We start from the raw sequence: 126,898 nt of genomic DNA, 5'->3' as shown, positions 1-126,898 counted from the left end.
TTGGTCCAACCTGTCACACACGAGGTAAAACAACATGCTGTTTCCGCTTGACAATAGCAACAACTTAACGTTTCCGGTCTTTTCAAAATAAAGCTCATCTTCGGACATTTATCCTGGCAATCAACAAACATTTAAATACCAGAAAACACCTCTGAAGTAGTCCCACTATTCACACTGGGTTAAGAATGAAGTCACTTCAGGTCAATACTGCACTGTCTAAAAGGTGACTTTCAGATACAGACAAAGAATGAGTAAAAAAATACAAAAAGATCATGATGTTTCCATCAGCCGGAGCAATGCTTGGGATGTAAAATAAGAAACACCAGTTTTTGGAGTATTTCCCATTTTTTCCTATTTATGCTGATGCCAATATATGCTGACACGTGTGTGTTCATTCTTGAAGTGCCCACGCTGTCTGAACAATGTTAAAATGATGCCGGTTTTATTGTCACTCTGGGCGAAGACGTTCAGCGCGCATAAGCTTCCGCTTCTACCATCATCCAAACCCACACGATCCAACCTGTGCAACCAGTTAAACAACGGGAAACACGCACAGTCCGCCTTCAACGTAAAAGCTGCGCCTTTTGAAACGCGTTGGCTGTAGCAAAATTTAAGAAGAGCTAAGCTCCTTTGTCACTTTTAATTCCTCATATTTAAAAGCATGAGAAATCTGTTCACTTTTTATTTGTTCCCTTCTTTAAAAAAATCACCCTTGGGTAACAGCTATGCTTTGACAAGTCGTTGACGTGGGTTTGTCTGGCTTACTTTAGCTTACTGTATTACAAATGGAAACTGATATAAATAGTCATTTTTATATGAACACAATTCAGTACAGACATTTTAAATCTCCTGTGCTGCGAAATTATGTCACAGCAGTCTTTGAAATAATACATTTTTGCTATGACTGAAGGGCAAAAATGTAAAAACTGAAAACATTTGTCATATTTGAAGAATGAACTCACACTTGTCAACATACATTTGCATCAGTACAAGCAGCACAACAACAATGGGAAATACTCCCCAAATAGAGGAGCTGGTGGAGCTGCAGTAAAAAAAAAAAATAATAATAATTGTATCTGAATTAGGACGAGCTTATTTATTTTGCGTCACAGTAATTACAAAAGAACAACAGAATAACTGTATTTAGGGCCGTTAAAAGGTTTATACATTCTCCATACAAAAAGCTGAGCTCTATTTATCCAGCTTTAGTATTTCTTCATTCTGAAAGCCAAAATCCACATAAGGTAAACCACTTTAATTTACCCGTTAAAACATCAAGTGATCGACAGAGGGCGCTGCAACATCATTTTTCAGCTGGGAATGCAAAGGCAGAAGGCAGAATTAAAAACCAAAAAATAATGGAAAGAGAGAAAGCGTGCTGTAACATCATGCAATCAAATACTGAAGTAACCCACTGAGATGTGGAAAGAGCTCAGATGAGGTCTGGTGGGTGCGAATAAAAACATAATGAGGATTAAAAATCAGCACCTCTTTATAGATTTACATTTCTGTCTGTTTTCATGGATTGCATATATTTCATATATGAAGTGACAGAACAGTTTCCTGATATTTCTTTAGTTTAGAACTCCAAAGCTTTTCTCACAGTGACCGAGTACAGCTACGTGTTTGCTGTTTGAAGAGGCTCACACTCGCAAACGCAGATACTTTGCTATTGATTTTTTTTCTTCCATGAAATTGTTAGTCTTTCCAGTGGCCAGTGCAGTCAAACACAATCTCAGGTCCCTATTTATCATTTGTCATTAATGAAGGTTAGGCTGAGGGTGACAACATGAATAACCCCAAGCAGTAGAAGATAATTACTCTTTTTTTTATTTTATTTTTTTATTAGCACACACTTGCAGAGAACAATAAAGAGTGCTTATGTGTATTCTCAGTGTTCTTCTTACTATTTATGCAACCTGTAAATAAGCACTTTATGAATCACGGGTATTTAAGCTGTTTATCTGCACCAGCTTCTTTAACAGAAACATTCAATTTCTTGCCCCCCCGCACCGCATCCGCTGTGTTTGCTGAAAGTGGTTTGTTGTTTCCAACTTTTTGTTGCAGGTCAACTGATTAGTAAGCGTTGAGTATGAGAGACAAGTGGGCGTTTAATCACGTCAGGGAATGAAAAGTCCTGTTCAACAGATGGCCAGTTGTTGCGTACTAACAGAGACTGCGGAGAACTTACTGGCAACTCGGTGCTGCTATAAACACACTGGCAAAGACAACTTTTTTCATCATGCATGGATTATTCCACCTGCAAAAGTAGCTAACACTGAAAGCAACTGCATCTTCAGGTTTGCTGCTTTGGTAATACACATCAGATGGCCAAAATCCTTTTTTACCCATGTGCAAATTAGGTGTTGTAGGATTCTCCTTAGTGTTGAGGTTCTGAGATTATCTTTGATCCTTTCCTTGCCATACACCTTGATATTACAGCAATAACACCTCGGCATGATGCAGACCTAAAGGATCAATGGCAATGTAATTCAGCATCAAGGAATAACTATCACATGCTTCAGTATATCTGTGTAGGTTCTCAGTCATCCAGGACATGGTAGTCTCAAGAGCTTGAAAAAAAAAAAATGCAAGAGGCTTTCTCAGTACTCTTGGATGAGATGTGAAACATTTTCAAAAACTTAAAGAAGTCAAGTCATCCTTTTCTTTTCAAGCTCTTGATGAACTGTTTCATGAACTTTGCCTTTTGCCTGCTCGTCATTTGGATTGTTTGCTACACTTTCCGATACCACGTGTTTGACCTCTGCCTGTCTTTTCCTGTTAAAGATTTAGGATTTTTACTCTGCATTTGGTTCCTCTCTTACAAGTTTTTTTTTTTTACAGATGGATACTTATAAAAGATTGCTCCAATATAGAGAAATAGTGATGTAATTGCCTTTGAGATGTGCCAAGCCATGCTTTTGTGTCAGTAAGTGTGAAACTTGATTCAACAAAAGATTAGGGAGTGTGATGCACACTGTCTAAACTGCAGGACTTTATGTGCTCAAAGGGAACAATGCTGCCCATCTGAGAAACTTGTAGATAATTAAAAAAAACAAAAAACAATAAAAACAGTATTTTATTTACATCACAGAACCTTATGAAGTCCCAAGCTCTTATCTTAGATTCCACCTATTAAAAGACTCCCACAACACATAAATCTTAATGGTAAATGGACTGGTTCTTATGTAGCACTTTTCTACTCTACCTGAGCACTCAAAGCACTTTATACAACATGCCTCATTCACCCATTCACACCCACACTTTTCTTACACCTAAGTGCTTTCTATCTAACATTCACACTCCAATGAAGACATCTGAGAGCAACTTGGAGTTCAGTAACTTGCTCAAAGATACTTTGGCATGCAGACTGGAACACCGACCTTCCGATTAGCAGATGACCTGCTCTACCTCCTGAGCTACCAGCCACCCCCAAATGAAATTAAAAGAAGTGAAGTTATGAGATAAATGAATTAATTGGGCACTTTTATTAAAGTCTCAACATACTGTGCGATTTATTTATTTTCTTTTTTAAATTTAAGATCTTAATAAGGTGGTGCAGTGCTTAGCACTGTTGCTTCACAGCAAGAAGATCCTGGGTTGAATCCATGTTCTATGTTCTCCCTGCACTTACATGGGCTCTCTCTCTCTCTCTCTCTCAGTCTTCTGGCCCCTGTGACCCTGAATTGGATAAGTGGAGGAAAATGGACAGATGGATGGAATGCAAGTATTAATATGTGAGTGTCTTTTTTTACAAAAAGATTATGTTGTGGATTAATTTGTTCAAGCATCATGCATCAGGTTGTTCGAGGTAAATAATCTAGAATATGGTTGAATTTAAAATAAAGCAATATGATCTATGGCATTTAAAATCATGACAGCACCAGTTAAAGTTTATATATTTTGTCACTTTCTTCCCTTAAACTATACAGTACTGCAAATTCCAAATAAAAATAATGTAATTGGGACATATTGAAAAGGAACTCTAATGTTAAAAAAATCTATTTCTTTCATCTGTTATTAAAGCTATTCTTTATCTAAGAGATTTACAGCTAAGAGATTCTAAACTGTACAAAATAGGGAGATTGTGAATAGTATGGAGCGACTGCAGAAAGGTTACATTTCCTGACTTCTCTGTGGTAAACACAAACAAAAGCAGTATCCACCCTGCTGTAACTCTGGTCTCCGTCACAGGCGGCGTGTCACAGCTGGCGTGTCACAGCTCAAGTTCTCCCTCATGGCTTCACTCCTCACATGTGTCGGTGATGCATAAGGTCTCACAAACACTTTAGATGTGCCACTGGAACACACAAAGACACAGAATAATACACAGTAAAAATACACAACACAGGAAGACGCTCAAACTGAGCATTTTCCATCTCCAAACTTACTGAACCCAGACATAGATATACACACACAGAGTTCCAGAAGCCATTTAAAATTCCTCTGGGCCTTTTACTCCTGTGAAGAGGCTTTTGCATGCTGTGTTCAACAGCCTGAAAACAGCAGTTGACATCACATCACAACGCCAGCGAAAAATTCAAACATGACTCCTTAAATCATAACTGGTGAGGATCAGCAGGGCAGAAGCAAGCCTGCATGGATACTGTTTCAGGGAGATAAACACTTCAGAGATCTTGTGCGCAGTAATTGATCAGTTAGATGCTTATTGGGTGACTAGCTAATTGTTCCACCTCATTTGTACAATGTAATATGTAAATTGCACTTAAGCTGGTGTTGCTGGCTGAATACTAATGCTTAGCTTACAATGACATGCCATTTCTTTTGTTAAATGAAAGTAATTTGTAGCTTTATCCTGAAAACCATACGTGTCTTCATAATTTAATACTTATTTCTAACACTTAAAAAAAACTGGAAATTAAAAAATAAAATAAAAATAAAAATTAATGGAAATAAAAATTTAAAAGACTAATGACATAAGCTGCAGTCAGAACCTTTCTTTCTTTCTTTCTTTCTTTCTTTCTTTCTTTCTTTCTTTCTTTCTTCTTCTTTCTTTCTTTCTTCTTTCTTTCTTTCTTTCTTTCTTTCTTTCTTTCTTTCCTAAAAATAAAATAATTGTGTTTTTAAATGTGTCAGAATATGGATCTGAAATCTGACAGGTTTCAGCTCATGACACTGATGCAGAGCTGCAGATGGAAATAAAATGCAGAGGTGTGTAGTGTGTCAGTGTGCAGGTTTCATGCCATTTCGATGTGAGTCACGCAGCCCGGTTTTTCTGAACTGAGAATAGCTAAAGTGACAACAAACTGAGTTCTCAGAATGGCTAAAAACAGTGACAGATCCAAATGACAGTATCTGCCAAAAAACACACTCAGTCTCTGTCACAGTGCTTTTCCTCACGATACAAATACAAGGGACAGGCTGCATCACTGACACTGCACAGGAATTTGTACAAGCACAGTTTATTTAAAAGCAAAATCTGAAGACATGATTATTCCTTTGCAAAAGAAATTAACAGTTTTATCATGTTCTTGCACCTGCTCAACTACATTTCTCATATACTAATTATTCCCCAACTAGTTCAGCTATTCTTGTTTCTATTGATGTTTCAAAGACTTACTGTGGGAGACTACATATACACTGCTCAAAAAAAAAAAAAAGAAAAATTAAAGGAGCACTTTTTAATCAGAGTATAGCATCAAGTCAATTAAATTCTGGGATATTGATCTGGTCGGTTAAGTGGCAAAGGGGGTTGGTTAATGTGTTTCAACTGCTTTGGTGTTAATGAAACTAACAACAGGTGCACTAGAGGGGCAACAATGAGACAACCCCCAAAACAGGAATGGTTTTACAGGTGGAGGCCACTGACATTTTCCCTCCTCATCTTTTCTGACTGTTTTTTCACTAGTTTTGTATTTGGCTAGAGTCAGTGTCACTACTGGTAGCATGAGGCAATACCTGGACCCTACAGAAGTTGCACAGGTAGTCCAACTCCTCCAGGATGGTACATCAGCACATGCCATTACCAGAAGGTTTGCTGTGTCTCTCGGCACAGTCTCGAGAGCTTGGAGGAGATTCCAGCAAACAGACAGTTAGTCTCTGAGAGTTGGACAGGGTCATAGAAGGTCCATAAACCATTAGCAGGGCGGTATCCGGTCAGAGGAACACGACGAGCACTGCCAGAGCCCTACAAAATGATCTCCAGCAGGCCACTGGTGTGAATGTCTCTGGCTAAACAATCAGAAACAGACTTCATGAGGGTGGCCTGAGGGCCTGACATCCTCTAGTGAGCCTTGTGCTCACTTTCCGGCATCGTGAAGCCTGATTGACATTTATGACAGCCATGACAGGGACTGGAGAAGCTATGGAGAACGTTATGCTGCCTGTATTATTGTTCAGCATGACCAGTTCTGTGGTGGATCAGTGATGGTTGGAGGAGGCATATCCATGGAGTGATGCACAGACCTCTACAGGCTAGGCAATGGCACCCTGACTACCATTAGGTATCAGGATGAAATCTTTAGACCCACTGCCAGACCCTTCGCTGGTGCAGTTGGTCCTGAGTTCCTCCCAGTGCATGACAGTGCCTGGCATCATGTGGTGAAAGTATGTAGACAGCTCCGGGAGGATGAAGGAATTGATATCATTGACTGGCCCCCATGCTCACCTGACCTAAATCCAATAACATTATGGGACATTATGTTTCGGTCCGTATGATGCCACCAGGTTACACCTCAGACTGGCCAGGAGCTCAGTGATGCTCTAGTCCAGATCTGGGAAGAAATCTCCCAGGACACCATCCATCATCTCATTAAGAGCATGCCCCAACATTGTTACGCAAGCACGTGGGGGCCATACAAACTATTGCGTACCATTTTGAGTTGCTGCAATGACATTTTGGCAAAATGGACTAGCTGCTGCATCTGTTTTCACTTTGGTTTTTGGGGTGTCTTTGAATTCAGCCCTCAGTAGGTTCCTTTCCATGAAATATTGTGGCATCCTTTCATTCCATACACATTACCCAGTTCATATCAGTATAGATATCTAGTACGATTTTTTTCCCCCATCAAGAGCTTGTGTTTTCAAAGTGTTCCAATAGTTTTTTTGAGCAGGGTATATTGTTGTGCGTGATGCCATTATTGTTACACTTATCTTTAGTTATCAGCATCAACTCTGTCAGTAAGTTGATACTTCAACAGTGACTGAGACAGACAAGAAGATGCATGATTGCAACAGTTTCTCTTTTAATAGATAGTGACTTATTTACATTTATAGGTACCAGATCAGTGCCTTCCTTATCACTCCTCCATGCATCACTGGTGCCAGTGTGTCATAGTGCCATTTAGTGACCAGGCTTGCCACATTTCTAAGATTATCCCTCACAATCTACCACACCTCTTAAACAGTAGCCATGGTGAAAATAGTGCGGAGATAAAAATATGAGGTTTCCATGCCAATGGTGAGTAAATGGGGGAGAATTGTTTGGTTAGGTTAGCAGCAGAGCTGTAACTAAAGCGACTGAAACAGGAACCTAACGGTGGAGGGAACAAACAGTGCAGTAGTGCTGATAATGATGATTGAGCATTCCGTGCAGAACAGTAATAATTGACCATAATAAGATGATGATGATGCAAGGATTACAAATGTGCTTGCATTAGGCTACTCATGCAGGGTTAGAAGTAGGCGCGCAGTAATTATAGTTAGGTTAAGCCTCTAGGAGCTGAATGTAATGAAATCTCTGAAATGATGGGAAAGTGTATGTGTGTGTGTGTGTGTGTGTGTGTGTGTGTGTGTGTGTGTGTGTGTGTGTGTGTGTGTGTGTGTGTCCAGGTCCAGGTATTGGTGATTTTTAAGTGATTCCTACACAGTCACATTATGGGGAACTAAAGGAACCTATCTGTAATGTAAATCAATGCATTAAGGAGAAAACATGCCTTAAGGCAAGCCGTTAATGGTTAAAACTACAATAAGTTTTCAGAAAATAAAGGTATGTCAATTTAATGTCCCCTAAAGTCATGAATAAACGTGTGTGTGTGTGTGTGTGTGAGAGAGAGAGAGAGAGAGAGACAGAGCGAGAGGGGCGGGTGGAAGAGGAAGGAGGGATGGTTGACAATATGAGGGGGGCTCACGTGACGAGCTTTTAAATTCCTGTTTCCCTGCAGCGCAATTTGTCAGTCTGAATTGTGTGTGGCTCCCTCGCTCCTGGTACGCACGCCTGCTTATTTTGGACACAGTAGGTACTAGGACTTTCCTGCTCGAAACCTTCAGGCGTCTCTCTGCCCTCTTCATCATGTTGTTATTATAGCTCTGAGCCCGTTTGTGTTTTCCCTGCTGAAGCCTTTGACTTTTGAGCAGGAGGAGGACTCCTGGCAGCAGAGAAAGCAGTCAAAGAATGCAAAACTGGACTGCCGCTCAACTGTTATTTCTGCGATAGGGTGATTTAAAACTGGAGGACTACAACTGCGGGAATACAACAGCATTAAACCTTTATTATTACTATTATTATTCTTTCCGATGCACGGTCACTAGCAAAGAAAGGAGAAGAAAAACGGAGGTTCGCGTTGCAGCGTTGCAAGTCGGAGATCAACACCAGAGACCCCAAAAAGTCGTCGACTGACAGGGTCTCACCTCCCAAACCCGAGGAACCATGTCATCCACGAGATTCAGAAAGGATAAGGAGATCATAGCGGAATATGAGACCCAAGTGAAAGGTGCGGTGTGAATTTTATGCCTGTGTCCGCTCTGTGTGGATCGTCTGTCCGTCGACTCTGATCTCACCAAGAGCCAGTTTTAATTGGCTCGTTGGCCTGCGTTTTCTCTTCTTTGTATTTTTAAATTGAAAGAAAAAAAAGTGACACATTGCCCTTTATATTGTACACCTTATAGCACAGACAGACTTCTCCCTTTAGATAACAAGTAAACCGTGACAGTCAAGTGAATGACAAGAGCACCAGACTGTTGTCTTTTCTCCCGTGTGCAAAGGCTTCTGTCATTAATTCACCAGCAGCCAGTGGGACGTCTGTAAGCTGAATGTTAATTTGTCATCATGTGGTTAGGGTCCAGGTTCTGCACGCTTTGTTGCTGGGTAAAATGATCCCTGTGCAAAGGATGGAGGTTGGGCTGCTTTATTATTGCACCTCATTCTTTCATATTTTTGGGGACCTGTGTTTGGCTTGTTGTGGTTTGTGGTTGGATGATAGACTAATATTTGGGAATAGTAGGTTATATATGTGAAATCCATTTGCAGTGTGTCATAGGCTAATGGCTTATGATGACAAGGTGGCTCAGATTTAATCCATATAAGTACCTGATCACACTCCTCATGTTTTGCCTTTTATTCCTTGACAGTGATTGCTTGTGGTTTGTCTCACTGCTTTCACCTGACAACATGGATAACACACACTCTTTGATTACACGTCAGCTTTCTCTTCTTTATCCAAACTCCAGCTCTTTAACTATAACATGAGCCTATTAGCATTTGTATTGTAGTGTTTTTTCTCAGCATTGTGTGACACCCCGGCTCATATAGACTCTGCTGGTTTCAGAGAGGTACTTTACCAATCCTGATTTAATAATTAAAAAAAACAAAAAAAAAAAAAAAAACATAAGTCACAAGATACTAATGAAAGCAGTTTAAAAATGAAGACATTCATTGTGCACACAAATGTAAAGTGCTGGCTATGAGCAGATCTTTCCCTGATTGAGGCTGGGGTTCAGTTTCAAAGCCTCGGGCCCACTACTGGCACTCTCACTCTGTGGTTCCACCAGTGCTACATCTCTGAGGATTCAGATGATCAACCTTTCAGCTGTGTACCTGTCAGATCTCTCGATGCCCATTGTGCGAATCTACACACATTACTCGGTGTTGAAAGTGTATCTGCTGATTTATTTATTTATTTTCAACAATTTTCCTGCCTCTTTTTTGTTTTTAATTCTTTTGTCTCGTGTCCTTGGCTGCAATGTCTGTAAGCCATTCAGTGCTTATCTGATTCTCCTGCTTTCCTCTTTACCCAAGCCATTTTCTGGTAATTCAGGCATCAGTTCTTCAGTTTAGATCCAACTGTACTATGGGAGAATGGCTGCTGTTTCACAGATCCAGGCCCTGTCTGCTGCCTCTTTGAATTAGACAGGACCTTTCAGCTGCATGAGGAGGAAGGATGTTAATTCATGATGAATGCTCCTTGTTTCTCATTCACAGCTGGTGTGTATCATAGCCTGCAGGCAGTGAGGGCTCTGCTCTTGACATACACCACCTCACAACAGTGGTAATGTTATGAGCTGAACCTGGCAGTGAGCGACCAGTAATGAAATTCAGATTGAAAATTGCACCTGTCTTATTCTGAGTTATTGCTTAATGGCTAATGTGTACATGGCAGAAGGGGCCAGATCATCAGTGTGTCGGTGATGGGTTAATAACACGATGGCGGGGTTGCTTTATTATGTATGAGGGCTTATAGATGGGTGGCAAAAAGATCATTTGGCTTCAGCAACAAAGAAGAAGCCCCTGTCAGTAGGTTCACTATAGATCAGTACTAGGGTTGCTTAAATGTGACTGGTGCAGTGAAATGGCACATCATAACAAAAGTTAATCGGTTAGAGTGCAACAAACTGCTTTGCTAAAGCCTTAACTCCCACCATTAATGAATTCTCGACAACCCTTGAGGCTGGCTGCCAAAGCTGAGGTCTCTGAAGGACTCCTGCGAGATGGGGTTCACTTTATTCAAGCTGTTCAGCTGGCAGATCTTGTATTAGCATGTCAATAGAGACGATTCATACTCTGAACTGACTGAAGAGTTTGGACTTTTGTAACTAACCGCTGTGTGGTTGCTGGACTGCAGCTATTCCTCCTCCTGTTTGCCAGATTTATAGGCAGCTTGTGAAGTGGGCTAAACCATCAGCAGCTGTCTGACATTTACAGTGGAAGCTTTAGGAATAAAGCTATGCTTCTCTGTCATTATATACACATAAAGGCTACTTTTGGCTACTCCCTTATTCGCAAGGGGTCGCCACAGTAGGTAGCTCTGCACATTTCATTTGGCAGATTTTTACACCCTTCCTGAGGCAACCCCCCCCCAAAGGATTTAGTATCACCTCCCAAGATCAAACTGGGGATCTTTTGCTTGTTAGGAGAATGGGTGAAGCACTGCACTATGTAACTACTATTATTATACACACATGTATGTTTTAAAAGCTTTGCAATCATAAGTTCATTAGCTGAGAGAAGATGGTGATAAAATAGCTTTGAAGCCAAAAATTGAAAGTCAACAGCTGAGCACTGTCTTCAGCATGACTCATTTTTATTTAGCTAGTCTGGTGTTTACTCTCTTTTTTGTACTTTGAAGTGACAGCAGGTTCTGTGTCTCCTTGAATCCAGCTCTGCAATAAATCATTAATTCATTGTCTGGATGTTGTGCAGTACATTTTGCCCTGTTGTCTTTATCTGGCAAACTGTGCCATTAAATAGCGTTGTCTTGTTGTATTTAACATCTAAAACTCAGCACGATCAGTCAGTGTATTTCTGCAACATTATGTTTTCTGGCTGGTTTCTGGTCCATGCCATTCTTTTGAACACAGTATCTCAGGAATACCTTGAGGGAGGTTCTTCAAATTTGGTAAATATTCATTATAGTTTGGTGGTCTGATCTCACAAAACATGTTTTTGGCCAAAAAAAAAAATCACTTACACGTTGAGGAAGATATGGCTACAACTTTCTATTTTGCCATCTTCAGCTTTACTGAGCAAACATAAATTCACCTGCTACCTTTTATAAGATTCTTTCAGTCTCTTCTCTCATATATTGTATTAGTCTGAACAGCCATGAATGTAAACTGAAACCTGACTGGTTTGCGGTGGAAGAAATGTGATGCTGTAATTCTAGTTTCATTTGATTTCTTAGTCTGGCAGCTTATATTCAAAGGTCCATATATAACCTTTTAATGCTATGATGGTAGTCACTTCCAAGAAGTAACTAATGCCTAGCTCAGACACAACCACCCGATTCATTACTGACACAGTGCATCCACATACTGGACAGGCATTGAGACAGAGGCACACACATAAATACAGAGATGTAAAGTTTTGTTGAGAGGAAGTAGAGTTTTAATTTGATGCAGGTTACCTAAATTTGGAAGTGATATCATTTGTTTCTAGTTGTCTAGTTTCCCCTCCATCAGGATAATTAATGCAAGCATGGGCTCATGGAAAAATTTAGTGGTCTATAGATATACACAAGTTATGACAACCCATGCCAGTAGTGTAAACTTGAGGTGATTTTGAACAGGAAACATGGTTTTACACCTCTCAGTTCAGGTTTTTTCTTGCCCTTTACTGCTAGCCTGTTGGTTTTATTCTACCTGTCTAAATAGAAATGAATGAAAACCTGAAAAGAATCTGACCAACATGCATTACTCGCAATATTGTTTGGTGCACGATGTATTATGAAATATTTTTGTACATTTTTTTGCAGAGCACCAAGCCATGTGCCTCATTTACAAATTAAATGCTGTATTGCAATATACAATAAGGTAATTGCACACCTATTTGTGTGTAACTGTGGGGTGCTATGGTATGTTATTGATAGCTTTATGTCAATAATTAGCTTGCAGCTTAGTGTTTGTGTTGTTACAAAACACACTTTTCACTGCTCATATGAAAACAAAGCTTCAGTGTGTCATGTGTTAAAAAGCCCCATCTAATGAACACAAAAGTGTTGGTTAAACGCTGATGAGAATTATGTGAGACACTAGGTGTGTCTCTGTTTGTTATTGCCCCGGGCCACAGACAGCTCCTCTGCTGAGTGAGATACAAATCACAAGAGCTGTTCATGGTTGCAGTAGCTGAGTTTTTAGCATTTGTGTCTTCTTCAGTTGAAGGATCAAAGTGTATTGCCATCATGTTTAGATTTGGTTAGTTACCTCTTCACACCCTGCTGGGTAGCATGAGGGTGGCAGGGTGGAAACACACATGTTGGGAGTTGAAGAAATGGTCTCACTGAGTCATTGGCTGAGGATCCTCCAGCTGCCCACTTGTTTGGCAAACCTGCTGTATACTGAGTGAGCATTTGCAAAGCAAAAAACATTCACTGGATATTAAGGCTGAATATAATTTGTGTGGGACAGCTTGTTTGTTCTGTGGTCCAATAAATTTTGGACTTCATTCAGGATTGGTTTGTTTGCATGGAGTGGCAGTGAATAGTCAAATACACAGCTTATTCTCTTTCTTGTTTAGAGTTAGATAAGATGGTTTGTACACCTCTCTGTGTATGTTGGTGGAGTGGTTAACGTGTTCACCTTACACACAGAAGATCTCCGGTTTGAGACCAGGAGGAGATGCATAATGCCCTACACAGGAGTAGCACAAGAAAAAAAAATCTATTGTACTCGTTAAACTCTAACCTCATATGTCATATTTCATTTTATGCACTGTCCAGTCACGTGTATGGGATGGTATGCGCACCTCCAACCACACTACTGTAAATAAATTACAATAATGTAATAGTCTGCTGTTTCCAATGACAGATTGATGAAGCCAGTAATTTCATACACCTCTGTGAATTTGAATCCTGTTGTAAAATGCAGGCATCTTTGGTTGTCCACTCTATTTGTGTCCATAAGTAAGAAGTGTGATATCAAGCACAAAATGTCCACTTGTGTTACTTTCGGAGAACAGTATCATCACGCTACACTGAAGTCTTATCCTGCTCTCTGTCGCCAGAGTTTTGCTTCAGCGTTTTCTCTCCTTTGTTGACTCTTCTCTGGTCTCTATAAGCTCAGTATGATGAATGCAGCTGCCACTCGTTTAACTGAGACTTTGCTCTGTCCGTTTCACATAAGACATAATCAGCCTTTCATAAAACGGCTGATCTCCCAAGCAAAGATCATTCACTTCTGTCTCACAGTTTTTCAGTTCATGTTGGCACTGATAAAACAGACAAAGGTCCATTTAAACATTAAAACAATTTAATTTCCTTGGTCATTTGGTGCCAGGCAGTGCATGATTTTAGTTCTCAATTAACTCTGCTGCCTGTGCTAAAAGAATTTTAATCAGAACTGTGTGGAGGAGTCTTTTGACAACATGACTGTATTACAAGTCCAGCAATACACAACTGCAAGACTAGCAAGTCTTGTGCAGAGATCTTAGATGACATTCCCTGCTAAGAGATAGTAACCTTAGAAACAGGCAGAAACAAGTTTTTGTAAGAATAACAAGTTTGAAAAAGTCACTGATGAAGTAATTAGTTCAGTTTTTGCACTGTAGGCTGGGGACCTGTTAGATAACTTACTCCATATCAGTGAAGCACATGTCCCACTATAGACTTGAGATAATTAAACAGTGCAGCTATTTCCAGTTAACAGATTATAGCAATATACATGGCACAGTTTCACCAGCTAATAGGATCACGAAACTGTGGGTGCTAATGAATTATTGTTATTACAGGGCTACGACAACTATTTTTTTTTTGTCAGTACTGATTAATCTGGTATTTATTTCTGAAGTATCCGTGTCTTAAAGTAGTTTGTTTTTATATGACCACCAGCCCCAAACTCAGACATTAGGTTTACAGCTTGGTCTCGTGTGCAAACCTTTGCTAAATTCAACCTATTTCATGAGCACACATTGTCCTTTTTTCATGATAGCCATCATGACATTGAAACTAATGTGCTTCAGTTCTCATGCAAACACAATGAATGTTTTTGAGACCCCCTCAGAGCCCCTCTGAAACAAGTGTAATCTCTGTATTTTAACCCTAACCAGGTAGTCTTTCTTGTTGCCTGACCCTAACACCAACAGAAAGTAAAAGTGTGTCATGCATTGCTCCCGATTGCAATTTGAATTATAGTGAATGAGCAGTGACAGTACATCTCCCTCTTGATATAATTTGTCTTCTAGAAACAAATTTATAAGTATGTTATGAATACTTCACTACTTCCCTCAGACTGTGAGACAGCTGTTGTTCATGTGCATTAAACATAAAAAGGAAAATCCATGACCAAAAAAAAGGCATTACTGAGTATTGCTTAACGTTCTTTCTATAATTGCAGTGTGTGTGTGTGGTGTCTCCACACTGAAACCCCAAAATAACTTAAGAACTATGACCTGAAACTTGCAGAAAAAAAGGGACTTGTTTCGTTGTGACTCACCAGAGTCCAAAATAGGTGACACATCTCCCCCTCTAGTTCTTTTTTTTTTTTTTTTTTGTCCTCTACTCTCAGTTTCAGCCAGTAAAGAATTGCACTTACATTGTTGCTATTTTTTCCATACGTAGTCCACACCCTCCGATGCAAGCTTAATAATGTTGGAAGATTTTAATAATTTAAACTCTTCATTGTCTCAATTGTATTTATTACTACTCTCTAAAATTGGATTATTCTATGCTGCTGTACTGTGATTGCTCAACAGCTTCATTTTCAGATTTACTCCACTTGTCAGTGCACACAACTCGCACATCTCTTCACTCAGTGTTGCCACCTATTCACGTCCATCAGAGCCCACCTTTCCTCCAATGAGCTGCTCCCCAGGGAATGGTACACGCCCATGTTGCCATGGAGATACAGCTCAGCCTGGTCGTGTAGAGCTGGATCCTGGATACAGCAAACGATAGACAGCTTGACTCTGAGAGGGCGTGTGTCTCAAGCTTATATTTGGGCTTCCTTGAAGTATATGATGATGTGGGCAAAACAGTGATCAGGAAGTCGGGGATGGTTTTCCTCTCCATAGATATGCATCACGTGTTATCCTTGTGTACAGTTTAAAGGTTTCTTTCAGTTTCAGAAGGGTTTTAAGAAAAACGCATTTTGCATGTTATTATAAAAGCTACTGAACATAATTAATTAAGATAACATTTCTACAGAGGATTGTTTGACTGTAATAATGCAATGTAGTGAACAAAAATGCATGACAGAAGGTAATTTGATAGATTTTTCTTCAGAGCCTGGATTGATTTTTAGTTTACTAGACAGAATATCCGGCGGAGAATACGATAAATCAGCAGATAATCAGGAGGGACGACTGACAGCTGACATTTTGCTGTCAGATGCACCATCAGTTGCTCAGCCATTGATTGGACTCAGCTCCTGTTGTCTTATCTTTGAGTACATGTGCTGCAGCTTGTCTGGATTGAAGAGGAACCAGATGAGATAGAGACACACAGAGAAGAACCTGTGCTGACATTGGGAGCATGCCCTCATGAATCCAAAATTGTGTTAATCATTCGAGGATTAAAACAGAACAGAGAAGAGGGGGATTAGTTCAGCGACTGGAACTTGTATTATGACTCAGTGTATGGGACAGATAGAGTGAAATAAGGTCTGTATAAGGGTTGCATTTGTCTGTTCTTTTCACACAAATTTGGCTCTGCAGTGTAGAGCCCAGATACTGCAGCGCTGAGTTGGGGATTAGAGAAATTTGGCTCAGAGTTGCTTTTGTGTGGTGTGTGTGTGTCTCAATTTTGTATATGTGTGTTTTACTGCATGGCAATCTGAACACCCAGGGGCATTATTTTCAAAGCATTTAATACCTTCTGAGGCTTGTTAAAATCTATAATTTATCCAAATTACATTAGGAGACTTGTAGTTCTTGCCTCCACAGATACTTCACCACTATCCCATGTACATGGCTGTAATTAACTGCAAATAGAACATGTTCACCACCAAACTTTATATGTGGGATTTTAGTTATATTACTCTTTAGGGAAATGATACATCTTTCCTGCTCCTCCTCAGTCAGTCGGCTGCCCTGTGCAGTCCAGCTTCCCCTGCTGCCCTCAGGATGCTCTGCAGAAAATCCCTCTCATTCACTGCACTCCTGTGTTATCTCCGCTTCATTGCGTCAAGGTGTCACGTGGCCCTCCCAAACAGCAGACTTGCAGTAAAATGCTCTGCTAGTGCATCACCCCTGATGTCCTGAACTGACTATGTAAAGAGGTGCAGCTTTTATTTATGTATTTTTGGTAATGGGGGATGTCTTGTTCTCAGCTTACTTGAGGGAAAGATAGATTTAAAAATGCCAGACGTGAATTTAATGTGGATCAGTTGTACACTTACGTGTCTGTTTAGGAAGTTTTTGGTATTGTGTTGCATTGAGCTGCATTTTGGCTGACAAGCCCTATCAGAAAGCATGATTTCTGATCAGAGGAAGTTTATTGCTTAAATCTTATATACAGCTAGTTGTTTTGACCAATGCAAGAACAAGGAGCTGGTGCTTTGATTTGTAAAGGTGTTAAACCAAGCCCGTTGGAACAGTGCATTGCAGTCAGTGTGAGCGTACTGGCCTCTGACAGTATTCCAGGTCATGTGACAAAACTTTTCTTTTATTGAATCATTAAACAAGCACTACAATCATATTGAAATCAGAATCTTTATAGAGCTAACTCTGTAAAATTTATTAAAATTTAAAAGCATCATATTTCTTGCATCTTTAAATAATTTTCTTGTCATTCGTGTGTGGGGAGCCAACAGGAAGTCAAGTCGCTCAGCTAGAGGATGTGTCTAAAGTAGATGTTCTAAAAAAGAAAAAGAGGTCTGTGCAGTACATACGTTTGTAGCTCACAACCCTGTCACCAGAGTTCCTCACCAAAAAAAAAAAATTTGCATAATAGAGCTACAGCACAAACCAGTGTGCATAATAAATTTGAAAGGAGCCTATCATTTTATACACATTCACTGTGAACCTGACTTTTCACAGAGACCTCTGAATTCTGTTAGTAGATGATCAGCTGCTGCACAAGTAGACATTTTGGTATTAATTTTTCTGTGCAGCGATTGCTAGATAGATGCTTACTGTGTTGTTACACAGCTGACAGGATTTTGTCTGTCTCTTGCGGGGGCCAAAGTTCAGGGATCTCCAACATCCTACTATTGTTTCTAGAAGTTTTCCTGTTCTGTTAAGAGTTGAGTGTACACTGTGCTTCAGTTCCTTTCCCTAAATGTCATATGACAAATTACTGTGCAGAGCAGGTGTTATTCTGAAAGGCCTTAGTTCTTAACATGATAGAGTCAGGAATGTAAAATATCTGTTGTCTGAGCAAGCAGCAAATTCAGGGGAAAAAGAAACAAATCCGATGCAACTGCTCAAACGACCGCTTGAGGCTGGCACCAGAAACACATCAATCCCATGTTAAATCTGCAGTTTTGAAGCACAAATAAACGTATTTACAACCTTGCACAAAAAACGATTTTGGTCTTTCTAGCTAATTTCTCCCATCAAGGCAACTGTTACGAGTGCCAATTTTTAGAATGTCAACTGTTTAAAATGTACTAAGGCTTAAAGTTATGCATACACAGACCCTTTGAGTGACAGGTGGGTGCTTTCACAAGCAGCTATCTGCTAAACTTCACGTCAGTTCATTTGCATCACTGAACTGGACCTCTCAGCTGTGTTTGTGGTGTTGGTGGAGCATTTTTATACAATTATGCATAATAACATGACTTGATGTCTGGCTAACTACTAACAAACTGCTCAAGGAGCCTGAAATTTGTGTGCTATTTTATTCTCATTATCACTAATTAGCAGATGTGTGACAGACAGTCTGGATACACCCAACTAAGCCAATTAAGTATGATAGCTACTGTTATTCTGGCACTTTGCGCTGGCCAAAATGCTACATCTATCTTTTTTTTTTTGCATTTTTGGCCATAGTGGCTTCTATGGGCAGTGGAGAGAGACAGGAAATGGGGGAAAGATACAGGGGAAGACACGCAGGTAAATTGGCGACGGGCCGGGACTCGAACCGACGCCGCCCGCACTGCAACGCGGCATATGTATGTGGTCACTGCCTTCACCACTAAGCCACCCAGGCACCAGCTGCATCTATCTTTAATAAACAGGTAGTGGTTATATACTGCCTGTCATATTGTAGCTTCTTGTACAGTATTACTGTGCTATCACATAACTGTCTAATTGGACATCTAAAAAGGATGCACATTTTGATCACATCAAACTAAGATATGCATTTGTCTTGGTGCATACTCAAAGATCCAGGTAAACAAATCCCAGAAAGTTGATTCAGTAGGGGAACAACGATCTCTGACACATCTCTTTCACCCTCTTACATTGCTGTTATTGCAGCCATTCCCTGATTCTCTGTGTATAGCACTCATGGCCACTGATTAACAGCCATGAGGATTTGCATATCATATCATGCTTCACTGTTATGGTGCTGATTTTATTTGTTAAGCAACTGTACTGTTTATAAGGTCAGAAAAGCAATTGGACGGAGCTTTTGGAATTTATATTTGCTGTTGCAAAACATTAAAAGGGAACATTTAAAAAGAACAAGTAGAACTGATCATAGTTGATAGATGTTTGGTAACGGGAAGCAAGTGGAAAAAGCAGCAGAAACAATATTTACATAACAGAAAAAAAAATTGTTGCTTATTCTTGATCTAGGGTCAGAAAGTCCAAATTAGGCTTGGTTCCAAGGGGAAAAAAGCTAAAATAAAATATATAGTGTAGTAGCAATGTTACTATCTATGGAACAATAGGTCAGGGGTTCGAATCCTGGCTTCCCATGCTACCTCCATGGTGAGAAACATATAACTGACGTTGCCTGGATTAACGAGGTCCACATCAGCTGTTGGGGAACCAGGACATACTGATAAGAAGTGGGCTACTGGAACAAGTTTAAGGCATAAGTGGGCACAAGATGAGAATAGGAACCTGTTGGAATGCTACACGTGCAACCTCAGTGAAAGGGGTTACATGAAGAACACCCACAAGAAGTAGTAGAACTAGAGATTGATGGGTACAACACAAAAGCTATGGCAAGGGGAAACCAGGACATCAGGTCAGGAGGGAGATATCATCATCTCCACACTAGTATGAATGCCAGAGCAGCTGACCAGAAAGCAAAGATCATGGTTGAGATGGAAACCTAGATCCTCCATGGTAGATTACCAAGACTATGTTAAGTATGCTCTGAAAGTCTACTAAAAGATGTGAATGCAGCACTATGATCAATCCCTACTGTGACCATCACTGAAGCCAACCAGCTGATCTAAACCACAGCAACAGTGATGCTTGAGATGCTTGGCTGTAAGATGAACACAAGGAGCAGTGCCCTCCATGGAGAATGAGACTAGAGGCAAAGATCAAGGCAGCATGGAGGAAAGTTAGCAAACTATCAGAGTTGCAGAAAGGTGTGATGAAGAAGGGGGTGCCTAAGAAGTACAACAGTCTGTCTATGACATGATTCACACCATGAGCACCTGACAGCACAAATAAACCAGCTGGTAATAGATGAGACACACCCAGAATGGCTAACTGAAAGATGAACTGTCCTGATCCCCAAGGATCCCCAGAAAGGAACTGGTCCCATCCAACTACTGTCCAAAAACACCATACTGGTATATAAAGCAGTCATTTATTACAGTTAGACTAGACTGACCAACCTGAGCACCACCTGGATTGATTACAAAAAAGCCTATGACTCCATGCCTCACACATGGATCCTGGAATGCCTAGAACTGAACAAGAATCAACAGGACCCTTCATCAGGAATTCAGTGGGGATGTGGAGAAGGTAGTCAGAACTCAGGGGATTGGACTACCAGAAGGCAACATTGAATCCCACAGGCAAATGGGAACCACGAAGAGGCCTCCAGGGAAGCTGCAACTTCCAAATACCTGCAGGCATATCCTGAGGAGCCAGCTGAATGGGAAGAACAAGATCCTGGCAGTCAACACCTATTGTGTGTGTGTGTGTGTGTGTGTGTGTGTGTATATATATATATATATATAATTGGACACTGCTTAAAGAGACTAATTTGTATGATCCAAATATAGATTGACCATATATTTGAGGTCCTTCAGTCTCTCATCAGCATTTTTGTCTGAACAAGACCCCCACCTCAATTTGTAAAAGCAAACGATGAAGGCAACATGCTGTCACAGATGATAGCTGCATGCTCAATCAGATGCCAACATTAAATGTTTAACTTGCTTACTTTGAGTTTGAAGGGTTGTGTTTTGGTAGGTTGCCCAGAAAATTTCACCTGAATTACTTGTCTGTCATTTGCTTAACAAATGTTTGACATGCTAATTGATTTTGCATATTACAGATAAATAACTTCAAATAAGCCTAGGCTTTAATATTTGGAGTGTGTTCCTTTTGAACAGCAGGCCCTGTTAATAAATAGTTAAACTACTGTAGGTGCTAAAAGGTCACACCACAATTCAGTGATGTTTATTGAGCTCCCAGAACATTAAATGTGCAATTTTATTTAGAGACCATTTGGAAAAGAATGCTTTCCTCTATTTAAAGTCATATTCTTGCTATAAAAAGACCAGCTAAACTGAATGTGGGGCATCTATATTTAACACTTTTGCACCAGAAGGGCTGGTTGCAGTTTAGGACACTTTCATACCAGATTATGATTTTAAAAAATTGTAAATGTCACTTATAAGCATGAATCTTTTCACAACTGTAGAAGCAGCTGATTACTAAAGGTTTTATCATGCTCCGGCTCTTACCCTATGACAAATATAATGGGTGAGACACAGCTTTAACCAAAACTTACCAAAAAGAAGCATTAAAGCATAATTACGTTTATGAGGTGTGTTAGTCAGTGTTATCAGTGTGCCAGCATTATGATGAGTGTTTGAACATTAGTGTTGTGTAGTATAAAAGCTAAAATAACCAGGCCGAAGCCAAACAAACAAGTATCACGGTGCTTGCTAGATGGGATGAGAAAGCAAAGTCTGAGATTGCCAGCTCCTAAACGCTCCAGGGAGACTGGCCAGCTGCTCCCAGTTGCGGCGATTAACTCCACCTACCAGGAATCTGCAAGACAACACAGAGGGACAAACGGGAAACCATAGAGCAGAGGGGTGTACTTCAAAGCCAGATTAATGAGTTAGTGAGTAATCTTGAGCTTTAAGTCAGAGTTTTCTGCATCATGATAGTTTCTCTCTTTTTGGTAACTTGTGCTGAACACATAATCTAGTTCAGGCTATGTTCAGAGTTTTGTTTTACAGTCAGCTTGAAGTTGCCACATTTTCACAAATTTGTTTATTTACAGCATGTTTTAAGTGCAATATAGTTTTATGTATTTGAGTTTTTAGCTTTCACAAATGAAGCTCAGCTGTAACGTTACATCAGTGCAAACTGTGCATCGGATTGTTGCTGGAGTTTACATGTGTTCAGCTGATGATGCAAAAAAAACCTATAAATGTTTTCATACTTGATTATAATCTGCTGTTAAGTCTCTTTTTCACTGCTGGAACTGAAGCTACCTGAACAGAACCTACAAGCTACAAGAACCTATCAATCAACAAAATGAAACTCACTTTGATCTGCCAACAAACTAAATTTCCACATCTCCTTTGGGACAGAAACCTTTCATCTTTAAGTGTATCCAGTTTAATGTTTCAGAGTTCTAATTAGCCGCTAGTGCATTACAAATAAACAACAGCTCTGTGGGCTAGATTGATGATTTTCACTGTTTGCAACAGTGTTGCATTTTTATTCTTAAATTTTTATGTTCTTTATAGATTTTTTTTTTTAATCCCCATTTTATCATCATCATCTTATAACGTGTCTGAATGGAATAGGCGGCACTCACAGAGGTCATTTTGTGCAGAGGAAGAGTCATATGACATGTGAAACACCCCTTTTTATGTGAGCACACAGAGCCTGAAAGCCCGGTTTAACAGTTGGTAAGCACCTTTGTGCTAACGCAAAGAAAACCTGACTGTGAACTTCTTTCATATGATACCCTTCAGTTCTAGCCAAGGCAGGAGGGCCATCAGTGTTTGAATATGTAATAATTCTCAAAAGCATTGAAGTTTGTGTGTCTTGCTACTCACTGAGTGTTTTATCTGGGTAATCAGTAGTCTTTTAATGTTTATATCAGAGGATGTCAAATGGCTATTAGAGAGATTTATCTATCTAACAAAATATTAATGCTATAAATAAAATATAAAATATTAACTTGTTTTGGTTGCCTTCAAAAAAAAAAAGGCATCCTTAATTTTACTGCATGCATATTTGCCAACCTCACAGATTGAAGCAAACCAAAGGCGGGTTCTTCACTTTGAATAAACCACAGCAAATCAAGCCATACTCAATGTGCTGGAAATGCTTAGGGAATAATTCTCCAATTGCTCATGGTTTCTCAGAGGGAAGGGCACACTTCTGGTGTGACCTATTTTTCCAATCTCATCTGTCAAAAGCAAGGCTGCAGCTGATGGTTCCCTTTTCATAAAAGAATGTTTTTAAAAGTCCTCCGTGTCACTCGTGCACATTGCTGTCACATTTTCCTCCGGCTTCTTTTCTCTTGGCTCGAATGCTTTGGTTCCTGTTTTTCTCTTTTAAAGTAAAGAAAAAAATTATATGAATAAAAAGAGCACTTCAAACATAACTGAATGTTAGGCGAAGCAAAACATTCCTGACAGAAGTGAAGTAGTAAAATGCTATATATCCTTGAAGTCTGATTCAGAGTTCCCACTAAAAAAAAGATCAGTGAGGGAGAGAGAAGGAGGCCCCGTGGATAAAGGGGAGGGCTGGGACAATGGTTAACCACAGAGTGAAGGATGCCGCTTGAGGCTGAGGCCAGGCAGCACGACATCACAGGGAGAGCAAACGCTCCCCGTGCATAACGTTACTGTTTCCCCAGCAGTCAGAGCCAGCATATATCCGTGATAAAGGCTTTGCTGTCCAAATTACACCCTCACCAGCATGAAAACACAGTCTGTGTCACTGCTGTGGTTTTACCATTCAGTTAGCAGTTCATCTGCCTGCAGAGCGTCACTGACATGGCTTTGATACTGTACATGTATGATTCATCCTGTCTTCATTTTAAGGGTTATAACTTGCAGTGAGTCATGTTAATGAAGGATGTTGCAACATGACGTGACTTCCATTAGGAAGTTCTTTTTTTTTTTTTTTTTTTTTTAGCTGCTACTTTAGCACATTTTCATGCAGAAGTAAACAAAAGATCCCTTTTATTGTGGGAAAATCTTAATCGTTAACATTTTCTGTATGGGGGAAAAAGTTAATACAATATGTTACTTTTTGCTTGTTGGAATTGCTTTTCCTAAACGGGAATAAACATCATCCTCTCGGCTTTATTTAGTCATCATAGGTTAGGATGAAGTATTCACAAGAGAAACCCTGAAAGCATAAAAAACAGTGGCAGCGGCACTGGTAGCTATACAGTAACCTTACATTCTTTTCATTTTGTCCTCCTTTTATGCTTGACTCTTGAAATGCACTGAGAGAAAAATACATTTGATGTGAAAGTATAGCTTTATCAAGAAAATTGTGATTTCTAATAAAGGTTTCACATGAGTTCATGGTGGGGTTTTTTTCCTCTTTTGAAGTGAGATTCATCCTGTTTACTCGAGCTCCTTGCTTAACAGTATAATTTTGTTCTACAGAATAGGCATTTTTCTGTTCCTGAGTTGAGGCATCATTGTTGCTGATGACAGCACTACAAAGGGGAATCGAGTTTTTGCTTGTGGCTCCCGCTGGCATGAAGGATCTGTAGTCTGGCTGGTAACACCATGTTCCTCTTGAGGCGAAATGTTGCTACTTTATCCAAGTGGGGGGAGTGAAGTATTTCTAATTAAATCTGTTTGATTTAGATGTACATGCAAGTTATGAATTCTCATGAGAGGTCATAAACAAAGGTCAACTCACTGACTCACTCTCAGCTAACTCTTTGCACTGTGCTGCTGCTTTCAATTATTATGGGCAGATTTCTCTGTTTTGTTGATTCAATTTAATTTGAAGGTTCTTCAGGGTTATACTCTCCATGATAATCTGTGTGGCTGTAACTGGGTTGTATTATATATCAGTCCAGCCTTTCATTTTGTTACCTTCTTGTAGTAAGAGTGGACATGGGGAATTCTACAACTTTATCAAAGGCCTCTTATAGCTATAAGGTTGTGTGTTATATATACATATATATATTACTTGGTTAATATTTTCAAGTTGTTGGACTTACTTCATAGCAGTCCTATAAAGGTTTCTTGACTCTCTTCTTTCCCATTTGTGGTCAATAAACAGTAATGAAAAAGAGAGTTTTTGCATAGACTCCTGCAGAAACTAAGTGTAACCCACGATTCACTTTAGCATCAATAACTTGGCATAATCATTTTCTGTATGACGTTATCAGTCTCTCTCATTGTGGAGGAATTTTAGCCCCCTCTTCTTTACAGTGTTGCTTCAGTTCATTGAGGTTTGCAGCATTTATTTGTGCACAGCTCTCTTAAGGTCCCACCACATCATTTTTGTCAGGTTGAGGTCTGGACTTTGACTGGGCCATTGCTACACCTTGATTAGTTTCTTTTTCAGCCATTCTGTTGTTGAGTTGCAGCTGTGCTTGGGATCATTGCTCTGTTGCATGACCCACTTTCAGTCACGCTTTAGCTGTCGGACACATGGCCTCAAATTTGACTCCAGAATACTTTTTATACAGAGGAGTTCATGGTCAACTCAGTGACTGGAAGGTGCTCAGGTCCTGTGGCTGCAAAATAAGCCCAAATCATCACCCCTCCATCACCATGCTTGACAGTTGGTATGAGAAGTTTGTGTTGATATGCTGTGTTTGGTTTTCACCAAATGTAGAGCTGTGGCCAGACATCTCCACTTTAGTCCAAAGGACATTGTTCCAGAAGTCTTGTAGATTTTTCTTTTTTGTTTTGTAAAACTAAGCCATGGTACCATGTTCTTTTTACAGAGAAGAGGCTTTCTCTTGGCAGCCCTTCCAAACAAGGCATGCTTGTTCAGTCTTTTTCTAACTGTACTGTCATGAATTTTAACATTTAACATGCTAACTGAGGCCTCTAGAGTCTGACCTCGGGATGAATTTGTGGGACATCCACTCCTGGGAAAATTGTGGCGTTGTGTGTGTTAACACAACGCCACAATTTTCCCAGGAGTGGATGTCAAGTGTGTTAACACACACTTGAATGCTCCAGAGCAGCAAACTGCCAAAACATCTGGCTGATACCCTTTTAGTTCCTATAGAAGCAGTAATGATGTACTTACTTTTTCACAGGACTGCAGAGTCCTGTGAAATTTATTAATTTTTTTGTCATATCACTTCTTAGTTTTGTGTCAACTAATGTCTTTTTTTTTTTTTTTTGGTGTTTTGCTGGACAGAGATCCGTAACCAGCTGGTGGAGCAGTTTAAATGCCTGGAGCAGCAGTCTGAATCTCGTATCCAGCTCTTGCAGGACCTGCAGGAGTTCTTTCGTCGCAAGGCAGAGATTGAACTGGAATACTCCCGCAGCTTGGAGAAACTGGCTGAGAGGTTCTCCTCAAAGATCCGCAGCTCCAGAGAACACCAGCAGTTTAAGTGAGTTGAAAATTAATTCATCAAGTATTTACTGCTTGTACTGTTTAATGTACATAATTTTTGAGTATTTGTGTGTTGTTGTTGATTGAGTGCAGGTGCATTCTCATATTTTCTTTCCTTAATGTTTAAGTTATGACTTCTTGTTAAATTTGACTTTAAATTAAATTCTATAAGCTACTTGCTTTATTTCCTTTACTTTATCATATGAATGTCAAGTGACTTTATCTCCTCTCTAAACACTTTGACTGTAAGAGCCTTCCCTGTTGCTATTCACATTGCAACATTATACAACAGAATACTTTATTTTTGTGCTGTCAGCGAATGTCTCTTTTAACAGTCAACATCTTTATGACACACAGTTAATTAGAGGTTTAAATTACTGAAGGTTGGACATACCACCTTAAGTATACTCTTGGCACTATAAATTAGAACTTGACTTCTATAAGCTGTGATCAAAGCTTTATGCTTAAAATGGAAATGATGTGAGTTTTCAAAAGATAGTTCTCACCTTGAGAAAAGATCATCTATGCACCATACAGTGTCACTGGTATATTAAGCTTTTGCTTGTTAATGAAGAAGATGAAGCTTCATTCAAGAGATAAAAGTAAAAGTAAACAAAAATTACAAATATTGAGTAAATGACTTCCTTATTTTTATAGAATTCAAAGTTTTTACATGTCATGATTTGCTAAAAGAGGGAAAACTGTAAACCCTGTAGCAAAGTACAAAAAAGACAATATAGATCTAAATGAGTGGAGAAACCAGCGGCTAAGGAATATCACTAAATGTTATCAGCTCAAAATCAGATCTGCTATAGCTCTGACCTATTTAGATTTGAAGTTCTGAAAATACTGAAATGGATGCCAGTGAAGAAATAATGCATCGCCTGGCAAGAGATTACCACAACACACTGGTACATGACTCACGCAGGGCATGAAATTGAGTCCTGCCACTCCCAAAATCAAGCACCTCAGGCAAGCGGGCAAGCTTAGTTCAGTTTGGTAATGGGAGCACTAACCCAGCTGTGATCTGGCAGCACATCTCATACATAAATCTGTACCAGCATACACTGTGTGTAGTCAAACCCCAGCTCTGATTCTAACAAATCGGAATGATACAAGTGGATTTGCAACATTTCCATAAGAAGGGAAATTGATTTAATTCTCAAAAAATTTTATTACAAAATATTAGTATTTTGCCTCATTCTTGAAAAAATAAACAGATTATTTTGTTCAGGTGTGAAAACCTTTTTTTTGAGAGAGTTGTGCAGGGTTATGTTTTGATGTATTATTTATTAATTGTTGGTGATGCATTAAATTGTAAGCAGCATTTTAATAATATAACTAGTTTTAGTAGCTGAAATGTAGTTGCAGAAAAAGCACTCTTTCTCTTTTTTCTTGTTTTAACTCTTTGAAATTGTGAGAGTGAGAAAAAAAGTGGCAAGTCAACTTAGTGGGTTACTAATAATATATTTATATTAATCTTGGTTTTAATTTGCAGGCAAGTGGGCGAGCTTAGTACAGTTTGGGAATGGGAGCACTAACTGAGCTGTGATCTGGCAGCAGATCTTAGACATAAATCTGCACCAACATACACTGTGTGTATTCGAACGCCAACTCTGATTATTTCAAATGGAAACAACACAAATGGATTTCCAACATTTCCATAAGAAGGTCTACTTAATTCTCAAATCGTTATCAGAAAATATTACTAGTTTTACTAATTGTTAATGAAAAGCAGATTATTTTGAAAACTCTGCTGGAGAGAGTGGTGTAATTGTCCTGTATAACATGACAGAATCAGTAGTTAAAGCATTAACAGACTGTACGGAGTGAATACATTTAGGGTTATGTTTAGATGTATTATTTATTGCTTGTAGCTGATGCATTAAAGTGCAAGCAGCATTTTAATTATATAACAGGTCTTGGTAACTGAAATGTAGTTGCACAAAAAGTACACTATTTCCTGTTTTTGTTTTTTTACCCTCTAAAAGTCTGAAAGTGGGGGAAAAAAAGTCAGCTTAGCGGGTTATATTAATCTTGCTTTAGATTTGTACCTAGATATTCATGTTTTTGCCTCACCTTCCACTTGATTTTTAATCACATGCTCATTAGCAAAAAACAGAAATATTTTTGATTTTCTAAAGAATTCTGCATACGAAAGGTCATATAGGTGTGTGTGTGTGTGTGTGTGTGTGTGTGTGCGTGCGTGCACATAGATTCAGCTGTCTTAAGAGTGACTGTTACTCTAAAGACAGTCTCACAAAAGGCAGAACTACACTGTGGCTTAACCTTTGGACTGCGCTGTTGATCTTATCCACGCAGTGATTGACAGCTGTTAGAAGAATAATCCTAAAACATATGGTCTACTTATACTTTCTGCTCATGGTGACCCAACAGGTGTTTCAGAGCAGTGTCTGGGCAAAGATCACCCACAGAGATATAAACTGACAGGTTTACAGTAAAATTATATTTTAAGTAGACAGCAGTGGATGATATTTTAAAAGCTTATTACACTGACTGTTAGAGAATACTCTGGACTCGCTATCTGAAAGAACTGATGCACTAACAAACCTTTAAAGGAGGAAGTGTGGGTGGGGGGGTGTGAAAGGTTCATTCAGGACACTCACTTTTTGCATGCATTTGACAGAAACTGCTTAGGGCCCAGTAAATTCAAACTGTCCAATGTGTCATCCTGAGGGAGTTCATGAGCTTTTGATAATGCCAGAAAAAGGTTTATAACATTGCTGCACCTTCTGCCCTGAACTCCTGGTCTGCAGGCAGGCAACCACAAATCCTGGTAATCAGCTGTGACACACCCTTTGCTCTGCCTTTCCTACCACTTTAGTAAAGTTAACGAGGAGCCACTAAAACACTCAATGGGCAAGAAGAGCACTTGTGTTTTTCCTAAAAAGAAAAAAAAAGAAACAATCATGCAGTATTTGCCATCAGAATAGCAAGAAAATATGTTATGCCTTTGATTTATCATACTTTTCTAAAATTGTTAACTATGTTTTCTCAACACTCTTTCACATAGGTGACCAGCTTTCATTGCGAAGGAAGCTATGCTCAGTAAACCTTGTGCTGTACTGCTGAGGGGTCCTTCATAAGCAGCTTAGTGGACATTAAAACACAGTGGTAAAATGGAGTCATTCTGACCAGGACTTCCATATGTCCTGGATTCCTGCCTACAGCTGCTGGCTGAACCCTACCAGTGCAGATTCATTAGCAAGCTGAATGCCACTGTGATTTACAGCTGCTGCAGCTACAGCTACACTGCAGCAACCCAGCTGAGAATTATTTTGCTCTTGCACTTTACCCCATTTGCCACAGTGAAAATAATATTATTCTGAGCCAGGAAAAACCCTGCTTACTTGATCACACAGTCCCTCAGAGACAACAGCTGACTTGATTTTAATTATGGCACAGACATTTAAGAGTAAATCATGAATAGGTTTTTAAAAAAAAAAAAACCCATCAAATCAGAAATGATTGGTATTGTCTGTCTTTGATATAGACAAGAAGGGGACTCATGCAGTATTAATATAGATAAAGACATACAGTAGGCGATAAAGCTGGGGTTGTAGTGGTGTCTAACTTGTGTGTGTGTTCATTAGGTTTGAGAGGAATGGGGAAAACATGTTTGATCTCTTTATAGTGTGAGATCTGTGTGTATGTAAGCTTTTTTTTTTCTTTGGTTTGAAGTTACCTTTGCTCATTCAGGAGATGTTGATGTTCATGTCACGGTCAAATAGACACAGCTTGAAACTTGTATCACTGGATATTGCTTCATATTACAGCATTACATATTGTCATATAGCTTGTTCTCACAACAAGTTTCTCTTTGAAGAGCCTCAAAACCTGTTTATGCTCTTCAGTTATGATATAATTATTTGGAATGATTCATCTTGTTGTAGGATAGCATCAACCTACAGCAATGATTTTAGTTCCATTGTGTTTATAAGTATGGCTGTTCTCCGGTGGTCTAAGGGTTAAAAGGGTAAAAGGTTGAGCTGAATCTCATCTCAGTCGGTGTAGTGCTTTTGAAGTTCTAGCTGGTGGAAATCACTGTGTGTGTGTGTGTGTGTGTGTATCAATAAATTTGCTGGTTTGCAGTTTCTTTTTCAGATTTGTCTCCTCTTCACTGACACTGCCCCATGCTCTGCCTTGCTCTGCCCCATGTGTCTTTACAGCTGTGCATTATCAAGTGTTGGCAATGTGTCACCCCCCCTCCAATAAAAAAAAACAAAAAACAACCCAACCCTAAATGATGTGCAAATCAGCAATGTAGCATACTTAAGCTATGCTGGAAAATGGGGGCAAAAGAAAATTTAAATGGCAAAGCAAGCTGCATGTGCCCACGTGCCCCTTGTCTTTTGAAACTGTTTGGCTCTTTCTTCTTTTCCTTGGCTGTTTCATTGATAAGCAGCAGGCAGGCAGTGTGGAGGGGATTAAAGGCCTTTATAAAGCGGAGTCCTGGTTTGATAAATACGCACTTCCTTCTGGAAATCCTGGCTCAGACACATCAGAGGCTCTTGGTGATTAGATGGTGGCATTCAGTGCAACCATGACTAAAGCGCGGGCACTGTTCTATACAATGCTCACTTGTTCAGAGTATGCATATTACGAAGACAGTTTGCCATCAGTTTATCCTTGAATCAGAGGATTACTGCTATACTCTCCAACCATGCACTCTTGCTTTGTTTCTCCATTCAATTCCACTGACACTGTGTCTCATCTTCTTCATTCTCCTTGAATTGTTCACAGATTATGCTGAATGTATGTATCTGCCGTACATGGGGAGCAGAGATTCTAAAAACTATGTAGACAGACAGACAGACAGACAGTGCTTTGCAGAATGAGACGGCTGTAACAGGATGCCAGAAAGCTGTGCTCCTCCTCCTCCTCCTCTTCCTCTTCCTTTTTTGTTTCTCTAGAGACTGTCAGAGCTCATCATTTGCCTTCTTCTGCATGTTAATGATATTCCGTGTATAAATACTGAGGGCATGAAGCCATTCAAAGCCAAACCATTTGAAGCCCTCAAGAGTAATTGACCTGCAAGTTCTCACTTGATATTCATCCTTTTACAGGAAATCGGGGAGAAGTGGGCACAGCATAGAGATGAGGAATGAATTTTCTGTCTTTTATGACTGATAGGCCTCTGTAGAACTGGCAAGGAAAAAGCTTGTGTCTCAGTACTTAAAAAAGCGGAGGAGCTACATTTAGTACTGTGTTAACAGACTCTGCTCCCACACAGGCCTAATTACTGACCTTATGCTCCTAATTTTAGTGAAAATAGGGCACCAGTCATGAAACAAGGAGATCTTGTGTCCGCTATCTCTTTATTATTCTTGTCGCCAGCTTTTTACATCACAACATTAAAAATCTGCACCCTTCCATTTTCAGACCTCCTCATTCCTGAGAGCATTGAGAGCATTTCTTTTTTAGGTAAAAATAATTGATGTCACTGAAGATAAGTCTACTGTAGTGGCTTGTATTATTTATTTATTTTTTACCTTGTACTGTAGCAGTGTGGCCCTAGGGCACATAGTATCACTCTAATACTTTGGTCCAGAAGTGGGGTTTTTTTTTTTTAATATATTTTAGTATTTTAGAAAATTGGAAATAGGTGTAGTGATTTACTGAAACAAGTACAAATATCCATGTTATATTAGGCAAAAACAAAGTTTGTAAAATTCTAACAAGCTTGAAAATCGATTTAGTGTGACCATCTTTATTCCTCAGCACAGTCTGAACTCTCTTAGCAGCTTTCTTGTCATTTCTTTAAGTGTTCTTCAGGAATAGTTCTCCAGGCTTCTTGAAGTACATTCAAAGCCCTTCTTTGGATCTTGGCTGCCTTTTGTTCTGTTCTCTTTCAAGATGATGTTGAGGTCCAGGCTCTGGGGAGGCCAATCCATGACTGATAGTGTTCCACTGTGTCTGTGTGTGTGTGTGTGTGTGTGTGTGTGTGTGTGTGTGTGTGTGTGTGTGTGTGTGTGTGTGTGTGTGTGTTTGTTTGTTTCTATCCAGGTGCTTTTTCTGCTTTGTCAGTGTGTTTGGGATCATTGTCATGCTGAAAAATGAAGCTGTTGCTAGTTAGACTCTTTCCAGATGGTATTGCTTGGTGGATCTTATTCTACTTTTCTGTGTTCATAATTCCATCAATTTTGACAAGATCCCCAGCACCACTGACTGAAATGCAGCTTCAAACCCTGACAAAGTCTCTACTTGTACGTCTCTTCTGACCTCCTTTGTACATATTGACAACGATTTGAACCAAAAATTTCAAATATGGATCGATCACTCTGTAAAACCTGTTGATTTTCAGTCCAGTTCTTGTGTATTTTGGCATGCCTCAACTTCTTTCTTTTTCTCCCAGTTTCACTTCCTTATGAATGGCTTCTTGACAGCCACCCTTCAACTGAGACTATTTCTGATGAGGCTTCAGTGAACAGGAGATGGATCAGCTGAAGGGTCAGATGCATTTCTCAGGTCTTGGGTCAGGTCTTTGCTGGATTTTTTTCCGATTTCTTAAGGCCATGACTGACTGTCAGATGCGGTTCATCTACTCTAGAAATGACAACTTTTCAGTAATCACTCTTTGGGAATCACCTTGTTGGTGCAAAAATAGAATTTTATACCTGTGAAACTGCGTTATCTTTAGCATATTTCTGTAGATTAAATAAAGAAATGGGGACAGTTTTTTTGTGGCATGCTGCTAGTAACAAAGTGACTAAAGATGCAATTTAAAACTGTAAGTTGTCTGTTATGTGTATACACAACACTGATTCATCCCTTGAGTTAGGTGCCTTTTTTTTATGCTTGAATGATTCAAAGATCAATGTTAAGTGGATTAACAAACAAAACAAACCTTTCCTCTGGAACTGGTCAGGTAGAAGGACAGGATTGAAAATGAAAAACTTTGAATGTATCACTTAAGACCACTTTAAAAATGACAAGAATTTCCAGCTGTTTGGAAGCTAAATGTAAAGAATTGAGGTGTGGCTTGACACTTTTGCACAGTACTGTATCTCAGTGACTACTGAGAACTTCAGAGGATGAATTTTACTGACTGTCATGAGCTGTGATACCATCAGTCTGGCATTTATGGTTCTGAGTCAGATTTCTCAGTAGCTAACTATAGACACAGGTATACTATCAATGGCTGTATTTTCCTAAGGGCAGGTCATATTCATGCAAGCAACTTTATGCTGGCTTAACAGTATGCTGTACATGTTGGTACACTCATAGTATATTATGACACTGAGAAGTGTATGGTAACATAGGGGCTTGTTAACTTGAATCACTGCTGTGTCTAACTAAACTCCCAGAGCCTTAATATCTTAAGTTGTTTTCACACATGTACTGCAGCCCTGAACTTTGTAACTGATGGAGTAGCATGTTAGCGGTAGTCATTTCATGAATATTTGCTATATGTGAGAAAGGATAATTTCCCAACATGGTTCTACTGATATTCTGCAGCGTTCATGTGAAAATAGCTTTACAACTTTCTTTATAGGCTGTATGTTTTAGTTCTGTTGAGTAAACTTAAAAATTGAAAATTGCATTCTATTTATTTCAGAGTGGCATGAATCTGGTCTTCCAGTCAAGTTAAACAGCCATTAAAGGAAAAAAGTGGCCATATTTAGGGACCGAAGGTCCACAAGCACTTTAAATCATCATAGGTGGGCCAGAGATTTATGCTTGTGGGAAGTGTACAGTGCTTGGGTGGATAAAAAAAAAACTACAATTGGAGCTTGGTTGTGCTTAGGGGTAAGATGAGGCATCTCTGACCACTTTTAGGGATTAGCAGAGAGTAGAGGTGCCTGTTCCTTAAACCTCTCAACCACAAACAGCAATTATACACCACGGAGCCGCTTCTCTTATGGGTAGATAGGTCAGTCAAGCAGAACTGGTACAAAATGAGGGATGGTGAGACAGTCAAAATAGGTCATCCCAGAGGAATGACAGAGAGTATGGTCTTTATTAGACCTACTAATGTTAGGTTTTACTTTGTCCCGCTTGTCCTTTACACAGTCTTACAAATGACTTCATATTACTGTTATATGGCAAGTTAATAGCCTGATGAATTATTTGAATATTGCTTCTTCCACAGTGAAATATGGCTTTTGATCAACACTTGGCTTATCTCAGATCTTTACTACTCAGTTTTTGTGAGTTTTAAATGGACTGACTTACCTTTTAGATAAAGTGCATGAAGACACTGTGCTCAATCTAACATTAAAAAGAAGGCGGCGCAGTAAACAGACAGATCAAGTTTGGTCTAAATGCTATCCTATTTGCTGCTCTACACACGTGTTATGAAGATGATGTGCTGCCGTTTGTATCCTGTCAGCATCATGTAAGTGTGTTTAGAGGCAGAGTTAAGTAAAGGAATAATGGTGGGGGAACTCTGGAGTTGCAAGATATTAACTTCATTAGATGTGATTAGCATTATGGAAGCTCTCTGAAGGGGATGTCTTTGATGTTGGTGCTGCTCATCGCTTTCTTCCCCTCAACAGTGAAACCCAATCCTCTGCACTGCTATGCTCTGGTTCTCTCCCTTCTTTGCTCTCATTCCCACCACCACACCCCACCACCCCTCCTCTTTGTCTCTTCCTCGGGGTTGGTTGATTGATTAATGCTCAGATTGAATCCAGACAAGGGTATGGGTTTGAAGGGATTGTGTGTGTGTGTGTGCACACACTTGTTCATTGTCTGTGTGCCTTGGTCTTGCTATTTGAAAGCACCCGAGGCGGAGACAGTTTAAACTGATTATGCACCAATCAGAGCCCGTGACTCTCTGGATCACTGTGGTCACCGGCTTTATAAATTTAACCAGTTGGTGCCTTGCTAGCTGTAGCATTTCTTGGAGTGATTTAGAAGGCAAAAAGGAAGTGATGGAGTAAAGGACAGACATTCACTTAGGTAAAATGGAAATGACAAAAGGAAACCTTTATTTTTATTCTAAAAATAATTTTATGTTAATCTTTAGCCAAACTATATAATATTGGTCTGATGACATTTTCATCTGTTTCACAAGTACTGTGCACAATGCTAGAGCTCAGCTGATTTATTGCTCAGCCATTTTTGTTGCAGATAATGGCTTTTCACAGAAACTACATTTGGTATATCCATCCACTTTATTAACTGCTTATCTAGTTCAGGGACATGGGGGTCTGGAGCCTGTCATAGGGCAAGAGTCAGGATACACTCTGTGACTGAGTGGTAAGACTGTGCAAAGGACAGGCTGTGACTGACTGCCGCTAGTTACCAGTCACAGGGCCAGCACAGAACAACATGCATGTCTTTGGTCTGTGGGAGGAAACCAGTACCCAGAGAGAACCCACGCAGGCACGGGGAGAACATGCAAACTCCACACAGAAAGGCCCCAGCTGACCATAAACATGTTGTCTATGTTGAATATTGTACTATAAGCATCAATTTAAAAACTTTTTTGACAGAAAATACTGTTGTTTAAAAAGGTTTAGAAATGGCATTATCAAATAGTTTGTTATATTGAATCTTTTGGTCCCTAAAGTCTACATCAGCCCCAAAAACATTATAATCATTGGAGTGTACTAATTAGCAGATATTAGCCTACAAAGTAGAGATGCACAATTGCAATTTTCTTGGCCGGTTTAGATTTTTTTTACCTAAGCAGGCTCTGTCGACTGACAGTATACACGCGTAAAAAAACTGTTTTCAGTGCAAAATGTTATTTTAATAATAAATGAAATGATTAAACCTTCCTCACTATAGTGTGTTACAGTATATTTTCTCAGTAAAACAACTGGAAATAAAGTGCAACTGAAAAGAAATTCAAGATTCAAGATTCAAGAAGACGTTATTGTCATTATATGTAAACATATAACGAAAAGAGGTACAAATAATTAACTGAAAATTATTTAATTTATATTTATTTTTATGTAATGTGTTTTACCTTACCAAACAAAAGCAGGTGCAACAGACTGATATAACAAAACAAATGTCAGGTATATAACAGGATGTCGGCCCTTTTCCCCTTTTTATTTGTCTCCATAATTTTCCTCTTCACCACTTTAATTTTTTGCTCATACCGAGGCTCACACAAAGGCTGCTGGCTCTGAGCTCTGGATAGCTTTAGCCACTTTGTGTCTAAGTGTAAGGTTTGCTGTCACTGACATTTTTGTGGCGCTGGAAATCTGCCGATTCCAGTCCTAATATAAACACGTTAAACTTAAACATGACAAAAGTAATATTCGCCAAATATAAGCATGCTTGTATTGTTTTTGTGGGCATGTTAGCATTTAGTGCAAAGCACCACGATAAGTAGTAAAAGTCAATGTACATCCCGATAAATCTGAAAATTTGAAGCAAAACACATTTTTTCCCCCAATTTACAATTACACTTGTTTCAGACCTAATTGTGTTCAGAAAAAAAATCTCTTTAACTGTTCTCTACTCCTCTTCTTATCTCAGAAAAGACCAGCACTTGCTGTCAACCGTAAACTGCTGGTATCTGTTGCTGAGCCAGACGAGGCGTGAGAGTCGTGACCACGCCACCCTCAGTGACATCTACACCAACAATGTTATTGTCCGGCTGGCCCAGATCAGCGAGGACGTCATCCGCCTGTTCAAAAAGGTAAGACTATCGACCTCCCTCTTTGCTTGTTGCTACTTTGTTACCAGTGCACAAAATGTCAGAGTCCAGAAGTTGTCCAGAGATTGTCTTTAAGCTTTAATTTTGCTGATTAAGTGTTGCCATTTCTTGTTATTGTGAAGTTAAACTTTTATAATAAAAGCAGTGGCTGCTGAAAAACAGTAAAAGCATTGGTTTACTAAGTGATGTTTGTCCAGAGAAATACAGTATTGAGCTTTCTCTTAGTGTGCATTGGAGTTAGTAAGGTGTCTACATTTTGCATGGAGCAGATAAAGAGCAGAGCAGTTAAAGCAGCTTGGGGAAAATGAAGCTGAGACCCCCTGGTCTAAGGGTCTACAGCCCCTATTAATGTGAGCAACGTCTGGCTCTCTGTCAGCACATAGTAGAGATGACTGAGGTCTTATCCAAACATCAGAAGGCTGTTTTCACCTGGCAGGCCTTCCTGTAGGTGAACTTCACTCTGCTTTCGAGGCTGTATTCTGATACTCTGTGTAGTTGTGTGTGGAAATATGCACGTTTTTGTGTGTGCTTCTTTGGAAGCCAGTCTGAAATTGTGCCAGAATTGAAAAGAGAGAAAGCACTTTGTGAGTCAGGTGCCCTTGGGTAGCTTTTTTCCATAGTCGAAAATATGAATGAAAGGCTCTGGTATTTGTTGTTGGAAGACATCGGCACCTTTCAAAAATAATGTCATGCTGCTCTGCAGAAAATTACGAATGTTAATATAAAATAAATGAACTTCGGTAAACTGCTGGACAGGGTGAACAAAACGTAATCTTCAAAAGCTGTATCAACTACCACAAGCAGTTTATCAAGTAAAGGTTTTGCAGAAGGAAATAATATTGATAAATGAATATTAGTTTGTTATGCCACAGTTGACAGGCTGATCAGAGTTGAAAGGGTGTGCTCTGATGAATGTGTGGGGAAGTGGTCTTAGTAATGTAATTACAATAGGTGTGGCAAGTAGGAATGTACAGAATGCACCATTTTTCCGCTGCCTTCTCTGTGCTACATCACTTTTAATTTCAAAGAGAATACATTAATAATCTTCTATTTTGTGCCTTTTATTAAGGGAAGATTTTAAAAAAACATGTACATTTATCATAAAGGGCTCTAGCAATATGACCTGCCACAGATCTTACAGTGCATTGCATCACAGTTTTTACTCACTCAATGAAATCTTCCTCATCCCCCAAGCCTCTGCAGTACATGCTGCAGTCTGTCTCACCTCAGAGCCGCTGATGCATACAGATGCCATTCACCAGCTGCTGGAGCTCTCTCAGGATATATTTCATTTATCACATTCAGTCTAGTGCTTGTTTGGGAAGAACTTATTGCTTACAATCCAGATTAACGAACAAAAACAAAGCTGCGACATCAAGTCCCTTCTTTATTACCAAGGCTGCGCTGATTTTCTTCTTCTGAGTGTACTTTATAATCAGGTTTAAAGTGGACATGAAACCCTACATGTGTAATAAAGACTAATTTACACCACGGAGCCCTACTCTAAAAAATGTCATAAGTGTAACACACTCTGTCGAGCTGGATTTAAGAAATACATTTTTAAAGTTTAGGTTTTTTGAGCATGTGTAGCGCCATCTTGTGCCAGTACAGCAAAATCAGAAATCCTCCACCAACACAGCACCGACAGGCGTTCGGCTGGTCTTACGATACCCAAAGGGGACAACGCCCGACCCGATAAGGAAAAACCAGAGGACTGCGTCGACTACAAACACGAACATTGTAGCTAATAGCTACATTTTCCTGTTTCGCTGCAGCTAGCCAGCAATGTAAAACCAATTACTGTTAAAGAGACAGAGAGACAAAGTCGACAGTATATCCTTGGGTTTTGTTATTTTTTGAGAAAAGTCATTGTTGCAGCCAGGGACAATATAAAAGTTATTTTTAGTTCTCTTACTAGTTAGCTAACATAAACCCAACCCAGTGACGTCGCATTCTATACTGGCACAAGATGGCGCTACACATGCACCAAAAACTTTTATCACTTATTTCTTAAATCCAGCTTCACGGACAGAGTTAAATCTTTGGCGTTTTTTTAGTGCAGGACTCCATGGTGTAAATTAGCCTTACACACAGTGTTTCATTTAAGAACAAACTGTTAGACATGGATTTTTTTTTTTTTTTTCATTTATAATTATTTTCTGACTCATGTGTTGCAAGTTTTTTCAAGCACAGCTACCATAGCACACCAGGGTGTGGTCAAATAAAAGGTTACCTTTCACGTATCAATGAACGCCTCTGGACTGAGGGTGGATGTGGTTTGAGTTAGTGTGTGTGTGTGTGTTTGTACTTGTTTAACCTGTGTTGTGGGGACATAATTCTATTTGCACAGTCACATTGTGGGGTCTAGTACGAGATAAAAATTAATTCTCCTGAACAAAATGTGTTAAATTTTAGGACAGACAGGACAGTTATATCTAGATTAAGGGTTAGGGTTAGGCATGTAGTAATTATGCTTAGGGTAACAGTCCCCAGAAGAAAATTAAAGTAAATCAATATATTGTCTGAGCTGATGAAAACACTCGGTCAGGGTGTGTGTGATTGTGTGTATATGAGCAGGCTTTGTGTTCAGGTATGCTTTGTCTGTATAGGTGCAGCAAAACTTTATTAAAGCAAAATACATCCGTTACTGATTTGACAGAAAAATACTGTGAAATGACTGTTTTGCATTTTGCTGAGTCATTATCTTCCTTACACCAGAAAAAAAAAATGAGTCAGCTGTTTACTCTGGTAAAAGATGTGACTAAGAAATGTAATGCACACAGGAGGGCCTATTTGACAAACCACTTGCCTCTTACATTAGCATACATCACAAACACAAACTGTTTCACATGTATGCACCAGTCTACAACTAACAAATGTCAGTTTGCCACTTGTGAACATATACTTAATGCTTTATGTTTTGGTTTGATTATTTTTGTAGCAATGGATATATTGTGAAATTATGTATTGTAGCTAACACATCTCTAAATTTCTTGTACAAACATCATTTTGGTCTCTAAAACATGTCAAATGCTTACATAAAATCTAACTCTTTATGACATTTAATGACATGTGTGCTTTGTAGTGTATTATTGTACTGCAGTTTACAGTTGAAAATGTTCCCAGTGCTCATGGCTGTAGTGACACCTTCCAGCCAACACATTAAATAAGTGCCAAACAACAAAGTATCAGGTCTTCAGGGTCCAGGGAACTGTTTTGGTTCTCATTCGCACACCAGTCAGTTCTGTTAAGGAACCTCAGAACTTCATGCCCCTCCCCATTTTGAACCCCTGCATTTTGACAGTAGAATCAAACCTCCACATACACTTTGCTTCTCTTAGTTTAGCCCTAAAGCTTCTGCTGTAATTCAAAAGAAGTTGAGTTTATTCAGTTTATTTACTTAGGACACCCATGTTGTCAATGTTCCTGTTTGGATCACTGGGTTACTGAGTTCATGCTAAGAATTCAGTGTTTCAGCATCTTATGTTTAATCAAAATGTCCAGAAATTCTGGCATGGTGGAGCAGTGAGTTGCCTCACAGCAAGAAGGCTCCTGGTTTGAAACTCTCGGTTGTCTACAGCCTTTCTGTATGGAGTTGTTTGTGCTCCTTGTGCCTTGTAGGGCTCCTCTTATAGTCCAAAGACACAATTATTAGGCATATAATGGTAGTAGGTGTGAAACGGAGCATTAGTGTCCATCTTTCTGCCTCTCACTTTATCACCACTGGGTTAAGCTCCAGACCTTTGTGACCCTGATTGCATAAGTGGTTAAGAAAATGGATGGATGGGAAACCAAAATTGGTTCTAGACTAAGAAAATAAGTTTAAATTTTTGTATTCAAGACCTACACTGAATATCAACTAAGAAAAAAAAACTACATAAACTGAAAAGCAGAAATTATTTAAATAAAACTCTGAGTTTTGTGGTATCAAAGGGCAGTAGGTGTTGCTGTAATGAGAAAAAAAATTCAAGTCAAATTAGCAGGAAGTACAAACAGTTTTCTTTTTCAGATTGTACTGATGTTTTTCCTGTGTCATTCTTTTTCAGCTATAACACTTTCCAGTCACTCTGTTAAGATAGAAAGGTGTTGTTTCTGTTTTCTGAATGTGTGAGACCATCAAACTGAGATATCCTGTTGTTGTTTTCTCACCTCACTCTTCATATAAAGGCTTTCTTTTTCCCCCCACCACACAAACAGATGTTCATGCGTTTGCTGTCACTTTTTTCTCCTTCTTTTATGAGCGTGTTGTGTGTTTTGGGACGTGAGGCATGCTCTGTGGTAAAAGTCAAGTTGCAAGCTGTCAGAAGGACTGTTTTACAAACTTTTGCATTGTTGAGACAAAATGTAGAAATGCTCTAAATATGCAGTATGTGACATGTAATGTATTGTACCTTAATCACAAGAAATTAGTTCTGATATGCAGTTCAATTTTTTTTCCTCTTTTGCCTAACATGTAAGGATGTGGGTCTGCTAAAAATATGACAATGTTAATATGTAACTGTAATTCTGTAAATGTCTCTAAAACCTAAAGTGTTGGTTAAGTGCAAATTCTCACTTGTATGTGGGGTTCAATAAAAAAAAAAAGTTGGGTACACCCTCTGCACCAGTTTTTTAGGTCATCCATCTAATATTTGTTGAGCTGTTTCTCTGTGACTCGCCAAAGTCATAGTGGCAGCGTAATAACTGGAGTTTGTTGCATCAGGTCACTGCTGATGGCTCAGACATTATTTGTTTTCTTAACCCTGTTCTATCTTTTTGCTGTTTTTCAGAGCAAGGACATTGGAATCCAGATGCACGAGGAGCTTGTGAAGGTGACAAATGAACTCTACACTGTAAGTAATAGACTGTGTCTCCTGCAGATCGATCTCTCACAGCTCATCTCATCATCCAGCTCTCCCAAAGTTATCCTTCCTTATTTTCATCCATCCATCCATCCATCCATCCATCTTCTTCCACTTATCCTTTTCAGGGTCACATTCACACCTATGGGCAATTTAGAATCACCAATTAACCTTAACATTTTTTCATGTTCTTTTATATTCCTTTGAGTTAAATAGCTTACAGTCTTGCTTCATCTGCACCATATTAGAAGCGCTTATTACCATGTGCATGGATACCTCTGTTACTTCTTTACATGTTCCTGAAAACTTTGCTTCTTTAATGCTTTCTTTTAATGATCTTGGAAGGGTTACAGGGACCTTGAAGACTTTTTTTAAAAGCAAATATGCGTCTCCCTGCAGAGTTATGGATTCAGTTTAATGCTGTTCTTATTATGGGACTGCCTTTAGCTTTCTTGTGTCTGCCTTTGGAAAAGATCAGTGAAACTTCTCTTCAAAAAGCTTGTGGGATTGTGCTGCATAAAAAAATTATCAGTTTGTTTTTGTTCAGGCTTTGTTGATCTTTTCTTGGGTGGCTATATGGTCAGTTTGAAAAGGTATTCGGTGTCTCTTTATATTTATTTTCTAGTAATGTCCATCATTTATTGTGCACCTGCTTAGTACAAATGGGTTCTTGATGTCGGATGATGAAATGTGAGAGAGCAGTGTGGCTGGAAGTGAAGAAATAGAACAGAAGTTGGACCGTTTCTAGGTTCAAATCACTAACATATGGTATCTGGTGGCTCCTTTAGTTCTGGTCCCATCACATCTGTGAAGGCCTGTGAAATTAATGCCTGCCTACACAAAACTGTGCCATTTTAATGAAATGTGTTTGCATAATTCTGTAAGAGAGGTGCCCATTAATTTTAGGGTCACCTATTCTAGCTCAGCTGCTTTGGTGTATTTGATGCCACCCCTCTGCTTTGCTTGTACATATGCAGCAATACTAATGAGCAGTTTCTCCACTGGTACGGTATATCTTTTGTCTTTCTAAAAACTCTCTGCTTCATTTTGATGGTTTCCTGTAGTTTACCTCAATTTTTTTTTCTCAAAAAAACAGATTTTATTTTATTTTTACCCTTCAGCTTTCATGCAGCCACATTTTTGTTTCATATCAAGCAGTTCTCTCATATCCTGCATCTGCTTCCCATATGTTTTAATTTAAAACAGGTTAATGGTGAAATTTCATATTGATGGATGTTTTGTAATATGAATTGTAACTATAGTTTGATGGATTTATCCTCAATAGATACTATATAATTAGTATTTCATTGCAGTTATGAATACTATTTGGAACTGTCAAGTCTAGAGAATTTTGACCGTCAAAAATCAGTCCAACAAATGAGGTCAGTATTAATGAAGACTGCATGTATGAAACCTGGGTGTCACGCATGCTGCATTGCTGTAACAATATCAGACAAAGGCTGATATTGTTACAGCAATGCAGTAACAATATCAGCCTAATTAACAGCAGTGCACTGGCAGATTTATCAAAACTAGTTATACTGTTTTTACTCTACGTCATTAGCAATAGCTTAAGAACTGAATTGCTTATAGTGGGATTTTCTGCAAGAGACCCTGTACAGAATAATGTATGTCTGGGATAACAACAAATGGTACTGGTGCTGTACTGATAGTCTAATGTGAGCGCTGATTGAGGGATTCATGGTCCACCAAACTGGACAAGCACCAAGCAACTTCAGCAGCCTCCTGCCCCCTGAGGTGAAACAGAAGAGATGGCAGAGCTGCCTTAAATGACTTATTCATATGTGCAGTGTGACGAGAGTCAAAACCCCAAAGGCAGTGCTGGCAACCATCGCTGATCGAGCCATCTGTAGATTTGGGCACAACAGACAGCGTTAGGTTTTTGCACTTAATAATGACAATTTCATATATGTAAATTACCTTTATACACATTTCTAAAGGACTGTCTTATTGGTAAAATGCCTTTTAAAACAGACCAAGACTACTGATTTTGCTCAAGTGGCAATCTGTATCTAAATAAATAAAATTATTCTGCCTCCCAGACATTTTCAGTTTTGTTTGAAGTGTCAGTGCATTTCAGCTTCACTGTGGCAGACATTTTACTGTGTATTTGTTTTATCCACTCACCCTTTCTGGCTGCATAATAAAACTCAGATGATCCCTCTTCTCATGCTGTATTTGGCCTCAGCTACAGTCTGGCTGAAAATTAAGAACCCAAATGCTGACATATAACCTCATTCTTTCTGAATACGAGAGGATGTGGGAGTTGTGTGAATTTTCACATCTTAGGTGGTAAATTAAATGCTGCAACAACACAAATATGTCCCCATAGTCATACTTTGACACACATTTTTGCACAAAATAATTGCAAAGACTATTGACTCTTTTCACTATAGGTCAGTTCTTCTGTTAATAACATAGTTTTTTCTCATTCTCTGCTGAGCTTGGTAGGTGTTATCCTTTATTACTATGTAAAAGGTGGAGATAGCCACCATGATGTTGCCTACTAGTTTAACTCCCTACAGTTTAACTATTTTGAAACCCTTAACTTGACCATTTTAGCTGTGAGCGAGATGGATCGAACTGAGAAACCAACGACACAGCTTATCACCTACTTCACTCTGAATGGGACCAAAATGTAAAAAAAAAAAAAGTCATGTTTTTTGAAATAAAATTTGAAACCAGTGATTGAGAGCATAAACTCAACAAGAAAATGTTTACTGAGCGTGTAAATCAGGGTTTTATAAATGTCCTTATTACCTTTTGTTAGCTACACCTGCTTAACTACCCATTAATGCAATTATTTAATCAGCCAATCACATGGTCGCAACTCTGTGCATTTAGACATGTAGACATGGTCAAAATAGCCTCCTGAAGTTTAAGCGTCTGAGCATCAGAATGGGGAATAAAGGGGATTTAAGTGACTTTGAACGTGGCATCATCATAGGTGCCGGTGGAGTTTCCAATACAGCCATCTCTAGGGTTTACAGGGAAAATATCCAGAAAATATCCAATCTCTAAAAATGTTTTCTTTAAGAGGAGAATGACCAGACTGCTTCAAGATGATAGGAAGACAACAGTAATGGAAACAGAAGCAGATAAGCTACAGTAGCAGAAGACCACACTGGGTGGCACTCTTGTGAGCTGAAACAGGAAACAGGATAGACCTGAAACCTATGTCCATCATTGTATGCGGTCTACATTTTTATGCAATGTTGCCATTGTTTGTTTTTCAAGAACAATTGTAGTTCATAGCTGAAAAGTGGTATGCTAGAAAATGTTTCCCTGTAGCAAACACTAGTAGACACAAGCAGTTTAAAGGTTACCAAATATGACAGACCAGTCTCATTTCACATCTTGATGACCCGCAGGCAGGAGGGGAAAACAAATTCTATTTTATCACTAGACCTTTGTTGCTTCATTGTACAAAAATAGCTAAATCAATAGTGTTGCCACATGGTGGTTGCCTCGTGGTATTTTCTAACACTTTTACTGGTTGCCAACAAAACAAATTTTGCTAAAAGAAAACTGTGAAATCCCATTTGGATCTCTGGCAGCTTGGTGAGAGGTAAGGGGGGGGGGGGGGGGGGGGGTATGACTGTGGGCTGAAGCTGTTGTTCAAATGTAGTATGATGCTAAAATGGGAGTATAAAAGAGCTTGAAGCTCCTGTTGTCTACAACCCTGAGATGAGAAATGGTTAAAAAAAAAAAAAAAAAAAAAAAAAGGCCTGCTTGCCCTGAAGAGTCACTCACTTCCTGACATTGCTTGGCTCTGTGAAATTCAGTTTTCTTTGCTTGTGCCTGTGTTAATTTCCTGATATACCAGCTTAATATCCCTGAGGGGATAAACAGAGCTTTAGTGTATCTTATCTTTCTCATCTACCACCTTCTGCCTGATGTCTGCTCCTCAGCTGCACACAGTTATTCTTTTGTTGGCAATATAACAACACTGATTCTGAGGCTCTGTCACAGGTGAGAGTTTGAATCTAGTTTCCATTCATTTATTTACAGTCATGATAAAAAGAAAGTGCACCTGTCATTGCTAAGGTTTTACATATTAAGACATAAGGAAAAAAAAAAAATCTAGTCCTTACCAGGTTTTAAAATGAGGAAAATACAACCTCAGATGAAAAACAACACAGGACATATTACACTGTGCCATTATGTATTTAACAAAAACTTAGACAAAATTCAGAAGCAGTGTCTGATAACCTAAGCACAATCTATAATCCAGTAGCTTGTAGAACCACCTTTAGCTGGGCTGCTAAAGGTGGTTCTACAAGCTACTACAAGCCACTCTTCTCTTCTTGTTTATGCACGGCTCTCTTAAGATCCTGCATTTCAATCATGCTTAGATGAGGCCTTTGGGCCATTGCAAACTTATATTTTTGTTCATCTTTAACATTATAATAATAATATAGTGATATATCTAAAAACCTCTTTTAAGCTTTGGTAGGAAGTGGCAGAGGAATATTTTGAGGTGAGAGATTGTAAACGGCATCCTATAAACACCCTTAGCTGGAGTCAAACTGGACTCCTTTTTCATAAACAGTCAATAGCATAAACCCCTCTAATGTGCAAGTATGTTCTCTTTGCCTTGCATCCATTATGACAAACTCCTCTCATTGTGTCTTTCACCAGCTCAGAGACTCTATTCAGAAGTTAAGTAGCCCTAGGTTGTTGTCAGAGGACTCGACTATACACACACATCCTGTAGACTCAGCTGAAGCTTGGTCTTCCTGCAAATTACTGTGTTTTTTTGGCTGCAGGTCCTATAGTCAGATGGTTCAGAGTAAACTTGAAATTTAGCACACACTCAGAAAATAGTTTTGACAGCCTGGGGAGGAACAGAGTGGTAGACTGATTTCTGTTGTCCTGGAGTAGCTAAATTGATGTCTAGTTTTCTCACTCTGAGAATAGGCTGCAAGGCAAACAGCTTTTTCTTTTTAGGTGCCTTACAGCTCTTCACACTCTGTTTGTGCTATTCAAAAAAAGAAATTACAAGCTCTACATCAAGCAGCTCCAACAGTAAAATAAAGTCTACACATTCATGCATTAATGTAAGTAATGTGATGGTGGTGCAGTGCTTATTGCTGTCACCTCAGAACAGGAAGGTACAAAGTGGAGTTTGCTGTGTTCTTCCTGTGCCAGTGTGGGTCTCTCTTTGTGGATTTCTGCAAAAAAACAAAAAAAAAACAAACCTAGTTTTTCATGCTTTACATGCCTACTTTCTTAAGAGATAAAATAAATGGTAAAATATACCTATAACAAACACTGTATGAAAATCCGGTCTCAAACCATGTTTGGAGAGTAGTGACAGATAAATAGGGCAGCTATGGCTCAGGAGGTTCTCTACCAGTCGGAAGGTCTGTGGTTTGATCCCCTCTGGTCTCCATGTCAAAATATCCTTGGGCAAGATACTGAACCCCGAGTTTCCCCTGATGCATCTATCGAAGTGTGAGTGTGTGAATGTTAAAAGTGGCTAGGCTTAGACATAGAAAAAAGTGTCTGTGTGTGTGTGTGTGTGTGAGGCTTGGAGTAAGAAAGTACTTTGAATGTTCAAATAGAGTAGAAAAGCACTACACTATAAAAGAGCCAGACCAAGTCTGATTTCCAAATGCACAAACTGCTCTCCAGTCACATTTGTATCATTTGAGGTCAGTGGAAGATTATAGTTGTGAGTGACCCAACAGCAAACATGTGGTTTTGGTGAGCAGTTCTCATTCAGATAAAAAGAACCCCACTGTTTAAGCATAGCACCAAGCTGCTTGATTGCAGGAAACAAATGAATAACTGTTTATGCTGACTGTCTTACATCCTGTGGTGCTCTTAGGAAATCATGAATGGCTGACATGTCTGAAGATGCATTTCACACATGGATGTTTCATTAAAAGACTTAAGAATGGGCCTCCAAGACTCTCAGGTAGCATCTGTGATGAGTTAAGAGGGACAAGGGGTGCTCCTGAGTTGTCTAATGAGGGTTTTCTGCCACTACAGTCTTGTCGACATCATGCTGAACAAGGGGAGTTGGGTGTAAAAGTTTAAGTGTCTAAGTCAAGATCAAAGTGAAGAGGTACAGTAACTCCAGGGAAGACAGAAAAAAATGCTGTCACTTTACTTCTCCAAAGAGCTGAAAATGTAGAAGGCTGAGGTAATGAGGAATTACTGTAGAAAAGAGCCCAGGAAAGCTACAGTGAGGAGGAGAAGAGGGGGTGAGTTGGAGATTTGACAGCCAACTCTAAACCACAGAAAACTTTGGGGCCCTGGATCCGCTTAAAATATTCCACATGTAGTGACATCTGTGTTACTGCTGTATTGGTGCCCCAAACTGATCCTCCAGGCCACCATGAAAAAGCTAAAATCAAACCAGGTTTTGTAAAAAGAAGACAGTGAAGATTTTCTTTATATTTTTTATTTTATTTTATGCATATTAAGCATATTTAACCTGCTCAAAAAAGTTAAAGGAACACTTTTTAATCAGAGTATAGCATCAAGTCAGTCATGCTTCTGGGATATTGATCTGGTCAGTTAAGCAGAGAGGGTTGTTAATCAGTTTCAGCTGCTTTGGTGTTAATTAAATTAACAGCAGGTGCACTAGAGGGGCAACAATGAGACAACCCCCAAAACAGGAATGGTTTTACGAGCATCTGTGATGTCTTAAAGTCACTAACATTTTTTTCCCTCCTCATCTTTTCTGGCTGTTTTTTCATCCATTTTGCATTTGGCTAGAGTCAGTGTCACTACTGGTAGCATAAGGCAATACCTGGACCCTACAGAGGTTGCACAGGTAGTCCAACTCGTCCTGGATGGCACATCAATACAGGCCATTGCCAGAAGATTTGCTGTGTCTCCCAGCACAGTCGTGAGAGCATGGAGGAGATTCCAGGAGACAGTTACTCTAGGAGAGCTGGACAGGGCCATAGAACGTCCTTAGCCCATCGGCAGTACCGGTATCTGCTCCTCTGTGCAAGGAGGAACAGGATGAGCACTGCCAGAGCCCTACAAAATGATCTCCAGCAGGCCACTGGTGTGACTGTCTCTGTCCAAACAATCACAAACAGACCTCATGAGGGTGGCCTGAGGGCCTGACATCCTCTAGTGGGCCCTGTGCTCACTGCCCAGCTTTGTGGAGCCCAATTAGCATTTGTGACAGACATGAAAGCGTCTGGAGAAGTCGTGGAGAATGTTATGGTGCCGGTAAGATTGTTCAGCACAACCGGTTTTCATATCCATAGAGTAATGCACAGACCTCTACAGGCTAGGCAACAGCACCCTGACTGCCATTAGGTATCAGGATGAAATCCTTGTACTTACAGTTAGACCCTGTGCTGGTGCAGTGGGTCCTGGGTTCCTCCTGGTGCACAAAGCCCGGGCTCATGTGGGGAGAGCATGCAGGCAGTTCCTGGAAGATGAAGGAATTGATACTATTGACTGACCCCCGCTCTCACCTGACCTAAATCCAGTAGAACACCTCTGGGACATTATGTTTCGGTCCATCTGAGGTTGCACCTCAGGCTGTCCAGGAGCTCAGCGATGGCCTGGTCCATATCTGGGAAGAGATTTCCCAGGACACCATTCGTCATCTCATTAGGAGCATGCCCCGACATTGTCAGTCATGCATACAAACATGTCGGGGCCATACAAACTACTGAGTACCATTCTGTAATGAAATTTAAATGGACTAGCCTGCCACATCATTTTTTTCACTTGGATTTTTGGGGTGTCTTTGAATTCAGCCCTCTGTAGGTTGATAATTTTCATATCCATCAAGTGATGTGGCATCATTTCATTCCTAACACATTACCCAGTTCATATCAGTATAGATATCCAGCGTGAATTTTTTTCCATTGAGATTTGATGTGTTTTCAAAGTGTTCCTTTAATTTTTTTGAGGTGTGTGTGTGTGTGTGTGTGTGTGTGTGTGTGTGTGTGTGTGTGTGTGTGTGTGTGTGTGTGTGTGTGTGTGTGTGCGCGCGTGTGTGTGTGTGTGTGTGTTGTATGGAATTTGGTCACAAAAGAGACTTGTTTAAATAAATGAAAAAAAAACAATATTGCAAAACAATATTTATGGCTAGTTGACTTCTGATTAAAAAATACTGGTGAATGCATACGAGCACTACAGTCTTGTACCACAGTCTACTTAATGTGTATTTTCTATAAGGGGGTTACTTCTGATGAAACCTTTATATTTCAGTTAATTATTGTCTTTACTTTGGTTAATGTTTAATAGTAAATAACTCCAGTTAAGAGTTATTTACTCTGATTGATAACAGGGCACCATGTTGATGGAGTGATTAGCACTATATCCTCACAGCAAGAAGGTCCTGGTTTGAATCTACTGGCTAGCTGGGTCCCTTCTATATGGCGCATGCATGTTCTCCCTGTGCTTATGTGGGTTCTGTCTGGATTCCTCCCACAGTCCAAAGACATGAACGGTTTTGGTTAATTAGCTACTTGAAATTGGCCGTAGGTGTGAATGTGAGTGTAGTCTTGCCGTGTTAATCCTGCAGTATCCCAGCAACCTGTAGAGGGTGTACCCCACCTTGTGCTGATAAAACCAGGGTATCCCCAGATTTGTCATTTACAAACTGACAGATCAAGTTTAGTTCATAACTAATATTGTAAAAGGCTGTGGTGATTATTAACCATATTAAAGGTCCGTCTGTCATGCTCCTTTTGCAGGTGATGAAAACATACCATATGTACCACACTGAGAGCACCAGTGCAGAGAGCAAGCTGAAAGATGCTGAGAAGCAGGAAGAGAAGCAGTTCAGCAAGTCTGGAGATCTCAATGTCAACCTCCTCCGGCATGAGGACCGCCAACCAAGACGCAGCTCTGTCCGGAAAATTGAAAAGATGAAGGAGAAGGTGTGTATATATGTGTGTGTGTGTGTATATATATATATATATATATATATATATATATATATATATATATATATATATATATATATATATATATATATATATATAGCACTGTTTGTTTACATACAGTTCTTTTTGGCCTTAACAAATGTGCTGATACAGTCTGTTTCATCAGTTGAGCATTTAGGTATTTAGGTTAGGGAAAACCTTTAAGCGGCTTCTCATCAAGAAAAACGTTGGTGTTCTGTAAACAGCAAGCCAGCTCATTTTGCTGGGTGTACTTGGAAATAGTGCGAGACGAATAGACCAGCAGCTAGACAGAAACTCTCAGGAGCATACTGTAGGTCTGCAGCCAGATACGCGCTGAGCAGTTATTTCAGCCAATAACCCCACTCCCTTTCCATCTTATTCAGATTTCTAGTTTATGAAAAGTCTTCACTGCCAGCGGTCTCAGGCTCTTAGGAGCATGCTGAACTTTAGATACCCCACGTATTTTTTTTATTCTGGATCTTCGTCTTAGATTTCTTCATGCAAATGAAATTTCCATAATCTCGCAGGTGCAGAAAATCAAAAGGCTGTCAGTACAGCAGTGTTTCTCCATCGTCAGGTTGGTATCCTCAGAGATGCTGCCTAGCTTGGAAGCCACACATTATTTATAACACAACGTGGTGATGAATATTTGTTTTTTGTTTTTTTTCTGTTATTGGTTTCCGCACTTTCGTCTCATTATTCTGCCTGCAAACATGTTGGAAAAGGAAGAAATGCAAAGTCTTTTCCTCTAACACACTGCTAGAATTTGCATCACAATGGCTTAGTGGAGACGGAAATAAAATGCCCCTGTAAGGTAAAATGTACAAAAAAGCTTCAGCATCAGAATTCTGATGCTTTTGCTGTATTTGAAATAGCAGCAGTGATTTTCTGGGTTAAGCCTGAATTGTTGCTTTGCCAAAGTGTTAGGATACTTTTGCAGCAATGCGTTTTGTTTTTCAGTAGAAAATGTGACTTCACGTCATGTCTTTTCCTGCTACTTTAGTACTGAGTGCAACTCTGGGTATTTATCTAAATTTGCACTGGAATACAGGCTCACAGGAAGGCAACCATGTTGGCTAAACTTGAAAATACTTGTTTGGTTTGTTTGATGTCACAATTATTACTTAGCTGGAGCTAGAAATTAGTTAAACATAAAGTTAGGAAATAGGGTAAAACAGCATATATGGCTATGAATTATATAACCAATATTCCTACTTGACATTTTGAAACTTCATGTGACGAATAGTGCACATTTGAGGTAGATATCAGTAGTTTTGTTGACTTTGGACAGTTAAGCCTATTGTAGCCATAAGCTATTGTATATGTTAAAGAGGGACACACTTATTCTAGCAGCACTTCTTGGTTTGTGAAGCCTTAGCCTTGCCTTTTATGGCCATGGTTAATAACATTTAAACAGATGAGTTCTAAAATAATAAGTATATAAAATAACCTGCAAACAGTTGTCATAAGGGGGGACATTTTTGTACAGGCTGTAAACATGATTATTTCCATTGCATTTCTATTATCCATTTTAACATGAGTCTGTGCAGATGGACTCACTTTTGGAACAAGCCTCAAAGGTCCATTTGAAGTACTTTGACATTGGCGTAAATTTTCAGCCCCCAAGTGTTGCCATTTTTGCTGTTTTTGCCATCTTGATGCGGCGCTAAGCTAACTGACTGCAGCATAGAGCCAACTCATCCTACAATAAGAGTATTCCCAAGATGTCAGTAATGCCACAATTTACTAAGCTGTTTAATACTTAAGGTGTATGAAATGCATCTGGTACTTAACTGTTAAAAGGTAGAATAATAACTAGATGCAAGCCTAGCTGTGCCACTTAATACATTACTGTCTAGGGGTAGCTTCTCTAGAGCCTGTCCCTCCAGACTTTCTCTTCCATCTCTACCTGTCTGATGATCCCCCTACAGCACTGATGTTTTTTTCCTTTGTCTGCTCTGTCACATCTTATCTCCCCAGAGGCAGGCCAAGTATTCAGAGAACAAGCTGAAATGCACAAAAGCCCGGAATGACTATTTGTTGAACCTGGCAGCAACAAATGCAGTGGTTGCAAAATATTACATCCATGACGTCTCTGATATGATTGATGTAAGTATGCACTAAGCACATGTGTTTGTTTACATCTCTCAGCTGGGATTTCTGATGTTGATTTAACACTGCAGCACTGTCACTTTTCTCTCCATCTGTTCCCATGTCTCATTCGCTTTTAGCTTGTTTTCAAGTTGCTCTGCTGGCCCCAATAAAATGTGTTTAGCACCCTTTTTTGGAGGATTATTTCTTAATAACAAACCTAACACTGATATGCTGCTGACTAATTGTTGTTGACATTAAATCTAGCTTAACGATGTTCTGTACTTCAGCACAGAAGGACGTTTTTGACTGATGGTTTCGAGGGACCCCATCAGTGTTGACAGAAAGATTTCTTCTCGGTCGGCTCGCTCTCCTCTTCCTCAGTCTTTTTGTGGTTCATTTGTTTTTGTTGATGCCGCTTTAGGGAGCTTTGCTGGGACAAACACAGCATGTCCTTGTAACTGTCTGCCTCTAACTGTCACTGAATAAAAAAATATGACCCAGGACACAAACACAAACACACAGAGGCGCATTTTTTTTCTGGTATCTATGGGCTTTTTTTCATGAATCAGAATATAGGACACAGCCTTTCTGATGCTTAAGCAGCTGCATTTTACTTAGTTCAAGTAAAAACTCAATTTTCACTGTTTACCCTCCTATTCAGTATGTAAAATGGGATTTCTGTGGTTGTTTTTGATAATTCAAACTAAAAGTGTTTCATATTGTTAACCAAAAGCCCTGCTGCAAAGTCTTATTATCTTTATTTAAAAGGATGACTGTGTTTAGCAAACCGCTATTGGTTGGAAGTCGGCTGCTAAGAGCAGAGGCTCTGTTTATGCAGGCATGAATGCAATTAATGTGGTTGGCACCAGCCTCTCAGCCTTGGGTGATCTGCTACCAGTTATGTGTCAGAAAACAGATGAAGAAGCTTTTAATCACCATTTTTGAACAACAACACTGGAAATATTCTGTATTTTATAAATATGCACATATACATCTTAAGTCTAAACTTGAAGGTCACGCTGTGTTTTTCTCTTCTCTCTGTGCTACTGGCCTGTTTGTTGCATTTCTGCCTGAGGCCAGGTCACCATACAGTGCTACATTAGCCACAGTGATGGATGCACATTTTCCTGGACGGTCGCGATAAGACATGATTTCAGTGACATTTCTATAATATTGCACACATGACTTGTGGCTTAACCTCTGTCGGGCTGTATGCAGTACAGTGGTGGTACTTTGGCACACTTGTGGATGTGGTTTCCTTTTTGTTGGGCAGCTCTTCGGCTTTTACTGACTCAGTGTCAATAAAATGAAATGTCCATGTCATCCTAAATCCTGCTGAGCTACAAGGAGTGAGATCATGAGCTGCACTGGTTCTGCAATCAGGCAAAAGAAATAAAGACATTTTGCAATTTTCATGTATTTTCATATATTGTGGTGCAGTTGAGAGTTAACATTTCTTCTATCGTTTTATTTAGATTTGATATAAATGTATGGGTATGAGTGAATGTGTTCACACTCTGTTTGCTTAGTTAAAAAGAAGCTAATTCACTCCCTTAAGTGTTTGGTCTACTGAGCCACTTTGACTGAGTGGTGCAATGAGGCACACAAACTGAAGAGACTACTTCCTCAGTGCTAAAGAGCGTCTACTTAGTGATTTACAGAGCTGTCAGTTGCCTCAAGCTCCCTCTAAACCACTGCAGTACTATTCTCTTCTTAATTAGGTTACTTCATACAATTCTGTGTGATAAGGCTCTTTAATTACCCTGATGTCCTACTGTGCTAACTCCTACAATTCAGTAAACTGTACCTCTTTCTTTTTTAAAAAAAAGTTGCAGGTTATAATTTGAGATTTAGTCAATTAAATACATAATTGTGAAAATGCTGAAGGTGATCAGACTCGAATGTTTCACTTGTACATTCCTATCATTTCCTGTGGGATTAATATTGACTTGTTACTTTATAGAGCAACTAAACACCAGATGCCTCAATCCATAGTTTGTCCTTCCACCTTGCAGCAGTGTAGTGTACTCCAGGGTGTGGTCAGTATGCTGTCTGTTGCTGTGTGAGAACACTTCTGACTACATCCAAGGTTAGATGGGAAACTTTCACTTAGCATTCTTGTGAAAAACTGAGTTGTTTTTTTTTGTTTTTTTTTTTACCTCCTTCACTACATCCAGAAATCTCTGTGGTCTTCCTCTTTCTCTCCTGCCTGGCAGCTTCATATTCAACATATTTTGTCTAGTATTTCCACCATCCCTCCTCTGCAGATGTCCAAACCATCTCAACCTTGACCGTCTATCTTTGCCTCCAGTCTGCTCAACCTGAGTTATCCGTCTGATATACTCATTCGTAATCCTGCCCCTCCTGGTCACTCCCAACAAAATCTTAGTATCTTCAACTCTTCTACCTATAGCTCAGTCTCCTGTCTTTTTGTTAGTGCCGGTATCTGCAATCTATACATCATAGCAAGTCTCAATACTTGTGTCTCTGCAGTGCTGTGACCTGGGCTACCATGCTAGCTTGGCACGCGCTCTCAGGACTTATTTATCTGCGGAGTACAACTTGGAGACATCGCGCCACGAGGGACTGGATATCATAGAGAATGCAGTGGACAACTTGGACTCCCGCAGTGACAAGCACAAGATCATGGATATGCATAACCAGGTGTTCTGTCCTCCAATGCGCTTTGAATATCTACCACACATGGGAGATGAGGTGAGATGCTATAAATACTGCAGTTTATTTATTTATTTTTTTTAAAGGTTTGATTCAGTTACCACTGACTGAAGTGAAAAAAGTAGTTCATTTAAGCTCAGTTCCAACCAGTTTTTCCCTCCTCCTCCTCCTCAGGTGTGCCAAGTGAGCGCCCAGCAGCCAGTTCAGACCGAACTTCTGATGCGATACCACCAACTGCAGTCTCGCTTAGCTACACTAAAGATTGAAAATGAGGAGGTGAGGATTTATGATCTGTGTCTGTCCAGCACCAGTAACCCCCATCCTCCTCCTCTAAAACAGAAAGCCCTGTTTCAGTCTCCCTAGAGCCATCATACCATTGGAGGACAAAACACCAAGCAGGAGGGCCACATCACCATCTGTTCTCATTGCAATTACTCTCCAATGACCCTTTCTCCTCAGGGGCTGAAAATATATTTAGATTGTCACAATGCCAATATTGTTTTCTATGATGTTATGTATGAAATTGTCTGTTTCGTGATAGAAAGACGCCTTCCTCATTAAGAAACGCAGACACAAAGGTGCAAATAGAAGTGATAATAACCAGGGTCTGTTTGAACTGCAAGCACCAACAGCTCTGTTTCTTCCCTGTCTCCATGTGAATTGTGTTCTGGAGGATAATGAATGCCATTAGGGGAAATGAGCTTTATCAATCTCAATCCTAAACAAAAAGCCGCCTTCAATAATTATTTGAACAATTTGTATCTTTGTCAGGCACTCTTCATTTTCATGGCTAGGTCTGATGTATGCTGCAGGCTGCTCTAGGCTCATATTCTGATGCTGTCTCATGAACACAAAACAAAACATATGATCAGCGCAAGTATCGAGGGCTTAGAGCCATAGGGGCGTAAGTGACATTTCACCAACTTTACAGGAGAGCCAAAACAAAAAATGACCATAGTTTGCTCTTGCTTTGTATACTGATTTTAGTTTTTTTTTTAAGCATGTTACTTTTTTATAAAATTATGACACAATGCTTAATGAACAATGATCTTGTCTTTGTTGTAAATGCACTTACGCCCTTGAGGCACCAACTTCTTCTGTGCATCCACAGTTAAGTCTTTTAATTTTTTGTTGAAGAACTCTATTTCTACAAATGTTTTACTTCTGTAATTTTGACAGTAGATCGAGCACATCAAGAGCTTTCATTTTATATATATATATATTAATATATATATATATATATATATATATATATATATATATATATATATACAAATATATATATATATATATATATATATATATATATATATATATATATATATATATATATATATATATATATATATATATATATATATATATATATATATATATATATATATATATATACATCAATTTTGACCAAAATGTCAGTTACACCCCTATGACTCCAAGCCCTCAATAAAATGCTTTATTGTTCACCCTGCCATCTCTCCAGGTGAGGAAGACTTTGGATGCCACCATGCAAACACTGCAGGATATGCTGACAGTGGAGGACTTTGACGTGTCAGATGCCTTTCAACATAGCCGCTCCACTGAATCCATCAAGTCTGTGGCCTCCGAGACATACATGAGCAAGCTCAATATAGCCAAGAGGAGAGCAAACCAACAGGAGACTGAAATGTTCTACTTCTCAGTGAGTTCATCTCTTGGGCCAAACTGTAAATGCGTGTCGGCCTTCTTTTCAAAATAAAGCCACCAGTCATCAGCCGAGCACAAGAAAATGGATTCAAGCTGATTTGAACGGCACTGAAATGTTTCTTCACATCTCCATCTAGAAATTCAAGGAGTACCTGAATGGTAGTAACCTCATCATTAAGCTGCAGGCCAAGCATGACTTGCTGAAGCAGACACTGGGGGAAGGTAAGAAGCCTTTTCTCTTGATTTGTCTTAGGTGTCTGTTAATGGTGTGCACATGAAATGGTGTTTTGTCATGTAATGTCCCACAAATTCTACTCAGCGGTTATAGTGGTGCAACTATAAGGAAACAAGGTATAGGAGTCTACAAAGACACAAGACAGTTTTAAAGGCAGCAGAGGGGAGTAAGAGCTGATATTCAAACGGAAAAGTATCACCCCAAAAGCACATCCTATCTGGTTTCAGGTATTCATTCCCCTTTCTATTTATCTCCAGTGGTTAAAGTATTATCCTGTTAGTCTCTGTATGGTGTAGCTGCAGGGAGGGTTTCTATTTCCAGGCTGCAAAAGACAGGTTTTCCTTGGCTCCCTTTCTTCCCCAAGGGTCCCCTTGTCACCTCAGCCGTGAACAGTTTATTCCCAATCAATCAGCAGGACCAAACCCAGGCCCATATCTGCAGCTGCTCCTGCACCAGGGGTTCACCTAATAGGAAAGGACACAAGGTGCAGCCAGCTGAGGCCTTGCATCATCCATGCATAGATTTCGCACTTAAGTTATATTCATTATTTAAGCATTTATTATATTTTCAAGACCTCAGATTGTCCTTGCGATTCCATTCAAGTCATGTGGCAAGCAATCAGCTGCAGACTCTTATGCCCATAAACAATCACATTATCATTCAGTGTCTGTGGTGTCACAGCTGAGAGAATGTATGAACAGAGCATATGGCGCCTCCAGGTACCACCCATGTTTAATTATTTAGGTGATCAATCAGGGCTGAGTCCTGCTCATTAGCTCGTTGCTTCACACCCAGAGTTGCGTGTTTGTGTATGTGCGTGGCTGCGTGGGAGCATGACAGAGGGGAACGAGATGAGACTGGTGAGTGCCACATGGCGTTTACATCTTGCTGCATGTATTAATAAAAACATAATGTCAAGTGTTGGCCCCAGACAAGATTGTGCTGGGACATCTGCCAGCCCTTGTTTTCCAGATAAAGACTCACCCATTTCCTTGTTCTGTGAAATGTGATTTCTTCTTGTCACGTTTTGTGTTTTTAGACTCGATATCTCCTGTGTCACTGAGGAATCAAAAATCAAATTAGAATTTCTTGCTCATGCTTCAGCAAGGAACGCTTGCTCTGTAATTTCGAGGTCGGTCAAAAGTAGGGCTATCATTCAGTGGAATGATTTCACACCAGACTTACTGTTGTTTCCTCACTTGAATGCTCCAGAGACCTGCTAGAATGATAGCAATGACTTAGCCTTTACTCTTTCTGCCTTTGTTAGATTGAGTAAATATAGAATAAATTAATTAATTAATTAAATAATGTTGGAGCGCTTTGGTGCCATTGATGCCTTTTTTTTTTTTAAACACTCACTGACATGATATCTATAGTGTTCTTCGGTTTGTCAGAATGTAAAGATAAGCATGTGTGTGTGTGTGTGTGTGGTTGGAAACTCACAACAAAAGGCTCAGTGAGCCAGCACGGGCATTGTTCAGTCTCAATACAGAAGCACCCCTCCCTAGCCACCATACAAACACTGCAGCTGCCACCCCCCATTTCTCTGCTCTGTAACCCTTTAAGGCTCTCTGGCTCCCCTGAGGCTTTAGCTTCAATGAATGGTGTTAGCACCATTTCATTCATCTAACCCTCAATGGTGATGTTGTTTGTCATGAACCCCTTTAATGAAGCTGGATGCTGACTGGAGTCTGTATAATGTGTACCATAAAGAAACTAGTGTATATTGTGTTTTATTTATTTATTTATTTATTTTTACACAGGGGAAAGGGCTGAATGTGGAACGACAAGGTAAGGTCACACTTGAAGTGAGCTGCTCCTGATCCCTTTCTGCCATAAAACATCTGCTTATTCCATTCATCTCAGAACTTCCAGATATTTAATTCAGATTTAGAAAAGAAAAGATAAAAGAGGTTGATGGAACTCACAAGCATAAAAATATCTAAAAAAATATCTGTTTATTATTTAAACTATATAATATATGCCAAAAAAGGTGCAAATTGGGAATGGTTACTGTTTGGAACTTAGATTTTTGTTTATTGTGCTAAATATTAAAATAACCTTTCTTTGCATCTTACCAAACTTTTGATGATGACTGGTGAGAAATTAAATTAAAAACCATTAAAACTCTGTCACTTGATTGTGATTTTCCAAGTCTCTAGAACTCTACTAGAGGGAATACCACTCCTCCAAAAGATATTCCCTAATTTGGTGATATGAAGGTGGTGCGGTAGGGATGTGATTTGTGTACTGAGAAGATCATAGCATATTATTTGCATTTTTACATTCATCAGAATTCGGCAACCCCTCATGTCCCATGAATGGGGCACTTTCCTCCCAGAAGAGACCAATCGCATCAGGACAAAAACAACTTTGTACTGATTTGCAGTGATCCTTCTCTGTAACGAGAGGGAAAAGATCCTCCATCACAACACAATTGAGGATTCAAGATTTTCTTTTAGTTTTTCAACCTTCTATTATCAATAGGATGACATCAAAAACAATTGTGTAATTTTAACAGTGTTAACATAGTGTTGAAGATGGTGCAATAATCATGTCACAGTTTGTTTTCTAGGTCCAAACTTTGTTAACTATGAATATTGAAAATATAATTATTCATCTGTTACTTGCATTGAAGTCATTTTTTTAAAATTGAAAGTCCAGTCTTACTATTCCCAGTCCATGACTAGTAATTGTTTTTAAGACTTAAAAAAAAAAAGAAACTCTTTAAAGAAACTTTTTTCTCAAATTTTACAGCTTGGTTTCCATGACCATAGACAGAGGATTATTTAAAGCTCTGTTTAAGAGTCTGTTTTGTAATACCTGCTTTTGAACCACATTTGGTTCTATTATTTCACAGAATATGGTGTGTTTTTTTTTCCCTTTGTCCATCATTTCTAGACCCCCCACCCTTCCCCTAAACCACAGAAAATGCGGAAGCCTAGGCCACGCTCCGTGTATAACCATAAGCTGTTTAACGGCAATATGGAGACATTCATCAAGGTACCCTCTGGTGGTGGTGTATGACTGAGTGGTCCCTATGGAGCAGAAGGGGAAGGCGGCTAGAGCCTTCGCTCTCATTCTCTTCCTCTTTAGCCTTCTGTTCCTCTCTCTTCCAGCTGCCCTTGATCATGATATAACGCCTCTGTTTAACCTCTAATCCGCTTCCTTCCTTCCACGGTTCTGCTGGTGCAGACAGACAGAGCGGCAGTCAGCTGTGTCTTTATTTCCTCCCAGAACAGTTTACCATCTCAGGCTTTTTTTTTTTCTCCCCCGAGTCCAGTCACTGTTTGGATGACTGAGGCAGGAATTAGCAGTACCTTTGTCCCTCGCTGCACCCAATCCTTACTGCATTTCTGTAGCTTTCCTGTGACCAGTCCCTGTAATTTGCCTTTAACCTCCAGAGGAGCATTTGACCTTTTCTAACATTTCTCCTTTTTTTTTTTTTTGCCCCTTCTTCCTCTTCTTCTCTGTGCTTTGCTGCTTTCTGTCCCAGAGGAAGAAGGAATGCCCGCGCCCGCATTCAGGTACTGCTGTAGTCAGGGAACAAGACAAACTAAAACTCCTGAACTAATAGTAGCCATTTATTTGCTGCTGCTTCTGCTCTACCTGCATGCTGTAAATTTTCACAATTCTGTACTGTTTGTGCAGTTTTTTTGGTATTCGATTGCTTCTGTCTTCCAACTCCAAAATTAGTTTGAATAAGATTTTTTTTTAACCTTTTGTTATGATATTATATGACGCTATATATTGCAAGGTTAATATAGTATGTTTCATTCTTGTCAAGACACTCATATCTATAAAAAAGCAACATGGAACCTTTTATTTTGCAGTGTGTCTTGTATGTGTACTCATTTCCTTTCTTTTCAGGATTCAGGTCAACCAATTCCACTTGTTGTTGAAAGTTGTATCAGATACATCAATCTATACGGTAAGACTTACATCAAGCTCCTCTGAGTGATAGGGCAAAGAGAATGAAAGTGAACTGTGAAGTCCTTTGAAAAAGTTCTGTAGCCTCATAAGAAGTGACATCAGCTATTGAACGAAGCAGTCTGTTTTGATAAATAGCTACTGGTACAGATCCTGACCTGCTCTTCTCTCCATCTCAGCCACTGAGGCGCTAAGCTGCCTACTAGTGATTTGACAGGATCATAACAATAGGTCATACACTGAGAGTTTTAAAAGTCCCATTGGTCTTTGTTTAGTAAGTTCAGCCACCCCTCTCATGCACTCTCTTTACAACTCCTCCCTGTCTACCTTCACATCTGTCTTCAGCTTGTTGCTTTAGCCTGCAGGCCTTTCCCCTGGATCTGGACCTAATGAAACTACAGAAAACTGATTAGAACCCTCTAACTGGAACCATATGGTGCAGACTCACTGAGGGGCCCTCTGCTGGAAAAATACGCATCTCTCTTTATGACTAAATTACATTTCCTGCTCTGTGTTATGCGTTTCCAGTGGGCTTTCAGAGAAACTGGCGGTGGTTTCGGAGATAATGGTAGCTAGCATAACTCTAAATCAGTAAATTTTGGGTTGTATTTCCTTCAGGTTTGCAGCAGCAAGGCATATTCCGTGTGCCAGGATCACAGGTGGAGGTCAATGATATTAAAAACTCTTTTGAGAGAGGTGAGTCAGTACATTGTCTCTTTAATGTAATTTAATACTTAAACATGATCTGTGGGATAAACTCACTTGGTACATGTTTCATCTCAAGAAATGCTACCACTGAAAGCACAAATGTGTTTCTTAATTAGGTGAAGATCCCTTGATTGATGACCAGAATGAACACGATATTAACTCAGTGGCAGGCGTCCTGAAGCTGTACTTCAGGGGACTCGAGAACCCGCTCTTCCCAAAGGAGCGTTTCCTGGACTTCATCTCTACTATCAGTGAGTTAACACAAATTATTCAAAGGTTTTCAGTGGACTACACAGAAGAGAGAAAACACAGAGTTCGGTAGGAGCTCAGCTTTACTGAAGAGAGAAAGTCATGCAGTGCCGCACGTGGAAGCAATCTTACAGTAACACCAGTGCTTTCTGCTTGAGAGTGCGGGCCACATAACCGTGCCATGTGCAAGTTCACCACAGAATAATTTCTCCACTGTTTCGAATAATGTGATCACTTACTTTGGCTTTGGGGTCTGGTGCAAGGCATGAGGGGGCATATTAAAGTGTCAAATAACCATTTTCAGAATCTCTACCGCCTTTTGCTTCGGCACTGTAGCTGCAGTTTGATCGTTCTTTCTTCTTTTTATTTCAGTGCTATGTATAAACCAGCATTGGTACGTCTCTGTTTCTGCGTTTCAGAGCTGGAATCTGAAGCCGAAAGAGCACATCACATCCAGCAGATTATCGTCACTCTTCCTCGGACCATTATAATCGTCATGAGATATCTTTTTGCTTTCCTTAACCAGTGAGTCACACAACACCTCGAAAGCCAGAGCTGCTGGTCCCCAAAAACAGTGGATGAAGATGAGATTGGTGTTTGTATAATCACCAAGCTATGACACTGAATCTCACACCTCAGCTTATATACAAATGTCAGAGAAACAACGATGGAAAAGACGTACAGTATGAGCAAAATACTCATGACAAAAAGGTGTATTTAAATACAGCCGGCTATTTATTGCTACATCAGTGTTTTAGAAGTTATTTATAAGTTTCCACATTAGAGTATAATGCCTGTCTTCTGTTAATAGATGTTAAAAATGCTCATTTTACTGGAGCTACCTGATTTAATTGTCTTATTTTTTTGGAGCCATATGAACTGTGGTGATGGTGTTCAGCCTCAGCTTAAGTACAAGTATGCACTTATTATGACTTCCTCTTGCAGCGCTCAATAATTTGGTTATGAAGAGTGGGCTGTGCCATGCTTTCAATAAGTTAATTTGTTGACTGATCAAAATGTTTTTAGCCAAAGTGCAGTAAGAACTGTACATAAGAAGTGAATTCAGGTGAAGCCGGGGACTCTTCTACTCTACACACCACATCTTTTAGTTTATGTGATTGATTTTCCCAAAAGAAGAGTGACTGTAGGAGTACCAATTATTGCAAATGCTGCTAATCTATGTGTCGAGGTTGTTGTTAGTTTCTTCTGCTAAAAAGTGGACAAAAAAACAGCAATTGCAAATTCTGTGTAATAACTAGTCAAAATAGACAAACTGGAAAGCAGAAATGCAATCATTCCTAATTGGATTGACAGATCAGTAACAATCAAATTAGCACATATTTATGTTATTTGATGTAAGTTTCAGTCAGATAGATGTACAGTTTGTATATGCAAAAAAAAATGTGACTGTTCCGTCCTGCACTGTCCTTCAGTCTTTCACAGTACAGCGATGAAAACATGATGGATCCGTACAATTTAGCTATCTGCTTCGGTCCAACCCTGATGCCCATGCCAGATGGCCAAGATCCTGTAGCGTGTCAGGCTCATGTTAACGAAGTCATCAAAACCATCATTATCCACACTGAAGTCATTTTTCCAAGTCAACGAGAGCTGGATGGCCCAGTCTATGAAAAGTGCATGACTGGGGGGGAAGAGTATTGGTAAGTATTGCGATACAGTGTAATGTTTATGTTTATGTGTTTGTTCAGCTCTGATTTGTATTGATTTGAAGACCGACTTGTGAAAATGTATTTAATTCCCTGCTCAAACATGCTTTTTGTTCATATTTCTTGTATTTTGTGTCTACTTATTAATGTCTTTTTGCTTTCTGGTTGTTTCTATAGTGACAGTCCCCATAGTGAACCAGGAACCATTGATGAGGCTGATAATGGAACAGAACCACACACCAGTGATGAGGGTTAGTACACCATCATAGCTACTTCCCTTTTCTTTTCTTTTCTTTTTTTTTATGAAAAACCTTTGCCAATAACCAGTTATATTTTTATAATTAAGCAACCAGTGAGGCTCAAGTGATAAGAATTCAATTTTTCAGTAATTACTGTATAGATTGTCCTCAGACTTGTTACATACATTTTTACTGGCACCACCATCAATGTATCAATGAGAGTATAATGCTCTCACATCTATTGGCTAGATTGCGTAAAATTAGCTCCAGATATTTATATTCCCCTCCAGGAAATGGTTAGTGGGAGAAAAATTGTGGTAACTTTGTGGAATGACTTAATGCCCACAGGCCAACATTTGAATCACTCTAAGAGGCTTTATGAACTTTATAACTAAGAGAATACCCATGAGTCTATTTAACTGTATATTTTGTTTAGTAATGTGTTCCAACACACTCAACTAAGATGCTGAACATGAAACATTATACCTCCTGCTGAACATCCACATGTTCATGTTCATGTTAGCATTGCGATGCTTTTTTTTTTTTTTCATATTTTGCTTATAAGGCCAGACCTTCCTGTGAATCATTCAAGCATCAAAAAAGGCATTAAAAAAAAACACATTTATTCCCATTTCTTTAGCTGAATCTATGAAAAATGCCAATACCACAGTTTTACAGACATAAATAGTATTTTTGCACCATGAAGCGATTCCCAAAGACCTATTAGCTGGAAACTTGACATATCTTAGCATGATGTGCAGCGTGTCCTGAAAAAATGTAAGGAAATGGGACAAGTGCAGGACAAAAAAAGTGGAGGCCTAAAAAAAGAATCTACAGCAGTTAACAGTATCTGATTGTCAGGTCTTTTGCAGAGTACTATATTTACTACCACTACACCTGTGCAGTCTCAAGGAATATCTGCCACATCTCTTATTCTCATTCGGGTCTAATGTTAGTAGCCATTTGAACAGTGCTGTCGTGTCTGTAGGTAAATTCAGAGCTAGAGTATAATGTTGCCTTTCTCTACTGTGTGGCTGTATTGTACTTTTCAACTAGTTGCAGTTACTTTCATTTTGCAAATGCTCTAGAGACAAGTGTTTAAAAAATAGATACACTGGTGGTTTGCTAAGCATTTCACATTTTGGAAACGTGTATAACAGGGATTTCATATAAGAATATATATATGTGGGATTTTAGAATTCTTTGTGGATCAGAAACCTTTAAGTACAGCCTGACCTTTTTTATTAAGTGCTTTTGACTGAGAGGTGAGGCGAGGTTTGAGCTGTAGCGCTTCTGATCGCAGCGGCTTAAGTGATGTTTGAAGCTGACGGCAAGTTGAGTAAACAGTATTGGCATGCAGCACTGCCTCTTTGATCTATGTTTCTGTGTGTGTGTGTGTGTGCGTGTGTGTGTGTGTGTGTGAGAGAGAGTCTGCCCACCCCACCCCCTGTTCTCATGCTTGTTCTTTGTTGAGCATTAGTCAGCAACTCTCCTGGGACTTTCTCCTTTGTGCAGTATTTCCTCAGTCCCCCTCCTAGCTTTGAATACATAATCAGGGCAGCCACAAAAGCCAAATCACAGGTAATACAGAGAATCATATCTCCTGTCGGTGACGAGTCTGTGCAATCCATCTGTGTTGTTGGCTGTTTTTGTAAGTAATGTTGACCCTGTCTCGCTTTTATTTTTCTTACTTGGAAAAGAGACCAAAGGCTGGTTTCCTGATGTAGGTTATCCTCCTGCTGGCCTTAATATTGGGAGTGAAGTGCTCTGTTGTTGCAATTGGTGTCCTCTGGTAATGCTTCAGTTTTCATTAAAAAAAAAAAAAGCGTTGTCATAATAAGAGGTCTTCCACCTGCTGCAATGACAGCAACCTTATAGTTGAACTCAAACTTGAACCAATGCTGCTTTTCAGCTTTGTACTGTGCTCTATAATATCTAGGTACTCCTTATGGGTTTTCAAAATAAAACTAGACTCAGGGTTTTCTTTCTCAGGGATGATTCCTGTTAAAATAAAGTGAACTCTGACTGACCCCTGCTGGCCTTTTGAAATCCACCTTTCAAATCAAAGTTGCCAGTTCAATGACTATCGAACCTGCCCAGAAATAAGTTGGACCACATAATGTATGCTTTAGTTTGCATTTTTACAGCCCTCATGCACAAGTTACCAAGTTGAAATAAAGGAAACTTGTCCGTCTGAAGGATTTACCACAGAAAAAAAGAGATGCTAAGGAAATAAACAGCTTACACAACCCTGTCTGTCTCTTGGTATGACTAATCGTGCTGTGGTCCACTTTTGATAATCTTTTTTGATGTTTCTTTGCTTGTTTGTTTCTTTCAGAAGTGGAACAGATTGAGGCCATTGCCAAATTCGACTATGTGGGACGCAGTCCCAGGGAGCTGTCCTTCAAGAAGGGAGCCTCCCTGCTTCTGTATCACAGAGCATCTGAAGACTGGTGGGAGGGCCGTCATAATGGCGTGGATGGCCTCATCCCTCATCAGTACATTGTAGTACAAGACCTGTACGTGCCAACAGAATGTGTTTTAGTAGTTCTTTATCTAATGTTAAGGACTGTAAACGTCTTTATATTTCTATCCTATCTCTAAAATAGTTTAGTCAATTATTAGTTATTACACATCGTTTTCATAGGTGTACATGTAGTCTGTATGCATGTGTTATGCTTAGCACAGCTGACTCTGCTCTTTCAGGGATGATGCGTTCTCAGATAACCTCAGCCAAAAAGCAGATAGCGAAGCTAGCAGTGGACCTTTGCTGGAAGATAAGGGTTCATCCAAAAATGACGTCCCATCACCATGCGAGCAATCACCTGATTACAACTTTGGAGGAGTCATGGGGAGGTGGATACAATTAGCTCTTTTTCAAGAGATTGTAATGCTGAAGCATTTTCCTGACAGATAATTGATATGATCCCTGCCTGCAGGGTCAGGTTACGATCTGATGGAGCTGCAATCCCACGTCGTCGGACAGATACTCAGAGCCCAACAAGAGTGGCTGACACTCCACCACGGGCTGCAGCCTGTCCCAGCAGCCCTCACAAGATGTCCATCAGCAAGGGTCGCATGGAGAGCCCAGAAAAAAGGCGCCTTGGCACTTTTGGCAGTGCAGGTAGCATAAACTATCCAGACAGGAAGACCTATCCTGAGGGCCACCCACTGAGACCAGTGCCAGGGAGCACTCGTCACAGCAGCCTTGGGGACCACAAATCTCTAGAGACTGAGGCTCTGGCTGAGGTAAGACTAAAATAAACCGTATCTTTTTCAGTTTCCACATCCACAAGTATTTGAAATTACAGAGTGTATAACAGTTGCCACAAGGCACTTTATATTGTAAGGTACAGACCATAAAATTTTAGAGGGAAAAAACCAACAATCAGACAACCCTCCATGAGCAAGTGAATGGCAACAGTGGGAAGGAAAAACTCCCTTTTAACAGGAAGAAGGCAGAAACAGACTCAGGGAGGGGGGGGGGGGTCATTTGCCATAACCGGCTGGGGGTGAAGGGAGGGAGATAGGACAAAAGACACACTGTGGAAGAGTGTTTTTTGATCATAATAATCATAATGAAGAAGAAATTTGACGTAACTAACCTTTTTGTAAACCATATTGTTTTGTAAACCATCTTTTTGTAAACCATCTTGTTAAAGTAATTAAATTTTTATGAGGTAATACAGTGGAGATGTGGCGTTTATTCCTGATCGCTCTGTTTTCTTATTCTTTTCAGGACATAGAGAAAACTATGAATACAGCACTTCATGAGCTGCGGGAGCTGGAGCGCCAAAACACCGTTAAACAGGCTCCCGATGTGGTCTTGGACACCCTGGAGCCAATGAAGAATCCAGTTAGCTCAGAGCCCGGCAGTCCACTGCACACCATTATGATCCGTGATCCAGATGCAGCCATGCGCCGCAGTAGCAGCTCCACATCTGAGATGATGACCACATTCAAACCTGCCCTCTCCGCCCGGCTGGCTGGGGCTCAGCTACGCCCCCCACCCATGAGACCAGTGCGCCCTCCTCCAACACAGCACCGCTCAAGCAGCTCCAGCTCTTCGGGAGTCGGCAGTCCTGCTGTGACTCCCACTGAGAAGATGTTTCCGAGTAACAATACAGCTGCAGGTTCCAATGTGAATATTTCCAGTGATGGCGGAGATAAGTCTGGTACCATGTAGCAAAGGTGGAAGCTTCTAGGTGAGAAAGCTGTGAAGCTTTCCAAGTGGGAGAAAAGCTTATGGAAACGGATATTGATGTGTGCAAAGCAGACCTGGATGTTTTCCCATCTGCTTTTTCCTTAATTCATATATAAAGGATGCCACTGAAGCTCTTAAAGTATGTAACCATGGTAATAAAGCAGTGGCAGAAGCTATAGAGATGTGATAAAGCTCAGCTGAAACTTGATTCAACTACAGTAAATGTGTATTACAATATGTGTATTTCAGTTATACCTCAGTTTTAACAAAATTCTGTGGCTTTTGTTTCAGAGATGCAATGAATGCAAGTGAAGCAATACTTGTGTGAAATTTGGTTTTCTACCCATCACATACAGTCCAGCCAGTCCCAGTCCTCCTGTTATGTGAAAACACCTCACGTCGGCAGGTGCAGGTGTTCAGGTGTTAAAATAGTATGTCTGTTTGCCCTTTTTGGGCAAAGGCCTTATGGCTGTAAATACAAACTTACTTGAAGTCACCAAGCTTTCTGTTTGTATTATAATACATTGGATGTTCAGCAACATAACAGTGGAATTTAATCTTGCATGCACGGATTGGACAAAATAAGGGAAACTTTTAAGACTCGCATCACTGACAGATATGAGATGAGGTGACCTGTGAACAAGCTTGCTAATCTTAAGAAATAAATATAACTTTAAACTTTTATCCACAATAATAAAAACTAAAATCAGGTTTTATAAAATATTTTTTAAAAAGTAGCGGCGTGTTGTCGTACATTATCTTTTGTGTGGGCATCACTGCAAAAGATGGAGCATCTTGGCATGAAGTTTATCTGTGAAGTCGTAGGCATTACTAATCAGTACTACAATACAATAAGTCAGCTTCTACCATCGCGCATGGTTGAACAGTGAACAGACATCACACGTCTGTTTCCATGTTTTGTTTTGTTCTTTTTCTATTTGCCGTGTATGGAATGCAGAAGAATAATGCACCAACTAATGTAGGAATCCTGTGGTAAACTTGTACATAATATATAGCTAGTAATTTTTAAGTGTTATTTATGTACAGGTTGATATGAAACGTTGCAAAGGGTTGGTGTGAATGGCACTTATAAGGATTCTGAAATACCCTTTTATCATCTCCAGTAAAATGAAAACATTTTAATTTAGCTGTTAAAAAAATACAAAAGTGTTCAGATGTACCATATATGGTGTGCTTGGAATACATTTAAACTATATACAACGAATTGCTGCTGGAAACAACACAAAGTATGTTTTTGACAGTTTTTCAGGTTCAAGTCACATTCGTATTATTATTTTTTTATTATTATTATTATTTTTTTTTTTAGTATTACGAAAGAAACAGTGAAACCTTTGATGGTTCCTCTTTCGTACTGAAAATGCTGTGCTCTCCCAGAACAGCCGAGGAAGTAGATGTTGTAACATTACTGCTAACAGAGTGGCCTCCTTCTTTCTGCCTTCAACGTGATAGTTTGTTTATAGATACAAATGTGCTCAGACTGTAGATTCGTACTTTTCTGTTGGAGGAAATCTAAATAAGAACATTTAAGTATTTATATCTACTGTTCCTCTTGTCATCCTGACAGCTGTAGTCTAGAAACCTTGTAATCCGCATCCCAAAGAGCCTGCTCTGTTCTGCATGTTTGGCGCTGTAACGTGGGACTCAATGGTGTGCGGTGCCTTGGCTTGGTGAAACGCACAACTCAATTAAACATTGGACTAAGTAACTGGCCTTAGTATTTATGGAGTTTGAGAGCAATGAATTAAGCTGTTGCTAGATCAGAAGTGAGGGAAAACTAACAATGCCTGATTGAACAAAAACAAAATAATAAAAAAGACATTAAACCTAACAAAATTATTAGCATGTAAATCACTGATTCCCCTGTCAGATGCAGATACATTATATAAAATGAGAATACTTGCTTGTTGTTGGTGTGTTGTTTGCTTTTCAGCTATCAAATTATTTATCTATGTATCAAAGTACAGGGTGGATGGATTATTAAGACCAGAGAGCTACTACTACTAGAAAATAAGTCAATATAGCATTTACATTTACATAGTGCTGTCACACCCTCTGCTGGTTCCTGCTGGTGTTGCGTGAACCAGCAGAGACTTGCTCTTCTTGGGCATTATTATCGGGAGCTCATCGGTTAAATTCATCAATATCTTATTGTCCTGGTTATGGGTTTTTCACCTGTTGATATATATATATGTTACAAAAAGCATCTGTTTAAAATATGAAGAAAGCACACAATTTAAAAAGGGGGGAATAAATCATATTTACCTAGATTTTTTTTTTTAATTTATAGACTGTAAGTGGAACAGAAATTTTGAGTGCCTTTTGTGCACATCAATTTTTATTGTACTTTTACTTTTTTACTTTTTTTTTAACTGTGATATGTTGTTAGTTGTCATGTTTATTACAGACTGATGTTGCCTTTTTTATCTTTATTTTCTCTTGCTACTCAGTAGTCAGGCCAACATAAGGAATATGTTGTGTAAAGAACCATCAAGAACTGCTTGTCTGTGTTTGGGTGAACCCTTAAGAACAGGAGCTATAAGAACTACTGTATACATAATCTACTGGCAAAGTGCAGTAGAATCATCTCAGAATATTTCCTTTGTTTTTTTTATTTTCCCTGTGAACTGCCTGTGCTGTGGTTGAGCCTTTAATTCTTGCCATTTCGCTCTTTCCCTTTCAAAGAAATGTCACTGCAGTGTTCTTGCTGACAGATGGACTCATGTGGACCCTCTACATTTAGAGGTTATAAGGCACTTGGTGCGCTTTCATCGGTCCCTACATGCGATGTTACACTGACATTTGCTTTTCTGGAATGTGTGCTTAAGTGGGTTACACTGTTTGTCTGGTGACATGAGTTAGACAGCAAACTATTGATCAAGAAGAAAATCGCAGCGAGAGAACAGAACGAGGCCCCATCGGAGGACCGGAGTGTGAGTTGCTGTCACACTGTTTACTTTCTCTTTAACTGTTTGTCTAGTGATGCTGTTTGTTGGTGAGTGTCTGGTGGGTTGAAACCTGTGATGTAACGTACATCATGCCAGTGACTGGATGTTGAAAACTCCTGCGTCCAAATAAAAACCATTTTTGCTCTGTCATTTTCTCAGTTTCTTATTTTGTGGCTTGAAAAGAAAAAGCAAAAAAAGTAATCAATGAAATATTTTTCTTTGCTATCTTCAATTAGCCCCAGCCTCAGCCCCAACCTGTCACAGCAGATGACTGCCCCTCCCTGAGCCTGGTTCTGCAGGAGGGTTCTTCCAGTTAAAAGGGAGTTTTTCCTTCCCACTGTCGCCAAGTGCTTGCTCATAGAGGGTTGTTTGAGTTGGGGTTTTCTCTCTAATATTATATGAACTTTAACTGACAATATAAAGTGCCTCAAGGTGACTGTTATATACTCTGTCATTTAAAATACTTGTGGATGTGGAAACTGAAAAAAAAAAAAGGTTTATTTTAGTCTTAACTCAGCAATACTTGTGTGAAATTTAGTTCCAGTTAAAAGGGAGTTTTTCCTTCCCACTGTCACCAAGTGCTTACTCATAGGGGTCCTCTGATTGTTGGGTTTTCTCTTATTTTAGGGTCTTTACCTTACCTAAAGTGCCTTTAGCCAACTGTTTGTTGTGATTTGGCGCTGTAAAAATAAAATAAAATGGAATTGAATTGCAATAACAATGCGTTCTTACTTCTAAACCGGCAGCTCCCCTGGTGAGAATGCCTTGTTGATGCCAGAGGTCTGAGGATTGACCAGGATGCTTTGAGCAGATAGGAAGGTGACTCAAATAACCACTCATTACAACCAAGGTATGCAGAAGAGCATCTCTTAATGTACAACCCTGAATCAGATGGGCTACAGCAGCAGAAGACCACACCGGGTGCCTCCTGTTGGCTAAGAAAAGGAAACTGAGGCTACAATTTGCATTGGCTCACCAAAGTTGGACAACAGAAAACTGGAAAAATGTTGCCTGGTCTGAAGAGTTTCTGAGTTAATTAAGTACTGATTAAGTGCTCAGTTATACTGTAAACACTAGTCATATTATTAAAATAGCTAGGCTTTAAAATGCACATAATTTGTTCGTAGGCTACGAATTACATGGTAACATACATTTAAATTAGAGGGTATACTTGGGCATGTTCAGAACTGAACCCTTTATCGGATTTCTAGGCTAACCATATTAGCAAAGGCTACCCCAGCTATAAGCTATAAGAATGTAGGCCTAAGGGTTCATAATAAGGCATTTCAAAAGCATGTCACCAAGCTAACGGGAAGAGCAGAGTGATTTAATGCTTTGTATAAAGCAAAGTTTTTGAAAAGATATTGTTTTAATAACATATTTATGGAATGAAAATCAGGTCACTGCTGTCAAGTAAGTCTATACTGTCACTTCACGGCGCTAAAAAAGTATATGTCCATGGCAGTAATATAACTTTTTTATTATTACTATTTATTGATAGATTGATTACCAAAGGACAATGAAAGCCATGGTGTGTGACAACATGGCATTATTAAATGTTAAGAAATATAACAATGATCATTATTGGAGAAATGGAATGGGAGGATAGTTTCATATCTAGCAATAAAATTATTAACAGCCCCACATATAAGGAATTTGACTGGAAGGTGAAGGTTAGATTCTTTAGGACTCCAATGGAATTGGCTGGCTTTTTCCCCTCATGCTCACCACTGTGCTGGAGAGGCTGCAGGAAGATTGGGGACCATACCCACATCTTTTGGGACTGTTTGTATCTCCAGAAGTTCTGGCTGGATATCAAGAAGGAAATTCATGTAATTTTGGGAGTGGACTTACCCCTGTGTCTAGAATACTATGTACTGGGATGTATACCCAAAGACTTGCTAGGCCTCACTGCTGAAAGACTTAATATAGTAAATGTTTTACTCTTGGCCGCCAAAAAAATGATAACCGTCCTGTGGAAGCAAGTGACAGCACCAACAATAACCCAGTGGATCAAAAGATTAAAGGCCATTTATATTATGGAAGATCTAACTGCACAGCTGAGACTGAAGAAAGACATTTTTGTTAAGAGGTGGTCACCAATTAAGATATATCTGGAAAGAGAGGGGGAAAAGAAATAATTCAACTGTATGCTGTTCTCTGTTTCTGTTTTTTTTTTGTTCTCTCTTCCTCTCTCCTTTCTTTTCTTGTGCCAGGAAAGGTTCTGTGTTCAATTTAATGTTTATATCTGCAATATAATTTTTCGTGTTTGAAGCTTAATAAAGTGAGTTAAAAAAAAAAAAAAAAAGAAATATAACAATGGCCACATAATCTGTGATTCATTCAAACTGAGTAAAACAAAATATTGCAAAAGGAAATTTAAATAAATTTTTCGAGACTTTATTGCACAAGAAAGGACATTTTAACTGGTTTAACACTTAAGTGTTGCTCTTCTCGTGCCCCCTCATGCAGACAGGCAAATGCCGCAATTCGGGAGTGGCATGCCACTTTTACCAAGAGGCAAACTGTTTCAGCATCAGCATGGGCCACTTTCAGCAAGCGGCTGGCCATTGCAGCATTGGCAAATGCCACAACTCTGGGAGCAGCATACCATTGGCCACGTTTGGATCTTGGCATCTCTCTCATGGGGAGGGGGTTACCAGTTAGTTTACTCAGGATGAAAGGAGTTCCAGGAGGGCCGGCAGGGATGCAAAGGACTAGTGGTGAAGAGCAGGTGAGTGTTTGCCAGAGAGAAACACCAATTCCACAGAGACAGGTACAGTGAGTTGTGTTGGTAGGCAATCAGCTCTTGAGCCAGCTGAGATGGAATTGGAAATAGGTAAGCAAAGACATTAATGCAGTGAAGAGCAAACCACAAGGAAAGAACATTTGGAGAGCCAATTTAGTAGCAAACTATCTGGCAAAGACTGGAGACACCAACTGGTCCTTAAGTGCTGGTTGTTGATTGCAGCTTGATGAGAAACAGGGATTCCTGGCTGCTTAGTGGCAACTCCGATTCCGCCCCAGAGGGAGGAGAAATGGCCTGCCTGTCCCACAACCTGGAGCTGGGACAAACTCCAAAACACAGTCACCAATGAAGACTATGACAGGGATCAATGAATATATACAACTGTGGCCAAAAGTTTTGAAAACACTGAGGTATTGGTTTTCACAAAGATTGCTGCTTCAGTTTTTAAGATGGTAATTTGCTTATACTCCAGAATGTAATGAAGAGTTATCAGATTAATTGCAAATAATGGCAAAGGACCTCTTTTCCAATCCTCCAGAAGTGGATTGACAAACAAAACCCCACAAATTCTGACAAACTCCAAACAAGAGTGGATTGCTATCAGTCAGGATTTGGCCCCGAAGTTGATTGACAGCATGCCAGAGCGAATTGCAGAAGTCTTGAAAAGGAAGGAACACTCCAAATACTGACTCTTTGCACAAACTTAATGTAACTGTCAATAAAAGCCTTTGACACTGATGAACTGCTTGCCATTATAATTCAGTATACAATAGAAACATTTGACAAAAATATCTAAAAACACTGAAGCAGCAAACTGTGAAAACCAATACTAGTGTCATTCACAAAACATTTGGCCACGACTGTACTGTTTACATTGCATTGCTTGTCCCAAAACTGGGACAGCAAATTTGTTTTCATAGAACCTTTAAACAGCAATTCAACAGAATAAATTAATATTTACACAAGACAAAACGATACAGTGGCAAAAAACAAATTTTTAGTCATTTTAAATGGAGAAGATGAAAATTAAGTGACACTTACAAATGTTAGACTGATGCCGCCTATAAACCAGATTTTGTAATTCATTCAGTGACCACCTGATGGAGACTCTGCAGCACAGAAAGTGCCAGACGGGCACGAGCTTCACATTTTTGAGTGTGCAGTCAGCAATTTGTCATTACTCTTTAACTAAGGAAAAAGGAACACATTTTTTGCATAAATTATATGATTACATCTCCCTTTGAAATTGGCTTTCTAGTCCATTGGTCAGGGAGTGTTCTACTGGCAGCTCCCACTGACAGAACATAAGCAAAATTTAATTTGTTCCACCTGAGAAAACCCTGTTAGACCAGAACATGTCAAACAAGCAACCGTGCTCACATTTTTCATTAGGGTTACCATTTACTAACAAGAAAAGATTTCTAGAGGTATCCTTTTAGACCACAGTTAGGTTAGTAACTACACACTGAGTGATAAGATCATCCGGAGATCTTTCTGTGTTAGAGATGTAATCCCACATCACTTAAAAATATTCATAAACAATGGCAGCTATTTTGACACTAAATTCAATAACAGAAAAAAACAGACATTGACATGTCTGTACAAGGAAAATGATATTAACTGAATACTTAGTATACTTAAGTATAATAAATATTGAATTTATTGAATTCCTTTATTTGATCTGGTAGTGACCACCGTGGCACACATCCCAGATGGTCTTAGGCAGCACAACAACAAGGATGGTAAAAGCTGAAAATGTGTCTTCTGTCAATGAAAAAGTGACGTGTAAAAAGTAATCTTGCCAATGATGTAATAAATTATTTCGATTACTTAGAAATAAAAGAATAAGAAAAAAATGTAATTGGCAACAAAATGTACTGTTGTTTCCTCTGTTACAGGAACGCTTTCATCTCTAGAACGAGCCAGGTCTCAACAACAACAGATGCTGCAGCCCGTTTGAAAAATAAGTTGCATAAGCCTCTCTAGTGGCCCGGTTTGGCTTGTCCTCCATCATAATTAATGCACAAATGACAGAAAACGCACCAGCAACAAATAATCTCATTGTGAGAGTCACAGCAGAACAGAATTATCATAACTTCTTTCACCTTCTCTGTCTTCAGCTTAGTTAGCTCAAAATGATGTAGTCACACTCTCTGGTTAAAAGCGTTTGAGGTGCCAGTGAAGAGCCATAGATCATTCATGGTAATAACGACAATAAATCAAAGTCATTTTTCATTGAAGACAACATTTCCATGTGGATTATTTCATAGCTAAAACATTAGCGATATGTAGTTATCTTCATGTTCAAAGAGAGAAAGCATGATGTCAGAAAATTTACTGTATATAGAGTTTACTAAAGCAGAAATGTTAAAAATAGGTTACAGCTTACAACTTTTCACGGAACTCTAAGCAATCCTGTGAAAAACTAAGTACACCCTTAGAATAAGTACACACTTATTGCTTCCATATGAATTAAGACAGTAAATAATCAATGCACTTGATTAACTGATCGTCACAGCACCACATTTAGTGAAGACCAAACATGGCATATCAGCACGAACACTCCATACCAGCTGTCAAGCACGGTGGTAATTTGGGCTTGTTTTGCATCCACAGGAGCTGGACACCTTGCAGTGATTGAGTTGAGCATGAACTCCTCTGTATACCAAAGTATTCTAGAGTCAAATGTGAAGCCGTCTCTCCAACAGCTAAAGTTTGTTGGAGAATCCAGGTGTTGCAATGACCCAGTGAAAGTCCAGACCTCAACCTGATTGAAATGCAGTGGGAGGATCTTAAAAGAGTTGTGCATAAACAAATGCCTGCAAACCTTAATGAATGGAAACAATGTAAAGAAGAGTTTGTCAAAATTCCTCCACAATGATGTGAGAAATTGATGAGGTTACACAGAAACCAATTACTTCAAGTTATTGCTGATAGAGGTTGGTGTGGAAAGTACTGAATCATGGGATGTACTTAGTTTTTACAGCACTGCATGGAGTCCTGTGAAAACTTTCTTTTTCACATAACTGTATGCCAACTGTGTGCCATTGCAGTATTACAATACACTACTGTGCACTACAGTAAGCTAAAACACTTCCCTAATGTCTTGCAGTGAGTAGGTACGATTTCAGTTCTTCTCAATACTGCTTTGACATTGTACATGAATAGTGAAGGGACTAAATCAGAGATGTTTTTAGTTGAGTGAGAGCCTAGAACATATCAAAAGTTCACTGCAGGGAAGACACATGGGACTTTTCTGTGAAAAGATGAGAACATCAAGCTTCTTTATTTTTATATGTTTCCAGTCTGTCAGATAGAAATCAGGGTGCAGAAGAGATGCCTCAGATACATAGTAATTTGCACTGTATGGGAATCATTAATTGTCCTTTGGTGATTTTAAAAAAATACAGGTTTAACCTCAATCAGAAATTGAAACGTTTTGTGTGTTTCTAAAAATCCATGAAGCATATCGCAGTGGGACTTGCTTTATAATCATAAATGAAAAGGAACTCAGACTTGCACGGTATAATAGATTGCAACACCTCTAAATTCAGTGCCATTTCTAGCTGTGCCTGTATCTTTGAAGTGCAGGGGTGAAGCAGGGTAGTGCATATGCAGCATACATAATAAATTTAGCTTGAAGACAAAGATCCACAGACACGCTGCCCCTGTAGTTGTTATTGTTTACTTGCACCTCTCCCATGAGTCAAGCCAAAGAACACATGACATGCCTTGCATGAAACCAGGTCAATAAATATTTCTCCTGATAATACGCCCTGACACCACATAGGTTGGTGTGAAAGCTCTGAGCTCTTATGGCTGCTTATTTTTGTATAGTTGTGATTTTTTGTTTTTCTTTTCATTGTCAGACCAAATATGTTTGTGAAGTTGTGACGAATCTTTGAAGTGAAGTGAAACTGACCAAAACAATATGTTTAATTGCAGACATTTAGGAGATAGGCTAAGATCTTATTTGTTCTATGATTTAATATTCATTACTTAATTGAGTCTATATTGTTAGTGCAAATCTTCCTGGAAAGCAGACCATTAAAATAAGGGTCCTAAAAGTATCAGTAATAGGATTAAATAGAGCTGACAATGTCATAAGTGTTGGAGCCTGCTTCACAATAATATCCTCTCATTAAAAAGCTGAATGTCCATAAAATTATATATTCTTTGAATGTCAACTGAACTGATGAACTTGAACTTGTGTGCCTGCCTGTGGTGTTATCTCTGTGTGTTGCTTCTTCCCTCCCCGTCATTCACCCGTCTTTCTCACCTGCCTGCACCTCATCATCTCATCACTAACTTCTCCAGCCACTTTTCACCCAATAATTCTGTCTGCTACACTGTTAGTTTGTTTCCTTATACTTTCCTTCATGCTAACCAGTTCCTTCTGTGTGCTTGGATCACGGTGTGTCTGTCTGCTAGCGACCCTGCTCATCTATTACCTGGTGCTCTCCTGCCAGCCCACTCTCCCCTGGCAGTCTCACTGCCTCCTCTCTCCAAGCTCTGTCTGGATTCCAGCCCAGCCACCTTTACCTCAAACCCCTCAAACACTCTTTTCCAATAAAACCCTTAAAACTGCTTCCTGGTGTGTCCTGCTTGAAAATCCACTTGTTACCAAAAATATTATAACACCAAGGGGTTATTGTCACTATTTGCCTGCAGTTAAATGACAGAGAACCAAATTTCAAAACAATGCAGAATAAACAGAAAAAGAAAATCAAGAACTGACCACCAAAAAAAGAACTGTAGCTTATCTTAGATTCTATATTCACATACAACTATTATAATTTAACACGGTACTTTTATGGTAATGCCTGGATTGAGTTTCACAAGAAGAGCCACTTTTCTCTGGGAATAAGAAAATGAAGGAGCACACAGCAGTGATCCACAGTGTTTGTTGGAGATTTTTACAATCTCTGGAGCTGCACACTCTCATCTTTTGAAATATATTTCAGTGAAAGTATAGCGACAAGCCATCACAAAGCTGCATACAATTGCAAATGTGAAACCTCAGCTAGCATCCTTAGCGAATTTCTCATGTGTGGCGCTTGTTTGAATCCACATTAAAATGCTACGCTTCAGTCAAGAAGGGCCGAACACGTTTTCCCCACAGATGTCTCTAGTTCAAAGGTTCTGCATAATGGCAAGGAGCTGCAGTCTTTTTCTATGTGAAATCATAAACACAACACTCAGTTTCTACTGGACATTATTCGTCTGAATGACAAAAAAAATGGCCTCAAATGTTGTGAAAAATGCAAAATGTTTTTTAAATAATTGTAATTAACTTTATAAACTTATGTGGTTGAGATCTTTTAAAATCTGGCCCCAGAAATCTTTATGATTTATTCCCCCTGATATCTATCGTTGCTGCACAGGATGATGTCTGTACAAATTTAGATGCTTCTCACATTTACGCACATGAATATACTGTGAAGACATCTGGTGCATTTAGCTATTAACATGAGAATTATTTTCATATTTAAAGTTTCTGGACTTTTAGATTAAGGAGGTGCTTAAGTCGGTTGACATGGCTTGAGGACTTTTTAAAAATGTATTTCTTTGTGAGAAATAAATAAATTCTAAACAGCATTGCATGTGAAGTTTTGTAAAAAAAAAAAAAAAAAATCTGTTGGTGACCTTTAAGATTGTGCTAAATGGCTTTGGCTTGCTGCCTTTGTTTAACCTTCTTTTAAGAATTGACAGAAATGGAGAACCTGCTTTCCATGCCAGCTGGCACTCTGTGCATAACTTAAGAAGCACTGAGCATAAATCACAGCCCATGTAAATTAAGTAAAGAAACAGATTTGAGAATAATCTATACAGTGTTAAATACTGAGACATTTTCCCTGTTTTTTCTTTTTTTGTGTGTCAAGATAACAGATATAAATAATACATAAAAACCTGGATTAGAGGGTCAAAATATCAGAAAACAGTTCACCAAAGATAATCCTTAAACACACGTAATCAGTAATTCAGTTCTCTGAAAAGAACATCTCAAAATTACAGACTGAAATAGACGCAGAGTAAAATACCTGGTAATGGGTTTAATCTGTAACACAGTTCCTGAAAATCTGAAATGGAGACTCTCACAGGCACTCAGTGCATCATGTCATCTTGCTAATATAGGGATATATTTTCCACATGGTTGAGCATCCAGTGATTAAACATACTCAGTTTCCAAACCCATAAGAATGTCTCTACAGAGTGCTGAAAAAAGAACTGGATGGTCACAGAAGCAAAAATGCACCAATCAGAGTATGAGTGTATTCTATGTGGTTCTTCTCTGTAGGTTATTTGTTATTTTATCTTCTTTATGAGTATTTATTACACAGCTGTTTAAATTTTTGGAAACTGGTTAATGTGCGAGGACCATGGCAATGATTTCTTCATTTGGTATAGATTTACAGACTTAAAGCATGGCTCACCTCTTCTGAGGTGTAATATGTAAAGCAACCAATGAATTGTGACTTGTGACAACAGAAAACCTTGTTAAAGACTTTTGGCTGTGGAAAAAAAAAAAAAAAACTAAAGCTGCCTGTTATCATCTATAACCAAAGAATTCAGTGAATCAGACCTACCAGAACAAATATGGTAGCTTGTGTTGCCTTGACATTTACAATGTCAGTGACACAGATAACATTTTTGGTTTCCGTGCAGTCTAATAGGTGAAACATTGGCCACACAGGAAATTATTTATATATATGCATATGAAGAAAAACAGATAGCCTATTACAGAGGCATGCCCTTTTCCATGACACTTCTTATGATTAATGCTCAACAAAATGTATATATTAAGGTGGTCATTACATCACTGATTATCTGTGATGCAGCACCTGTAATAGTCTCATAGAGGGCTGAATAATTAGTTCAGTGTCACTGGAAACAGGGAAGTGTTTTTCACTCATCGTCAGTGCATATTCAAGGCTGAAATCCAAAAAATTCAATTCAAATCCAAAAAGGTTTCCCCATTATTAGAATTTTGATGTGCACCCCGATTGTATCCTTCCCATTTTGACTGGCTTTTTTAAAAATAGCTCCTAAGTCCATGTGTGTTTTCTCGATATGATTTGTTTCCATATAACGTTGACAACATAAGCAGGACTCATCTGATAAATAGCAGCACGGAACCTTTACAATAGAATTTAATATACAGTTATGATTACAAAACAGACAGCGGTTTATAATGGTGGCAATTTAACACAAGGATAGTTGAAACAGGTTTAGATTTAAGAGCAACATATGTGCATGTCCTGGCAACAATTAAGCCCAAAGTGCAGCCTTACAAAGGTCTTAGTGTCTCGTTAAGGATACATGATCAATGAAATTGGGGCCTGGAATGGCCACAAGCTACAAACTGCCAGCTGGCAAGTCAAATACAGCTCTCTGTTGTACTGATCAAATTGGAAATGTCTCTTTACCGATGCGCTGGCTTTACTTTCAAGGTCAACGTTTTATCTGATAGCTTAATTACTCTGGAGCATTTCCTTTGTTTTTGTCTGTTCTGCAGACACCGGTTTACATTATTTTGAAGCTAAAGTTGTCTGACAGAACTAATTTTATTTTGTCTGCTGGCACAGTACTCCCATAACAGGCAAAGTAAAACACAGTCAGAATAAAATGTCAGAGTTGGAAGATATTTTTAGTTTAACTATTCATTAACCATGGGCAGTACAGGGGTGCAGTGGTTAGCAGTCTCAGCAAGAAGGTCCTGGGTTTTAACCTGGTTTTAACCACCCTCTGTGTGGCATTTGTGTGTTTTTCCTGTGGTTGCATGGGTTCTCTCTGGGCACTCTGGCTTCCTCCCACAGTTCAAAGACGTGCATTGGGCGAGAAGGTCTTGGGTTCAAATCCACCATCTTTCTATGTGGAATTTGCATGTTCTCCCCGTGTCTGTGTGGGTTCTCTCTGGGTAGTCCAGCTTCCTCACACAGTTCAAAGACATGCAGTTAGTGGGGTTAGGTTAACTGGTGATTCTAAATTGCCCAAAGATGCCCATAGGTGAATGTGAGTGCGAATGGTTGTCTGTCTCTCTGTGTTACCCCTTCAACAGGCTGGTGGCCTGTCCAGGGTGTACCCTGCCTCTTTCCCTGAAACAGATAAGTGGAAAAAAAATGGATGGATTCTTTAACCATTATGACTTAAAAGGAAATGCTAACCTTCACGTCTATGTCTAAATGCATTCAGTTAGTGTATGAAACTGTTGACATTTGCAAAAATGCAAAGTCATTTATAGCAGCTATTAAACATAATAAAATATAATACTAATAATGAGAATGGTGTATTCTATTGTGGGCCTCGGGTAAGGCCTTACTAGTTTAAAGTTCAATAAGGGAAACTGTATTAATTTTCTGTGTGCCTGAGGCCTCTGAAAAATCCATGGAACATTTACCAGTTTAAGGACAAGATTGATGCACTTATGCCTTTCCCATCAACAAGTACACAGTCCTGAAAGCAAGCGTCAAAGGCATGAATAACTAGAATAATACAGCTTAGGGCAAACTCAGAACTGGTTGTACCAATTTTTTTTTTTCATACTACACTTGTCATCCAGAATCACTTGTGTTTCTATCATTTGAAAAGTTAAGGCTGTCATGGTGTGGACACCACAAAAGAAGAGTCTGTCCTTTTACATGCACCGCAAGTAAGTCATTTATTTTGTAATACCCATTTTCCACTCTCAGATTTCATGGTTGGAGTTAGCAGTGGTTGTCTTTCCCATTAGCTCCCTCCACTGGAGCCAGAAAAGTGTAATCTTTATGGCTTTTGGATTCTTCAGTGTCCACATATTTTTTTTTTTTTTTTTTTAATTTTCTCATGTGTTTCATGCTTAATCCATCAAATAAATTAAATCAATTTATTCCAGTAGGAACTTTGTTGATGCCACACATTACATATTAGATGTGCTGTATATTACTAAAAGGTATGATATGTTATTACATAATAGCAACAACTGTGCAACACAACCTCATCAATATAGACACACACTCATAAGTGGCAATTTACAGGACTGTTAAGTACAAAGGCAACAACAGACACACACAAAGAGTCTAAAAATCTCCCAAATATGACAATGAGTGAACATTAAATAAAATACTGGTGATCCTCAAACATTGTGATAAAGTATTTCAGGTCACCGGTAACAAAGACTGACTCAAGATTACTTTCTGTGAGCACTCCCTTTTTTTTTTTTTACATGAGGGCCTGCTGCACGTAGCTCTCAGTACCATCAGCTGGGACTTCCCCATGCACAGCCTGCTCCCAGACCACACCGTCCTCCCCCACCACTTCTGTCTGCTAAAGAGAGAGGTGGCTGTGGGAGAGGAGGAAGAGACCACCAGATTGTTCCAGAACAAAGTTGTCCCTGCTGGTGAGGGCTGGATCCCAGTTCTGGGGTTGAGTTGTGGACAGGAGAGGAGGTGTTGGAGCAGCTGTGTGCAGGGGCTGGAGCTGCTGAGAGGTTGATGAAATGAGTCTGGGACTGGCTGACATGCTGGAAGGTCATCTGTACGATTGGTGTCTGACCCTGGCCCTGGCCCTGCCTGGCTCAGCTGCTGTATGGCTGAATAGCCTGGAGCTGCAGTTGATGCTGGGTTACCACTGAGCTGGAGTGGAGGGTCAGCTGTTGGATGTCCACTGAATCTTTGCATCTTATACTACGAATCCTGCAAAGTCTTGCAAACATTAGCTAAACTGAATAATAGCTGATTAAAATTACATACTAAGATTAAACTTACACTAAGATAAAACTATTAAAGCACATTAGAAACGGAAACAAAGTGGGAAAAAAATGCTGTCCATCATATACAGTATTGTAATTATACTGCAGCAAAAAAGTTGTAAAACTGTAAAAATGCTTTGTTTTGCCATTTATTGCTATTTTCTGCAATTCATCAAGCAATAAAATAATATAATATAATATAATATAATATAATATAATATAATATAATATAATATAATATAATATAATATAATATAATATAATATAATATAATATAATGAGAGGCAAAATAAAATTCCTGTAATGTTTCTACAAGTTAACAGTGAAGGCAGATGCATATATCTGATCTAACGTCACCTGAACTCTGACAGAGTGACGCTCCCATCTACAGTCTTCACGTATTTGTGGCTCAGCGGAAGTTGTCAAATTACGTCAGACGCACCCTGTATTGTGAGCGGGACACTCACAGCTGAGCGCCGAATAAAAAAAGAAGGGACTGCGGCTAACTTTCTCAGGAATCTGCGCTTTATGTCGGAAAAAATGGCCTTCGAGATGGAAGCGGATCTACCACCTAGTCTCGCATGTTTGAAAGTAGGTTGTAGTTGTGTTTGATTTCGCATGTTTTGTTGGTATGCCTGCTGTTAGCCCTCAGCTAACTGAAAACCAGAGACAAGAGAAAACCAACTCTCGGCCGTTAACTAACAAACAACGCTGAGCGTGGATTTATATATACAATCGTATTCATCCAGCTCTTTTCTTCATAACTGACTGGTGTAACTGGCTTATGTACAGCTGGTAATAAAACGTTAGCTAACTTTAGAGCTACAGTGCAGCAATGACATAACTCAGTCTAACTTAACTTTAATTTTGATCGCAGCACACAAACTAGAATCCTGCGTGTTTGCTCTTTAACATTAAAAGGAACGCGCTAAAACTTAAACCGCTGAAACAACCCAACCAAACATACAGCACTGTGCAAAAGTTTTGAGCCACCCCTCAGGTCTTTATGTGTTGCTAGAAAAACGGGAAGTAGGTGCAGTGATTTATTGAAACGTGAAAACCTACATGGAAATATAAGGCAAAAACGGGGTTTGTACAATTCTAACAAGCTTGAAAGTCAATATTTGGTATGCCTTTATTCTTCAGCACAGCCTGAACACTCTAAGGCATCTTTATTGTCATTTCTTTAAGTAGTCTTCAGGATATTCAAAGCTCTTCTTTGGTTGTTGGCTGCCTTTTATTCTCTTCTTTGTAAAGATGATTACACGCTACTTCAGTAATGTTGAGGTCTGGGCTCTGGGGAGGCCAATCCATGACAGATTGATTCATTTTGTTTTTTCTGTCCAGGTATGCATTTACTGCATCAGCAGTGTGGGATCATTTTTCAGTGCTGAAAAATAAAACTGTTGTTAATCAGATGTTTTCCAGGTGGTATTGCATGATAGATAAAAATCTGACTTTCCTTTTGTGTGTTTATGATTTAATCAATTTTGACAAGATCACCAACACCACTGGCTGAAATGCAGCCACAGACAAGACAAAGCCTTAACTGTGTTTTACAGATGGCTGTAGACACTCAGATGTTGTACAATACCCCTCTCCTGACCTCCTCTGTACATATTGATAACAGTTTGAACCAAAAATATCTTTGTGACAGCCATCCTTCCATTGAGCCTATTTCTGATAAGGCTTCAGCGAACAATAGGCGGATCAACTGATGGTTCAGATGCATCTCTCAGGTCCTCTGTCAGGCCTTTGCTGATTTCTTTTCCTATTTCATAAGGACATCCAGCAAAGCACAATACTTTGCAAATATGAAAGAAAATTGTTCCTGCTAATTTGTTCAGGCTATGAAGGCATACAACAAGGGGATACTAACAGCTGGTGATGTGTGACCCAAATGGAAACAAATGACTCAACAGAGCATTGCTGGAGCGCTCACCAGTTTGACTCCATGTGACAAGAAGAGCAAATGGTGGATGAAAATTACTGATGTGGTTACATGCTGGCAGAAGAGGACATTAAGTAACTGATTAAAAAGTTTGACCCAAGATGTAACATCCCAGGTAGAAAATATTTTTCAGTTTTATTAGGTGATGATATTGTACAGGATCCTGAAGAGTTACAAAGTTAGGCTACTTTAGTTACTACTGCCAGGCTGTGAAGTAACAAAGTCCTTAAAGATACAATTTAAAATTGGTTCTTTGCTAAGTGTAGACACAACACTGGCTCATCCCTCAAGTTAGGCACATTTTTTATGGTTGAATTATTCATAGGTCAGTGTATTAAGTGGATTAATTAGTGGAGTAACAAGAGGAAAAACATTCCTACAATGACTGGACTGAAAATGAACAACAAAGCAGCCAATGTTCAAAGAAAAAGCCATTCAGAAAGCTGGAGAGCTGTTGCTCAAGAGCACTTTAAAAAATTGCAAGAAAGTCTGATTCCTGTGAACCAAAAATATAAAAAAATAAATGGTGACTCAGAACATGTGCACAGTATTGTACTTTGCGGTCAAAGATCAAGAAAGGACAAGTTTATTTTGCAATTTTGTACAAATATTTGTGTGTGTGTGTGTGTGTGTATGTATAGATATAGTAGTTATTTAAGTGTCTTTTTTTTCTCTCCCATCTACAGAATGTCGATGCCCTGCTTCGGTGTCCTATTTGCTTCGACTTTCTCAATATTTCAATGATGACAAAATGCTCACACAATTGTAAGTAACAGTAGATCAGTTATGATTATAAAAGAAGTGTATGCAGATAAAAAGATCACTGAGTGGCGTTTAGAAATGAACAAAACTGAGCTGCAATTATTTCTGAAAACTGAATTTGAGAAAATCAGCAGTCCTTTTCCTGGTTTATGCACTATATCCCACACATTACAGGGGAAGATTATGAAGTATATTGACATCAATTATTTTTGATGGTCCACCATAACACTACATTGACTGGTGCATATTGATTTTTCTTTTCTTTTTTTTTTTAACTACCGTATTTAAAGTGGGTGAAATCTTATTGTACTCTAGATTTACACACATCATGTGTTTTTTGCGCATCTCCTAGCACTCTCTCTCTCTCACTGTCGCACACAAAATTTGTTTGCTAAATTAAAAAATGTTAACACACATCAAATAGCCTAGAGTGAAATTGGACTGACATAAACTAACTTTACTGATATTGGACAGGGGGACAATCTGTCTGTAAAATCTGTAAAATTCCCCTTTTTTTTAATTGAATGGGTACCACCTGACTTTGATGAAAAAAGGAAGCAGTTCACCTTTTGGGTAATTAATTGAGTGTAACACAGTTTTTTGTTTGCATTTTATTTTGCAGTTTGTTCTCTGTGCATCAGAAAATTTCTTTCTTACAAGCTGCAGTGTCCAGTTTGCAATACAGTAAGTATGAACCTTTTGAATGCATAATTATAGCACCAGACTGGAATTGCATTATTATTAAGGTCAAAGAGAGGTGACATGACAAGAAGTTAATATGCAATTTCCAGTTATCTCACCCCAATAAACCAGTGTTTATAGATATGAATCAATATCAATAAACACTGACTTATGAACTTACTACTATAAAACTGTAACATTGCTAAATATTAGACCCTAGAGCCAGATTTCTTTATATGTCACTTCTTGTTCTTTTAGCAAATGACGGAAGCAGATCTGAGAAACAACCGTTTGTTGGATGACTTGGTCACAAACTTTCAATCTGCAAGGTAACGCACAGCTCAGGACAAATAAGTGTCTATTTCAGACTGTCTTATGTCTGAAATAGATCCTTTTATGCATTTATTTATTAGAGCACACTGCATCACTGCTGGCTGTTTTTAAAAACAATATTAGGAAGAATGATTAAAAAAATTATGGCAAATATAATTTTGCCATAATTTGGCCACCAGTGTATTGTATTGTTAGTGGGGTTAGGTTAACTGGTGATTCTAAATTGGCCATAGGTATGAATGTGAGTATGAATGGTTGTCTGTCTCTCTGTGTTAGCCCTGTGACAGGCTGGCGACCTGTAAAGACTGTACCCCACCTCTCGCCCTGTGGCAGCTGGGATACAGTGAACTCATTGTCAGGTTCAAGAAACCAGTTTGAGATGATTTGAGTTTTGTGACATGGTGCATTATCATGCTGAAAGCAGCTATCAGAAAATGAGTACAATGTGTTCTTAGATAAATCATCTCTGTAACGCCTCTAAGCTATACAAAATGCCACAGCTAGACTCCTTACACATTCTAGTAAGCAAGCTCACAATCCCGCTTTACATTGGCTCCCAGATTTTAGGATTCGCTTTAAAATTCTTGCTTTATAAATAAACTTTACTTACTTACTGTGGTGAGGTGTGTTTTGCTTCAGCCATCTAGACTGGTTTCCTTTTAATTCTTCATCCTGTAGAGGTCGACTAAAGGAGTAATAAAAATTGCAGATGAGATTTCCTCCAAAATCCGTGCAGACCTCTTTACAATGAACACAGGTGCTGTAAACAGCACTCCAATTTGTATTTCATGGTTCTAAGACCTGAAGGGCAAAGAAATGATTGCTGTGGTGATTTCAGTAGATCCCATTGTTATTGGCAAGATTACAAATAGGAAAGCTATTTCAGTTTTTCCTTCAATATAGTATTGAAAAAAACAGTCTAATTGCCTCCCAGTAATCTACTTCTTATTTACAGATTTTCTGTACATCAGATTGGGGATTTTGTTTTCATCAGCTGAGGTCATTCAGAGTTCTCCTTCTATTGTACTTACCTGTGTGTTGTGTAGCTCTAGGGCTGATATGTTTTCATTACACCAGGATATAGAGATGAGGGGCAGTCCAGAGCTGGACTGAAAGAATTTTTAAGGTTTTAATTTAGGTTGGATGTTGTCCTCAAATCTTCTGCTCTAGTGACACAATTTAAAAAAGTGAAAACCTTTCCCTTAATATAGATTGTAAAACAGATTGTTCTGTTATTGCTGACAGCAGCCACATGCTTGCAGTCACAGGCTGATAACTGTTGGTCTGTATTTGTGCTATGGAACAGTTGTTTATAATGCACGCGAGTTACTGTCCAATATCTAAGTACAATAGGTCACTCCAAACTCCAAATTAATTATTCCTTCACGCTATAAATCACGAGATACCCTGCTAACACAAATCTTGTTCAAAAAAAGTGTATAATAATAAGATTTTTTTTCTTTTGTTCATAGCTGTGGAGATAAATGCTTGCAACAGGTAAAGATTAAGTAAATATCTGGATGTTTTATAATTTTATATTCAAGTAGTTACAGTTTCTAATTTACTTCTAACTCTCATATTAGGTACCAAAAATGTATATCTGCTGTAATCGCAGCATTGTGTGCAGTGTGACAGCTACACAATTTGATAAACCCAAAAATAAAAATCAAAGCACCAGTAAAATGACTTGGACTGCATATTTATACAAGAAAGATGAACAATAAAAAAAAATCCACTTCTTGACTACTTCATTAGGTACACTTTGCTAGTAGCAGGTTGGACCCCCTTAATGGCACAGATTCAACAAAGTGCTAGAAACATTCCTCAGAGATTTTGGTCCTTTATGTCATAAAGGGATGGATGTGGTCAGCAACAATGCTCAGGTAGGCTGTGATGGTGCTTATTTGGTGCCAAGCTGCACAAAATGTGCCAAGAAAATATCCCCCACACATCCCACCACCACCAGCCTGATCTGTTGGTACAAGACAGGTTGGAGCCATGCTTTCATGTTGTTTACTCCAAATTCTGACTCTGCCATCCAAATGTCACAGCACAAATTGAGACTCATCAGACCAGGCAACGTTTTTCCAATTTTAGTAATGAGTGGTTATTTGAGTTATTGTTGCCTTTCTATCACCTGAAAGCAGTCTGGCCATTCTCCTCTGACTTCTGACATCAACAAGGGACATTTGTCCAGAGAACTACCGCTCACTGGATATTTTTTTCTTTTTTTTTCTTTTTTGGACCATGCTCTGTAAACCCTAGAGATGTCTGTGTGGGAAAATCCCAGTAGATCATCAGTTTCTGAAATACTCAGACCAGCTCATTTGGCACCAACAGCCATGGCACGCTTAAAGTCACCTTCAGTCACCTTTCTTCCCTATTCTGATGATCAGTTTGAACTTCAGCAGGTCATCTTGACCATGTCGACATGCCTAAATACATTGAGTTGCTACCACGTGATTGGCTGAGGATATATTTGCAAGCACTTGAAGGCATACTTAACAAAGGGGCTGGTGAATTTATGTTCAGATGAGTAGCAAAATAAGGGAAAGGGTAGCGTAAAGTTTAGCAATGTTTTGTACTTTAGAAAGAAACCTTGCAGTTTTCTTGCAGGGACAAATGGACAGAGACTATGGCACCAAATTGTCCCCAGAACATAAAAATGCAACCTTACCTCCTCACTGTAGGGAAAAAGATTCAAGTTTGCCATCTGTCACACCCGTCACATTCATAGCAGTAAAATAACTACATCTGTGAAATGCTTTTCTCTTTTGCTTGGGTTTCCATTTTTTCTGTTAAAAGCTTAAAAAAAAAAAAAACAGGTCTGTCCCAGGTTAAACCTCCTGAACCTCCTAAAGTCAGAATTTTGAGAAAACATTATTGGTCCCTGATTCTATCCTCCTGCTCTGCCGTTGAGTTGAGGGTCATAAACTCTTGTTCGCTGAGAGCGACGCCATGGTGTCATTCTTTTCTAAACAAATAATAATACAAAGGTAGTACAGCATTCATCTCTCGAAGGATGTCTACTTCTACAGATAATCATCTATTAACAGATCCATGTTTTAGGGCATCTTGTAGCAACTACTATTTAAAGTTAGTTGGGAAAAAAAAGCCTGCAAGCCCGATTGTGGCTGTTTCTGTTCTTTAGTGGGCATTGTCCCTCAAATATAAATGAAAAAAACTGCGCCTATAGTCATTAGGATTGTTACTTCAGTGTCTGGGCTGATGCCAATAGAACGTCTGAATGTTGTTATCAGTCAGTCTACCATAATGTTTGTCCCTTCCATCAATCACATCTCTGTTATCAACCCTCTGAAAGGTCTCCCTTCAAACTGTAGCCCTTCTGATCATCACTGTTACGAATGAGTGGGTTAGGCAGCAGCCCTTTCCTTCTCTTTTTAATTTCCTGTTGTCTAGCACTGAGCATCTGATAAATTGGATTTCTTGATTTCCACTCTGTCAAAAATGTTTTTGTGTAAAAATAGACTTGTTTCAATGGGATTCTTCTATTTGCTTTGAAATGGTAGCAATGCTGAGCATTTAGGGATACATCTGCCTATGTAGTTGATGCATTCTCTGGTTCAGCATGTGTTTGGGGATAACTTCCTTCATTCAGATTTATCCCTGTGAAATCAGTGATTGGAGTAGCTCTCTTCTGATGGCCCTAATTTACTGCCATTAAACCAGAGGCCGTTTTTCCTCGAGCAAACCATTAGCTGTTATCTCAGTGCTGCATATTTAGAATGCTGCAGTAGCCAGTTACCTCGCTGCCTTTTGTCTCATTTGTTTATTTGCACATGACAATAAGAGATAAATTGCTAATAAAAGATGCTTAATCATACAATCATACCATGCCCTTTTCTATTATAAATGTAACACATTGACTTCTGGAACTTTGCAGTCTTCTGTTAGAATTAGCCTGCATTTTCATACCCCGAGCACCTGCAGTATATGTTATGCCTTTATATTTGATACAGCAAGATAAATCATCTAGATATACATTTCTCATTCCTACTTCAATACTGTTTAAATTAGATTTTATAGGTTTAGTTTGGATTCATTGTTGAGAGCCCATTTATGAGGCTGTACCATCACATGAAATTGTTAAGTACAAAGGGTGTTGTTTGGCAAAGGTGCGTTGTGCATTGTGTTGCATTGCAGCTTCTTTCAAAGTGAAAGTACTCTAAAACACTACTCATAAGTATTTGAAAGTGGTGAACAGTTTCTGTAGTTTTAAAACCAAAAGCCTTTTCCATTCTGGGTGCAAGATATCATCTGCTCAGAAGTTATACTATTTCACGTCACAATGTGCCGATAGTGTTTTATCACCCAGATTTTTCTGCTGTAGAGCCCTCCTATTGTAGCTTGTGCAGAATCCATTTGTCTTTCTTTAAGTCCAGTCAGATCCGTTATATCCACAGCGACGGCGACTTTATAAAATGCGTTGCAAAGGCTTTGTGTGGAATTCTTCTGATCTCCTGTTCTATAGCTACGGTGTAAGGCTCTAACATCCAGCTTGAAAAAGTGCTGTAGTAGCTATACCTGCCCTTTAAAACCCAATTCTAATTATAAAACGTTAGCCCTCACAATGTAAAGGAAATCAATGATGCAGCTATTTAAATTCAGTAAGTGTTGGGACTTTAAGTAGGTGGTATTGATCTCACAGATCAGTCGGATTGTAAACAAAATGCCTTAGCTTTTCTATTCGTTCCCTCATGCAAACTAAATTCATCCTTTTCCACCAAATGTGTGGAAGTTTTTAACTTGAATTTTTAGTTTTACAATGCTGTGAAAAAGTATTTGCCCCGTTTCTTTTTGTCACACATACACATTTCAGATCATCAAACAAACAAAATGCAGTTTTTATTTAATTCATTAAGGGGGAAAAAAAGTGTGACAAATATGCAAAAAAAAAAAAAAGGAAAAGAAATAAGAAAGGGGGCAAATACTTTTTCACAGCACTGTATGTTATGTGCACAGCTTTCTTAAATAAACTGTTGCTGATATTTTAATGGTAAAGTAATTTATGACCAAAAAAAAAGAACAGTCAGCTACCGCTCAGCCTTGATCTCCAACTCTACCAGCTTATACTGCAGCTGCTGACAGTAGTCCTTTTTTGCTCTGCAGCCTGCACAAGAGTTAGTTAACACCTGCTCCAGGTTCTTGTTTAAGTGCCCTACCAGCTTATAGCAGCTCTCCAAACAATAGAACTGCCATCACCAGCTGCAGTCCAATACTATGGTGTTAGTGTCTTCAAGCATGGGACAAGATCCTCTCCAGCAAAGTAGATGAGGGGTGTTGAGGACCATCACAATAGCAGTCTGGTCAGAGAGCTAGCTGGTAAGGAAATAGGTGACCGGAAGAACCGTAGCTCATGGTCTATCAGTAAAATTCATCATAAATGACATCATTCAGACAGAAAAAAATTAAAAATGCTAAAATAATTTGCAGAATGTACTAGAGAAGGTGAAAACACTGGTAGTGTCTTTGTCACCTTTAGTATAAATTCATACCTACTTATTGTTCAAACTACTGAGAAGAGATTAATTCACATACAGCAGTATGATATTGGACTAATTAACTGACTGATGTTAGTACACTGAAAATTATTTTGGACAGTCTTAAATACAACATTTAAATTTGTGTAATAACAATGTGTAAATTCTACCTACCACAAACCATGTCTGATTTTTAGGCTAAGTTTCCTCAAATAGAGAATATTTTATAATCATAAACCCTTACTAATAGACAACAGTGGTTTTATTGTAATGCCGTCAGTGTCTGTGATATGAAACGATGAGTGCAGAGGGTACCTGTCCTGATGACCGTCCCCGTGCTGGTAAGCTTAGATACGTTAATTGTGAGGCTCAGTATTAATATTCATGAAAAGAGCTTTGGGCATTAACTTGATAGCCAGGTGGTTTAAAGGCATCACACATGGGGAGAAAATACCATTAGCACCAGGTCTGTGGGTTTATTGCCCTACTCTTTCTCCCCACATGTCCCATGTCTCTCAGTATTCACCCTGATTTAAAAAAAAAACAACAAAAAACCCTCCCAAATAATAGATTAATCAGAAAAGAAGCTGGCTTGCTGGTTTCTATTAAGAGAACAAAAATGAACATTACTCACCATCCATCCATCTTCATTACCTCAGGGCCACGGGAATAAGCTGTTTCTATTAGTGTTTTTTCTACTAAATCGAGTGCAAATTTTGAGTATTTGCTGTACATGTTTTTTTTTTTAATTTATAGTGTAGTGAATTTAAATGCAAAGTGTACTAAATATGCAGTTAGATCTTGTTCTGTAAATCGTATGATTTGATCATATGGCTGGTGTCTTCTCTATGGCAAAAAGAAGTAATCTACTTGGTGACATAGTATTTGGACTAATTTGACATTCTAAAGTGAATAACACTTTTAAATGAGGAAGAAACAGTTATGACTGATGGCTGTAACATAAGGTGATAGAACATTAGAACTGTCTAGGTTCTGTTGAGTAACAGTGGAGTAGCAATTTACCTTATTTCACTCTCTCTGTCTCTGTCTGTGTCTACCCATCTGTCTCTCTGTCTTTTGTTCATTTTTGTCCAGCCTATCTACATGCAGTGTTACTGATGAATGTTATTAGAAGAGCTCATTTCTTTGAGGTCTTTGTTGGAGGGAACATCTGTTAGCATCTGTGCATGCATGCGCATGAACCTGCACTAATGTAGACAGAAAGCACAAATAAGTTCTTAAATATGGAAAGCAGAACGTCGCACACCTCGTTGGTTCCATTTTATTGTCAAGTAACGGCCCAGCTGCAATTTGTTTGCTTCCCACATTTCTAAGGCTGCAGCCAAAGTGTCTCCTTTTTCTGGCTCAGTAGAAAAGGAGCAAGATGATTAAGCAGGTGAAGTTTAGCGTCAGAGGACTGGCTTTACTGTCAGCAGCATTTATTCACACTTACTATTTTCTTTTTTCAAACTTTTTCATGGACTGAACGTGATGGTGTTCATTTTTTTTTTTTTTTTGCAGGTGGTTAATTTGTTGCTTTGTGAGAGAAGAATGTGTAGCTTCCTCTATCAGAAAAGGGGGATTTACAGGGGGCATGGCTGTTTACATGTTTTGTATTTTGTCATTCATATATGCTCTGTTTCTTTTTTTTCCTTTTTCCAGGCAACAGTTGTTAAAAGCAAATTTTGACTCTCCTCCAATATCTCCAAAGACCCCTTCATCAGCCGTTAAATGCAAAACTCCAAAGGAGAGGGGCCAGAAGTGTAACAACTCCATGTTGAGTCAGTTTTTCCAAAAGAAGCCTAAAACACCTCCCAGCAAAGAAATCCAGCACAATGGTTCTATCTCTGAGTGGGTTCAGGAGGGGAAAAGACAAACTGCAGGAATCCACAATGGCACTGACCTCCATTCAGGAAATGCTGAGCTTTCAGTGGTTGTGAAAGAAGAACCCATAGATGTGGAGGATGCATCTCCCCAGGGTTTGACGTCATTCAGACTTGAGGACACCTCTCCCAGTATTAGCACTGGAAATGGGATGGCGCACTCCTTGACACCATTAAAAGACATAAAACCCATTATTAAAGGTGCGTCCATTTTAACTGTAGGGTATGCTACGGTCACAGTAGGGAAACGGTTGTTCCAGATCGCAGCATGACCACAATTATTGTGACCCAAGAACGCTGAAAGATGGGGAGGGGACTACTCACAGTTGCCAGTTTCAAAGCGAATTTGGTGCATCAAGTTGGCAAGTCTGTTAAATATCAATGTGCTATCAGTTTGATTGGTCAGATATGATTGATTGATTGGTTAAATTTGCAATTACATGCAATACATTTGTGATAATACGGCGAGTAACTGTGATAGATCGGTGAAAATCACAAATCTCTTGCTGTCTGCATACACAGATATTCATATAAACAAAGTATTTAATATTTGTTTTAAAAATTGTCACCACAGACAGGGTTTAGTCAGTCCACATTGTTTATATTTCTGTTTTTCAAACTGTTGGTGATCCTTACGTTGCATGGTGTAGTAACCCACTTATATTTGTGTGTCAAAGTAATTTGAGTTTTGAGTGGTGATGGCTAAAGGAGCTGTACAGTCGGTGTGTCTTGTTTCAGTTCAGTTCTTCATGTGTCTAATTTGAATTATGAATGAAGTCTTGTAATTGTGCTATGCCATATTAACTGCACCTAGGTGCACTGAACTGCACAACAGTGGAATATAGCCTCATAGCATCTACCGTTATTAACATCATCTTGTGTATCTTGTTTTTGTGTTTGTTTTTTTGCAGTGGAGTGCCCTGTGTGTTCTGTAAGTGTTTCCCAGCATTTTATCAACACACATCTGGACACGTGTCTTACCAGAGGAGACAAGAAGGAAAGCTTGAGGAGGTAAAGTACCCGCTTAATTGATCACTTAAATGAAGACTCTACCTATGTCTCGTCAAACTTTAATGCTCTTTTGAGAGTTAGAAATAAAAGATGATTAATAGATTACTCACACTTAAAATGATAAGAAAGGGGGACTTCTGAGCTGTTAATGTGTTTTTTAATGCTATCTCTGGGGAAGAAGCAAAGTCTGTGTCTTTATAAATATGAGTAGAAATATGATAAGGTTTTAGCAGTTTTGTGTGTGTGTGTGTGTGTTTGGGGGGGGTCTCTTCAAGTTGAGGAAATTGTAGCAAAGAGAGGTCACGCAAGATCAGTCATTTCTGAAGGTGAAAGATCTCTGGAGCTTGAAGCAAAAGCTCCAGAGACTACCATGACCTGGATGACTGAGAACCTACACAGATGAAGGCGAATGATGTGATATCCTAAGATATGAGAGATCCTGGATATCCAAGATAGCAAACACAATAAACTGCCATCAGAAGTGGTAATACTGTCATTCTCTAGATATAGAGGAAAAAGCAAAACTGCTGCCATTATCTCCAAGCTCACCAGCAACCCTCTCTTGGTAACACTGGATCTGTCTTTTCAAAGACTTTTCCCTGAATGAATAAGACTAGCTGTTTGTCACTGTGTAATTCCTTTTAAAACATAACATATAAAGTTACAGTATTTTAACTGCCATGACCATTGCACAGTAGATCATGTGTAGCCTAACACTGAGCTTTTTTTTGGTGAACTTGAGATTTATTTTTAAACTGAAAATGCCCCTTGTGCTTCAAGTGAACAGGTACCATGTGGAGTTATGTTTACACGGCATATTTGTTTAATCTTGTGTGTATCTCCCCACGGACCGCAGATGGAAATTAGCTTGTAGCTAAATCTCTTTTTCTCTTATGAGATCAAAGTTTTTTTGTGCAAGGATCCTAACAAAAATGCATAAATAAATAAAACTAAAGTAAACAGTTTTGTTTTTCTAAATGTGATACAATTACAAAAAAAGTTTGTGAAAAAAAAACGCTTATTTATGTAATGTGGTCTGGTGTTCGTGTAAGTTGATTACAGACAGTCTGACTTAAATACATAATACTCATGAACAGTTCATGTCCATATTGTAATTACTCACGGTCCAGGCAAGAAAAATTGAGTGAACTCGAATTTAGTGCCTCATAGTGCCTCCTTCACATGCAAATACCTCCATTAAATGATTCCTGTAGTATCACACACCATCTCCTACAAAAAGGTTTCAGCTCATCTGTATTTATGGGATGTCTGGATTAAACAGCCCACTTCAGGTCACGCCACAGCATCGCAACTGGGTTATAGTCAGGACTCCTAAACATGAATTTTTTTCTTTCCCTCTTTTCTTTTTTTTATTTAACCAGTCTGTTATTGATTTTATATATGTGCCAGTGGTTGCTGTTTTGTGCCATTACTGAACATCCTTGAAACTTTAGGGCAGTGCCTCCTGCACTGGTACAAATTTGGTACAATTTTGAATTTCCTTTTCATTCAAAGGTTGCAGGCATCCAGAACCCGAGGTAGCCAAGTAGCCTTAAACTATAATATTCCCACCAATGATTTAAGGTTGATATGGAACATAAGATATGTTTTTTTGCTTTGCTTTTCTTCTTTTCTTGTATTGTTTTTTCTTTTAAAACATTGGTTTCTTTTGTGATTTCTTCCTTGAAGACCATTGTTGTTCATTTTTTTTCTTACAATAGAAACATGAACAAAGATTTTCACAGCTTGTTTAGACTTCTGGAGATTTCTGGTGTTTCACTGTCACCGTTGGGCTCATACCTATTCTTAGGGAGAGTAGCAACAGTCATGAATTTCTTGAGCTCTTATAAAAATCTGCCGTGTTGTGGTTTGATGTCACAGGTGCTATGAATATTTTGTAGCCTTTTCCATCTTTGTGCATCTCTGTAAAGCTTCTCAAATGTCCTGTTAATGTTGCTGTGATTGAGGTTTGCCTCACACCAAGCAATATTTCTTCAGAGGAGCAATTTGGGAATAACTAAGGCCTCACATTAGGGAAAACAGTGGTTGGAGACTGTGGCACAATCAAAATTATTGCAACCGTGTGCAATTAACTTGTGATCTTGTTGCCTTTGAAATGATTGCTTTGATGTTGGGGACCAGGTCAGCGACCACTCGCAGTCAGTTGCTGTCTTCAAAGCAACCCTGGTGAGTCAAAACGGCAACAAGACATCACTCAGAGTTTGCGATTGAATGGGGGTCAAGTTGGAAATTGCATGCAATCTGTTTGTTAAAAATCGCAACTCTGTTGCCATCTACGTTCACACAAATTCACATCAAACAGAAATTTCCAGACAGTACCTTGTTGATCTGAAACAGAAAATTAGAAATTCCTCCACAGATAGTGAAGTAGTTGCTGCAGGTTGGCGATTTAACTGCAGAATGACACAGGTGCTCGGCAACATTGCTCTCTTGAATATATCCAGAATACAACCAACTGGCAACCAGGCAAGTCCTGTCCCCTGTTGCTAGGAAACACGTCACAGACGAATTGCACTCATCAGTGCAGACTGCTGATTGATTGGAAAATGCTGGAAATCTGCATATTGAAATTAGACAAGTCATTTGCAAACCTTTGCCAGTCTGAGAGTGATTGTGGTCAGTCTGAGTGGGACCGTGATTGATTGGAGACAGGTTACCACCCACCAAGTGACCTGTGCAATTGTTTTGTGATCAAAAGTGGTCACCTGGAGGTTGAGGATGTTGCACACAATGAGTCTGTCAGTTTGTTCAGTCAAGTCATTTAAAGCATATTTTTCTGTGTGCTTCTTGTAAGTCAGATTGTGATTTTGTGTAATTGGGAATTATGTGAAGGCCAGACCAAATTCTGCGTATTGCTTATTATGCTTATAAAAATGCTATATTGCAAAGTATTAGCCTTTTGTTTAGTGCGGAAAGATATTCATTTCATACCTAATTTGAGTAAATATTGAATCTCGTATTAAAACATTGGAACTAATCAAATGGTGATATAGTACAGTTTTTTTTTTATTATCAGTATACAATATAAAAATGCTGCTTATGTTCAAGAACATTTAGTAGTGTTGTAGATTTTTATTGCAGCTTAGCACAGAAATGCATTCCAAGCAATAAAATGTCACATCTGCTGATTACTGAAAATAAACAGTCGTTTTATTTGTTTCAGCTCTCTTGGCCAGAAGAGGCGTCCAATGCCAAAGTTGGTGTACAACCTACTTTCGGTGCAGGAGCTCAAGAGGAGGCTGAGAGAATGCCATCTGTCAGTGCAGGGTTCTCGGGACCAGCTGATCAAAAGGCACCAAGGTTTTGTCTACTTATACAATGCCCAGTGTGACTCTCTAAACCCAAAATCAGGTGAGAGGATTTGGTTTGTCTTTATTAAAATAAAATTGGGGGGGGGGGGGGGGGGGGGGGAGCAAGCAAACAATACAGATATTGATATCACAGTCTAGATATGTCAACACACCATGACTTTCATCGCACAACAAAAGAAGTGGATTGTATAGGATGTTGTCCAGTGTCCCCTGAAACGAGAAGTGTTTGCATTTATTCAAATAGCTGCACTTGAAAGTGGTGCAATGTTGTTTACAAAACAGGAAAACAATCATATAATTGCTCTCAGTGGTGCACTTGTTGCCCTATTAGCTGTATAGCAAATGAGAGGAGGGAGTGTGCTAGCCTGTGCCTATGCTCTTCATTATACCAGACGTTGCCATGCGTGGACATATTGGCAGGTGCTCAAGCCAAAAAAAAAGGACACGTACGTATTCAGAACTACAATCCCCAGAACATTTGGGGTGCTGTGTAAAATGTGAATAAAAACAAAATGGAATGATTTGTAAATTTCGTAAAACTCATATTTTATTCACAAAAGAACATGGAAAACATATTAAATGTTTTAGCAAAGAAGATCCAGGACTGCTGAGCAGCTAGAATCCTGTCAGACAAGAATGGGATGCCATTCCTCTCCCAAAAGTCCAGCACTGAGTTTCCTCAATTCCCAGACATTTACTGAATGTTGATTTTTGGAGCCAGAAATTAACACTCAACCAGCAAAATCAGATTCAACCAGTGTATCACTCTGCATTCACTTCAGTAAACAGGAAGGATGTGTAACAGACTTTTTTGTATTCAAACTGAAATTTGTGATAGTACAAATCTTTTACATTTTTCCCATGAAACATGAAGAAAAAATGGTTTTGCTGACACTTACCCTTACAAGTTGTTTTTCTTCTCTGGAGTACCTCCGTTTTGCACTGCCACCTCATGGGTCAAACCTTGTATGTGATTGATGGCATATTTCATGTAACAGGCAACATTTGCCATCTCACACCAAATAAAGATTCCTCTTTCATCTATCAACAGCTGAAGAAATTGCCAAAGAGGTAGAGGCCAGTGAGAAGATCAGAAATCAATTGCAGGGGAAGCCCAAGCCAGTAAGTATTAAGTGCTTAATGAGAACGTGTGCCAAAAAAAGTAAGAAGATATTCGTTTATTAGAAATAATGAATATGAAAATTTTTTTGCCAATCAGTCAATGAGAATGAGTCATTTGTAGAAGGAAAGCAGAACTTTGCTAAACAAATCCTGGCTTGAAAAAGGCCAGATTAGTTCAGCTTCTTTACAAATATTGCAACATTGCTGGGGGTTTTTTTTTGTTGTTGTTTTTTTTCATTGATGGTTAATATAAATGTATGTGTGTCTAATTAATCCTCTTCCAGGTCATGGTTTTCTCAAAGAATCCGTCTGCAAAAGAGATTGAAGACATGCATTCAAATTACAGTAAGTTTTTTTTTTGTTTGTTTTCCCTCCAGATGCTTTCATGTGCTGACACATTACATGCAGGACTCACACAGAGCCACTTTCAAAGTCAATTTAAAAAAAAAGAATTCAGTGCTTTCAAAGATATTCCAGCAGCAAGTCTTCTTTCTAATTGTCCTGCATACAGCAGTAGAGCTGAGTAATATTGCTGTAGGATATATTTTAGTTTAAATCTACACAATTAATTATTTGTGAATAATAACACATTTAGTTACAATAAAGTTTGATCATTTAAAAAAAAAAAAAAGTCTGAGTCCTGTTGATTCTATATGTTTACTTTACCAAGGGAAAAAGTAAAATTGACACACTCTGGCCAATAACTGAGTAGTCATAATGTTTGGATGCTGTCTTTTGTAGCAAAAGGAAGACCAGAAAATATGACTTGCATGAACAGCACACATGGGAAGAACTGTGCAAAAGTCTTGAACAACCCCTCATTTCTTTAAATTTTTCCAGGAAAATGGGAAATTAAATGCAGCAACTTATTGAAACATGTGCGATCATACATGGAAACACAGTTTATGAGGCAAAAATAACATCTGTATCATTCTAAACAGGTTGAAAGTCAATATTTTGTGTGACCAACTTTATTCTTCAGCACAGCCTGAACTCTCTTAGGCAGCTTTCTTGTCATTTCTTTAAGTAGTCTTCAGGAATAGTTCGCCAGGCTTCTCGAAGGACATTCAAAGCTCTTCTTTGGATGTTGGCTGCCTTTGGTTCTGTTCTCTGTCACAGGGTTCGTACGGGTGCTGGAAATCCTTGAAAATGCTTGAATTTTAATGTTGTCCTTTCAAGGTTTGAAAAGTGCTTGAATTTTGGATATCGTGCTTGAAAGTGCTTGGAAATGTAACTTTATTTCTTTTACAACAAATAACTCTGTTACTGAATAGGTCTCTTACGAGATGGATAAATAAAAATGAGTCGGAAAGTGTAAACTGAAAATTTCTCCGCCTCAGCCTGGCTTGCACATCTGCGCATGACCTGTCAGTCTGTTTGTGACCCCGCCCCCCCGAAGACGGGGGAGTTGAGTGCGCAAACATGCCGGGAGGTTGCCGTTTTAATGAGTCTTGGCTGGAAATTGACAAATACAAATTATGGCTAACAGAAGGACCACATCCACGAGTAGCCTCCTGCAAAATTTGCAAAAAGAATTTGCAACTTTTCACAATGGGGGAGTCTGCACTGTCGAGTCACATGAAAGGTAAGTCCTAGTAGAATTTTCGAGTATGTACACGTTACACAGTAATGCTGATTTGTTTATGCCCGCTAGCTAGCGAATTCGTTGTGTGTGATGCACTGTGACACCGCTAGTATAGCATGTTACTTGTGACATGGTAATTTATGGGCTACTTAGTGAGCTTAGCCGACATTACTTAACAGTAACAGTAACGTTAGTTACAGTGATCCCTCGCTTATCACGGTTCCAGAGACCCCCACGATAGGTGAAAATCTGCGAAGTAGCGGTGTTATATTTAAGTTGTTACAGACCAAAAAGAAGAATACTAGTATTACTTTATATTTTAATGCATTTTGAAATCTGAAGATTTTTTTTCAAGTATTAACTTGGTTCCTTAGGCAACACCTGGGGTTTTGCTACTGTAAATGGGTTGTGATAAGGAATACTAGGGGCAATCTTTGTGCTAAGGAGGTTTTAAACTCCTGTGTATTCAGTGGTTGAGTACAGGCCTATTTCTGCTAGCTACTCCCAAGCTTCTTGTTCATCTAATGTTTGACTTAAGCTGAGCAGCACAGTGCTGACAGAAAACATAATGTCTTTATCTAATAAAGGCTAGATAATACTTAAAGGCAATTTTCTTCTTGTTTTCACTTCAGTGTGTTATTAGGAGAAAGTAATGGTAATAAGGAGGGCTGATCCAACTGGACACAAAGAATGTTCACTTTAGGAGCTACTGATGCTCAAGTTTCTCGACATTTTCTCAAAACCTGTTTGTGGTGAGCATCTACATATCAAACAACTTAAAAAACAGAAATGGCTTCAAGTTCACATTGAGGCCTGTGCGACTCAGTCAGCCACGAGCCAGGGATTGTTGCAATACAATGTGCAATGTATGCACTGCCCTCCACTCCAGTACACAAAAGTATATCCATTTTCTCATAAGAAGAATAAATTAAGGCCACATGCTCATAAGGGAGGTGGACAGTACATTATAATTGTAAATAATATTACAGATAGATGAAATAAATAAATATAAGGTTGCTTGTGAATTGTCATTCTTCTGTGTTGAAGTGAGTTGTATGTAATGTATATAATGTAAGTATGTAATTTGGTCAAAGTCTCTCCCAATTAGTGCTACTCTCCATGCCATGCCTGTACATCATGTTATTAGTAGAAAGAGATTCAACACTTTAAAGGTGATTATTTAGGACTTCAACAATAATACAGACAGCAACATAGTTAAGCATCTTACTGATAGTTGTATTGAGAATGAACCTAACATTTCCCTCCTATTTTTGGTGCTCTATAGGAAAGAAGCATCAATATTTGATGAGAAGACTTATGAATCCAGGTCCTACAGTGGGGGATTTTTTCCAGTGGACAAACAACACCTCAAACAGCACAGCTACGTCCACATCAACACCCAACAGAGTGGAGAGTGACAGTGCTGTGGAAGCAGCCAGCGGAGTAGCAGCAGGAGTTGCCCCTCTACCACCCACAGAGTCCACTAATCCACATCAGACTACCACCAGGACCACAAGCACCATAACATCATTTGTTACCTCGAATTCAACACTAAAAGCAGAAATTTGCTGGGCAGCAAAAGTTGTAACCAGCCACTATTCATACAAATCATGTGAGAATGTAGGGGACGTTTTCAGAACCATGTTCTCTGACAGTGACATAGCAAAGCAGTTTACTGGAGGGGAGCGAAAAGTAGCGTATCTCACCACGTTTGGGATTGCTCCTCATTTCTCTTCCTTAATGAAAGCTAATGCCAAGAAAGAGTCTGAATATGTACTTCTTTTTGATGAAAGTCTGAATAGGGAAATTAAGAAATGTCAGCTTGACATGCACATGAGATTCTGGAGTGATAACCAAGTAAACTCACGGTACCTGACATCATTTTTCATGGGCCACCACACTGCAGAACATATGTATGAGAAGATTGAAAAAGTGTGTTCTGATATAGGCTTCCAGAACTTGATTCAGCTGTCGATGGATGGCCCAAATGTGAATTGGAAGACCTTCTCACTGGCCCAGCAGAACATTGAACAACAAACAGGCAAAAAAATGTTAAATATTGGAAGTTGTGGTTTGCATATACTACACAATGCCTTCAGAGCAGGGTGTGCATCCACAGACTGGGATCTGGGAAATGCTCTGTCCAGCCTTAAATGGCTATTCAAGGATGTTCCAGCTCGTAGGGAAGACTATACGAAAGTGACTGGTTCCACATCCTTTCCACTTGATTTCTGTAATCATCGATGGCTGGAAAATATAGAAGTGGCTGAGCGTGCCCTTCAGATCTTGCCCTCTCTGCAAATGTACATCAGTGCTGCCAAAACTAAAACTGTAACAGAGCCAATTACAAAGTCTTTCAAAACTGCTCAAATGATTTTGCAAGATGAACTCTTCCCAGCAAAGCTCAACTTCTTTCTCATGGTGGCTAGGGAAATCACGCCATTTTTAAAGTTATACCAGACTGACAAACCCATGCTGCCATTTATGTGCAGTGATCTCACAAATACGATGAGAAGTTTAATGGAGAAGTTCATCAAGCCCAGTGTCATGAAGAATGCAACTACCCCTATAAAGCTTCTTCAAGTTGACTATGCTGATCCAGTCAACCACATGGATGTCACCAAACTAAGAGTTGGATTTGTCACAGAACGAGCTCTAGAGGAGCACATGAAGAAGAAATCAGAAGCTGAGAAGCCAAGGCTGGAATTCAGGCAGAACTGCAAGCTGTTTTTGCTGAAAATGGTCGCCAAGCTCTTTGAAAAGGCACCACTTAAGTATCCTCTTGTGAGAAGCCTGTCAGTTTTGGATCCAAGGGTGCTCCTCGAGAGCAAAGATGTAAGTACCCGAAAACTCACCACTATTCTACGACTCCTTGTGGAAGCTGGCCGTATTGAAGAAATGTGCTGTGATGAAATTCTGAGGGAGTTTGGTCACTTTCATGACAACAGCATGATTTCGGCATCAGATTCTTTCAGGAACTTCAACCCACAAAGCGAAAGGTTGGATGAATTTTACCATGGACATTTATCCAACAAACCAGACTTTCACCACCTATGGAGGGTATTAAAACTCGTCTTAGTCCTCTCACATGGTCAAGCCTCTGTTGAAAGAGGTTTTTCTGTTAACAAGGAGGTGATGGTTGAGAACCTTAAGGAGCATTCACTGATTGCTCAGCGGATCATTATTGACCATGTGAACCATATTGGAGGTTTGCTCAACATAGTGTACACAAAGGAGCTACTCCTGTCTGCAGCTGCTGCCAGGCAGAAGTATCACATCTATCTTGATGAACAAAAACGTCTAAAGCATGATGAACAAAAAGCACAGAAGAGGAAAGGATGAGATAACAGAGATGAAAGCCAAAAAGAAGAGAATGGAGGAGGATATGAGGGCTCTCCTAAAGTCTGCTGATCGGAATGCAGAAAAAGCTGAGTCGGAAGGAAAACTGTACTTCATCTCAAAATCCAATGGACTTCGAAGAGCTGCAAACAAAAAGGAAAAAAGTCTGGAGGATTTGGAAAAACAGCTAACTGACAAACTCAAGGAACTGAAAGACACTTCTTAATAGGCCCCACCCTTTTTGGCTTTACTATGCAGTATTTTGTTGTCTGGTTCAGTTTTGTTTGTTTTTGAACATAAAGGGATAAATACCTCTGACAAGTTGATTTGTTCACATTTGCACATAATGTTTAGGTGAAATATGCATTTTGAGTTTATGCACTATATGTATGCGATAACTTTTTGCCTCTGCAGTATTTTGTTTTGTGGGTTTTTTTTGTTTTTTTGTTTACAGAAAGGAAAAAAGGACATTCAGATCAACCTAAGATTTAATTTGCACATGGTCTTACAGAGATAATGTGAAGTGAAATGTGTATTTTTGAGTTTATGCAATATATATATATATATATTCATATAAAGCTATTTTTTGCCCTACCAGGTTGCCCCATATTTTTTGCACTATTGAGTCTTTAATTGCAGTCAAGTCAAGTTTATTTATATAGCACATTTAAAACAACAACGTTGACCAGAGTGCTGCACATTAAAGTATATAACCCCAAGAACTCCACTTAAATCAGAAAATCTGCACAAACACAACGTTAAAAGACAATAAATAAGCTAAAATAAATTAAAAAATGCCATAAAAAGCCATTGTCTTAAGGGAGGTAGCACTGTAGCCAAATGCCAAGGAAAAGAAATGTGTTTTTAGTAAAGACTTAAATGTATGTATCATCTGAGCTGTGCGTATATGGAGAGGTAGATTATTCCATAGTTTTCGTGCTGCTGCTGCAGAAGCTCGATCATCTCTCTCTGTTTCAATGTAGTTTTAGGCCTCTTTAAGAGCAGCTGGTTAGAGGACCTCAAAGCTCTTACAGGTGTGTGACTGTGAACAGCTCAGATACAAAGGTGCCAGTTTAAGGCTTTAAAAGTAAGCAATAAAATCTTAAAATCGATTCTTAAATGGACAGGGAGCCAGGGAAGGAATGGCATGACCTGGGTAATCATGCTTTTTTTTTATACCAGTTAAAAGATGCGCTGCTGCATTCTGGACTACCTGTAGGTGGCACATAGTTGAAAAATCTATGCCAAAGTACAGGGAATTACAGTAATCCAGGGGGAGAAGTGATAAAAGCATGAATAACTTTTTCCAGGTCCTGTTGCGGAAGATAAGGTTTTACCTTAGCAATTACTCTGAGTTGATAAAAACTAATTTTAGTAACAGCACTTATTTGCTTTAAAACAGCTATCAAAAATAACACCCAGATTTTTTACAGCAGCATGACAGTGGAGAGTCAAATGACTCAGACTCTTATATTTCACATATTTATTTAAAGTGAAGTTGTTTGTCAAGTGACTTATGGTGTAATACCATGTATTTAATGTGATGAAGAAAAACGCGAAATAATTTTGAGTATGTTATATTTTTATAAATATATATCACAATGGTAATGTGCTGGAAAAACTTGAAAATGGGCCTTGAATGTGCTTGAAAAGTGCTTGAATTGGAACCTGGAAAAAGTGTACGAACCCTGCTGTCAAGATGATCCCACACTGCTGTAGTAATGTTGAGGTCCGGGCTCTGGGGAGGCCGATCCATAACTGATAGTGTTCCATTCTGTGTTTTTCTATCCAGGTACGATTCGAATGCATTGGCAGTGTGTTTGGGATCATTGTCATGGTGGAAAAATAAAGCCACTGCCAATCAGACACTTTCCAGTTAGAATTGTATGGCAGAATTATGAACTTTCTGCATTCATTATTTTATCAATTTTGACAAGATCCCCAACACCACTGGCTGAAATGCAGCTCCAACTATTGCTCAAGGCCACTTTAAAAATTTACAAGAAAGTCTGTCTCCTTGGAAGCAAAATATAAAGAAATGAAGAGTCGCTCAAGACTTTTGTACAGTACTATAACTCAGAATGTTAAATGGGAGAGAGGATAACCTTCTCCAAAATCTGAGTCTGTTGGAACAGTTTTGTGGTCACTGAAATTGCTTGTAATGTGGCTTTCTCCTTTTTACTGTCAGCATATATTTCACAGCCTTTTTAAAAGCAAAATTGAAAAACATTCTCTCCATTCTGCTATTTTACTAATGCACCAGAGCAGAATTTAGGAGGGCTAGCAAGTCCTCCATACAGAGACAAAAAAAAAAAAATAATAATAACAGTGTATTCAAAATGACATATTATTTAGCCTGGGCTACAAAAGACATAGATGTTTAAAATGAGCTACACAGATGTTATTGACAGCCTGCGATGACAGCTTTCAAAGTATATTTCAGGCGTCTTAACTGATCAAGTCTTGTAGGTCGCTAGTTTATTTGGAAAATCCACTGTAAGAAATCTTACTGAGAGGTAATCTATCACAGAGACTCCATGACATTTTTGTCAGGTTGAGTAATTGTTGCTTAGTAATGCAGTGGAGAAGCCGACTGTCCCTGTGAAAACCTGCGTAGGTTATTAATGTTGTAATATAACATGCTTTTTTGTTTTTCAGAAAAGATAATTGTAATTTTGCATAACAAATGTGTCACCCAACCACACCTCAGTGTTACTATATTTAGTCCAGAAGCCAGCCTCACATACCTTCATCATCAAGTTAAAAAGGAGCAGAGACATGCAGAATAGCTTTGTCTGCAGTGAGTAATTTAGCAGCACGGGCTGGAAAGAAAAAGTCTAACTAATGAGGTGACCTAGGTTTTTGTCTGTCTAAATAATCTCCAGTATTTTTGTTATAATTTGTAGGGTTACTTGGCTGTTTAAGTGTATGTCTGAGACCTTTTTCCATATGACCTCACAGGTAATCACTCAGACGTACAGAAGCAAAGAGATCTGGACCAGGTCTATGTTTTTTCTCCTCAGGGCAGAGGTTAAGGAAGATCAGCAGAATTACAGAGCACTGTTCGAAGTCATGTTGACATAGTTGAACTAGATGAAAAGCTTGTTGGAAATAACTCTTAAGAGCTAACTTTAAAACTATTTGAAAAATAGATGTGACTCACAGGAGGCGGGTTCTATAAATAGCTGCGCTGCTGTGATAACCTCTTGATTTATCAGAGGAGGATGTGGATGACTCACTCTGCCAGCATGGGCAATGGTGTCTGAGCAGACAGGAAGGTGAAAGCGGCATATACACATGCACACACTCTATCCATCGGGAGCTTGCAGCCTTTTCTTTCTGCGACACCAATTTCCTTTAGTGTTAATACAGTCAGTAGCTGGTCATTCAGAAAACATTCCCATAAGGTAAAACAACTGTATGTAAAAAAATGTTCTGCAATAACACTTTGAGACATGGATTTAAACTGCAATTTGAGTGGCTGACAGTGCATACAGTAATTTAATTATCAGTCATTTAATTAGCAGAACTTTAATTTATAATGGCATTTTCTCTAAGCATTGTATTCAGTGTCAAAGGCTTTAACAGCTATTGGAGATCAGCTGCTCTCACATAATGTTATAAGCATTCTGTACTCTTTATGTTTTACTATATAGTGATATGCTATTTTGCCCACAGGGAAGCAGCACAGCGGTGACTTTTCCCGCCTTATAGCTCAGGTCCGCGGCCGCCTGGAGACCACCAGACAAACTCGTGCTAAACAGGAAGTCAGAGAGGAGAACAAGGACGAGCAAAAAATGCACTCTGCAGGTACTGCAGCACTCAGACATAATATTTTCTAGCCAAAGGACACTTCTGTAAACCTCTTTGGTGCCCTTTTAGAAAAATGTCACCTGGTGTCAGTGGTAACCAACTATAGAAAGTTCATCTTGTACAGTTGTGTAAAAAACAAAGTTTTCACAGGACTCTGAGCAGCCCTGTGAAAAAGTTAAGTACACCTTTACGGAGAGTGTGAGCATTTGTATAAAAGCAGATGTTTTGTTAGTTTGCTGGTCTGGAGCATTCCCAATGTGTGCTAAAGTAATGCCACAATCTGTCCAGGAATGGACATCCCAGAAAATTCACCCCAAGGTCAGACTGTGCAATGGTCAGAGAAACTCAAAAAAAAATGAATAAAATCCAAACGCTATTAGAGTTCTAGCCAGCAAAAAACATTCAGCCCACAGCGTGGGTGGCTAATTAGCATTACCTTGCTAATAATAAATAGGTACCAGCTTGCTAATTCAGTGACGATGAACAGTTGGATAATATTATGTATGTAATGTTTTGTGATAATGGTTGGTCCTACGGGTCATTGAAGGCACCTGAATCTGATTGGGCCGTGTGACTTGATGACGCTAGGGAGTGTGGCTCCCTCTAGTCTGTGTTTAAGATGCTCTGAAAATAAGATGCACTTTTATCTGCAGCTATTGTTAATAAACATTCCTTAAGCAACACTGCAGTGTGGTATCCTTGTGAGTCTACGAAGACAAGAAACAAGACAAGTTCCTGGGATTTTATGTTTAATTGGAAGCCCAAAATTGTCCTTTAAGCTCCCTTTTCCCTCTACTTCCCCCTCAGTTTCATGATTGTTGCTATTTTGCCTCGCAAAATCAAGTGTGAACAAGACCGTGGCGAGATTGTGCATGCGCATTATGAACAAAACTGGCCATGCCCGGTTTCTGTGCAGTTAAATTACATAATTTTTAATATTAGGCCTGAATATTTTTTTTTTTTCCAAATGGACAGAGGTAATACACATACACACGCACACACACCACATTGGACAAGTGCAAATTGCAGTGAAATAATACTATAGTGCAGCGATCTACCGAGAGGCAACAAATCAGAATCCGGTACTGGCAACAGGGCGGAGGGCCACTTGCTAATTTCAGTGATAGAAGAGTTCCGATAGTGAACCTGTGAAATTCTCAGCCAGGCACAAAACAACCTCAGCATGGCGTAGCGCCGGGTGATCAACCGCTGGCTAGAACCCTGGCCTCAGTTAGCATGTTAAAGTTCTTTAGTGCCACAAACCACAATGAATTTAGAGTCTGATGCAAAAAACAATTACTTCAAGTTATTGCCAGCTAAAATTTGTTTTACAAAATGCACACATAATACAACTTGACAATTATTGCAATGCCCTGCAGGTAGATTGTGTGTGGGAAAGTTTTGTGAATAAACAGTTTTCACTTTATTGTTATAATTCAGAACAAGACTATGAACTTTTTGAAGTGGAGGATGGGGAACTACAGATATTTTAATACCTTAAGTATGATTTGTATTAATTTTAGTCTGTTTTCCTACTGTTCTACTGGGAATGAATAGAAATGCATAAGCAATTTGCCACCACTATTGCTATTTATTCAGATGCGCTCTAAAAAATAGTGTTGTATTTGAAAAACAAATTCCTAACTGAGAAATATATATTTGTACTTTCACAACTAGCATTTGTAAGAACAAGAACATTTGTCATGTCGCTCTGCTTTTTTCTATTTTATTGTAAAAAAAAAAAAAAAAAAATTTAAGACTGAGTTATTGCTGTGAAACCGTTTAGGGCAATATAAAGCTTTCATCATTAAAAAGTGATTTCCTATTGGATGTCTAGCATGACATTTATTATGTTTGCCTCCTCCAGATCAAGGTGCACAATCAAAGAGCTGCTTAGTGGTAAACGTTGAGGAGGAGGAATCAGCTGGAGTAATCGAGTTGCCATCCAGCCCCACATATAGTGACGTGTCCGTCAGCAGGTAAAAAATACAAACACACACAAGATACATATACCTACTCATTAGAGGTGGTATATACAATATTTAAAACTGCTCAGTGTTGTACTGGACACCGGCATCTCAAGCCAAAACAGACAGGTGCATCAGAAACACCTCCCCACTCCCTTTGGGTTTCATTTACAACCAGACAGGTTGAGCACACGAGAGCCAGCAAATAAGCCAGACGCATCAATAAGCCCACGCTGCAGTCATGAACTACACTGAATGGCTGTGTTACAGTATGGCAGTTAATGTTGAGCCTGCTGTTGTCAGGAGACTTTGTGTTGCTGTTTTGCCTCTCTGCTTTCTGTATCAGTGTCTCCTCTGCTGTTGTGTTTGCTCCGTTGAGCAGAGGAGACACAATTAAGATGAAACGGAGAGCAGCGAGGGCTGAGCCATAATGAAACAAGTGCAAATAAATAGGATAAATAAGCACTGGCTCAATGCTCCAGACTGCATCCTGTCATCTCACTTTACTATCATATTCACTCTTTTAGTACTTCTAACAATGCAGGGATGTTCACCGGTTTTGAAGTCAGGGACTCATATCTGCTTACATGTCTGTGGACCTGCTATGAGACCATAGGCAGGAGAAGCTTGGATTTCAGTACACACACACAGAGGAAGCACTGATGGGCATCAGACCGGCTCCAGGAATACATAAATGAATCAGTAAAGAATTGTACCTAAAAATAGAACTGATAACTATATATATATATATATATATATATATATATATTATATTATATTATATAAAATAATCAGCTGTATTGTGGTAATGACACCTCATTTCCAAGAGAAGTGTTACTGAAAGTGCATAATGTAATTTCTTGGAAATATACAGCCAAAGATACAACACCTATGGTGTCCCCTAGGAAGTTAGCTATTACAGTGCCTTTTCAAACTTGGTCACAACTGAGGCCATTACTTAAAATTCCTAAACAAGATATTCTCAAAAATAAAGTGCAACTGCTCTAAAATAACATAGTTGGACATAAATATGTAGTCTGTGGTTAAATATGTGTAATAAAGGTCTCTAACACTGTTGCGGTTCTTTAATCATTGCGCTTCAATTAAGTTTAAGTTGGTAAAGAGAAATAAGTCAATGCAGCACTCGCATCCCTTTCCTCAGACATCACATACTAATCAGGAAAATGGCTATTCTCAGCGCATTGCTGACAGCTGTGTCAACAACACTGATGCTGTTAGTTAAAGACGAAACGCTTGTCTGTTTTAATAGTTACCATTGTATTTTTATATGTAGATGATTTACCTTTAAGGCTGCGTTTGTGAAGGTGGCTTATACTGAAGTCTGTCTTTAATCTCTGTGCACAGCCATGACACATTGCATGCAGTAAACACAGGCCAAGCACCCACTAAATGATAGTATAGGACCAGCTCTGGACCAATTTCCACTTCATGGTATTTTTTTAGCCCCCCCACTGTTTCGAGCTCCAAACCTCATCTGGAAGTTGTTCAGTTGTTTTCATGTTGAGATATGTTTGATGCTTTTCATGCACTAACTTGCCAATTGGGACCCGCTGGTAAATGGCAGTGTCTGCCACTCGTACATCTTGAGAAACACTTAAAGTTTATGCAACTTTTTTTCTTTTTTTGTGGCTTTACGCATTTTTTCAGCTCAATATTTGTATCTTTGGTTTCTCAGAGTGGCTTTGCATGGTTCAAAGTTCAAAACAATACTTTTTTTTTTATTTTGATCTTATCCTGGAGCTTGATGCATCCATTCATCCACTGTCTGAAACAAACAGTTTTAGCTCCTCTCATTTTAAGGCCTTTCTGCCTTTAATTGGCTGCCCCTCGCTTACAGAAGATTTAAACAGTAGCAATAACTTTCCAAAAAAGTTGAAAGTAAGGTGTTTAATGGTGTTAGAAATGATCCATGCCTTTAAGGATCAACAGTTTGTGGACAACAAAGCTCTCTGAGAATATTTAAAATAAGTGAAGAGAGAGAAAGTTGCTATACCAACTGTTCACCCTCAGAAACGATTGGATTGTCCAATCGCCCTGAGGTGAGTCAATTGCACAAAACTTGGTTAGATTGTACTTTTCACCACAGATTTTCCCATTTTCTTTAGATAAGACTTTAATTTCCTTCTTGACTTGTGACTTTTTCACATTTTATGTTTATTTGTTGCAGTAAATTGTAAAAATTTTTTTTAAATCCATTGAAATTTGTGTATTTCAGTCCGCTTCCCAAGTAATTTATCATTTTCTTAAGGGTAATCAATCTTGTCACTGTCGGTGACTGCTGAACTAACATGAACTGATGTATTTTGTTTTTAGACTGTCTTTTTTTTTTTTTTTTTAAAGGGGGGGATGATAATGTTTTTTCCTGAGCTCTACTAGTCACATTCTGTTCTTAATATTCACACTTGGCTTACTAGACTGAATAGGTGCAACTAATCACTTTGGACAATTTTCTTTTTTAAGCCATCAAACACATGAGCGGAATAATGTTTTTCACAGATATTTCTCTCTGTTTCTACTTCTTAAAATCACAGCAGGATGTGACTTGCAAATGAAAACTAAATCAAAGTCCAGTGGGCCAGAAAACTCAAAATCTCATATGCAGACTAAAATACGTGGTTAAGTCTGATGCACATTGGTGCTTAATGTTATTTTACAGAGAGAACAGTAGAAGAATAAATCACAGCGTAAACAAAAATCTTTTTGAACCAAAGGTGTTTAACATGCCAAATCAGTTAATGTGACAGGGGGAAAAAAGCAGCAGCACATCTGCGTTGCATTCAATTAACAATATAATAGTGATATTCTTATCAGTGGTATGGAAATTTTTTTTTATTTTCCACAGACCATCAATGCACAAGAAATTAAATCAGCTTTACAGTACATGCATCACACCACTTCAGTGTAGCAGCCTGTTGTGTTTGAGTGTATTTTAGAGCCACAGGCACAGAAGCACATTATAATTGCAAACTTTCAGGTTTCACGTACTGACAGCATGAGAGGTTAAAACAAAAACAAAAAATTTTGCATCCATATTCTGACTCAAACAGTGTTTGCTTCAGCCTTCAAATCAAGCTGAACACGGAGGATCAATTTAGCTATGAAGTAACGTCCTGGGCCTTTTCCACATTTTGTTGATTTTGCCAATGAACTGGCTTTGCCAATGACCGTTCCTTCAGTTGGGCAGTGGTAATTTTGACAGCAAATTTTGATTTAGTTTTAGTCATAGTCTTTTGACGAAAATGTAATTTAGTTTTAGTTATAATTTAGTCATCTGAATAGTTTTAGTTTTAGTCTAGTTTTAGCCTAAGAATGTAGTCGACTAAATCTACAGTCAGTTCAGTTGACTAAGATATAAAGGGTGTAAAATGTAAATGCTGTTTCTTCAGTTCCCTTAAATTAGTCATTATACACACTTACACGAAATTAAACATTTATTAAAATTTATGGAATATTATTAACACTTGAAAGACTAATACACACACAAACATATTGAACAAACATCTTTATTTACCTGACCTTGTTTATTGAGCATAACAATAAAATATTGATGAGTAGGCCTGCTCTGCCTGAAAAATTCACAGGCTAATGTGGCCTTCCCAGGTTTAGATCAAATTTCTGCAACTGTGCATTTGATTGGATGTCCTCCTGCCCTGTCACAATATTAACTCAGTTCTGATTGGATGTTTTCCTAACTTGTCCCTGTCTTTCACAAAATTAAATAAGTTCTGATTGGATGTCGTCCCCGCCAAGCATTTTCATCTCGTTTTCATTCATTGACAAAAGTGTCAATTAATTTCGTCATAGTTTTCATCCTTTTAGGTAGTTTTTATCTAGTTATCCAGGGTTATAATAGTTTTGGATTTTACATTATAGTTTAGTTTTAGTTAGTTTTTACTTTTTTTTCTCTAATTCAGTTAGTTTTAATTAGTTTTCAGAGTGGTTTTGCTCGTTTTTATTAGTTTTTATTTTTGGTTTTATGCTTAGTTTTAGTTAGTTTCAGTATTAGTTTTAGTATTTTCATACTTAATCAGGTACGCTTTAAAGATACCCTTTAAAGAAATAAATTCAGCAACCAACTGTTCACAGACAGCAGAACTACATGCTAAATGTGTGTAATATTAAGGACACACATGAACATCAACAGGGAGAAACTGCTAACAATATGAACTCCAAAACTCGATAAATTCTACAATAAACTCCCAATAAAGTTCAGCCTCAGTGCAGCAGATTAACAACAGCTACATGTGGTGTTTGACAAAAACAAACTCCTTGAAGGAGTCAGAGCTCAAATCCAGCTGCATCCTGATGTTCTCACCACCTGATGCTGCTTCTGTTTTGGAGCTAGCTTGGTTAGATGCTCGCTGATTAGACTTGCAGGGTCTTTGCGGCCTATGTAGCCTACGGAAGTGTCCGACCTCATGTCCGCATTTATGCATGTATAGCTGGATTGCGTGTGTTAATTACCTTGTGGTTGTGTGCTGGGGGTTTTTTGGTCCTCGCTCTTTGTGCTCAGTTTTTAGGGTGCAAACATATTTGTCCCTGTTTTTTCACTTTCTTCATTCCTTCACGTCCATTCCCATAGTTTCAGCAGCTCCCTCCAGGAATTTGCTGACATTTGTGAGTCCTTATATTGATGCTTTGATTATTAGTCCTGATTGTTATTATCTGACTGATAAAGTAGCCGGAAACGCACAAGGACTAAACACAACGTTGTGGGCTGCGTTGACCCGACGAGTAGTCACGTTTCTCTGGAGGTGCAGGCCGGGTTGCCTTGTAGGATGAGAGCGGTTTCCGTAGCTGCCTTGTGTGCGCTTCTCAGGTCTACTTTGATGTTGGTGTTTTTTTTCCTGACTAAGAAGTGTTCCGTACATCATCCACAACATCATCCACAACAAGACACTCGCTGCTATCTGTGCTATCATAGTAAAAAAAAAAAAAAAAAAAAACACCACATGGGACTCTCTGAGGAGCAGCGCGGTGTGCGCACGCACGCACATGCGCACCCATTTGCCCGACGGCGTTCCGAGCTTAAACTCGGAGAGAGGAAAAAAATGATTTCATATCAATCCACAAGACTTTTGAAAAAATAACAATATCTATAATTTCAGTTAGTTTTAGTTAGTTTTGTAAACTCACAATTCAGTTTTAGTTAGTTGTCGTTTCTTCCTTTTAATTTTAGTTTTTATTTATTTCAGTTAACAACAATGTTTTTTCAATTTCAGTTTTCGTTATTTCGTTCGTTTTCGTTAACTATAATAACCCTGTAGTTATCTCGTTTTCGTCATGAAAAAATGGGTCCTTGATGAAAACTATGAGGAAAAATAGTTCGTCAACGAAATTAACACTGCAGTTGGGTAATATGAATCTAAAAGATCAGGTATTATAATTTCACATTTCTTGAATTTCGCATTTAACTTGGATACAAGTCAAATCACTAAATAGTTCATTTAAACACCAAGAATCCTGTGTCAGGGTATGTCACACTAATACATTTTACTACATTTATGTCTAGCTTTTACACTATTCTGTTATAGGACCCCCAAAACCAAGAAATGTCCCTCATTTAGTTGTGGTTTAAAAGCTGAAGGATTTTTGTGTTAGTTGGGACAGCAGAAACAGATACTTTGAGAAACAGTGACACAGACACCCAATCACATCCAGATTGAATCTTATCACACATGAAAAGTAAGCCAAAACTTTATAGCTTGACTCACATTACCTTTTGTGATTGATTTTAAAGTTCTTCCCATTGCTATGGTTTCTTCTTCTCTGCAGTGTGTGATAATGTGAGGACATCCGGTCTGTTTTGTATTGTCATGACAAATGCATTCATTGTGTGTTATTTGTACAAGTTACACCACGTCAGTATGAAAATGTGTTGCATGCACCCTCAGTAAAACTCTTTAATTTATTATCTTTTCCCTTTCTTTGTTTCCTTCTTTCATTTATAGTTCTATTTCAGACATCTTTGGTCCAGAACCTGCCAGAAAGTAAGTGATTACATTGTTATTGCTATTGTCTAGATGTGATATTGTTTTACTGCTATCCATGCATGCTTAGTGTCAGGATGTTTTTTACATTACTAGTAATTGCAAATTTGTTTTGATATATAGATTGTATGTTAACATACTATTGATTCTCTTTCCAATACTGTTTATATTGGACAGTATGCAGAAGCAAAAAAAATCTCCCTCTCACCCCCTGGGTGGGGGTGGGGGTGGGGGGGTGGAGTGTGTGATCCTCAGGCTTGGGTCCTCTACCAGAGGCCTGGGAGTTTGAGGGTTCTGCACAGTATTTTATCTGTTCCTAGGACTGTGCTCTTCTAGACAGAGTCCTCTGATGTTATCTGCTGTAACCACTCTTCCAGTTTTGTGGTTACAGCTCCTAATGGTATATGATGAATTGATAACTTGGATCTTATTTCTACTGTTCAGCTGGCTTCTCAACACCTGTCTTACCTTCTGAAGGTATTTGACTGTGGCTGACTTTTGTGTATCTTTATCATGGTTCCTGTTGGCGTGCAGGATACCCAGGTACTTGTAGCTGTTCTGTACATCTGCTATTCTCCATTCTGGTAGCTCCATTGCTTCAGTCTGAATCACCTTCCCTTTCTTTTCAACCATTCAGCCACACTTATCCAGTCCAAATAACATCCTGATATCCTTGCTGTAGATCTTGGCGAGGTGGATCAGTGAGTTGATGTCTCGCTCACTCCTGGCATGCAATTTGATGCCATCCATGTACAGGAGGTGTCTGATAGTCAGTCCACTCCTGAATCTATATCCGCATCTGCTCTTGATGAGCTGGCTTAGGGGGTCAAGGCAGAAGAGCACATTCCACACTTGATAATAACTTGTGCCATTGCCTTGGTATTTGCCTCCAGTGTTGTCTTCCACAGTTCCACTGAGTTCCTGATGAATGTTACCAGTGCACTATTAGCCTGGGAAAAAAAAATAAAAAATCCCCACTTACCCCGTGGGCGGTCTTTGTCCTCCAAGCTTGGGTCCTCTACCAGAGGCCCGGGAGCTTGAGGGGTTCTGTGCAGTATCGTAGTTGTTCCTAGGACTGCGCTCTTCTCTACAGAGATCTCAGATGTCCTTCCTGGAATCTGCTAAAGCCATTCTACTCCGAGTGTTCTGATTGCCACGGGGACCACTGTTGCCTTGACCTTCCACATCCTCTCTAGCTCTTCTCTCAGCCCTTGGTATTTCTCGAGCTTATACTGTTGCTTCTTCCTGGTGTTGCCATCACTTGGTATTGTTTCATCTATCACTACGGCTTTCTTCCTCTGCTTGTCTACCACCACTATATCCAGTTGATTAGCCATCACCAGTTTGTTCGTCTGTCTCTGGAAGTCCCACAGGATCTTAGCTTGGTCATTCTCAACCACCTTTGGGGGCGTATCCTATTTTGACTTTAGGACTTCCAGGCCATACTTGGCACAGATGTTCCTGTATACTATGCCAGCCACTTGGTTATGGCATTCCAAGTATGCCCTGCATGCTAGCATCTTGCATTCTCCTGTTATGTGCAATGGCATCTCTGCACAGCCTGGACCTGGGGTCTTGCCTGGTGTGGTAGACCCTAGCCTCTATCAATCTTATGCTAAGAGCTTGTTCCTGTGCTGCCATGATTAGTGCCTCTGTGCTGTATTTCAGCCCAGCTTTGTCCAGCTATTCGTAGGATTTTCTGTATCAGCCACTTCTTCTATCTGCCAGTGATACATGATGTGATCCTTGATGGATTCTGTTCTTGCTCCCCTTTTTTAACCGGGTTTCTTCTGCCTGAGGTATTCAATAAGCCATAGTATGTTGTGACCATCTTCCTAATACTCATGGCTCTTTTTTTGTTTCATTCTGGTTAGTGGTTCAGGCACCCTGTACAGTCTCAGGGTGCTGGACTTGGGGTGAAACCCTCCATACATGGTAAGGAGCGTTCTTGTCTTGATGTCAGTGGCCTCCATCTCCTTCTTTGGCCAGCCCCCACCCCCACCCCCACCTCACACACACACACACACACACAGGCCTGTTTTTTTTTTTTTTTGTTTGTTTTTTTTAAAAGACAGTTCTAGTATAGTGGAGAGACAGAAAGGTAGAACTTGCTGTAATATATGTTTTAAAAAATGGGGCTGTCAGCTGTTATATTTTCTGAAGTAAATCTAAAAGCACAAGACCAGAGAGTCAGGTCCATAAGCATTTTTGATCTGACTCAGTTTTGCGTCTGTGCCTTACCACAATGGATTGGAAATGATGCAACTAAAGTGAAGATTTAACTCTAATCCAAGAGTTTTGGCAAACTATTGCATAAAGGATTTATAGGCATTTTTACATGGCTACTCCACTTTCACAGGCTCATGAGTAATTGAGGAATCATTTTATTACATGGATATAAATTCTTTGCTGTCAATGACTGCCTTAAGTTTCCTTCCTTGAGATGCTTTGTCAGACCTTTCCCACAATGAGCCACTAGTTGCTGCTTGATTTGTAGGTATCATGCAGAAAGCATGCTCGCTTGGGTGGAGGTTAGCTGGGCCATAAAAAAACATTATATTTCTTCACATGTCTTAAGAATCTCTAGCGTAGTTTTTGTATATTGTTTTGGGTCATTATCTATACCGTGAAGTAGTATTTAGCAGAAATAATAGCTTTTCAATCCTGGTATATCTACCAGCACGCATATAATAAGTAAACATTAGTGACCCGATTCCACTGGCATCCATGCATTCCCATGCTGTAACACTGCCGCCACCATGTTTGACAGATGTTGTGGTATGTTTTCATCGTAAGCTTTCCCCATGAGCCCTTCCTGTCCTCTTTCATACTCTTCTTCTCCCATCATTCTAGATCTGGATCTCAGATCTCTTATCGGTCCAAAGAATCTAATTTCAGAGCTGGCCAGGCTTTTTGGATGTTTTCTAGCTAATTCTAATTTTCTTTTTTTGAGTGTTAACCTGTGGTTTGCTTCTTGTGCTAACCCCTTTATATTAAGTTAATGAAGCCTTTTTTTCTTTTCTTTTTTTTGATTTTTTTTTTATGCAGGTTTCCATATTACACTCCAAATGCTGTAACTATTTAATTAGGTAAACATGCTTGTTTAGAAAAACAAACAAAACAACACACAGGAAGTAATTTCATTTCCACAATTAACAAAAGATATTAAGCTGTTTTTTTTTGTTTTTGTTTGTTTTGTTTTACTTCAGCAGAGACCAGTAAATGTGACATACAAATTAAATGTATGTACAATTAGTGTTGATTAGTGTTACAGGGTTCACAGTTTCACCACCGCTAAGTTCTTTACACTTGTTCTTTCTTTTAGCTATTTGTTATCAAACAAAAATGAAATGCAATAAAGCCTCTACTCAGAGTTGTGAGAGGTCATCTTTGGTGTAATTTATTATTTGTTTATTTTTAATTTTATTGTTTTTGTTTTGTTTTTGAGCAAGTTAGAAAATTTACTTTCCAAAAGATAGCAGTATAATTTTTCTTATTGAGTCACTCCTGACAAAAAAATAAAATAGTAATACAAAAAACCTGGCAAATGGTAGACAATTAATTTTTTTAGTTTGTGTCCCAGTGCACAATAGTGGTTATTGTTTTGACTTTTTAAAAACATCCATAGAAAGAGGATTTTATCAAATTGAATTATTTCCATCTAATTTAAATAATCTAATTTTTAAGGCGTAGTGGTGGTCATGTTTTAACATACTGCAGTTGTGACCAGTGGGCTGAATGTAAGTATGCTTTCTGGGTTCTCTTATTTTTTCCTCATCCTTTTTTTTTCCAGGGTTGTTACTGTCACCTCTGTCAAGTGAGATTTACAGTCTGAAAAGAGCACCACATGCACCATTTAAGACTCACGTAAATAACAACACCTGGCTTGGAGCTTATTCACTTGCAAAGCATGCGCTAGGACACTGAATCATACCCTCATATCACCAGGGTGGTGGTTTTTTACCACACAGTATTGTGTCTTTCCTCCCTCTCCATTTTGGCGGTCCATGGTTTTTGCTGCTTAACTGAAACTTAATGGACAACAATGGATAAGTGCAAATATCAAAATGAAATTAGGCAGTTATATATTATGATTACCTGGGGCTACTGTCGCAAAGTTGATAGCACAAACAACACGTTTGAATTTGCTGTCAAATTTTTTTTTTTCCTACACTTTACTCTTATATGTATTTCTGAATGACCCTGAAGTTAGTTCCAAACCTGCCAGTTTTCACTCCTGGTCTTATCCCTCCATAAATCACTTCACTGAATGTAATCATATTGCACCAGTAGTGCTGGGCCTTGGGATGCTGCATCAATCCAATGGGATGAAGTCAAGTGTTTTCTAAACAAGCATGAAAGGAAATGTTCTTCCATCAGGCAAGGATTTATCTCAGTCCTCCAGTTTTTGTCAGATTCTGGCAAAGTATTGTACAAAGTGTAGACCAGGAGAAAAGTGGCCAGCTTGCTAGCATGCTTACCAGTAATCCACCACATCTAGTGCCTCCTTACTCTTCTACTATCTGCACGTGGCCTTGTGACCCTAATTCCAATGCAGGAAGTTTGTTTTTCCCGTCTTAAGATAGTCGAGATTAAGAGCTAAAACCCTTGTCTATGGATGGTTAGATATAGCTAGAGGTGACACCACCAGTGTCCACATGTGGGACACTGGTGGTGTGAGAGCTCCCTTTTGGTTTCCAAGCCATGTTACCTGAACTCTTATTGTGGAGGAGATGACAGAGCTTTGTCTGTTAATGTCAAGCATGATTCATTAATGGGGGGATGTAACTTAAAGCTACGTACTGAGCTGTCGACCCACCTCGGTCCACATGGTAGCAAAAATATTGACGTGGCAAAAGGTAATCCATAAAGGGAAACTGCTTATTTAGAACTACTGAGTAAACACTCTAGATGTGTTCCTCTGCCAATATCACTTCCCATAGAATAAAAAATAGGGGTTGTGAATGAGTGTACAGAATCAGTTCTATTCTCTTTTCACTTTATCTTTCCTGTGAAAAGCTTCAAAGGTTTACTTCACAGAGATCAGATTTTACGAGTAAGAAGGTGCATTTAATTTACTCATCTTATTTAAAGAATACAGTATTTTGTCAAATTCTGTTCAGTTGTGTTCACTGTATAGTGTTGTTTAGATAAAGAGGGGGAAATTAAGCAGTCTTCTCCTTTGACAGATTTAGGTGACCTCTTTCACAGCACACATTATGTCGCTGGGAAAGTACAGCAGCGAGATTAGCGAAACCCATGTTGTTCATGATAGTGCGGTTTCGCCAAGGTTGACTTGGATGATGTGCAGTTGTTTTTAATTGCACCTGTGCAGTGTCTGCTCATTTGTAGCCAGCCTAATATTCTGTATAGTACACTTTGTGCTTTTGCAAAGCATAACAACTTAAATTTAAATGTTCTGATTGGAAAGTAATCTTTTCTGCCATGCAAGTTCTCAAATTAGCATTTTGCCTTTAATTTTGCCTGACTGGCACTGGTTTGTGAGAGCTTTGTGCAAGCAGAGGCAGGCATTCTTCCTTTCAACGTTCTTCCTTTCAAAGTTATTTTGTACTGGTGTGTGAGCAACCTTTCAACCTGCTGTAATAAATTTGCTGGAGGGCTGTCAGGCTGTCTGTAGCCAAAGATAGTCTTTTTTTTTTTTTTTTTTTTTTCCTTTTCCTTCCATGTTTCTTCAACGGCATGACAATCATGTATGAATGCACCAAGCTTTGTGTCCTCACTTCTGTCCTCATACAGTCTTCCCTGGATTACTTGGTCATATTAAAGGGGCTTTTGGTGTTAATTGACTGCATGAATTTTTGATTATTTAGATGCAACTGCAAATTCATGCAGGCATTCATCCTTAATATTTAATTTGCAGTATGCGTCGTAACTCCCGTGGAAGGCTCGGTTTGGCTCAAATAATCATGTTTGCTGATGTCTGACTCAAATATCACATAAGTTAATCTCATAAGTGATTAAATTGTAGGACTTTCTCCAACCCTTTTAAATGTATTCTGTTTTCAGAAGGTAGTTTAAGGAGATTTAATGTCCTTATATCTACCAAACAGTGATTAAATGAAGGTATTTAAGAGCCCCATAGCTCCAATATTGTGTGTATGTGAGAGGCAAAGGTATGTGAACGACTTGGAGTAGAGGTTAATTTCTAGGTGAAATTAGAATCTGATGTTTTGTGGGATGGCAGTCAGGTGTGAGTGGGCATCTTGTTTTTATTTAAAGGAAGAGGGATCCATTGAAGTCTGATCTTCATAAGATGTGATTGTCAGACTGTATTATGGCAAAAACAAAGGAGATTTCTGAGGACTTAATGCCCTTCAGACCCATCATGCTCGGAAAGGTTTCAAAACCATCTCTGAAGAGTTTGGGCTCTGCCAATCAGTCAGGCAGTTGAGTACAAATGGTGGAAAATCAAGTCCATTGTTACCCTAACCAGGGGTAGGCCCGAGAGCAAGGCCTGATGGTTATACATGATGGGCTAGTTGCACAAGAGGGTCAGGCGCAGTGCTTTTGGACATTCATTTCCTCAGTTACTAAATAGCCAAGTCTAATATTTTGGCTTCACTTGTTTACATTGTCCAAACATTACCGATAAGAACGTCTGCTGACTCTACAACCTTCCAAGCTGCGTGTTCTTACCGGCTACAAATGTATATAATATTTTGATATCTGTATATAGTGTTTTGACGTGTGTGTATATGTAAATGTGGGTATTGACACTGATATATATATTTATGTATATAGTGCTTATGTATATGTGTATAGATTTTTGCTATTTTATTTTATTCTATTTTAGTTTTTAGTTTAGTTATTTGTCCTTACTCATCCTTTTCATTTTTTCTCTGTATTGGGCTGCTGTAATGCACAAATTTCCCCGTCGTGGGATCATTAAAGTTTTATCTTATCTTATCTTAAAACATTAACTAGCCTCTAAATGTTTATTCACAGAGATGTAGAGAGGACCTCAGCCCAAAAGCGAGCCTCCAGCTCCACAGAAGATGGTGTCGCTTTATCGCCTGTTTTGGGAAAACGACGCCGAAAAACGTAAGAAGAACTGAAGGGAGGAAAATCTCAAAACATCCCTTAGCTTCTGTGCCTGCTGACTTTGAATTACATGCATATTCCTCTCAAACATTTCTTTGTACCCTTATAAAGTTGCACTATTAAATGTATGTGTTTACATAGAAATCTTTGGTCTTTTTCAAAATGTTGTATTTTACAGTGTTCTGGTCAATGTCCCATTTCTAGTATTGCTACTTTTTGTTTCTGTCTTGATTTGAATCGATGGTTTGTATTATAACATGTCTTGATACACAATTTTGAGTGAAATAAACCAGTAAAAGCATTCAGTATTTTGAAACGGGAATGCTTTTTAAAAAAAAAAAAAAAAAAAAAAATATATATATATATATATATATATATATATATATATATATATATATATATATATATATATATATATATATATATATATATATATATATATATATATATATATAAATAAATAAAAATTAGAACTACTACTATATATATTTGCTGAAGTATCACTATTGAATTAGCAGTTGTTTAAACTTTTGTTTCCCCCCATCAAATAGATAGATTTCCATCATGTTTGCTAGCCTATCGCCTTCATCTTCAGAATTTCCCTCATGACTTTCCAAATCCTGTTAGGGGATCTGTCCTGTGTGATTCCTCTGTCGTTCACAATTTGCGAAGTTTACAACACGTGTAGCTTTTTAAATTGATTGTTTTCATTGAAGGAAAAGTAACCAGGGTCGGTGTAACTCAATAAACTCAGTGCTTGCAGAAACCCGAGGTCACGGCAAGAGCGAGTGTAAACACTTAAGAAGACAAGGTGGTGTTTATGTGCACATGCATGGGAGAGTTAACAGGAAAACATTTGGGAGTTGACCTTGATTGAAAACAGAGCTCGCCCGGAGTCAGACACATGGTTCTTCCGAGTCAACTGTCTCGCCCCTCAGACAAAGCAGAGACACAGACAGATATCATTAGGCTCTGGCCTGAATGGAGGGGAATGCGTACAAAGCCGCACATGTCTTATCTCACTGAATCTTTTACAATGATGCGTTTTGTCATTGGCTTAATTAACATGAGGGTAACTGCTATTTCAAATAACGGGAGAGCTCTGAGAGCCTTTTGATCCCTGCCTCAATTTAGCAGTGATCTTATCGATCGCATATGCCTATTGTCACTGGAAAAGATCCAGACACTACACCTGAATGACAGTGACCTTACTTGTCTGTGTCTGAGCAGCAAGGGGAGATTTATCATCTAACACAAAATGAATAAGATTTAAAGCATCTTATATATACTTTAAATAAAATGATGTCCCTCTCTGGCCCCAGTCTATATTATAGTATGTTCACTCAAAATACCCTTTGAGTGCCTTTTGTAGCTATCCAGATCTCATCAAATGACCTAAGAAAGGATAACCAATCATACTGTCATGGTTACAGCTCAGTCTGAATCTGAAGGCATCTTGCACACAGGGACACATTAATCCTCAGGGCTCAGTGCTCTGCATAAACCTCTCCACTTCTGACTGTAGCTCACTTTAAGCCTCGTCCTTGATGATGAAAAACTATCCACAATAATCCAACTTGTTGAGTTGAAAAGGGTGTAACAATTATTTTGTTATTCTGTAAATTGTATATATTGTACTATATATTTGAAGTATCACTTCACTAAATACAGTTTCTTTGGCATTACTGCTTTTTCCTGTTTGTGCTTACTATCTGCCATCTGAAATGAACTCTGTCAGTGTGCTGATTACATTTTTTTGGTGGACAGGTTTCTTGAGCCAAAGCAAATGGAAGCTGCTAGAGTGAAAACCATTTTTTGAAGGAGCCTTTTTTCCTCTTTGGTTTAGGGTTAAGGTAATTGCATTCTTATTCCATGACAGATAGTATAAATGCTATCTATAAAATAGGTAGATTGTAATAATATCTATAGTGCCTTGAAAAAGTTATTTGTTTTTTTGTTTTTTGCATGTTTGTCACACTGAAATATTTCATCAAACACATTTTACTATTAGACAAAGGTAACCTGAGTAAATACAAAATGCAGTTTTTAAAAGCTATTTAAACTTACCTGGTCCTGTATGAAAAAGTAACTGCCCCCCTAAACCTAATAACTGGTTGTGGCACCCTTGGCAGCAAGAACTGCAGTCCAGCATTTGTGATAAGTGGCAATGGGTCTTCAGGATTTTCTGGTAGAGAACAGAATTCATGGTTACATCACTTACAGCAAGTCGTCCTGAAGCAGCAAAGCAGCCCCAGACCATCACACTACCAAGCCTGCCACTCCTGGGAAGGTTCACCACTGTTTTCTCCATTTGTGGATCATGGCTCTCACTGTCCCAAAGCCTTAGAAATGTCTTTTTAACCCTTTTCAGACTGATAAATGTGACTGACTTTGTTTTTCAGCTGTTTCTTTAGATTGTGGAATGACGTGTTGCTTTTTGAGATATTTTAGCCTGCTTCTGTCTGACAGGTTCAATTTAAGTGATTTCTTGATTTGTTGGGTCTTGCAGTAATCAGGCCTGGGTGTGACTAGAAAAATTTAACCCAGCCCCCCACCCCCCCACCCCAAAAAAAAAAAAAAAAAACTAGTTAATCACAGTTAATCCATAATTTAATAAGGAAATAAACTTTTTCACATAGGCCTAGGTATGTTTGGGTAGCTTTTTTAACTCAATAAGTGAAATCATAATTTAAGAACTGCATTTTGTATTTACTCGGGTTATCTTGGTCTAATATTAAAATTAGCTTGATGATCTGAAAC

At 39.0% G+C, this 126,898-nt stretch overlaps 3 protein-coding genes across 3 annotated transcripts; all 3 read left to right on the top strand.

Moving 5' to 3' along the window:
- Positions 1 to 8,143: 8,143 nt before the first annotated feature.
- srgap3 (SLIT-ROBO Rho GTPase activating protein 3) lies at positions 8,144 to 71,436 on the top strand. Its single transcript, XM_030729982.1, is given in 23 exon segments — positions 8,144 to 8,672; positions 26,066 to 26,261; positions 36,722 to 36,884; positions 41,672 to 41,734; positions 50,446 to 50,631; positions 52,639 to 52,767; positions 55,246 to 55,467; positions 55,603 to 55,704; positions 56,909 to 57,106; positions 57,249 to 57,333; positions 59,110 to 59,137; positions 60,248 to 60,258; positions 60,261 to 60,349; positions 61,217 to 61,277; positions 61,895 to 61,972; positions 62,101 to 62,235; positions 62,653 to 62,758; positions 63,667 to 63,894; positions 64,078 to 64,151; positions 66,478 to 66,658; positions 66,846 to 66,995; positions 67,079 to 67,388; positions 67,879 to 71,436. Coding segments are annotated over 23 exon segments (3,306 nt in total). The 5' UTR covers positions 8,144 to 8,608; the 3' UTR covers positions 68,326 to 71,436.
- Positions 71,437 to 84,209: 12,773 nt separating this feature from the next.
- On the top strand, positions 84,210 to 124,414 carry rad18 (RAD18 E3 ubiquitin protein ligase). The gene is made up of 13 exons (XM_030729986.1): positions 84,210 to 84,376; positions 86,423 to 86,501; positions 87,121 to 87,182; positions 87,438 to 87,508; positions 94,676 to 95,097; positions 95,808 to 95,907; positions 99,092 to 99,279; positions 100,291 to 100,361; positions 100,646 to 100,706; positions 108,964 to 109,095; positions 110,966 to 111,077; positions 117,038 to 117,076; positions 124,043 to 124,414. Exons 1-13 carry the CDS (start codon positions 84,314 to 84,316, stop codon positions 124,140 to 124,142), a joined length of 1,500 nt encoding a protein of 499 aa, XP_030585846.1. The 5' UTR covers positions 84,210 to 84,313; the 3' UTR covers positions 124,143 to 124,414.
- LOC115780670 (uncharacterized) lies at positions 101,820 to 105,819 on the top strand. The gene is made up of 2 exons (XM_030729985.1): positions 101,820 to 101,946; positions 103,232 to 105,819. Exons 1-2 carry the CDS (start codon positions 101,913 to 101,915, stop codon positions 105,286 to 105,288), a joined length of 2,091 nt encoding a protein of 696 aa, XP_030585845.1. The 5' UTR covers positions 101,820 to 101,912; the 3' UTR covers positions 105,289 to 105,819.
- Positions 124,415 to 126,898: the final 2,484 nt, after the last annotated feature.

This window comes from Archocentrus centrarchus, chromosome 5 (assembly GCF_007364275.1).
Source record: "Archocentrus centrarchus isolate MPI-CPG fArcCen1 chromosome 5, fArcCen1, whole genome shotgun sequence".
NCBI classification, from domain to species: domain Eukaryota; kingdom Metazoa; phylum Chordata; class Actinopteri; order Cichliformes; family Cichlidae; genus Archocentrus; species Archocentrus centrarchus.
Note: the sequence above shows the minus strand (reverse complement) of the source record. Positions and strands in the feature narration are given on the sequence as shown.

Coding starts and splice junctions, on each gene's coding strand:
- LOC115780670 (XM_030729985.1), top strand. CDS start 101,913: ATGGGGGAGTCTGCACTGTCGAGTCACATGAAAG. Junction 101,947..103,231: donor ACTGTCGAGTCACATGAAAG/GTAAGTCCTAGT, acceptor GGTGCTCTATAG/GAAAGAAGCATCAATATTTG.
- rad18 (XM_030729986.1), top strand. CDS start 84,314: ATGTCGGAAAAAATGGCCTTCGAGATGGAAGCGGATCTACCACCTAGT. Junction 86,502..87,120: donor GACAAAATGCTCACACAATT/GTAAGTAACAGT, acceptor TTTATTTTGCAG/TTTGTTCTCTGTGCATCAGA. Junction 117,077..124,042: donor GGTCCAGAACCTGCCAGAAA/GTAAGTGATTAC, acceptor GTTTATTCACAG/AGATGTAGAGAGGACCTCAG.